The sequence below is a fragment of the Mesoplodon bidens genome (assembly GCF_964165515.1).
Source record: "Mesoplodon bidens genome assembly, chromosome: 4".
Taxonomy (NCBI): domain Eukaryota; kingdom Metazoa; phylum Chordata; class Mammalia; order Artiodactyla; family Ziphiidae; genus Mesoplodon; species Mesoplodon bidens.
In genome coordinates, this window is record NC_138160.1 from 34958003 (window position 1) to 35102181 (window position 144179).

Consider the following 144179-nt stretch of genomic DNA (forward strand, 5'->3'; position numbering starts at 1 on the left):
GGAGGAAGTGGTAGGTAAGGTAGAAGGAAGGATTTCTTGTGTCTTTTGGTGGGTCCCAAATTGAAAAAGAAACTATGAGTCACATATATTTAGAAAATCGTGCTCTCCAAATTTATCTTGCTTTCAGGATAACCACATAATTCAATAAATAAAATCCAGGACAGTGTGTCCAGAAGGAATACAAATAAGTAAGATTGTTTTTTTTTGGATAAATAAAGTTTGACAAAGTAGAGGTAAGAAGTAAACGCCATTTCTCAGGTCATGACTTGGTGATTTTTATATGTACACAAACACACGTACATTTTTGTAATGAACCCCACTGTCTTTCCCTCATGTTGTTCCTGACTCTACCCATGTTTTCTACTCTCCCAGTCTTAGGGATACCTGCAGTAAATTAGAAAGAAAGAGAAATTCCAAGAAATGATAATTCCCAGACTGCAGCTATAGAAGATTGCTTATCAGAGAGTTGCTTTCTGTCAGGGGTGTAGATCAAAGCTCCTGATTAGCTCACAGGATGCTACCATGTGTGACTGACATGCATTCTCTAGTTTTATACTTAGGTAATCTGAAGGAGAGTGGCAGGGTTGGGGACTAAATCAAGTGATAATAAAACACTTTTAGAAAATACTTTGCTGCAATCTTGGAGTCTCTTGAGGTCTCCAGAAGAAGTGCCTGGTCTTGATTTTAACTTTTAAAACTATGGCGGTAAGGGGACAATTCCAATGAAGCAATCCCCCTGGCTTCTTTCTTTGGAAGCCTATTTCTTTCTTCCCATCTGTGATTTTTTATTTTCCTCTTTTCTGGTAAAACTGCCTTCTTAGCAAGGTCAGCCAAGCTAAACGTCCCTGATTTACCAGCAGAACACTGGCTCTTATTGTTGGGTTAAAGGGCAGAGCGCTGAATTGCAAAATAATGTGATTCAGAGCGCTTCAAAGTAGCGCTGGCCCATTAAGCAGTCTGTGAACATCGTTCTCTATCCTAAAGTAAACACAAGTTGAAAAACAATTACATGTGCAAATAATAGTGAGGCAAGCAGCAGGAGTAACAATGAAAAACAAATCTGTAATTTCTTCATGAGTTCTTGAACATAATTTTTCTCTAGAACTCTCTTTCCCTAAGACCCTCAGTAAGTCTCTCCGCCCCAAGTAACATGGCTGTGTTTGAACCATAGAGACGAAGCATGGAGGCCAGTGGAGGACTGACAGAAAGAGAGGCATCAAGTGGGGGGGCAACTCTTTGAGAGCGGAAGGTAGTGGTTGGGAGGGATTACAAGAGATAATTGCTGGGGAGAGCAAATAGGTCTAAATTTCCCCTGCGACACAGCCTGACTGTGGCTTATTCTGTATAAGACAGCAAGTAAGAAGGCTGCAATGCGGAATTGCAGTCAGAAAGAGGCCGCCAGAGCAGCTGAGCTGGGATCCTCTGACTAGAGGGGCCGCCTTGTCTGCATGCTCTCAAGAAGGGAAGCAACGTTTGCCGAGCCAGGAACGTGGCCACGTGGGGTAAGATAATCAGCTGGCTTTATATGCCAGTTGCTGAGTTTATGTTAAAATTTGTGATTCTAATAATAAATGTGTTACTATATTAATATTTACATTGTGTAGTTAACATTTGCTTAAAAGTGATTCTGTGCAGGGTTTCTAAGTGCTTTACATGTACATTAATACATTTAATCTTCCCAATAGCACCCTGAGGTAGATAATTATGATCTCAATTTACAGATGTGGAAATTGAAGTACAGAGAGTTAAAATGATTTTCCCAAGTCACACAGCTAGTAAGGGGTGAATCTGGAATATGATAAAAAGAGACACGGAAATTCTTGTCAGGGTGAATCCTTCTAAGATTAGGGTTTAGACAAAGATTTAGCTGTGATGCGTGTTTCGTGGGGCCATTGTACCTAATTTCCACCAATCAATGATAAGGAAGGCTCTGCTGGTTGCTAGGATGGATGGAGAGTAATAGTGGGGGTGGATATATAAAGAAGTATCAGACAAGGTCTTGTGTCAGTGAATTTATACTTTTTGAGAACGTCCTAAGTTTCTGGGTGGCTCAGCCCAAATTCTGTTATGACTCTTTGCCCCATGTTCTGATATCGTCTTGTGCAATACTGTAGCTACTAGCTACATATGGCTACTTAAATTTAAAATTAAAAGCTTAATTCCTCCGATGGACTAGCCACATTTCAAGTGTTCAGTTGCCACACGTGGCTAGTGGCCACCATATTGGCCAGTGCAGATATAGAACATTTCCGTCATTGCAGAAATTTCTATTGGAAATGTCATTTGACTTAACCCGCCAAGGAGGTCAACTAAACCCGCGTCTCTTGCCTTCTTTTTCTTGCTCTGTTTCATATATGTTATGCTTGGGAATAGCTTCTGACTCCATTAAGAATTTAATCAAAGCCATTACCCAGAAAATATACCTATGCAATTATGCACAGAAATTTGCATACGACTTTAAGTGGAATCACAGACTTTCTGTGTAATAGTTATCCACTGGTGCATAGCAAATTACCTTAAAGCTTCGTGCCTTAAGACAACATGGATTTATTATCTCATATAGTTTTGTGGTTCAGGAATTCAGGAGTGGTTTAGCTCAGTGATTCTGGCTCAGGACTCCCATTAGATTGCACTGGGGTTGCTTGATTTAGCAAATAAAAATATAAGATGCTCAGTTAAAATTGAATTTGAGAAAAATGATAAATAATTCTTTAGTAGAAGTGTGCCCCATGCAATAATCAGGACATACTTTTACTAAAAAAATTACTCATCATTAACCTGTAATTCAAATTTAATTGGGCAGTCTGTCTTTTATCCCATAGTCCAGTCAGTGTGTCAACTGAGGCTTCAGTGATCTGAAGCTTTACCCGGGGCTCATGGATCCATTTCCAAGATGGCTGATTAACGAGCCTAGTAAGTTAGCTCTGGTTGTTTGCAGGAGGTATCAATTCTTGGCCACATGGACCTTTTTGGGCCGCTTGAGTGTCCTTATGTTGGCAGCTGGCTTCCCCCAGAGTGAGTGATTCAAGAGAGTGCAATACGATTTATGACCTTGGCTTGGAAGTCACACTGTTATCTCTGAACTATTGTATTGATTGCACAGGGCATTTCTGTTCACTGTGGGAGGGGGGTACATAGACATCAGGAGGAAGGAATCATGGAACCATCTTGGAGGCTGGCTCCATCCTCTGGTATTTCTACACAGATGTCATAGAGTATAAGCTCCATGAGGGTAGAATTTTTCTACTTTTTTCCTCACGATTGTAACCCCAGTGGTTATAACAGTGCCTTTTAAATTATAGGCAGTCAACAAATATTTGTTAAGTGAATGAATAAATGGGACTCTGGCCTAAAATCTCTGACCTAAAAGATTCCTTTGGTCCTTAAAATGTTTTGTAGAAACAAAAGATGCTTTCCCAAAGAGCTTGGGGATGAAGAGGTTAGAATATAGGTAATAGGGGTTTATAAAGAGGAACATCAGTTTAATAAGTTGCTGCTGTTTGAGTAAAGCATCCTAGAACTTGTTTGGAAAACTGGGGATCTTTGAAGAATGCACTAACCATTCTGTCTCTAGACTGCTATTCTAATCTACAGATCCTGGACTTGAGCTGCAACATTTCCAGCCTCCAGACAACCCTGCTTTCTTCAGACTGGCCTCCACAATCCCCACTGGCCAGAGCCAATTCCTTAATATCCTGTTACTGTTTGTCCTGAATTCAGTGGTTTTTGTATGCTGACAGACTCCTGGTTTTTCTCAAGTCTGAAGTTAAGGGGAGATTCTCTCAGCAGCCAAGGACCTCTCTGTTCGGTCCTGAACAGGTGTTTTCCTCCAGTTGCATGGCTTGTCCCTCTACTTGTGCTACTAAATGTATAAAGGTATATAGTTATGCCACCCCTTAGATTTTCTCTAATTATTTAACGTGCAATGTTAAATACATTGCACCCTTAAAGCTGTCTGTTCATTTATCTTTATTTCAAAAATCTGAACAAAGGGCCAGCATATACTTGAGCTCAGTGTTTGAAATTTAAATGTCAATAAGATAAAAATAATAGCAAAAAAATAATGTTGCTCATGAATGATCCTGATAGCGGTGGTGTTAAATGAGTCCCAGGCTCTGTGTTAGAAACTTCTTTGTCTGTACATGATTTCCCGTATGTAACCTTTCAGGTGTGCATTGTGAAAAAAGAGTGAAGAGTTATTATTCAGATGCTACGAAGGTTAACACATGCGCACCCGCATACACACAGTTCAAAGGGATCCATGTTCTAGGATAAAAATGGAAAGGAAACTGAGATTTAATAGAATGTCAGAAGGGGCTTTTGTAGAAAAGTACCTGACACAGTCTCGACACATAAATTACAGCTTAAGAACAGGCAGGTTAAAGTTTGTCGTAAGACTGTTCTTTAGAGAGAAAAGAGTGTGAGTAATAAGCCAAAGCTGGCAAAGATGTGAGACAAAAGGGCTCCGTGTGGAAGATAGCAGTGGTTCTCTTCTTAATGGCGGCAGAATTGTTTCATGTTCTGTCATTTTTTGATACCTTCTGGGATGTAAGCTTCCCAAGATAGAGGGCTGTCCTATGCAAAGCCATGGGGCTGTCACCGCTCAAATCCTAAGTTATTCCTCAAGTGAATTGGTGGGTGTGCTTTTTGCTAACAGAAGGCACCAGGGAGAGCCTGGAGGGTAAGGAAGATACCACCAGTTCAACATCCCCACACTAGGTGCCATCTTTTTCCTCAAGATGTTGCAAGTCTGTGAGTTATGAGGATGAAGACAGGAGTCAGTTATAGAAAAGGCCTAGCGGTTTATTTCCTGATGGTTTACGGATGGATGCTCATCTCTTTGCACCTTCTCAGAAGGGTCTGCAAGGCAGCTTTGGCTGCTCTCTGGACACTCATGCAGGGGTTTTGTCTAAGTGCTTGGAGCCCTGAAATGGAGAGAATAGCAACGTCCAGTGAATGAAGAAAGCCAAGGCCCAAGCTGTGCAGCACAGGAAGGCTCCCACTGAGGGTCAGTGCTGGGTGGGGCTCAGGCCCCCATGCTCACGTTTTACCCTAAGAGGTAGGATTTGGATCCACAAATTGAGCATCTGTTTTAACACTGAAATAAGGGAAGAGAAGATCCTGACCTTGTGAGCAGTCAGTTTATAAGCAATTGGAAAATCGAAGTCTTTTGGGAATGATGCCTGCAGTGGGATGGAGCTGGGGGTCACCTTACACTCTGGAGAAATTCCAGTATCTAGGGAGCATCAGAGACGATTGATAATGGGGTGCACTACAATTTTACACTACGATTTTACAGCTGACATGGGACTTGGAGCAGCATTCGTTTCTCTTTCTCTAAGAATGTAACAGTGCTCTGGGCAGAAACTAGGGCTGGTACTCACATGTGGTCAGCTGTTCTCTGTCTATTAACTCCACATATTGGTAGGTCAAATTGAGAACAACGGTGTCTAAATCAACAGGAGAGAAAGTTACTGATTTCACTGTAGAGGAACAGGCCACGGAAAGCAGGTCGGGGCACACTCTGCACCTGTTAAGAAGTTAAGTGATCTAGCTAGTGAATGCACAAGCTATAGACTCCCTTTGCACCCCCAGGATGATGGAGGGTGATGTCTATGGGGTCTTGAGTGCCACGACTGGAAGTGGTCACTCACCCACCATGTATTTGGGAAAACTCACACCGTGTCCTCCAGGGGGCGCCAGTTGTCAGGGTTCCAAACGTGAGTAAGCTATGGTCCCTGTCTTCCAAAAAGTTACAATGTAGTTAGGGGGATTGTCTACATGAATCCAGTAAGGAATCCTTAGGTTTTAACTCAGTCTTCAATGTGGCCAACCAAGCGGGCCTATTTGCTGGGGGCTGGATTAGCTGGAACGCGTTTCATGATAAGACTTAGAATTTCCTAACAGAAGGATCCTCAGAGTTTCACTTACTTTCCTCTTTTATTTTATAGATCAGACAAAGAGGCAGCACAGAGAAATTAAGTGCCTTGTCCAGAATCACACAGCAGAGCCAAGGTCCGCTGGTCCCCACGCCCACACACTTTGCACTAGTATCACATCGCTGCTAAAGCTCTCAGCTCGAACTGAGCTTGGAAGGTTGACTATGGTTTATATCAAGGGATGATGCAAAGGAAAACACTTAGGCAGGGGCAGCAGGCTTGGATCAAAGACTTGGGGAAAAGAAGGAGCAATGACTTGGAACCAGAAGAAGCATGAAGGACCCAGTAGGGAGAATGGTCTGATGGAAGGAAAGTGAGTGTTGGCAATTCAGAAGCTGTTACTGTAAGTTTGCAAAGAGAACAGGTTCTTTTGTGGGAAGATGTTGTAAGACGTCAAATGGATTCTTTCTGGCTTTCCTGTTTTTCTTTTTTTTTTTTTTTTTTTGGTCTTCCCAGTCATATCGGCATTCATGCTGGGGTAGCTTCCAGGCAAAGCAAAAGTGGATGGCAAAGAGCAGACCTGTGAGTGGAGAGCGTGGACGTGCCCTCACCTGTGAGTCTGGTGGCCGCGCTTCTGATCAGCTCCCAGCTGCTGCTGAAGAAGGTGAATGAATGTGTGTGGAGGATCCACAGGATTTCTTGGGTTTTCTTTGCCTGGAAGAGATGTGTGTTACAAAGAGGGCAACTGAAAGGGGTAGGGGGTAGGGGAGGGAAGGACTGGAAGTTTGGGGTAGCTGATGCAAACTCTTATATATAGGATGGATAAACAACAAGGTCCTACTGTATAGCACAGGGAACTGTATTCCATATCCTGTGATAAACCATAATAGAAAAGAATATGAAGAGAATATATATATGTATAATTGAGTCACTTTGCTGTACAGCAGAAATTAACACAATATTGTAACGTATAGTTGTGTACTTCAATAAAATTAAGAAAAAAAAAGAGGACAACTGAGAAGCGACACTTTACGAAATTCAGCATCCTATAGGCCCTTAGAAGGGACATCTAAAGGAGTGAGCACGCATACAGCCATTAATTGTTCTGTTGGAAGGTGTGTTATAGCTAGTTCATTCTAAATTTAGTCAGGGTGGCACTGGGGCTTATAGGGCTAATCAACAGATGAGTTTCAGGAATCGAGAACAGATCCCAGTTGGGACTTGGGGACAGAGCAGAAGGTGATATGACAGGATACCCAGAATCACTGCTGTCCTTCCCAGATGGTTCCGGCTCTGGCTAGGATTCCTTGCTATGCTCTTTGCCTTCTGGGATTTGCCTGGACTCTTGGCCTGCATTTTTTTGGAAGCAGCACTTACTGCACACTCACCAGGTTCGCACAGAATTGCCTGTAGAAATCCCTGGCCCTTGGTAGATCCTGACCATTAGGGAGATGATCTAATACCCCATAGAGTTCCTGGAGGCCCAGAAAAGGAATGCAGATGATCAGGACATCACGGCAAGCCTGAAAAACAGAGTTTCTTGCATCACAGTCCATAATGTTGGCTCCCCTTCCAGATGGGAAGACACACTGACTGGTTGTGGGTTGGGAAAGGAGCAGTAAAAGTCAGTGATGTGAGGGCTTTACAGTCAGTGCTGCCACCTTCCCAGTTTCAAAGATGGAAGCGCAAACTCGGGAAGTGATGGCAGAAAAGCACCCAGGATGGGAAAATTGGTTTTCAGGTTCATTTGCGAGTGGTGCCTTCAGACCTGGCTTCCGGTCCAGCTAGACCAGGCTTCCCGGCACCCTCTCGGCCATGGGGAGAGGAGGAGGTGCAGGTGTCTGTGCAAGGGCCACTTACAGTTCTAATCTTGGGATTGGGATCCCAGAGGTGGAGAAGGAATGAAATCATGCTCTTTTTAATTTCTTCAGCAAAAAAAATCTTCCACCTTCTTCCTGTTAGGGATGCCAGATTCTCAAATAAGAGGACGGCAGTCAGCCTCACATCATCCTGCTCCTGTGGTGACAGATACGTGTTGTGGGTGAGTCCTCCACATAGGCCATTCCCAGCTGGTACCCCTACCCTGCCCGCCCTTTCCCACTTCCGTAAAGGCAGGTTGGAGCCCTGGCGCACCTTTGGCATAGCCCCTGGGTGTCCCAAGAATGCCTTTCGTTTCCCAGCAGCTCTCTACCCACACGACATGAATTTAGAGCTGGAGACTTCGTTTCTGACTCTGACGAGCTAGTGGGGAAATGTGACCACAGGAGTAATAAACAGGGAGAAACAGGGAGTACTGGCAGCACAAGGCCGGGGAGGGCGCTTGTTTGTCCTGTACTTTGTACAAATTAGCCTGATTGTGCCATTAGCCTGGAGTTATGGGGCCTCTGATCTAAATTGCCCAAGGCTGAAGACTCTTCTCCAAGATCCCAAATACTTTCCAAAGGGATTACAGGAAGCTCGGAAATTTGGGCCTTGTGTCTCAGAGAGAGAGAGCAGATAAACAAGTGCTTAGCCCTACTCTTGTATGTGAAGTTATGGAACTGCCTTGCTTTTTGTCCAAGAGGGTGGGCAGTGCTTTTTAGTAAAAGATGAAGGATGTATGCGATCTGAAGAGAAACCAGAGTATGGCAATGCTTTTTAGAGCCAAAGGGTAAGGTGGTGGAGAAAGATGGCCTTCTGTTATGTCAGACACTTTGTTGATATGATTCAGAGTTCTGGTGAATTTTCTGGAAGTATTCTTTTTTTTGGGGGGGTATCTAGAAAACTAGTTTAAAATACCCATAGAAAGGCAGAGGGATGAGAGGAAAAGCCATTTTGAGTATCAGAATATAATTTATTTATTTAAAAAATTAAAAAAAAATTTTGGCTGCGCCTCGCGGCATGCGGGATCTTAGTTCTCTGACCAGGGATCGAACCCATGCCCACTGCAGTGGAAGTGCAGAGCCCTAACCACTGGACCACCAGGGAATTCCCCAGGATATTATTTAGATTAGCAACAAACAAGGGCCAATAAAAAAGTACTCCTATGAATATGACGGGGAGAAGATAGAGGAGTTTATTTTGATGGCAAAATAAAATGTCTGAGAAGTGGGCACATACACAAAAATGCCATGAAAAAGGAAGTTAACAAAGATCTTCCATAAAAAAATAAAGATGGGTTGTTAGGAAAAGGCTAGAAAAGTTAATTGAATAACATGAGGTGTGACCTCATAGAAGGGAAATATAAGTAGAACCATTCTTTAAATGTACTAGGAGTAAGGTCAAGGTATATTTTTTAAGGATCCCTTTTTAGAAAAATAAAACAAACTAGTAACAAAGTATCTAAAAGGTAGAGAGGTATTTACTTAAGAGTCCTCTGAATTTTCTAAAATCAAAGACCTAATGATAGGTCAAGGGAGAATCAACCAATTGGGATGATGAAAAAACAGAAAAGAGAAGGGGTAAAGTGTTTTGGGTGCTGGGAGAGATATTAAAGTATTACTCAGGTGCCAGCATGGGAAATAGCAGTGAGCAGGTCCTGGAGCATGGGACAGCAGCCATATTTTTTGTTGTACCACTTTTTCAAAGTGTAGCCATATTTTTAGATTTTCAAGAAAGTACTTAAATATTGAAGAGAAGAAAGGGAAAACTTAGAGATTACAGAATTGTATGCTTAATCTACAGAAAAATATAGGGGCAAAGTATCATAGTTGAATATATTCGCAGAAAGTGCGTTATAGGACTGTAAATAGCATGTCATGACTAAGACTCAATTTTTGTCAAACTTTACGTTTATGCAAATGTGATGAAATTGATACCTATTAGGAATGTGAAAGGTCTAACCTAACAACCAGATAGACTTTAGTTATTTTTTTTTCTTATGCATTAAGACTGAGAAATATTCTCTTGACTGCAAAACTTGTAGATGGACTTGTGATTATTGGAGGCTCAGATCCAAGAGAGTTACTATCATTGGATCAACAATAGTCCAGGGAAACCTAACAGGTGGGGCTCTGTAGGGCTGACTTTAACCCTTTGTTGTTAAAGATTGTCATCAATTATTTGTTTCATGAAAAAAAGAACATCTTCATTATTTTACAGAAGATACTAAATTGAGTGAGAGCCCAGTAAGTAATTTTGGGGCAAGATGAGAATTAAAAGTAAATATTGGTACACTGGAGTAAATAGTTGGAAACCAGCAGAAAGCTGCTCTCAAAGGCCAGGTTTAGGCTACTACACAAACAAGAGAAACTGAAAAATACAACACTGGAGGACGATTGACTGAGGGCATGTGTTGCAGACTGCAGTCTGGAGGTTGGTGTAGTTAATAAATTGCTAAAGAGTCAGGAAGAAAGGGCAAGATTAAAAAAATTTGGAGTGAATAAATAGGAAAGGATTGGATTTGAGAGGCAACTTTTCTTTAGATTCTATTCAATACTTCTCAGGTCTCATTTAGGGATACAACACAGTCACTGGCTTGTAAAATATTTAAGGAGCTGAAAAATTAAGTTTATGGTAAATAATGAAGGAAATAAGGACTTTTCAGTCTGGAGACTATCAGGTGAATAGGTAATTTAATAAAGCCTTAATGTTTAAGAAGGATGCATTGGAGGAGGCAGCCAGAAATTTCCATCTCCTCTGACCACATAACAGGAGCAGGCAGGTTTAGATCACAAAAAATAGGCTTCAGTTAGATATGAAATAGATTTTTACATTGATGTCAGTGAATAAACCAAGATTTTTACATTGATGTCAGTGAATAAACCAAAACGAAATAATAAAATCTGGTTTCCCAGAAGGTATAAAGAAAAATGACCTTCCTTTGCCTAGGATTGTGTTGACTGACTTTTTTTTTTTTTTGCGGTACGCGGGCCTCTCACTGCTGTGGCCTCTCCCGTTGTGGAGCACAGGCCCCGGACGCGCAGGCTCAGCGGCCATGGCTCACGGGCCCAGTTGCTCCATGGCATGTGGGATCTTCCCGGACCGTGGCACGAACCTGTGTCCCCTGCATCGGCAGGTGGACTCTCAACCACTGCGCCACCAGGGAAGCCCAACTGATCTTTTTTGAAATGAGGGCTCTAAACCATGTCAGGGGTTGACAAAATTTTTCCGTAAAAGACCAAACAGTGAATAATTTAGACTTTGAGGGCCACACGGTTTCTGTAACAACTAATCAGCTCTGCGGGATGAAGTGTGAAAGCTGCCATAGATAATATGTAACCAATGAGCATGGCTGTGTTCCAATAACACTTCATTTACAAAAAGATGCTCTGGGTCGAATTTGACCGATGAGCCATGGGGCAGTTTACTGACTCCTGGATGAAATGAATCGCGCAAGCATTTTGAGTCTGTGAAATCTTGCACGTGGAAAAGGTAGTGTTGGAGGCAATAACATGTAGCCCTGTAGGGAGTACTCTCATAAGCTGTGTGCCCCCAACAGCAGACTTTCTTTTTCATTTTTTTGAATTTTTGAACTTTATTAATTTTTTATACAGCAGCTTATTAGTTCTCTATTTTATACATATTAGTGTATATATGTCCATCCCAATCTCCCAGTTCATCCCCCCCCCACCCCCTGTTTCCCCCCTTGGTGTCCATCATTTGTTCTCTACATCTGTGTCTCTATTTTTACCCTGCAAACCGGTTCATCCCAACAGCAGACTTTGAGATGGGGATTTAGGTGTAAGTCACTTATCTGGGAGGTGGGCCCAGGAAGCATGATAGGAAAGAGAGGAAAGTTACGAAAGGGAACATTAGTGAGTGTGGTACCCTTATGGGCAAGTGGAGCACCGTCCTTCTGAGGGGTGAGGAAGCCAGGGAGTTTATCTACAAACTCTCTTTTCTTGTTGTTTGAGGGTCCTTTCCCAACACATCCGGCCCACCTTGCTCAAACCGGTCATGATTCATGGGCCAGAGAATACCCTCAGGCAGACACACAGGAAGCCAACAGGCTGCACAGGAATTGAACAGGTGACTTCTGGGGCAGGTGATCTCCAGGGCAGGTGATCTCTAGGGCAGGTGACCTCTGGGGCAGGTGATCTCTGGGATAGGTGACCTCTGGGCAGGTGATCTCTAGGGCAGGCCAAGGCATGCAAATGAACACCAAACTGGTCTGCCACAAGCACTACCTGAACCTCTTTCTGCTACAAGCACTACCTGAACTCACTTCTGGGGAGGGAAGATTCCTAAACAGGCTCAATTACGTCTTCAAAGAAGGTTCTTGTTTGCAGCACTATTTCTTTGAAGTAGAAGCTTACATCTCGGTCTGTGAGCAGCTCCAGGATCTTTTTTAGAGCCTTCAAGCTTTCACAGACCACCTCGGTGCGGGCTAGGTGATAGAGGCCTCTGATGATAGATTCTAACATTATCTGCTTGTGCTTCTTTACCTATTTTGAAATAAGGTCTCTTAATCTTGAAAATTGTTCTATGTGTATCTGGAATAGGGTAGGAGACCCCAGACAAGGGGATTGACATTCTCTTAGGGTCACGTGTCCTTCAACCCAAGAGCCAGCACTTCAGCAACTTATTTGGATTTTCACTTAATTTCTGTGCAACCACAGGGTGTGGGTTAGTAAATAATTATTTTAAAACTCTACTTAGATGAACTATTTTGTGTCCCCCCCCAAACTCCTTTTACCTTGTGAGGGGCTCCAGAAGCGGTATTACCGAGCCCTCGGATGGCCATTTGCTTCAGAATGGTGTTGGAGTCCCAGGCACTCTGCTCCATCAAGATCAGCACATCCCGTAGATTCCCATGCTTCCAAAGGATTGGCTCCTTCATGAGCTGAAAGTGACACACTCCTCCCCTTTAGTTCAGGGAAGGGCCTCCCTTCAGGAGAGTTCCAAAGGCATTATAGCTATGATTAAAGAGTAGGGCCCCAGCTGCTTGTGGGGCAGAGGAGGGAGCCCTCGGGTGAATTCAAATGTCCGGCGGGGGGCTTCTCTGGTGGCGCAGTGGTTAAGAGTCCGCCTGCCAATGCAGGGGACACGGGTTCGTGCCCCGGTCCGCGAAGATCCCACATGCCGTGGAGCGGCTGGGCCCGTGAGCCATGGCCGTTGAGCCTGCACGTCCAGAGCCTGTGCTCCACAACAGGAGAGGCCACAACAGTGAGAGGCCTGCGCACCGCAAAAAAAAAAAAAAAAATGTCTGGCAGGAACTAGGCTCTAGAAGTGAGCACCCCACAGGTCAAGGTTATGTGGTGATGAAAAGCAAAATACCTAGTTAAGAAGGTATTTCTAATCTAAATGGAAACATGGAGCAGGGAAAACAGGAGTTACTGACAATTTCCTTCTTTGCGTTGGCTGGGTCAGCCTTTATCCCAGAGTTTGAAAGGACCATAATGTATTTGTTGGTTGCATTTTGTTTTGTCCCTTCCAGGTTGATTCTCTACCCTTCTCTGTCTTGGGAGTTAATGTCTGCAGACCAGAGGTCAGGGAAAGGATGAGGCTGCGTTCTTTTTCCTCTCTCTTTCTCCCTCTCTCTGCTCAGGTACTGTGTCTCTGGCAATAGCTGGCTCTCTCCATTGCCAAAGATCCCAGAGAGGGTCCCTCTTCCGTGGCTCAAATTCCCACTGAACTCCTGAGAGAAATACCCAACTGGGACCCAACAAGCCTACTGGGATGGCTGTGCTCCCTTGCCTCAGAGAAGAAAGCTGTGCCCGTTATCCGGTAGTTCCCGAGGAGGAGGTCAGGGATGGGAAGAGTTGTTCCGTGATGTCCGTAATGACTCTGTGCTGCCACGCTGCCACGCTCCTAGAAAACCAAGGCTCCCATTGCAGCAGAGACTTTTTTCTTTCTAAACAGTGGAAGACACTTTAGTCTATTTCTCTATCAGGAAATTAAATTATCCAAAAAGGAATGTTAAAAAGGAAAGAGCACCAAGGCTTAACTTTATAATAGCCTATCCAAGTGCCCGACTGAAGTGTAGTTTGCCTAAAAGTGTTCATTGTATCACTATTTTCTGCGGGGTTGGTGAGTTTGGGGCTGATCCTACTGTCTCTTCCCAACCCCTTTGCTCTTTCTTCCCTGTTTTTTTCTCCTGGACTCTAAGTCCTTACTGAATCAGTTGCTGTCAGTGAAGTTGCCTGCATTGCATTTTTACTTTGTCTTCAGTTTTTTCCTTCATATCCAGTTCTGGAATATCTGCACATTACCTGGCCAGTGCACAGACTCCTATGTGGTGCATACTGGGACTGCTGAGGAGGGTCCACATGTTGTCCCCCTCGTCAGATTCTTTGGCCAGCCCTTCTTTCCTGGCCTGGGCCTGTACACACTTCAGAGTTGTAGTCGAGAGCCTGAAGGAGACAATTGGCATCACAAAAGTAAGTCAGTACCATGCAAGGAACTGTGAATCCCCAAGTCCTTAATAAATATCATCAAGCTGTCTGTATTCTGTATTTTCACTTATTATATCTTGGGGCTCTATATCGATATGTGTGGATCTGGTTACTTGTAAACACTGTATTCTACAGAATAAATATAGCACATTATGTTTCTTTTTTAAAAAACTGTTCCCTACAGTGCTCCCTCACTCCTGGATGAATGGAGGTTGTTTCACTTGTTCTAAAACAAAACAGCACCTTGGAAATCAGGATGCATCTCGCAATGGATAGTGCGTTGCAATTGTTGGCCAGACAGTAGTTGTGATGCAGTTGCTATTGCCTGTGTATACAATGCGTGTACATGCATGGATTTAGGTATGGCTCTTTGAGCTGTGGGCATTTTAGTAAAGTTACATGTACTATTGGAACTACATGTGGTGAGCCTAACTGCTATTTAAAATGTCTTTAAAAAGGTTGATTTGACATCGGAACAAAAAGTTAATGCAAAAGAACAGGAAAGCAGAGCAGTGTGATAAAGGATAAAAATCTATACCTGATAATCCTCAAAGAGCTTTTTGGATTGATATAAAATGCAAATTTAACAGTATAAGAAAGCACTGGGGCTTCCCTGGTGGCGCAGTGGTTGAGAATCCGCCTGCCGATGCAGGGGAACGGGTTTGTGCCCCGGTCCACGAAGATCCCACATGCCACGGAGCAGCTGGGCCCATGAGCCATGGCCGCTGAGCCTGCGCGTCCGGAGCCTGTGCTCCGCAACGGGAGAGGCCACAACAGTGAGAGGCCCGCGTACCGCAAGAAAAAAACAAAACAAAACAAAACAAAACACTGATTCCTGACTTAATTGGGACTCTTTTTTTTTTTTTTTTCTTAATGTTACAGGAAATAATGCTGTTTCCTTCAACTGGAGAAGTCTTAGATTTGAGGAAATGTGGTATTTATTTTTATTTTATATTCTTTCCTTGGTGTCCTTGAAAATCACAGAATTCCAACTTTCCTTGAAAGGTCTCAATGAAAGCAAACAAAGGAAGTGGATTGGGCCCTCTAGGGAAGAGGACATAACTGCTTATTCGTTATATGACCGTTCTGGGCAACTATGCCGGGTACCCAGGGAAGAAGAGCTATGAGGCTCAAGGATGGAGGGGCCTCGTTTCTTCACGGGTAGTTGAGGCCATGCCAGCCCCGTCTGGAGTCTGGGGTCAGGACTGCTCTGGAAGTCCCTCTCCGCCTGGCTGTTTACCTGCAGGGGTCTGCGATCTGCTGCCACTCCCCATGCTGCATCACCCGCCGGCGGCGGTTTAGGGTCAACGTGGGCATCTTCTGGTCCAGTGTGCAGCTGACCAGCTTCAGGAAAAGGGTGAACATCATTGGGTACAGACCTGCGACAGGGGTGCCTGTCGACACCACTTCATAACTTGCACAGGCCACCTGAGGGGAGAAAGGACCCTGTGATCAGGCAGGGCTGATCTTCCAGTTTGTTTTCTCTACAAAGGATTGCTTTCCAGGTTGACCACACTTGTGGTAAAAGCACATAGAAAAGGGTGGGTTTATTTGTCCGGAAACTTCTTAACTCCTGCTGTGTTTCTCAGGGCTGCCATGTGGGGCGAATCCAAACTCCAGGGGGCACCGGTATTGGGGTCTTTCAATAACAAGTGGATATCTTGAAGACTAATTTGGAAATACAGAGACACATTTTCTTTGGGCTGATGAGAAATTTCCTTCTAAACATGATCAACTGCAGACAAAATCACTGCCATATTTGTCCAGCATAAACTGGAATTGATTTAAAACCGGGATATGAGAGGGGAAGAAGTGCGATTAATGCTACGTCACCCAGTGCCAGGTGGGATGGAGTGGGACAGCGTCCCGGGCGGGTGGGAGGTTGTCCAACTCACGGAGATCGCCTCTGTCCCCGCGAGGTCATCTTCTAACTCATTCTCCAATTTGTCTATTAAGGCTCGCAAGAGTTTGCCACTGGAGGCTGGGTTCTCAGCCAGAGCCTTCCACAGTGTCTTTGTGTCCCTAGGGAAGCACGGCAGGAAGCCGATAAGGCTCTGCTCCTTGGGATGTGAGCTTTTTCATCTGATCCACTCTAAAACCACATTATGACTAATCACAGTTGCAAGGATGGATGGACATGCCAACATGCCTGGGGATAATAAGAATGTTTTATTTAACAATCTAGCATTCTGGCCTTGGGTTGCTGAGGTTTGTTAATGTCCATCAAGACAGAAGCCTCTCATATAAATTCATTTTAGGCAACCAAAAAGGGGAGAAATATTCACTTTTTACTACTCATTCCTATTAAACACACACACACACACACACACACACACACACACACACACACACACACCTAAAACTCTCATCATCCAATGAGGACATATATTTGAAAAATACTTGGAAAACCATTACCTGTGATTCAAACACCATTTTTGTTTTGTTTTGTTTTTTTGCGGTACGCGGGCCTCTCACTGTTGTGGCCTCTCCCGTTGTGGAGCACAGGCTCCGGACGCGCAGGCTCAGCGGCCATGGCTCACGGGCCCAACTGCTCTGCGGCGTGTGGGATCCTCCCAGACTGGGGCACGAACCCGCGTCCCTTGCATCGGCACATGGACTCTCAACCACTGCGCCACCAGGGAAGCCCCAAACACCATTTTTGAAATTATTCAGGTGAGGTGTTTTCAACTTTTGTTTGCTATCTTTCTCTCAAACCACAGATTCTTCCCCAGTACCTTACAGAATGGCCTTCCCTAGGAAAAGGGACCAACTCAGTTAGAATCTACCTGTCAAAGGGCAGAGGTTTCTGTAAAAGGTTGGCAACAACTGCATCCATGTGAAAGCTGGCTATTTGGGAGATGGCTTCCAGCATAAACTGAAAACTTTCCCCCTTTTGTCTGAGGACCGGCATGTGATGGTAAATTATGCCCAAGATCTCCAACAGCTAAAAAGAAAAAGCCAAATCAAACACTGAGTTGCCATTTTTCCTCTACACGGATGGCTTAGGTCACGTACGGTCAGCATATTGTAGGTGGTGGTTGATGAATTAGAAATAATGTTAAAAAAGCAATTGATTCTACACAGGGCCTATCTCTTGCTCAGGATGATTATTGATAAATTGGGCATTTATTCTTAAATCAATTTAGCAAACATTTAGCGAAAGGCTGCATTAGGCCAGGTGCTGTGTTGGGCACTGTGGGGCATTTACCAGGGATGAATAAGATGCAGCCCTTTCTCAAAAGGAATGGGTGGTCTCATAAAGGACATCAGCCATATACCCAAGGGCTGTGCACAAGGCTCTGTATGGCAAATGGTGTACAAGAGGTACAGGACTGATAGGGGAATCCAGAAGTAACTGAGGTCACTGTGGAGGGACATCTGGTCTGGGTCTCAAAGGATTAGCAATTCCAAAAGGCAAGGTGGAGATGATGGCGAAGGTCATCCTCATCAGAAGGAAGAGCACAGGTAAAGGTGTAAAATCAGACACCATGAGAATAGAGCACAGAGGGTTTAGAGAGCAGTGAAACTCATCTGTATGATACTCCAGTGGTGAACACGTGTCATTATACATTTGTCAACACCAAGAGTAAACCCTAACGTAAACTAAGGCTTTTGGGTGATTCTATGATGTGTCAATGTGCATTCATCGATTGTAGCACATGTACCACTATGATGTGGGATGTGGGTAGTGTGGAGACAGGAGGTATACGGGAACTCTGTGCCTTCAGCTCCATTTTGCTACGAACATAATGGCTGTAAAACCATAAAATCTATGTAGAAAAATGGCATGAGAGCATGGTAGAGGCAAATGTGGAAAAGGCTTATGGAATAGGAGAATGGTCCAGTTTGGAGCAAAGAAAGAACGAAGGTGATAAAAGGAAGATAACTTGATAGGAAAGATGAAGCCAGATGCTAAAGGGCATTGAGGGCCACCTTTCTGAGTTTGGGTGTTAATCTGTGTGCAGGAGGGAATATTACACATCTGGCTTTTGACATGGATAAGGGCATGTCTCCATGCTAAAGAACCTTTGCTTCTAGTGGAAATTTTCCCCGCTTACTTTGGATAGACACTTTTAGGTAAATATAATATTTTCTCAGAATTATAATTCCTTAATCATAAATATCCTGCAAACATGAATACCACACAGTCCCATTTCAACGATTCTTGGAGAGGATTTAGGTCCCTATTGTAAGCCTTTACTTAGTGTGTGAACAACTTCCCCTTTTATGCTAAACACACAAATACATGGACATTCCAAATTTATTAACCTTTGATTCTCTCATGACTGGCCCAGGGCCTGCCACATAGTATGTACTCAATGAATGATTTTGAAAAAAGCTGATTGGACAGTAATTAGCACAGAGGTCATTTCTAAAAGTCATGCTTTGGAAAAATTTTAAATTTAGGGTGGTTGATTCTGGGCTATGGGGACCATAACTTCCTCCTCCTGTTCCCCTTGGAAAGCCTTTATTGAGTTAAAGATTCTTTTCCTCCTCAATCTCTGAATTGCTGGTGTTCTGTTTCTGACTTTAAGAGAGAGAATAGAGTATCTCCATTTGGAGCTCTTAACCAGGCTTCCTGAATCTAAATCCTGTTCTCTCTGCTTAACTTTCCAGTTGGGAGGAGGGACTGAGACTTTTCTTTCAGTCAATTCCCCAATGACAGCCTTCTTTACCAGAAAATACCTAAGGGGTGTTCAAGAGCAGCTCGCAGAGTGGCAGTGGGATTAGAAAATTCTCTTGGCCCTCAGTGGCCATCTTAAAGGCATTCGTTCACAAGGTCACGCTCATCCTTGCAGACCTCACAACCCAGTTTTCCATGATCCACATGCTTCTGACTAGAGAGTGGCAGTCTGTAAAGTTCTTATCATCACAGACTAGAGAAGCAATTGAGTCAGGCTAGTCAGGCACTCAGCATGAGCCTGGCTGTTCACACGCAACTTGGGTCTCTGTTGAGGCCTCCTGAGGCTGTGCGCACTCCCGCCTGTGGCCCATCAGAGGACCAGCTGAGAAGTGGCGACCTACTTCTGGTATTGGCATTTCAGAAGTGTTAGAATTCTGCTCAGTTGTCAGTTGACTCTTGGTTCACCTGATCTTCTAAAGCAGCTCCCTGCTCTTTCAGTGCAGCGACCATCCAGATGCCACATGCCTTTGTACACGTGGGGTTGAGGCTCTCCAGACCATCCAGCGTTTCCCTCAGGAACATGAGCATTTCTTTACTTGGGATGAGTCTACTGACGATCTGAGAATGAACCAGAAAGACTCATGTCATCAGCCACCTCACTGCATATCTGGACACCTATGCTTGGTTTTAGGATATTAGAAACCACTGGGCTTTCCACAAAGTTAGCATGTGACTGGGGCCATAGAAACCGGAGAGAATACTAAAATAGGACATAGACATGACCTTTCAACTTTAAGTAAACTTTTCTTGAAGTTGTCTCTTGATCATCTCATTATTTATTAAATTTCAGGCCTACCAAGGCAATTTCCTCTCCAAATCTGAAGTTACATCATACCCCATAAAGGAAAAATAATGCATAATGTTTATATGCCATTTTATATGTTGTAAAGTACTTTCGCATACATTTCATGTATCATAGAAATAAGGCTTGTGTCTGCCAAAGAATAGCTAGGCTTGAAAATTCAGGAAATCTATCACCGTGTACTAAGTGCTGTGCTAAATACCCAGTGCCTCACAGTATCCATACAGAGGGTGAATTATTATTATTATTTTAACATCTTTATTGGAGTATAATTGCTTTACAATGCTTTGTTTCTGCTGTATAACAAAGTGAATCAGCTATACATACATATATCCCCATGTCTCCTCCCTCTCGTGTCTTCCTCCCACCCTCCCTATCCCACCCCTCTAGGTGGTCACAAGGTACCAAGCTGATCTCCCTGTGCTATGTGGCTGCTTCCCACTAGCTATCTGTTTTACATTTGGTAGTGCATATATGTCCATGCCACTCTCTTACTTCATCCCAGCTTACCCTTACCCCTCCCTGTGTCCTCAAGTCCATTCTCTACGTCTGTGTCTTTATTCCTGTCCTGCTCCTAGGTTCTTCAGAACCATTTTTTTTTTTAGATTCCATATATATGTGTTAGCATATGGTATTTGTTTTTCTCTTTCTGACTTACTTCACACAGAGGGTGAATTATTATGAACACTGTCTTTTGCTTTTGCATGTTTCAAGATCAAGAGTAGTCAATGAAAAGTGAAGAAAATAAAAACTTTGCAATTTTGGTCTCTAAACAAGAACTATACACAATGCTTGGTTGTATATGTCTCTCCGTGTGTATGAATGAAAAGGCAGGCAGGGGAGGTGAAAAGTTAGAAGTTTGAATAAAGTCCAGGAGCATTATCTGGGGCTTTAGCCAAGCAAGATGGTCATGATTATGAGTTTGTGGGTATGAAAACATTCCTATTCACAACCGACTTCCTCCAGTATTAAATGGCCCGATGATGTTTGGTAGAACGATCTTTGAGAGGAAATGAGTTCTTTTCACGAGTAGTTGCATATCCCAGCCGGTTTCTGAGTTACCATGGCTCCAAGATCAAGGCCTAGACTCGTGCCTCTGTTCTGTATAACACGAAATGCCTGCCTGGGTCCAAGCTCAACAGTTATTTTATTTTATTATTATTATTTTTTCATATTGGGATGGATATTGGTTTAGGAAGAAAGGAAGAAAGGGAATTCATGTTTTCGAGCACCTCTCATGCATCAGACACTTTCTTAGGCATCTGACATGTTCCCTCCCTGTCCCCCATGGGCTTGTCTCCTATGTCCTCATCACCTTCTCATCCCCGCTGCTGCCTCCTTAGTCCAGGCCACCTAATCTCATACGTAGATTCTTACAGTTTCCTTCAAACTAACCTCACTAGTTTCACTCTTGCCGGCCTATAGTCTAGTCTCAACATGGCAGCCCGATGACCCTTCAGATAATATAAGTCCAATCACGTTCCTCCTCTCAGAACCACCACTAGCCCATAAGGAGCTTTTGCAAATTAGGAAAAGTGCCCTGTTCTCAAGAGAGCTCTCTGTTACTGTCACAGTGACTGAGTTTGTTGGACCCTTTACTGCCCTCTGTAGATAACTGCCATAATACACACATAAACCTATAATGTCCACGTTAGGAATGATGCTGCCTTACACAAGGGTGCCCTTGTACATTTCACAATTGCCACAGTGTACCTAGTGGTCTTGACTCTTCTCTTCAAAACCCTCTGCTGGCTTTTGATTCCACTTGGAATAAAAGCCAAGATCCTTAACGAGTCCTGGAAGGCACTTCAATCAGCTCTGGGCTGTCTCTTGGATCTCATGACCCACTTCTTTCTCCACCTCAGGGCCTTTGCACATGCTGTTTCCACTCTGCCTAGAATGTTCTTTTCTAGATGTCTTCATGGTTCTCCCTTTCAGCGAGGTCTTCCTAGGGAATCACCCCTCCCGTACTCTTTATTCCCTTCCTTGATTTTATTTTTCTCAATTGTCACTACCTGACATCATATTTATCTGGCTGCTCCATCTACTAGGATGCGAGCTCAATGAGGGCAGGCGTTTCTATCCTTAGAGCCTAGAAAAAAGTGTGGAATGTGGTAGGTGCACAGCGCATATTAGGCGAATGAATAAATGAATGACTTGATTGACCAGTCCTCACAACAGCTCTGAGACGGAGGTTATGCATTTTTTTTTTTTAAGATGAGGAGACTGATCACCCAGTGCACACACTTCAAGCAGTGCACACAGAGTGCGTCTGACCGACCCCAAAGTCCTATTCCTTCCATTTCACCCCCCTGCCTCCCTCACCCTGGAGAGGGCCACTTGGTTCCCCAGGTTTCCCAGAGTATGAAATGGTCAGTAGCAGGTGTTGCCTGTGCACATGGACCCAGAGTTAATAAATGAGTGGACAAAGGTCTTTCATTCAGCTAGAATGGCTAGGCTGTTGCCCTCCTGGGTGGCGGGGTGTACACAGCTGACTCATTTGGAAATCAACCCGGAATCATTCTTACATCCCTTGGCCAGTCCTCCATATCTATTACCTTTGCTATTTTGGAGGAAATCTTGATTTGGACCTGCACATCATCACATTGCAGCCCTTCCTGCAAGTCCTGTAATCTTTCCACTTCCAGGCGAATGCCTACAATCAACAAAGGGTGACATAAGAGTTCAAAGAGCTGATAGGGGTTGAAGAAGCTGTCTGTATTTTGATGTGACACTAATTCAGCTGCTGGATGCCTTTAACAAACCCACTAAAGCCTGCCGGATTAGATGGTGGGCATAAGATCAAACACTGATTGAGTAGTTTCTGCATGCCAGCAGCATGCTGAATACTCTGCACGTAATGATCTCATTGCTCCTGAAAATGATGTGAGGTTATTTGCAGTTGAGAAAGCTGAGGCAGAGAGGTGTAAAGCCATTTGGCCGGATCACGCAGTTAGTAAAGATAGGAGAGCTGGAACCTGAACCCTGGTCTGACACCAATGCCCAGGCTCTTACTCCTCTGCTATACTGCTGTCTCTGTTGGAGCTCCATTCTGCACTGAGCCACTTTGGAGGAAATGGTAAGGAAACCATTGTAAGAGGAACATCAGCAACTGTGTAAGTGACTGTTGATATCAGTTTGTAAATGCAGACCTAAACGGTAATAATATTCTGTTTGTTGTTTGAATGGAGTATAGTAATTGGGGAAACTCACACCTGAACCACTCTGGAAGGCAGCCTAGCCAATGGGCAGACGACCTGGGCTCAAAGTCCAGCTCCACTGCTTTCAATTGTCCAAGCAACTGGTAAATTTCTTAACCTCAGATCCCTCATCTGCTTTAACAACTGACTGAACAACACCCATGAGTATTAAATGGGTATTTAATTTACTATCACACTAGTTACTTGTATCTAGTAAAAAAAATAATCATCGTTTTTCTCTCTACCATATTTATTTGGTCAACCAAGAAAAAGAGTTAATGTGAATAATAAAGTATGGGATTTCTTGTTAACAAAGAATATTTAAGGACCTGAACTTTGTATGTTTCAGGAAAATAAAGGACACTGAAGGGAGAATAGGTAGAACAATAATAGAATTCTAATTCCTTTCTTCCTATGAGGTCCCTCTCTGGCACACTTCTTCTCTTATTAAAATGGTCCTTTAGGGCTTCCCTGGTGGCGCAGTGGTTGAGAGTCTGCCTGCCAATGCAGGGGACACGGGTTCGTGCCCCGTTCCGAGCGGCTGGCCACTGAGCCTGAGCATCCGGAGCCTGTGCTCCGCAGCGGGAGAGGCCACAACAGTGAGAGGCCCGCGTACCGCAAAAAAAAAAAAAAAAAAAAAAAAAAAAGGTCCTTTAGTTCTCACTTCCTTAATTCATTTTTCCCCCCTGGCTTTGGTAAAAGCATATACCCTTCATGAATTATCTTCCCATATCCCAAGGGACTGTCCCTTGACTGTCCCATATCCCAAGAGACCTATTCGGGCTCTGTTGAATAGTTTGTCCTTTTTGACTGACTCTACCCTCTGCCCCCAACCAAATCCCACCTTTTGGCTCAAAAGTTTTTGCACAAAATATCTAACATACTTTTCTTATGCGAATCTTAGAATTTTAACATCTCTGTGCTTCCAGCATCAGAACAGTGCCTGACACATGAAAAGTCACTCAAGAAATGTTTACTGAGTACCTAAGAGTATGAAGAGCCGAGGGTGGGCATGAGCTGCAGTCAACCTGGCTGAGTGTTCCTGGCTGCACCTGGTCTGCAGAGAACTGTGCATACGATGCAGGGACCACCTCGGTGAAACACCTGCTTATTTAACCTGGATTTAATCAGGAAGCCCTGAGTGTTGGTTTCAGCCTGAGACTGATGTTTTAAAATTCCTTGTATTTCCTGACATTGACAGTTATTCACGTGTCCTGGCAGAGAGGTCCTGCTATGCAAGCTGGAAAAACCTCCAGAAAGTTATCTCTCTTAGGAAACTCTGAAAGGCACTTTAGCACCATAATAATAGTGCAATTTCCTCTGGAAGAAAGCCATGTGATAGAGAAAGCTTTGCTAATATGCCCAATTGCTGTGTGATTTAAATCGGACTCTCTCGAAACATTTTACCTGCTTTAATGACTCCTTATCATGCTCTGGTGTTATTAGCTTTATTTTTAAAAAGCAGAAAGCAGAGCCACTGAGGAAAAAGGATCTAAAAGAGAGACAAATTGTGTGACATAATTAAGGTATCAGAGCTCAGAAATGGCTGAACTGGGGGAGGAGAAAGAGAAAGAGAGAAAGAGAGAGAGGAGGAAGGAGAGAGATACAGATGGACGAGGAGAAAAGCTGAGAACAAAAGAAAACAGGTATCTTCTCTGCATCTGTGGGTTTCACATCCTTCCCTCACCTTTTATGCAGAACAGACCAATAGCCGAGCTAGCAGCCGCCTGGCGGATGGAGGGCAGTGTGTCACAGGAGTCAGGAACAAGGAGGCCAAGGAGTGAGCCGATTTTAAAGTTCTCCGGTGCCTGCAGGACAAAGGGGGACCCCAAGGTGATGGGGTGGCTTGACGATGTCTCAGGCTAGTCCCAACACTGGATATTAAGTCCCTTGTTCCTTCCGTGCAGGCCCTTAGAATAAAATGGAATCTCGGGCTTTAAGGGCGGTGGTCAAGTAAGCGAGCAAGCGAGCAAAGATGCTCTGGGTTAGGACAGACGTCGCTGGTGGTTCTCCGGAAAGACTCCACCTGGGACTGGAGATCCGTCACGCACGAGTTTTTGGATTCCAGCGCCTCAGAGGTTGCTGCTGTTAGCAAGCAATGCCATCCATCCATTTTAGGGGCTTCCTTACCTCAATATCATTTGTCAACACTTTCGCGGTGATCTGGAAGGCTCTTTCCCTTTCCCACTCTTTTTGTGAAACAAGCCACATTCGGAGAAGCTGTTGGTCAAAAAGTAGAAGTCTTTCCTTAGTATCCTCGTATTCATTCGCTCTCGTTCTCTCGCTCTCACTCTGCCTCCTCTGGAACAGGGTGCTGACCTCCCCACAAACCCTTTTTAAGTGAGCTGGCCCTCGTGGTGGGCCATGTGGGTCGAGCTGGACAAGTCCCTGTGACGAGGATGAGGCAGAGTTTGGAGGGTGCCTTGGAGCACCGATTAGGGACTATGGGAGTCCGTTTGAGCAGCGGCCCTACTCACATTGAACATTTCTTGACAGTCCTCTGCTTTCACGTTATCCCACATCATGGTCCTCAGCAGCTTCCCCAGAGCATCCATGGATCGTTCGTAGAGAAACTGAAATCAAAGTGAGTGCGAGGGTCAGGCCGAGGGGAGCAAGTTCATTCATTCTACTCCACTCTGCGCTCCCCTCGGGCCTCGCCCCCTCATACATGAATGTGCTCCTTGTCCTTGTCTGTCTTGCCCTCATTTTTGAGTTTTTCCAGCGGTGGAAGGGGCAGCAGCTTCCGAATGTTCTCCTCAAGAATATGAAGATGGTCATTCAGTGAGAGCTGAGGTGTCAGTTGACTGAAACGAGAACCACGTTGAGGAGTGGATAGTATGTTGACAAACAAAACATAACCCAGTAGAATTCCCAAACTGCCAGTCTGAAGGGGCTGAAGGGGTCAGGTACGTTTCTGATGGGTTGGGATGTTGAAGGAGGTGGTGATGGAAGCAGAGAGAGATTGGGGACATAGAACCAGACGGTAGCGGTGGGCGTAGTCCACACGCTTCGGGTCTAATTTATTAAAGTGATAAACCATCACTTGGCTTTGCATTACTTTACCCTTTATTATTATATGATCTAACATTCATCTACTTGTTTTCTTCAGCACTTGATTGTGTGTGCGTGGGTGTGTGTCTGTGATAGAGAGAGAGATTCTAAGTTTGGAGCAGTGAGTTTTATAAATTCTATATGTCCTCTCATGTTATATGGAATGTCACACATACTGTAGGTTCTTATAAATGCACAAGTGAATAGATGATAATGGAATCTTCCTTCTTTTGTTCCTTTCTTTCCTTCCCCTCTCTCTTTCTTTCTTTCTGACATATACTATAAACATTACGAGGATATAAACAAACCTGGACATAACTTGGAAAAATGTAAATGTTCAATAAACATGAAAAACTCCATTTGTTATTAAATAAGTGTAAATTAAGACAATACAATACCACTTGTCAGCAACCAAATTAACAAAGAAGTTAAAAAAGATGACACTGTCAGAGAAAGGTGAAATTGGTCTCTCACTGGAGAGTACAAGTCAGTAACAGCTGGGACAGTGCTATTGAAAGTGTTAAATGTGTTGATAGATGCTGAACAATCTTCTCATCCTTACTGTCTGGCTGGCTGTTTAAAAAACTCAACTTATTGAGCTATAATTTACGCACAACCAGCTGCATCCATTAAAGTGTGCAATCAAATGAGTTTCATACTCATGGAACCACCACTATAATCAATATAGAACATTGCTATCATACCCCAATTTTTCCTTACGCTTCTTTGCAGCTCGTCTCTTCCTGTACCCTGGCCCAAGGCATTTGCTTTCTGCCATTAGCGATTAGTTTGCAAGTTCTACAGGTGTCCTGTCCATGTGAGGATAGCCATTAGCAACATGTGGCTATTGAAAGCTTGAGTTGTGGCTGGTTTGATTTAAAATATGCTGTAATTGTAAAACACACTGGATTTTGAAGATTTAGTATGAAAATCATGTAAATTATCTTATTACTTCTTTATTTTAAATACTTGAAATAATATACTGAATATATTAGATTAAAATTAATTATTAAAATTAACTTGTTTCTTTTTACACGTTTAAAAGTGGTTACTAGAAAATTTTAAATGACATATGTAACTTGTATTATACTTTATTTCTACTTGACAATACTGTTCTGGAGCCTGGTTAATTCTTAATTTATCTTTAAGATTTATTTGCACTTTCTTTAAACCTCCCTCATTTGTAAACATGGCAACTTGTGCCTTCCCTTATTTTGCTTCTTATCGAGTTTTAGAGAAATTATGTGAATGTGTTTTGCATTTATTTCCCCTAGTTGACTAAAACTCCTTCAGAGCAAGGCTGTATTTTGTTCAACATTGTCCTTTTAGAACCTAGCTCAGTGTCTGATACATGGATGCAACTCAATAATATTTATTGAAACAAATTGTCAACTTTTATAATTAGAAGTTCAGAGAACACTTTTTGCACAAGGATGTTCACCAAAGTATTACTTATAGTTTTTAAAAACAAGAAATAATTAAATGTAGCAATAGGAGGTTGATTAATAATTAAATGTAACAATATGAGGCATATCTATGCACCAAGATATTAGGCAGCCATTAAAAATGATGTTTGTTACCTCAACATAATAAATGCCACATATGAAAAGCCTACAGCTAACATCATGCACAATGGTGAAAGACTGAAAACTTTCCCTCTAAGATCAGGAACAAGACAAAGATGCCACTTCTATTTAACATAATACTGGAAGTTCCAGCCAGAGCAATTAGATAAGAAAAATAAATAAAAGGCATCCAGATTGGAAAGGTGAAGTAAATTATCTCTGTTTGCAGATGACATGATCTTATACATAGACAATCCTAAAGAATCTACAAAAAATATTAAAACTAATAAGCAAATTCATCAAAGTTGCAGAATACAGGGACTTCCCTGGTGGCTCAGTGGTTAAGAATCCTCCTGCCAATGCAGGGGACACAGGTTCAAGCCCTGGTCCGGGAAGATCCCACATGCCGTGGAGCAACTAAGCCTGTATGCCACAACTACTGAGCCTGTGCTTTAGGGCCTGAGCGCCACAACTACTGAGCCCACGTGCTGCAACTACTGAAGCCTACATGCCTAGAGCCTGTTGTCCACAACAAGAGAAGCCACCGCAGTGAGAAACCCATACACTGCAGTGAAGAATAGCCGCCGCTTGCCGCAACTAGAGAAAGCCCATGCACAGCAACAAAGACCCAACTCAGCCACACACACACACAAAAAGTTGCAGAATACAAAATCAACACACAAAAATCAGTTGCATTTTTATACACTTAAACAATGAACCATCAAAAAAAGAAATGAACAATTCCATTTACAATAGCATCAGAAAGAATAAAATACTTAGAAATAACCAAGAAGGTGAAAGACTTGTACACTGAAAACCACAAAATGTTGCTGAAGGAAATTAAAGAAGACACAAATAAAGAGAAAGACATTCCATGTCCTTGGATTTGAATATTTATTATTGTTAAGATGTCCATACAAAGCAGTCTACAGATTTAATGGAATTCCTATCAGAATCCCAATGACACTTTTTGAAGAAATAGAAAAATCCATCCTAAAACTCACATGGAATCTAAAGTGACCCCAAGTAGCCAAAACAATCTTGAAAAAGAACAAAGTTGGAGATCTCACACTTCCTGGTTTCAAAACTTATTACACAACTTCAACAATCAAACCAGTATAGTACTGGCATAAATAAACAGACATACAGACCAATGGAATACAATAGAGAGCCCAGAAATAAACTCTAGTATATATGGTCAGATGATTTCCAACAAGGGTTCCAAGACCATTCAGAGGGGAATGATATTGGATTTGGCAATGATTTCTTGGATATGACACTAAAAGCACAGATGATGAATGTGCAAATAGACAAATGGGCCTACATCAAAATTAAAAACTTCTGTGTATCAAGAACACAATTTAGAGTAAAAGACAACCTATGGAATGAGAGAAAATATTTGCAAATCATATATCTAATAAGGGGTTAATAACCTTATAGAGAATAGAAAGAATATAAAATATATAAAGAACTCCTACAACTCAACAACAACAAAAAGACCCCCCCCCCCAAAAAAGGGACAAAGGATTGAACAGACATTTTTCCAAAGAAGATATACAAATAGGCAATAAGACTATGAAAAGAGGCTCAAAGTCATTAATCATTAGGGAACGGCAACTCAAAGCCACAATGAGATACCATCTCACACCCATTAGGATGGCTACTGTAAAAACAAACAGAAAATGACAAAGTGATGGCAAGGATACAGAAAAATTAGAACCCTTGTGCACTGCTGGTGGGAATGTAAAATAGTGTCACTACCAGAGAAAACAGTATGGTGGTTCCTCTAAAGATAAAAATAGGCTTGACATATGATCCAACAGGCCTACTTATGGGTATATATCCAAAATAATTAAAAGCAGGGTCTGGAAGAAATATCTGTGCACCCATGTTCATAGCAGCATTATTTACAATAGCCAAAATGTGAAAAGCACCCATCAGATGAACGTCCAACAGATGAATGGATTAACAAAATATGGTATACACAGAGAATGGAATATTGTTCAGCCTTAAAAAAGGAATGAAATTCTGATTCATGCTACAACATGGATGGACCCTGAAGACATTGTTCTAAGGGAAATAAGCCAGGTGTCAAAATATAAATACTGTATGATGACACTTACATGAGTTACCTAAAGTATAAAATTCACAGAGACAGAAAGTAGAATGGTAGCTGCCAGGGCTGGTGGAAGGAGGGAATGAAGAGTTGTTTAACGGGTACAGAGCTTCAGTTTTGCAAGATGAAAAGAGTTCTGGAGATTTCTTTGCACAACAATGTAAAAGTACTTAACACACTGAACTGTACACTTAAAAATGGCTCAGATGATAAACATGTATATTTTACCACAATCAAAAATAAAAAAATTAATAAAAAATGACTGATGTCTGTGAAGAGTTGGTAATAACATGGGAATATGTAAGATGAGGTGAGAAAAAAACCAGGATAAAAAATCATATGCAGAGTAGAATCTTAACTCTGTAACCAACATGGAAGACTAGAAATAAAGACCTGGAAATATACCAAAATGCTGACAATAAAGCGGGGGGGAGGATTGGGTTGATTTTTATTATTTTTAAAAACTTTCTATAGTTTCCAGGTTTTAACAGTGAACTTCTATTTCTTTTACTGCAGGGGAAAAATATTATTTTAAAAATGTGCTTAAAATTATTATTGTTTTCAGGCTTATTGCTGCTAACCAAACTAGGGTGTGATTAAGGGTTTCATATATGTCTAATGGGAAGATTAAAATTTGCCTACAGGCCAAGATAAATTATTTTTGCACAGAAATTTCAGTCCTCATATGTCAATAAGTCTGACTCTTGTAAGCAGCTCCGCTAGTCCCTGTGAGTCAACAAATGATCAAGCTCTCAGTCAATTCTGTCACCCTGGAAAGAGAAAAAGCCCCCATTTGAAATAACCTATTGATGAACTGTGTTCATGTTTGGTTGGTGCACTAGAGTCTGCACCGATCGATAAGTCAGTTGTTCAGAATGAGGATATGGGGGAGGAAATATTTTTTCAATGAGAACAAACAAAAAATTCTCTACCTGAGGTATCTGATGGTGATTAAGGCTTTCCACCGAACAGGGCTAGCCAAGGAACCCAGGGGCTCATCCCTGATGAAGTCCGGCAACACAGACAAGGAGGTGAACTGTCTCAGGAAGGACCAGGAGAGTTTCTAGACGCAAAGAGGTGGAAACCTCATTGGACCGTTGGGCACCCTCAGGCAGAAATACACCCAAGGTCTGCTCTTCGGGACTGGCGAGTTTTACCCATTACCTGCACTCTTGGTAATGAACTTCTCAGGGTCTTGCCCATGTCCTCCCTGCACACCCACCAGCATGTAACCCAGCAGCACCTCCTTGTAGGAAAACTTGAACTTCTCATCCTCAGCACCTTGGACAGCAATGCCAATTTCCGTGATACTTCTTATAAAACTCATCTGCAGATCCATGTCCTAAAGCAAAATGACTCACAGTGCAAGCCAGGGTCTTAGGTACCACACCAGTTCTACAAATAGGGTTGAAATATGTGCCCAGACAGGAGTGACACTCTGCTCCTTTTGCCATCTCCACCTTAGTCTCGGATCCAAGTTGCAGGGAAGTTGAGAAACTAAGGTCAATCTCCAGCCCCTCCAGCTCCCACCATAAATTGAGGTTTCTCTAGAGCAGTGGCTTTCAAACATTTTTGATCAGAAATCAAAATAGGAAACAGTTTACAATTCTACCCAGTACTTATATGCACAATATAGTGAATATATATATATATAAAATACATAACTGAAATAAAAGTTTTATGATATTTATTATTCTATATGCAATGTGCTCTTCTATTTCTCTTTTATTTCATTACAAACATTTTGCTGGTTTTGATCTATTAGATATATTAAATTGATTTCATGATCTACCAGTGGTTTACAACCCACAGTTCTAAGAACACTGTTCTAGTTTACAGTCTAACTTCCAGACCACCTAGAACCAAATACATCTCCTTGTTCTGTCTTAAATTAGGCTCAGGGTTCCTGGCTTCAGAACTGGATTAATTAGTTATATTTTGGGATCCTTTCCTGTGGAATCAAATCAAGAGAACATTTATGCTTACTGTACTTCCAGGGAGCATAATTTGTATTCAAATATATTTATACTCAAACACAGGTATTCAAATATATCACATATGCTGCATACCTTGTTCATCACAGCCATGCCCAGAACCTGAAAAAAAATCAAAGGCAGAAGCAGACACTAGAGCAGCAGTTAGAGTTCCCTCATCCCAACGGAAAGACCCACCCATCAACCTGAAGGACAACAGTGAAGCAGGATGCTGAGTCCTTCCAACTGGTGGGAGCTGTTGCCTCCCTCCCCCAGTTTCAAAGGGAGACCCTGTACACTGGTAGATTCTTTGCCCTGGGTGAATCATGACTAAACTACAGAAAACAGCATAAAGATGTCAAGCCTTTGGGCTTCAGCCTTCTCATTTTAAAGAGGCTCTATCAGGCTTTGGTAAGAAAAAGGGTATTAAGGCTCTTGGCAGAAAGAGCAGTGAAAAGTTATAAAATGAAAGTTAATAGGGCAGCTGACTTTGGAATTGAGATATAGTTAGTTCTGCGACAACGCCTGTGTTGAAAATGCAAATTTGTTCCAACGAAATTGATACACGAGGGAGTACTTTTATCATATTCTGAATTTTATGTTTGCTTATGCACAGTTTTGTCCGTGAGAGCAAAAAGGTGCAACAGTTGAACTGAGCCGCATAGGAAGATTTGTGCACATACCTCGAATATCCATCAGCTGCCTTCGTTTACTGTGTGTGATGAGCTGCTCTCATTCAAATCTGGCATTACAGCTGTTTGTCAGATTTAAGATAACCCTCTTTCCCACCACCATTTCATAGTAGCTCATAAATTGCACAGCTGACTTCAGGTGTTTTTCAAGGAAACGTGCCATCATTTCTTGGTAGTATTTATATATTTCCTAAATGTTTTAAAATTACTTTTGAACATTTAATTCAGTTTTTTTTAATGTGTCATTGATGGTTTTTTTTTTAATGTTGTTCCCCTCACCCCATTTCCCCCATAATCCCTGTGGTTTTTCTGGTACTATCTTGTGCAAATGTTGCCTTATAGCAGAACTGACCTCAAAGTGTCCAGTGATCTTTATCTGAAACACCTTTGTCTCTTTCCTTTTTTATTTTTATAATAACTTTCCTCAATGATGGACTAAATATTAATGTAACATAAAACGTCTTTGAAAATTTTGTTTTCAGTTTTCATCATTGCTTATCAAATTTTGGGTATGTCAGAATCCCTTTTTGAGGAAGATGTTAAAATTACAGATTCAGTGATCCATCCCTGAAGACTGATTCTTTAGGGATCTCCATTTTTAACAGGCTTTCCAGGTAATTCTCATGCAGCTGAGGTGTGAGGATCACTGCCTTACATCCTTCCACTAGCGCGTACCTATATCTACAATACCGTGAGCTCCCTATGAGTCCATTCTTCTCACATACACACATGAACAAAGGTCAAGGGCACAGATTTATCAAATAGATGGTTTGTGGAGGACACAGAAGAGGAGATAAAGGAACATAAAGTACAATCCCTAACATCAAGGTGCTGCCAATCTAATGGGAGAAGCAGATGTGCAGGTAATCAATGAAAACCCCTAAACCTGGCTGTGAATAAGAATCATTCATAAACCTTTAAAAAATACAAATGGCAGACCCCACCCCAGACTTACTGAGGCAACCTCCCTGGATAATGACTCTGGGAAGCCATATTTTAAACTTGATTGATAGGTGGGTCTTAGGTGGCTAACTTGGTACTAATCAGAAAAATGGCTGAACTGACCACATGTAGAAAGCATTTTATTAAAGATACAAAAAGTGCTATGGGGGACAGAAATGATTCGATGAATTCCAACTTGGTTTTGTGGTTCCAAGGCAGAAACATCCTTGGCATGTTTGAGGAGTGTCAAGGATGGTCAGCATGGCTGGGATGAAGGTGGAGGGGGAAATTAGTGCAACTTGAGGTGGATTGAGTAGATTGACAAGTGATGCATTTTATTCACTTAAAAATACATAAATGGCTCTTACTATTCGTGAGGCATTCTTATAGATGGCTTATAAGTATTACCCTATAAAAGGTTAAAAAGCTACCATTAGCAACACATCAGAGACTATTACAGGGAAGTAATAAGCCAGCTGCCCTAAAGTAGTACAGGAGTCATTGCTTTAAGCTTAAATGAGGGTGAGATCATGGTGGGTACAAGTGGTCTAGGAAGGCAACACAGGGGTGGTGGGATGTGAACTGCCCAAGGTCTTAAGAAAGAAACAAATCACTCAACTCTGTTTCATAATAAAATGTTCTCTTTCCATAAGTTCTCATCCTCCAAACATACTATACCATACCCTATCTTTCCTTTGGTCTGTATCCTTTGAGCATGAAGATTTCCAAGAGCTGAGTCCCTCCAAGTTTTGGGAACTCCAGCCTTGGAAATCGAGGTGTCCCTGTGTTGGTCGTTACCTGAGAGCACTGGCCATAAAGAAACAGGACTTGGGATACAATGTCTTGATAAAGCCTGGTGAGGAGCTGCCTCTTGGGAGCATGAAGGGCCATGGCTCCATAGATTACCATGACGTCAGTCTTGGTCAGCCTCTTTTTCCCAGAGAAAATACCCCGAAGAGGAGGAAAGAGAGACAGAAAAAATATGACTGAAGGAGTTTCTTTTTCTCTCATATTTTTTCCTAATTCTATGGGCCACTAGGGGATTAAGAAATGGGACTGAGATTATTACAATTAGTCTGAAGCTGACACTCTTGCTTATATAAATTTAAACACACAGGACGGTGTTGTGGATCTATCAGGCGTTAAGAGAGGTACCTGTGAGAAGGCTTGCATTAATTTTTACTCATTAAATTCTTCTCCTTTAGGGGAAGCAGAGAGTACACAATGGAAACTCTCCATGAGGCCTGAGCAGCTGGGACAAACCTAGGCACACACGGAGCTCCTTAGGGCCTCCCAGGTCAGCATTAGCGACAGAAAGTGGAGGAGACTTGTTACCTAGCTGGTCATTCTTCAGGGCCTGGGTTCGGACAGTTCTGACCTGGAATAAAGACCTGGGGACGGGAGCAAGTATAATATGGAGAAAGGATATTCACTGAAGGAGTCAGTGTCATTTGCCTTTGCAATGACCAAGGGCTTTGGAGGAGAAAATTCTTCTTTATACCTTGCATCAATTCATGAAAAACGTTTCCCGATCTTGGAATATTTTAAGAACTTTTAAAACAATTTCAAAGTGGTTCTCAGCACAGTATCCTAAGATAGATGTTATTCCCTAAAATCAGAAAAGATAGGACATTTTGAGTTTATTCATCTATTCAACAAATACATATTGAGCACCCATTATGTGTCAGGAACTCTTCTAGGTTCAGGGGATACAGGACTGAACAAAACACATCAAACTCCCCATCCTTTTGAGTGTGCAACCAGGGGAAGTGATGGAGAAGTGACATAAAGTGAACACAAATTTGGTAAGCATGTAAATGTAAATGTATAGTGTGTCAGAAGGTGATAAGTGCTATGGAGATAAGAAAAGCAAAAAAAAAAAAAAAGTAGAAGCTGCACACTGGGGGGAGTTGGCAATATAAATAGGGTGCCCAGAGAAGGCCTCAATACAAGGGTGACATGGAGAAAAGTCCTGAAATAAGCAAGAGACTGAGCCATTGGACTACCTGGGAAGCAGAATTCTAAACAGATGGAGTAAGTGCAAAGGCCCTGAGGTCCATTGAGGAGGGCAGAAGGAACAATCAACGGGAAGGGCAGGATGAGGTGAGAGAGGAAGTGGGGGTTGGTCTGAGTAGAGCCTTTCAGGCCACAGCCAGTAATTTAGATTTCTAATCTTAGACTAGTGGGAAGCCAGTGGAGCTTTTTTTGAGCTAGAGCTGACTGTCATTTCTATAGGATCCCTCTCCTGCTGAACGCTCACTATATCTCAAGTGGCTAAAATGTTGAAAGATGGTAGCTCCTGTTTCATGCTCTGTGGTCCTATTCCCCCCTTGCCCACATTCTTCCCACCTCTCTTGCTCGAGGCTCACTTCACCACTGTACCTTCCTGGCAGTTTGTTTACGAGTCCTGTTATATTTCATCCGATTGCATAACCCGGCTAGAACCACCATGACCACTGTCACCAAGGTCTCAACCAGCACTGTCCTTAGTCCTCAGATACCAGGCCACATACTCTCCATTATCAGAAGATGCTTGGAAGAGATCTTTAAAGGCTGTGGCCTGATGTCTCTGTGTTCCTTGGTCATGGCCTAACATATAAACCTCTCTGTCTTTCAGCTTCTGGGTCCTGTCACCCCACAGTGCTCTGTGTTTCTCCTCTCACAACCCATCTTCCTAACGTCTTAACTCCTTCCCCTACTTTTCCACCTATGTCCCACTGTCTTTCTATCATGTAAGTCTGGCAAAACCCAAGCCCTGGATAAATCTGACTCCACATCTTGCCGATCACCTATCCCTACACCACATCTGCAGGAGGCTACTGGAAAAAAAAGTGACCCCATTGAGAAAATAGGTGCCAGTAGAAGATGATTTCAACCCCCAATGGGGCCCTCAAATCTGCACAGATGTCCTACATCTTCCCCTGAGCCCATTTTCTCTCTCCAGTTCCTCACAGTTGCAACCTCAGCTCTTTTCTCCTGAAACTGTTCACTAAGCACTCTCCATGAATAAAAACTTTGAGAAGGGTTCTATTTTCCCTTATTTTACTTGGAAGAACCTGAGGGATGTAGGTAGCATGTTGTAGAGGCAAGATTTGAATCCAGCTAGTCTGACATCAGAATCAGAGCTCAGGTGTCACCTGAGGGAGAGAGTCATGCTCAAGAGATGGAAGGCCAGCAGGCTCAGTGAGACTAAGAAAGTTACGCGTTAACACCTTACCCATCCAGAGGTCATTCACTAAGTGACTTGAGTGTGTGGGACACACTCAAGAACTTGAAGTAAAGTTAAGTAAAAGAGGAATTTGAGAAGCTCAAATGGATGTCACAAAGTTCATCTTTTAAAGTTTGTGAACCCCTCAGACGTTGAATGACGGCCATATTGTATGCTTATATCTGAAATAAACTGACATTGTTTCCTAGCCCAGAGCAGAACTAAAAGGGTAATTAGGATGGGAAAAAATGGTGCTAGGAATAATGCCAATGAGAAATGTGATGACTGAATATCTGAGAAGGAACAGTTTCAAAAGTTCAGTAAGTCTAGTGGTTTCTAGCCATTTACGATGGGGAAAGGACCCTAAACATCTGAGAATTTCTTTGAAGAGTATATAACAAGACAGACTATGAAAATTTATTTTTTACTAGCTGGTCTTTATTAGCCTTGCAGAGTTGTTTTTTTTTTTTTTTTTTTTTTTTAAACAGACATCCTCCTTTTTCTTCCACATTCACATATGCTCTCCAACTTAGGCTAGGGTAGGGAAGAGGCAAAAACACTTTGCAAAAGCTCTCCAGGTTATACTTATATTTTCTCTAGGTGGAAAACCAATGGTATATAAGCTTACTTTCAGCTTACAAGTTTAATGATTTTGATACTTACAATCATACTCTTAAGTTATAAAGCCAAGGTCAAAATATATTTAAAATACTCTTGTTAAGTAAGAGTGATTAAAATTAATTTTTCAATATTTTCACAAACCTGGTTAGATAATGAAGCACTGATGTTTAAATAAGGAAGTTTCATTTTTCTGAAAAATTCTGTTGGACTCTCTTGAATGCATGGATAATTCTGAATGAGTAAGACATTAATATAATAACTGTCAGAGGTTTTCCAGAGGGAATTCATTGTCGTTGTCATGAGAGGAAATTGAAAGAAAGGGGTACCACCTGGCGTTGATACCCCAGGTGGTTGGGAGCAGCCAGAGATTCCTTAATCTGTGAGCTTACAAAGCCTGTGTCTTGGCAGGATGCTAAGGTGGTTCCCAAGGCTTTCCAAAGAAATTTCTGGAAAACAAAGGACAAGCAACATAGTTAAAGGTTGGAAAGCAAGACTGATGAAAAATGGAAAGAGTTAAAACAGTCATTTAAAGAAAAGACATTGAGGTAACTTATGACTGCTTACTAACCATGTACTTTCCTATACTATCTCTTCAAAGCATTCCCCGCCCCCCCGTCAAGGCTCTGTCCTCTACCTGTGTTCTGCTCTGTCCTCTACCTTTCACTCTCTACTGTAATTTTTAATTTTCTTATTTGTCTCTATGCTCAGAATTTCAATTCTTGGTTGCAGAGGGTCTTATTGATTATTTCCAGTGGACAGTCACTGGTAGCTAATAAGTGCTCATTGCATTAACATGCTCAATAAAATTGGGTAATTTTGAAGATAGTGTCATCAGATATTCTCAGACTCCACAGTATATTGACTTAGTTTATCGTTTAGGAGATTTAGAGTATAGTAATTTTGAAAATAATACTTTGTATGCTCTACTATTATCTCTCTCCCAGGAGTAGAGTGAGTTGTCCAGAAGTGCTGCCAGAATGGTATTAGGAGTGAAGAAGAAAATTCACATAGGAACTTTTACAAACGCATTGTGTCTTTAGTAAGGAACTCCTCTAAACTGGGAAAGGAAAGCACCTCATGGAGGAAAACTGGAGGCGGAGCATGTGGGGGATCATTCTGTGGCTTCCACCTCCCTTACAGGTGGTGAGAATGTTGGATTCATTATGCCAGCCCTACCCTGGTTACTTCTGCAGTGTCGGGATGGAGAAAAGGCAAGTAGGAAAGTCGTGTCTTCCTGTCATCTTTCGTTAGAGGCCATGTATGATGTAGAGCTATGCCTGGAGGTGTGGGGCAGCCCCTCAGTGGCTTGTGTTTGAACAGTATAGCACACTCCTGGATGTAAATAGGTATATGAACATGTGTGTATATATAGCTATATAATACCAGATTGGCATCTCTTTATTTAGACTGTCCATCTTGTTACACACAGGAGAGTAAAGTGGCCAGTTGGAAGTCCACTCTAAGGACCCTGCAGAGCTCCAAGGATTGTAGCTATGGAGTGGTTATTATTGATCAGAAAGGATGTATGGCACAGGAGGAAAGGAAAATCTAGTAGTAACAAATGAAATTAAATTAGTACATTCAGGAGAAATTGTACACATTAGTCTGACTTGGGATGAGAGGGGGACCTAAGGTGATAAAACAGGTGGAAGAGCTACCAGAGTAAGAGTAAAATCAGAGTAAGAATCTGACAAGGTAGCAGCCACTTCACTCTCGGTTGTCAAGGCAAAAGACCCCCATGATCATGGAATCATAATGAGGAAAACTGTTTACAGCACTGGAGTAAATACTAATTAGGGTCAAAGCTGCTAGAGTCTATTTAACTCCATCTTGGGAGAAGGACAGGAAAGAGTCTGGAAAAGTCTTGTGCTGAGAAAAAATTGATTTGATCAGGGGGAAATATGACTTACATGTGAAGGGCTAGCTAGCCTCAGTGGCCCCCAGTACTGCTGATCTGTTGCTTCTCTGCTGAATTTGGTCAGATTCAATGTACAGTGCATTCTTAGTTGGGGACTTGGCTAGGAATCCCAGAAATCAGAAACCCTGAATTGGAGAAAAAAATGTCATTGACTGCAAAAATAGCCATAACCTTTCTATCCCATCTCTATCCACACCTCCCTGCTATGGGAGTTTGCAGCTCTTATCAAGACAAGTCTGTTTCTCCATTCCTTGCATCTGGGCTGGTCTTGTGACTTGCTTTTGTCAATGGAATTGGTAGAAGCAATAGTATGCCCCTTCTGAGCTTAGACCTCAGGAGACATTGCATACTTCATCGCCCCCACCATGAGAGCAAGCCTGGGCTAGCCTGCTGGAGGATGAGGGACTGCAAGTAGCAGAAAAAAGCTGTCCTAGTTAAGATCATCCCAGACCAACCAATCCCCAGTGCACTGCAGTGAGGCTAGTTGAGATCAGAAGACTGCCCAGTTGAGCCCAACTCAAACTGTCAACTTGCAAAATTATAAGCTAACTAGGTGCCTGTTACTTTAAGCCACCAGGGGTAGTTTGTTATGCTTCTAAAGCTAGTTGGTACACTCACTTCTCTGGTGTTAAGTGTAAAGGTTTAGAGCCATCTAAGCAGCTCATTGCTTAATTGCTCTGTCTACTCATACAACCGTTATCTTGGACTAATCTTGTGGGTTTGGAAGCTTTTGGATGAATGAACTACATGAGATGTACAAGGCTAGTTCGTGTATAAGAAGATGAGTCATTGCTCACCAAATTTTCCTGATGGGTGTGTCTGCAGGCTGGATAGACCAATTTGGAGAATCAGTACTCTGTACCAAATTAGAGAGTCAATCAGTGAGGGGAATTTTGAAAATTACATAGAAGAGTTGGAGGTTGCTAATAAAGAATTTGTGGGAAGAGACACAGTACTGGGAACAGTTAATGACTTAGGAAATGTTTTTTCAGGAAAAAAAAATTAGGAATAATATAACCACAATGATAACCACCATCTACTTTTTATTGAACCCATGCCATGTGCCAGGCACTTCACTTGGGACTTTATCTTATTGAACCCTCATAACACTACAATCTTCAGAGGTAGATAAAATTTCCATTTTGTTGGTGAGTATACTGAGGCTCCAGAGAGATTAAAAAATTTACCTAAACCTACATAAGCAGTAAGTAGCAGAAGCTGGATTCAAACCCCATTTGGAATGGATGGTTACAATGTGGAGGGTTTGGTAGAGGTCATGTGGAGAGAGAGGAATGAAAGAAGTGGCCTTTGAGCATTCTTTTTTTTCAAGTTTTTAAAAAATTGTAGTAGATTATTTCTCGTAGCCAGCCTCACAAGACTGGCCCAGTGTAAACCAAGGCATAAGCTGCATTAAACTAGTGCTATGGTAGGGGCTGCTATTTGCCTTCCAGTATCCATTTTTCTTCCTTCTCTAGAACAGAACCCCCAAATTTTAGTTAGGCATGTATTTGTCTTGAAGGCACTATACTCGGCAGTTTTCCTTGCAGATAGGTGTGGCGCTGTAACTTTTGGTCAAATGTAAAGTGAAGAGAAGGGAGCATTTTTCTAACCATTTCTCCCTCCTTTTGGTCATAAAGTAGAAGCTAAGGTCTCTGAGCTGAAAAACCAACCTTCTCAACACACGTGATAACTGTCCATTTGCTGGTTGAAATCCTGACTCAGTTGAATGGTCCAGGCTATGTCATTGATCTTCCATAACAACTCTTTGAGCAACCGTTGTAGGAGGTGAAAGTCAGATACTAATGTGATGGTTTAATGTGCTTTCTTGGTGCTTTTTTGTTACAATGTATTCTAAAAGTATAAAGTATATATTACATGGGATTATTCCTTTTCTGATAACAACCTGTTCTGAATTCCCATTAAGAATTAGATGCGCAGGAAGGGCAAGTAACTCCGTGTAAGTGCCTTCCTTTTTCCTTTTAAATAAAAATTGCCGAAAAACTTAAAATAGAAACTCATCCAATCTGAAACTTAAAATTGAAGTTAACATCTTTCAAGGTTTGGGTAGATTTGGAAGAAAACTCCATTTGTCAAAGTTAGTTTGCTTTACACCATACTAAGAAAAAGGGACATTTTTGGAATAGTGAATTAAATGCCTTGAAGAACGAATTAGATATACAAGCACAAGTTGCCAACTTCAACTCGAGTAGTGAAATATTCCTCATTTCATCAATTATTTTGAGCCAGGGCCACAATCAGTTTTCTGAACCCATGTCCCTCTTCATTGAACAATACATAAAAAGGTGTTTTTGTCTTTTTGGAGGACAAAATCCATTTGCAATTTCTAAAATCTACAATTTCTCCTGTGTTTTCTCTACCTTAAGCTTAGAAAGAACACAATGTCAAAACCAGTGAAAAGATTTGTATTCATTTTCTTAATAGGAACTCATTCAGTGGATCCTTTGAAGAGAAAAAAATTGTACAACCTTGGCAGTATAAGGGAAGAAAGCAACTGCAGACAGTTTGGAAAAAGAAGCCAAGAAGTATACTCAAGATTGGAGGAAGGAAAAGAACTGTTCTCAAGGATTCTCAAGAAAGAACCTTCCTTCCTAGTAGGAACAGTTATTTTAAAATGGTAGCAGGGGGGCTTCCCTGGTGGCTCAGTGGTTAAGAATCTGCCTGCCAATGCAGGGGACATGGGTTCAAGCCCTGGTCAGGGAAGATCCCACATGCCACGGAGCAACTAAGCCCATACACCACAACTACTGAGCCTGTGCTCTAGAGTCTGTGGGCCATAACTACTGAGGCCACATGCCACAATTACTGAAACCCGTGTGCCTAGAGCCAGTGCTCCCCAACAAGAGAAGCCACTGCAATGAGAAGCCCACGCACCACAACAAAGAGTAGCCCCTGCTCGCTGCAACTAGAGAAAGCCCACGCCCAACAACAAAGACCCAATGCAGCTAAAAATAGAAAAAATTAAAAAAGAAAAGAAAAGAAAAAAAATAGTAGCAGGGGAAAATAAGATAAAAATTTCGAGAGAGTGAGGGGAAGATAAAAGAAGCCTGAATATAGGAGGAGAGGTGGATCCCAGAGTTAAGGACCAATAAGCATAGAGCCATTGCTTTCAAACCTCATATGAGATAAGATTCACTGTGGGTATCATTAAGACCTGTGAGCTCGCAGGTACCCCACCTACAGATTCTGATTCTGGAAGGGGGGTGTTGGGGGTGGGGTGCTGTGGAGAGGTCACTGAAATCTGACATTTTAAAGAAGCCATAGTTCACATGAAAAGAAGTTCAACACTGCTAATTATTAGAGAAATACAAATCAACCCTAAATGTCCATCAACAGAGAAATGGATAAAGAAGATGTGGTACATATATACAATGGAATATTACTCAGCCATACAAAAAAATGAAATAATGCCATTGGCAGCAACATGGATGGACCTAGAGATGATCAAACTAAGTGAAGTAAGTCAGACAGAGAAAGACAAATCTCATACAATATCACTCATATGTGGAATCTAATTTTAAAAAAAGGTACAAATGAACTTATTTACAAAACAGAAGCAGACTTATAGATATCAAAAACAAACTTATGGTTACCAAAGGATTTGGGGGGGAGGGATAAATCAGGAGCTTGGGATGAACACACGCACACTACTATATTTAAGATAGATGACGAACATGGACCTACTGTATAGCACAGGGAACTCTTCCCAAAATTCTGTGATAACCTATATGAGAAAAGAATCTAAAAAAAGAATGAATATATGTATACATATGATTGAATTACTTTGCTGTACATCTGAAACTAACACAACATTGTAAATCAGCTATAATCCAATAAAGTTAAAATATTTAAAAAATCTAGCCAATTTTATAATCAAATTCTTCAAAAATATTTGACAGGTATTTTTAAAAATATAAATTTAAAAACCATTAAAATTACCCTGAGCTTTCTCTAAAAAAAAAGAGTTACCTATTCTATAATAAATAGTAATAAATACAGAAAAACCCCACAAAAAAACAAAAACAAACTACAATGAGGTACCACCTCACACTGGTCAGAATGGCCATCATTCAAAAGTCTACAAATAACAAATGCCAGAGAGTGTGTGGAGAAAAGGGACCCTCCCTACACTGTTGGTGGGAATGTAAGTTGGTGCAGCCCCTATGGAAAACAGTATGGAGGTTCCTCAGAAAAAAAAAATAGAGTTACCGTATGATCCAGCAATCTAGGCATATATCCAGAAAAAACTATAATTCAAAAAGATACATGCACCCCTATGTTCATAGCAGCACTATTTACAATAGGGAGGTCATGGAAGTGACCTAAATGTCCATCGACAGAGGAATGGATAAAGAAGGTATTGTACATATATGCAATGGAATATTACTCAGCGATAAAAAGGAACAAAATGATGCCATTTGCAGCAACATGGATGCAACTAGAGATGACCATACTAAGTGAAGTAAGTCAGAAAGAGAAAGACAAATATCATATGATATCACTTATGTATGGAATCTAAAATAGGACACAAGTGAACCTATCTATGAAACAGAAACAGAATCACAGACATAGAGGACAGACTGGCTGTTGCCAAGCAGGTGGGCTTGGGGGAGGGATGGAGTGGGAGGTCGGGGTGAGCAGATAGAAGCTTTTATATACAGAATGGATAAACAACAAGACCCTACTATACAGCACAGGGAACTATATTCAATATCCTATGATAAACCGTAACAGAAAAGAACATTAAAAAAAAGAAAGTATATATATGTATAACTGAATCACTTTGCTGTGTAGCAGTAATTAACATAACATTGTAAATCAACTATACTTCAATAAAAAAAATAAATAAGCCATAGTTAATTCTTGTACAGGTGGCTTATGAACCAAAACTCTGCTGGATTAAAAGCGCCCTGCCCATGGGTTCCTTGATCTCCCGTAGGCTCCTGAAATCAAAATGCTCTCTGTAAAGCCAATGTCCAACTCCTATCTGCAATTTACTCTTTTGGGGATTTGACATTGTCTGTGGCACTGTTTGGTTGTCAAGGTCCAAAAAGTTATGGATGAGAGAAAGATTCTTTTCTGGAGAAGGGATACAACATGGCCTTTTTGTGTTTAGACATCAGGAAAAAGATAGTGAGAAGCAGATAGAGGAGGAAATGGAGTTGTATTTAGGAGCAAAGAAGTGGAAATTATGTTAATCTGTTTCTTTTTATGAATGGTGAAAGAATGCAATTGCAAGGAGAGGAAAAATACTGAAAATTAGAGAAGATTTAAGAAAGACAGGGAAAAAATATTAGTAAGAAAAATATTAGTAAGTGATATCTTCAAAACTGTCTTAAATTCTGAATCAAATTGAAGACTAACGATTATTGTTCAAATTGTGGTGATTTAAAGAGGATAAAATTCTTATGTGATCATGTCTAACAGTCTAGTGATTTTCTCAAGAAAAGGAAATGTTGTTTCCTGTCCTTTGGAATCTAATTCTTTTTTGTAAAGATGGGTAACTTTAGGTGAATTCATCACCCCATCATCAACAATTAGTCTAGGAGCCATCTTTACCTGAAGCAGCATGGTCTCCCACAGCACGATACTAGTGTTCTTTCCTAGAAATAGAAATTGATGCAATAAGTGCCAAAAAAACCCCCCAAAAAAACCACCCAGTATCCAGGTCAGCACTGGCTGCGACTGTTCCGTTTCAAGCTTTCTCCCTATGCAGGATGGTTATTTCAGATTAAATTTACTATGTTGGCAATTCTGAATTGCTAGTCAGCTGGACAGAGGGTCTTCAATCCATGATAAAAATCCAGGCTTTTTGCCAATTTCAACAGTAACTACTGAATTACCATATCTTAATATTCTAGCATGGATGAATAATAACTTTTTAGAACAATACCAAAAGAGAGCTTCTCTAAATACAAAAAAAAGACCAGAGCAAAATTTCCTGCTAAATATGTAACACACCTGGTCCTCTTATAATATCAATATAAGTATTTGGTAGAGAAATAGAACATAAGGAGTCCAGGACAAAATAGAGCTGTCTACCTTGCATGTCAAGTTCATTGTCTTTATTGCCTAATATGAACATTAATGGCTTAAGACATAGAAGTGGTGCCTCATTTCCTTGTGTTCTTGCCTCCTTGGATAAAGACCTGATCCCACTCCCTTGTACCTTCCAGAGGCTGCAGGAGCTCAGGTATGCGTGTTTTCCATAGCTCTACCAAATTTGGGTGAATTATCTCAGGCAATATCTTCAAAAGTCCTATTGAACTGACCCCACGTAATTTCCCTAAACTGGCAAGCATAGATATTACCTGGAGGAAGGAAGAAAAGTTGTTAATCAACTCAGGGATATTTAGAAGGCTCACCTACCTTTTCCTTTTTATCACTGTTCTGTATTCTCTTGAATCCTTCATTAGATAGTCTTTTAACAAACCATCACAGTCTATTCTTACTTATTCTAGATCAAAGCTAATACTTAGACAATCCATCTTCCCAATTTCCTTCTGAGGATAAAGGTGTAAAAACATATGGAAACCATCAACCAAAAATAAATGAAACATACCAACACTTAGATATATCTATTAATTAAATAAGGGCATGTGGAAATAGTGCTCAAGCACATATGTGGCCAAAAAGAGAGAGAGAAATCTAAACAACAGATGTGGAATTTGTTTGAATGGTTCTTATGGATCAGATTCAGTCTATGTTTATTTAAAAAATCATAAATGAAGTTAAACAAACATTTCAGAGTGAGAAGATAACCTTGCGAATAATAAATCTTCATCAGTGTCATTAGTATAGCAGAACATTTATTATGCCATTTTAGTGTTTCTTTTGTTTTGGAATATCTATGTAATTTTTATTATCATTTATTTGGAGCTGAATTGTCTATATTAGTTTAAATTCATACCACATTGGTTTTTCATAACTCACTCACCAGAAGTCTGGCCAGTAGCTGTTGTGGTGAAGGAAGTTTCACTAGAAAGAGAAAGCAATTTTCATGACTGCTATGGGGTCTAGAAAAAATCAGATGGGGCTTGGGTTTACAAGCAACGCCCTGTAGCCTTTCTGGAAACTAGTCTCTCATAAGAGAAATGTTTTGCTTTGTTTTTGAATGTACAAACCAGCTCCTGTAGAGATGACAAGTGCTGTTGACTCCTTGGCATTATTCTTCTTCCTCTCCTCTGCCATAAACAGAATTCTGATGATATTAAACAGGTATTTCAGCGTTCCCATATATTCTGCAGGTACCACAAAAGTCAGGATTCTTGGCCATAGCACCTGTGGAAAACATAAGGCAAGATGCAAGGATTGCTTATTCTTTTTCATTATTCCTCTTTGGTCCTCTCTGTGTGTTTCCCTCTAATTTAGAAAACTTTCTCTCACGTGTTATTATTTTGCTCTTCAGGCCAAATCAAAATGAAATCATGAAGCACAGTCTATGCACAGCACATCACTTTCAGGTGCTACTTGCAGTGAGTGTTGGTCAGTGTTTCTCCGTGAGGTTGCTGCTGGAATTTGGGACAGGACAAGTCGTCATTGTGGGTCCCTGCAGCAAGGGCTGGGCTCCACTCACCAAGTGCCGTTAAACCCCTTGTCAATATGACAACCAAAAATGCCCCAAATATTTCTCCAAACTCCAAGACTGGAGTGGAACTGTCCAAAGTGAGAAAGATGGGGAATGGATGGCGATTGGTCTGCTGTTGCTGTCTGTGCTCCAGGTGCTGATCTTCTTTTTCTTCTTTTTAAATTAATTAATTTATTTTTGGCCATACCACGTGGCTTGCGGGATCTTAGTTCCTTGACCAGGGATTGAACACATGGCCCCTGCAGTGAAAGCGCCAAGTCTTAACCACTGGATCACTAGGGAATTCCCCAGGTGCTGATCTTCTTGCTCTGGAAATCTGCAACACCTGATTTCTGTAGTCTGTATGTTTCACGTCCCCTGAAAAACTCCATTATTGTTCACATCCTAATGGAAACAGGTGTCAACTTGGACTCCTCCCTTTGTCTTGGCATCTGTATTTAATCACCAAGCCTAAGCCTAATCCTTTCCTTTTTAAAAAAAAAAACAATTTAATTTTTTTTTTTGCGGTATACGGGCCTCTCACTGGCGCGGCCTCTCCCGTTGCGGAGCACAGGCTCCAGACGCGCAGGCTCAGCGGCCATGGCCCACGGGCCCAGCTGCTCCACGGCATGTGGGATCCTCCCAGACTGGGGCACGAACCCGCGTCCCCTGCATCGGCAGGCGGACTCCCAACCACTGCGCCACCAGGGAAGCCCCAAAACAATTTAATTTTTTTACTTATTTATTTTTTGTCTGTGTTAGGTCTTCGTTGCGGTGCGTGGGCTTCTCATTGCAATGGCTTCTCTTGCTGCGGAACATGGGCTCTAGAGCGCAGGCTCAGTAGTTGTGACACATGGGCTTAGTTGCTCTGAGGCATGTGGGATCTCCCCAGACCAGGGCTTGAACCTATGTCCCCTACACTGGCAGGCAGATTCTCAACCACTGTGCCACCAGGTAAGTCCCAAGCCTAGTCTTTCTTAAACTGTAAGATTTCTCATGCCCTTCCATATTGCCCTTTCTACTATTATGACACAGTTCCAGCCCCTATGAATCTCATCTCATCTCATATATAGACTCTTTGTGCTTAGTCTACTCTTAAATCAGTGTCTACTCTAAAATCAGTGTCAACACACTGATTTCCCACAGTTATCATTTAAAATGTTTAGCCTTTGCTTAAAATTTTCATTGGCTCATCAAGGACAAGGAAGGAATTTGGCATTTCAGACCCTTTGGAGTCTGGCCTTAGACTACTCTTTCATCATTTACTACTAGATCAGAATTTCCTAAACTTTAATATGCATCAGAAATGTTGGAATTTATTTGCATGCAGATTTATGGGCCCCATGTCCAGACATGCTGATTCATTTAGGTCTGGCATGTGGCCTGAAAATCTGCATTTTAAATAAATAGCCCTGGTAATGCAAAACCCACACCTTAAAAAACCATCCTAGATAAAGCCTGTGACCCCCTTAAACTGGCCTTCTGATTGTCTCCTTGCTGTGCCATGTATTTCTGGCCATTAAATCCTTTTCCAGGTTGTTTTGCTTAAGCAAAATGCAGATTCTAAGGCTTCTCCCCTTGAGGTTCGGGTTATATTAGGCCTCAAGTGAGGTCTGAGAATGTGTGCTTTTAACACCTTCCCAGATAAATGGGGAAAGTTTAGCATTCACTGCGTTAGAATCACCACTTACAATATGTGTCTAAGTATGTCAGGGGAAGAAGAAAAATAATATATTAAGATGGTTATAAACTGCCATTTGCCATCCAGATATAAAAGATTATTTAGCTAATTTTACACCTGTTTTTGAGGAACTATTATGTGCTGGCACTGAGCATCCCAACATACTTCCTCTAGTCAGAGCATCAAAAAGCTGATGACACATGGAGTACCGACTCGTATCTTTACTCCTAAACGGACAGAGCTTTAGAAAGATGATCAAATTAACTATGAGTGGTGACAAAAGACCCCTTACCTGAGGCATTCCAATGATCAGTGGATCCAGGGTTTTTAAGACCTCCAGGCTTTTTTCTTGGATACATTTCTCTCCCTTTTTGGTCTCCTGGGAGTTAGGCTTTATTGGATTCTCCTTTAAGAAAGATGAAATAGGTGACTTGCTCATAATCCCTGCTGTCGGTCGCCTCTGACCTTACTTGGACGTGTTCTTAGCCTCTGGGGTGGAGGATGCAATCACTCAACTTAAAGGGCTTGTAGAATCCAGCAATCTTGGTCTCCAGTATCTAATCCTGTTTTAAAGTGCACTTTGGAGGAATGGATTAGAAAAATACATCCCTGGCTGAAGCAGAAAAGCAAACATTGTGAGGATCCTTGGACTGCAATTACTCCTTTTCTACCTCAGGCCTTTCCCCTTTTTCTCTGGGGCAAAAATTTCCAATGACACTGCTTCCTAGTGGAGTGGACTATAATTTTAGTTGCAGTGAATTTGCTAAGATTACTCAGATCTTAAGCACGTGTTTTTCAGGCTCTTCATCCAAAGGAACTAGTGTAACAAGTATGGATGTTTCTTGTTTTCTAGAAACAATTCACTTTCTCTGCCTTTCTCCAAACCACCCCCAAGCTTTTGAGGCCAGGTTGCCTCCTTTTTGGGAAAAACTGATTTAACCTACCTTGGGTTTATTTTATGTTAAAAAGGATATCACTGAAAGAAAACCGAGAACACTAGAAGCTGAAAAATTTATTAGTGAAAGTGATAAGGCTGAAATATAACCTCTAAGTCAGTTTCTATCTTGGACCACAGATACTTTTTTAAAATCCAGTTGAGTCAACTGAACTTGCTACAGGGCAGCACTCAAAATGGCGCCCTCTTCGTACCAGATTCTTGTTGGACATTGTAAACTGGGAGAAGATGTAGTCAATCAGTGGCCCGCCTTCCTGGGCTTCAATATAGCATTTTTCACACATGGTTTGGATGAGGAGGAGGGTGGAATTCCTCACCTAGAGTAAGGAAAATGCATTCACAACATTTTACTCTGAATAGAAATTTAGATTCTCCTATTCTGTAACCTTCATGGATCATTCAGTGGAATCTTTCCAAAAAAGAGTATAAATTGAATGATCTTACTGTAATATATAGAGCAGGAAGTTATCTACAGGCTATGATTTAAGTGTCACTGGCAAAGCTCTCTTTAACCAAAATCTTTCTTGCTAGTTCCCAAGACATATTCTCTATTACTATATATTATGAAACATTAGTAACTTTGGGCTAAAGCATGGCCTCGCTTCAAAAATCCTCAGTGAAAGATACCACACTGAAACAAAGTTCCACAATTCCTTATCCACAAATTCAAACTCTAAATGACTCTGAAAACTGGGATTTTGTTTCTTAAATTTGGTGCCAACTAATTGGTAGCAAAACCCAAACTGAACTGTTTTAAAGCTATTTGTAGTCTTTACCTCTTTTATATAGTGTGATATGCATACATTTTCTTGAAAAAATATTAATAGGTTTGATTGTGGGCTACTGTCACAGTAATGTTTTTCTGAAATCTGGAAAGTTGTGAATTCTGAAATAAGTCTGGCTCTACAGATTCAAATAAAGAATTATGAACGTGTGTCACAGGTTTTTTATAATTTGGCTTCAATTAATTTATTGGATTGCTTCCCTGGAGGATAGAAATCTCAGATCTAATTCCTTAGTGAACGGGTCTTTTAATGGAGGGTGGGAAGAAAATAATTTTGTGCAGGGAGGAAGGGCCACAAGGTGGCAATTAACAATTAGCATATCGGGGCTCAGTAATCTCCCTAATTAAGGAGAAAGAGGTATATTTTCTCTTTATTTTTGCCCGATTAACTGGCCTTCCTTAAAGTTTCTAGCTCTTTTATTCTACCCTAAATCCTAGCAATTCTTTGATTGGCTTGGTCAGTTACTGGGTCAGGTTTTTATATATAATCACTCCATTGTTGTTTTTGTTTGTTTGTTTTGTTTTTTGTGGTACGCGGGCCTCTAACTGTTGTGGCCTCTCCCGTTGCGGAGCACAGGCTCCAGACGTGCAGGCTCAGCGGCCATGGCTCACGGGCCCAGCTGCTCCGCGGCATGTGGGATCTTCCCGGACCAGGGCACGAACCCGTGTCCCCTGCATCGGCAGGCGGACTCTCAACCACTGAGCCACCAGGGAAGCCCTCCATTGTTATTTATTGCATAGCTTTGGTTATTTTAAACATAGTTATTGGTGACCAAAACCTCTTAGGGGAATTTTTTTCCTCTTCATTGGCTTCTGTGTAGGGCTTTGATCCAAACAAAATATGGTTTTCATACAAATAATACTACAATTGCTAATTTTAAAAATTGTTCCCATTTAAGTTCTATGTCTTTTCCAAAGTGGAATACTTTAATCAAATAATCAGGAAATAATGACAAATCTATTGTGTGTGCAAGACTTGCTCCAGGTGCTTCTTGATTGGAAAATAGGATGTCTCTGCTCAGAACAGGGTTCAGGGGTTATTATTTTTTGGAGGAAGAAGTATTATCTTTATAATTAACAATTAATTTTTCAACTAATTAAATTTAAAACTTTTTGAAGAGCATGGCAGAGTGATGCTCTGGGCAAAAATCTTTTTTTTTTTTTTTTTTTCTACTGAGAAGCCCTTGAACTGAATGTGCTTTAGAGCTTTACTTCGATAGAGTTTATCTTTTGGGGAAAGATGGAGTTCTTTTAAAAGTAGAATTGATCACTGAATTCTTTATAAAGCAATCTCATAAGCAGATTCTCAAAACCATTTCATTTACTCCTAAAACTATCATTATCCAAATAAAAGTCCCCATTAATTCTCTTACTTTAATACTAAGGTCGCCCATGATGACTTTGGCTGTTTTTTCAATTGAAGTGATGTGATCCCCCAACTGGGGCTCTGAAAGATAGAGGGAGAAATTGAGAGACCCACTTCAGAAGGACTACAGTATGTTCTAGAATTGATGAAAACCCATTAGAGTTATGGTACATAGTTGCAAAGTCTCTGGTCCTTAACATTTTTTGTTATTCAGTTCCCTCCTACCTTCTCCTTTTCCAACTCTTTACACATGTTGATTGCTTTTTTGTTCTCTATTACATTTTGTTTACCTTGTTTAAAATGTTAGATTCTTAAGTGCATTCAATACATCATGCCTAATGGATCGGCTTTAAATTTCGTAGACGACTTCATGTTTCTTCTGCCAAGTCTTCAGTAAATCCCAGGGTAAACTGAATTTTAAAAAACTATGATAATGATTCACTTTGTTATAAAGCAGAAACTAACACACCATTGTAAAGCAATTATACTCTAATGAAGGTGTTAAAAAAACTATTACAATGCTGTGCAAAAATGAATTGTCATATTTTATTGAATCCAAGATATAATTTTATGAGGCATCATTATCTCATATTGTGCCGAGTGAAAAACTCTAGTGGGTGATGATAATTAAAGATGCTATCAATTATAAGATGCATTCTGATACAGTGAAAATATGTGCTTTTTGGAATTAATGAAATATGAAAATTTATTAAATTCTCCTCTTTTCTAAATGTACTAATTTATATAATATTGTACATTCTTCCCACCCACTCCCTGTTTATCAGGCTATCTAACCAGTTTACTAGCTCTTTTAAATTCTAGATTCAATTCTCAGATATTCTACTCATTTAGTGGGTGCACCCATAAATATCATGAAAGAAGAGAGGTAACTAGAAATGCCTGTTTAGAAGTAGTAGCTTGTAGACACCTAAGAAAACCAAGCTTCACCTGAATATGATGCTCTATGAATTTCCCAAAGACATGGGATAGAATTAGAGACAATGCACAAGTTTCAGTTTGCTTTTTGGTACAAAATAAACCACTCTGCTGTCATCTTTACTGCTTACCTTCAGCACTGATAGCAGATCTTAACAAAGTCAAGATTCCCATTCGAGTGGCTTTATTATTACTTCTCATTTGTTCATCAAAAAATTCTATCAGTACCAAACGTAAGGTAGATAGCTAGTGGGAAGCAGCCGCATAGCACAGGGAGATCAGCTCGGTGCTTTATGACCGCCTGGAGGGGTGGGATAGGGAGGGTGGGAGGGAGACGCAAAAGGGAGGGGATATGGGAACATATGTATATGTGTAACTGATTAAATTTGTAAAAAAAAAATTCTATCAGGTCTGCAGGGCTGGAATGGGCTGTGGGTTTAAGAAATACTGGAGTCATAAGAACTCATTTTCACCTTAGGTCAAATACTTGTGAATGGGAAGAGGATCATTCCATGAGGATTGTAAAAGTCACTCTCTGGTTGGTAACCAGATTTTATTATGTCCATACTTCTTTAGTATCACAGAATTAATTAAACAGTTTGGTCACTAAGAGAGCTAGACCCACTTCTGTTCATACCTGTGAATGTAACCTTATTTGGAAATTAGGTTCTTTGTAGATGAAATCAAGTTAACATGAGGTTGTCTTAAATCAATATGACTGGTGTCTTTATAATAAATGGATAGAAGATACAGACAGAGACATAGAGGGAAGCCTTGTGAACATGGAGGCAGAGATCAAAGTGATGCTTCACCAGCTGTGCAGCTGGAGACTTGCAAGGAAGCAGGGAAGAGTGAAGAAAGACCTGGATGGAGTAGAGAGGTTTGGGTTGGAAATGTTAGAGATAAAGTGAAGAACTTAATTAGGCTGGGGCATAGAGAAGTGGAAACTATAGAAACAGAGGTGGTCAGTTAGGAGAGAACTAGACCATACTAGAAAGGTATGCAATGAAGTAGAGGAAATGACATATTTTGGGAGGGTGCAGGTGTTGGAGGTCTAGGATTGCTCTTGTCTCTTGCCCTGAGGGACTATATTATAGTTTTGTATCCTGACCCTGGGAACTTGGTGCTTCCTCGACAACCTGTATCTGGTATTCTAAGCAGGTGATGGGCGGGATTGTGACATGAAAGCAAGAACAAAAGGGGGAGAGTGAAGGAGGGAGAGAGAGACAAGGGATAGATACAAAGAAATGACAAGGAGGAAAAAAGATGACTCGGGTTTGATAGAGTTTCAAATAATCTCAAATGCCAAGAGAAAAGCATTTCCTAGACTTAGGGTTGCCAACTCTTACAGGTTTGCCTGGAAATAAACCCATGCATATATAGTCAATTAATTTTCAACAAAGCAGCCAAGAGTAAACAATGGGGAAAGAATAGTCTCTTCAATAAATTGTGCTGGGAAAACTGGACAGCCACATGCCAAAGAATGAAATCGAATTCCTACCTTACATCAAACATGCAAATTAAATCAATATGAATTTAAGACTTGAACATAAGTTCTGAAACTGTAAAACTCCTAGAACAAAACATAGGAAGAAGCTCTTTGACATTGGTCTTGGCAATGAATTTTTTTGAATTTGATACCCAAAGCAGAGGCAACAAAAGCAAAAATAAACAAGTGGGACTACATCAAACCAAAAGGCTTCTTCTCAGACAAGGAAACCACCAACAAAATGAAAAGACAACATATGGAATGGGGAAAAATATTTGCCAACCTTATATCCAGTAAGGAGTTAATATCCAAAAATATGTCTGAGACTTTTCTGGTTTTAGAACTGAAAGTTCTATTTTCCTGGAAGTCCTTTAGTCCTGGGCAGATCAGTAGGATTGGTCACCCTACCAGCTGCACTTTTCTTGGGAGCAGAGAGGATAGGGAAAGGCACAGAATACTTTGAGTTGAAGAAACATTTTGTGTGTATGTGTGAAAGTAACAAATGTGACAGTTTGCACGCACTTCATCCTTGTCATCATCATCACTTGGAGACATTTTAATTAAAAACCCTCTGGATGCTGGGTCCTACCTAGAATGAGGAAACAGTCTGAAGCTTCGATTTCATTTTCCTTTACTGGAGGATCTAGAACTCTGCACACCTGAATGAGAAGAAAAAAATCAGGTGGTAGATGTTAAAAAGAGAAAGCTGTTGAAAATGAAACAATCAGATCTGACAACATGGTCTTACCTGGTGGAGTAAATTGATAAAGATGGTCTTCCTCAAGGCCTTTGGAAGGCTAACGTCATAAAGGACTGCCGCGGTCAATATCTGTCTTAGACTCTGGAATAAAAGCTCTTGAAGGTTAGCTGGAGGCTGCCTACGGAGCAGCAGCACAGGATGTGGAAAGCAAATCATTACTCATTACGTTTTGTGAGGAGAACAAACCCATAACCTTTCTGTCGTTACCAGTTGTCTTTAGTGATTCTGCTCCTCTACCTTGTTTAGTTCCCCAGCAGCTTGAACAGAAATTCCTTTCTGGAGTTTCCACCATCCGGCTATGCCACCGATCGTTTCTCTACCTCATATTTCCCAAAAGGTATTTAAGTTCGGCTGCCCAAACACGTGTTCCTGAGTTGAATTGAGTTCCTTGACCCCTCTTGAAAATTAACATCCTCCAGGATGATTGCTGGTCAACTATCAGAATCGGTTTCTTTAGGGGGTGGCTCTCACCTGAGTGACTGGAAATCAATCTCTTTGTATTTATACTGCTTCAGGAGCCAAGAGACCTGGCCCAGGGCGAATTAACAGAGGTCTTCCCGATGGAGCAGCAGGCTCACCGTGGGGCTGTGAGCCTTAATGATGGCCAAAATCTGCAGAGGCAGCAAACAAATACTGTTTCTCACACTTCATTATGCTTTTTGTACACTTCTCAGTATACCAGAAGCTTTAGATAACCACCAAAAAACTTTCCTCACTGCTTTCAACCGAGCAAGGTTTCTTAAAAAAATGTTTAGGTTAAGATCATTGTATGAAGGAGAGTTATATTTGTATCTACATCTATATCTATATTGATGCTCATTTCAATATTTTCCCCACTCTTCCATTTCTTTAACCTCTCTCTAATGGTCACTTTCTTTTACTATATTAACAAATTTAAAATTTCCCTTATATTAAAAAAATTCTTTGATTCCATATCATTTTAGCCCCACTGTTATCCTCATCCAATTCTGTTTCTCTTTCCTTTCTTGCATAGCAAAGCTTTTTGAAGGAGTGGTCTACCATTTTTACCTCCACTCCCTAACTCCTCTTTATTTCTCAATCCACTGTCATCTGGCTTCCACATGACATGAAAAATGAACCAGTACAAAATAAAAATGCAATATATTGATGATAAAAATGTAGAAATCATGGGCTTCCCTGGTAGTAAAGTGGTTAAGAATCTGCCTGCCAGTGCAGGGGACACGGGTTCGATCCCTGGACCGGGAAGATCCCACATGCTGCACAGCAACTAAGCCTGTGCACCACAACTACTGAGCCTGCGCTCTAGAGCCCGCGAGCCACAACTACTGAAGCCCGCGTGCCTAGAGCCCGTGCTCCACAACAAGAGAAGCCACCACAATAAGCCCACGCACCACAACAAGAGAAGCCCCCACTCGTCGCAACTAGAGAAAGCCCGTGCGCGGCAGTGAAGACCCAATGCAGCCGAAAATAAATAAATAAAATAAGTAAATAAATTTATTTTAAAAAATGTAGAAATTACAAAAATTAGGAGGAAGCAGAAAACACGGTACCCACAGTACTCATAGATAAGCACTGTCTGGTGTGTTTTTAATAAGTTATTTCTTTATTTGACATTCTTTCCTATCTTTTTCTTATGTATTTTAATTTCTTAAAAATTGACACCATTCTTTAATCTATAGTTCTATATTCTGCTTTTTCTACCTAATAAATGCTTTTTTTTCTATTAGCTAAATTTTGCTATACAGCAAACCACGTCAAAACTTAGTGGCTAATAACAATAACCATTTATTTCACTCAACACTGTGTGTCAGCTGGAAGGTTCTTCTACCACATTTCCATGCAGTAGACACGTTTCAAGATTTTTCTTTCTTGAGCACCATAACAATGTCCTCTGTAGATCTGTCTCTGCTTCTTGAAAATCACTCCTTTCTTAGTTTCTAAGATCTCATTCTTCTTGCTTAAGCCCTTCCGAGGTTTCTTTTCTTTTGGTTTTTTAAAGATTGTTTTGATGTGGACCATTTTTAAAGTCTTTATGGAATTTGTTACAATATTACTTCTGTTTTATGTTTTGGTTTTTTGGCCGTGAGGCATGTGGGATCTTAGCTCCCCGACCACGGATCGAACTCGCACCCCCTACATTGGAAAGTGAAATCTTAATCACTGGACCACCAGGGAAGTTCCCCAAGGTTTCTTATTTCTTTAAAAAAAAGTGCTGTGTAGCATTCTTTATTATGTGGGCAAGACCACTTTCTGGGTTTCTTTTATTTCTGCCTCTTTATATCCCCTTTCCTCTCCCCACTTCCCCTTTTCCCACTGGACTCACTCAAGTATCACGTTATCCCATCCCTAACCTATGCTTCAGTGGGTTTTATCCCCTCTTTAGGGACTGCACGTCTCCTGTAGTGATGACTTCATGGGTTGCAAGCTCAGTTCCAATGTCATGGCCTTTCCAGTGCTCACCAGGGGTTAAGTGCTTCTCTCCCTGTGCTCCCTTATTACTTTGTGCACCTTCTTGTTACTTGCCTAACTTCCTGTGGGAGGCTAGGAAAGTAGTCAGCAAATTTGCATTGAATTTTGTTTTTCAAGTGGCTTGAAGAAAAGACATCCTCAGAGTATTTTAAAAATTTCATGTTTGCTAATGATTTAACTATCCCAGCATGTTAAAAAATGATTGCTTTAAAAGCTCAAAATATAGAAAGGAAACTGCACTAGAGAAGGTAGCTAAGTGTTAAATCTTTTATAATTTAGCAATAGAGATTGAAAAAGAATATAATTTAGCCTACTTTAAAAAATCATAGCAATTAAGCAAGATAAGGATGGGATTATATATGTGAATGCACTTTGTAATCTATTCTTTATAAGTCATTACAGTATTTTGAAGCAGACACCCTCCTTCTTTAGATATCATTTTAATTCATTGTGATATTCACAGACACAGGAAATTTCTCTGGACTGGTGTTTTTCCTAATCAGTGACAGCCCAAATATGGGTTATGATATAGCTAAAATTCCATATATTTTGCTCATTTTAATTATTTATTGTTCTCTGCACACTTTGGCATGTCTGTTCCATGAGAGTGGGGATTTCGGTCTGTTTAACCTCTGCTGTATCCCCAGTATGGGAATGATGTCTGGTATGTCATGGGGACTCAATAAATATTAGTTGAAATAATGAGTAAATAATGATTTGAAACAAGAAAAACAAAAGATTTTATAAACCTGATAAGATACAACCCACAGCTTTCCAAGAGAACTAAGATGAATTATCATGTCAAAAAGAGAAGAGGAAGTTCAACCAGCATGCCAGGAGAGCTAGCTGGAGGCATGCTGAACCCCTCTCACTTGTGTGGGCGAGGTCGTGGCTGCCCACTTGTCCATGATATACCGGAACAGCATGAAGATTTTGTCAGAGAGGCGATTGGCATTCAATCTGGGGTAGGGGAAGTCTCTCCAGTGGTTGACATACTTGTAAATGGCTCTGCTGAACTTCTCAAGGGCTGCATTTTAAAAACAACCACAGACTGAGGAAAATATCAAGGTAGGTAGGACAAATAAAATAATTTGAGAAGAGTGTACTGATGATTAGCAAATGTGTAATAGTTTCCATAAAATCTTTTGTCTGCATGAAGTAAATATATAAAAAGTGTTCAAGCCACTTTAGTGAACTGTAAATTAAAACCATAATGAAATATTACAACATACCATCTGGAATTGCTAAAATTTCAGATAGTCAATGTCAAGTGTTGACAGGACTAAGGGGCAGCTGATATTTTTATATTCTGCTGGTGAGAGTGTGAATTGATTACAAACACTTTAGAAAACTGTTTGGCATTATCAACCAAAGTTGAATATGCTTTGTCTATGACCCAGAAATTCCACTCCAAGGTATATATATGGGCACTAGATATGCATACATATGGGCACTAAAAATCTTGTACAAGAATGTTCCTGTTCAATTATTTTTGTAATAGCCTCAAACAAACAAACAAAAATGATCCAAATGTTTGCCAACAGGTAGAATGGAAAAATTGTAGTATAGACATGTAATAGTATACAGAAATGAAAATGGACTACAGGTACACAAAACATGTATGAATCTCACAAATAGACAAAGCTAATCTATGGTGTTAGAATTCAGGATTGTGGTTACCCTTGGAAAGGATGGAGAGGTGATGACCAGGAGAAAAGATGGGGGCTTCTAGGGAGTTATTAATGTCCAAATTTTTTTCTTGAGTTGTGGTCAAATGGATGAGCTACTTTGTGACAATTCATCAACCTGTATATTTCTGATTTTTATGTTTTTCTCCATGTATGTTTTACTTTAATAAAATTAAAAAATCTTGGGCCTGCAAAAATATCATATATATCACATATATATTTGCATCAAGTACATTAAATAATAATTTTTCCTTCAGCCCCTCATGCTATCCCTCTCATTAGATAGTAAAAAAACTGTAGTTTACTCTCTCAAGGATACCTCATCTACAAATAACTCTATGGAAAAGATCCCAAGTATCTTAGCTTTAGAGCTGGTCAGTTTTGGTTTATTCCTATCCCCTCCAAACTCTCTCTGATAATCTCATGTTACATTTTGTCAAATCCATTTTGTGTGTGTGTGTGTATGTGTGTGTGTATGTGTGTGTGTCTTGCACTGCCCTATAATGAGAAGGGATGGTGCCTGGTTTGTTGATGGTATCTGAAACAACAAGCAATGTCTGTTTATTTGCTGTTTGATTGAACACATAGCTAGATGGATGGCTATTAAATTTTATACCTTTTCTTTACTGGCAGTCAGGCAAAGTTGCTTAAAGACTAAAGCGCACTTAGATAAATTTATAACACACAGATGAGAATTCCCTTATTCATTGCCACGATGATTTCTGATTTTATTTTCTTTTACCTTCTTGGTTATTAATATTGGAGGTAGAAATGCACTTAGTGGCACCAACATTTTTTTGCTGGGACACAATGTTAGCTGTGATAGTAAGTAGGGAAAGTAAAAAATATTGAAGAGTGGGCTAATCTAGTATAGTAGTTTGAGTCCTTGAGTCCGATTGTACGTGTCTCTGCCACGTGCCAGCTGTGTGATTACAGGCAAGCTATTTAACCTTTCTAAGCCTCAATTTCTCATGTGTAAAATGAACAGAAAATGTTAGCCACCTAATGGGGTCACTATGAGGGTTAAATGAAATAATAATCTTAAAATACCCAAGGCAGTGCCTAAGCACATGGTAAATTCTCAATATTTGTCAGATACAAATATTACCTTTATTGAGGACAGACAAGAGGAAATGGGTAAAATAGAATAGAAAAGACTTGGTTGATAGGTAAAGAAGATATTCCTAACAGTATAGGCTTTAAAACATTATAAAATAGTAGTGCTGGGGATGTCAGAGGTGGAAGGGGTCTTAGCAATCACTTCATTTGTTGTTTTTAGAGGTGAAATTGAGGTTGAGAGAAGGGCAGAATCACCAGATGGCTCAGTGACTGATCAGAGAAAAGAATCCTGGTTTTCAGACTCATCCAAGAAGTCTCTCACTGTGCTGAAAATGCGTTTTCCAGGAACTCAAGGGCATGTTTTTCTCTGTAGATTGTTGATTACTGTAGTTGTATTTCAGTTTTGGGGTAGACGGATTTGTGACCATAGCTTGTTTACCCATTTTCCTTGATTGTATAATTGCTTGTATTTTGATTAGATTGTTCACTTATCACTTTCACAATATTGCATTACAAAGAGATGCCAAAATTTAGCTTATGGCTAAGAGCTCATAAGCTCTCATAATCACTGTTGAAAAGTATGATCCAATTGATGAAGGAGGCTAGTATAAATGGACCTGGTGTAAGACAGTGGGAAGAATATGGACTGGGTGATCATGTAGACCTGGATGCCACCTCTCCATCTCACTGACTGTCACCACCCTGAGAAAATCGCTTAGCCTCCATGACCCTCAGTTTCTCATCTGTAAAATGGGCTAATAGTACTTTGCAGAACTGCTGTGAAGATTGACAGAGATAACTCCTGAAGTAGGCCTTCCATGTGGTAGGCACTCAGTAAATGGTAGCTACTATTACTAGAAAGGACAAGACTGGAGTAAAGGGAAAAATAAGACATTTGCTCCATTCATAGTCTGGTCTTAACAAAGAGAAAAACACAGGGATACCCACTGATACAGAAAGCTCCCTTCATCCTTTCCTCCTCGGCCAGCCTGAGCATGGTTTGCATGGTAAGCAGGATCATCATCATGAAGGGAATGCTCTGGGACACTGCAGTGAGGAATCAATAAGCATGTCAAGGCTTCATAGGGGAAGCAGATGAGGTACAGTGGGAAGTTGTTCTCTATCCCTCCACCACTGTAATGCCAGGCTGTAGTTAGAGAATCAATTTGTAGTTAGAGTACCTTAAAATAAGGTACCGGCTATACGGCCATCTGTACCTGTTGCTTAGTAGCAATTACTTACTTGAATAATTATTTATGTTTGTCCCTCCCACCAGAACTTGCCTGTATCCCCAGGGCCTAGCACAGGTGATAGGTGCTCAATAAATATCTGTTCAATAAAGTGGTTTAGATAAAAACATCCTAGGAAACACTTACTTCATGTAAGAGTTGAGCGGCTTGCAGAATATGGCTTGTGGAAAATGTGCTTCTGCAAACACAAAGCCAGACGAAAAGGAAAATGAGGGTGGGAGAGAGTCCAGACAAATTCAGAGCAGTGTGGACCCGTGACTGGCCAGCAGGCTCATCTATGCTCATAAACAACAGCCCAAATGCCGCTATCAATATTCTTTAGTATAAAAGAAGGGAGAGATCCTCTTCCTTCTGCTGTTTGCTCCCATTTGTGTTTACACAATTAGAATGATTATTTCCCAGGGAAAATGTGGACACTATTCCCTCCGTACTGTAGCTCATTTCCAGTTCAGCCAGGGCAAAAGCACAACGAATTCATTTGGTAGCTCCAGGATCCTGAAGTTACTTTGTACTTCATACATCACAGAGTTGAAATCATGTTCAGCGATAGACACCAACACCTCCCCAGCTAGCATTCTGATTTCTCTGAGGATCTGAGGAAGAAAAGGAAAATAACAATAACAGCTAGGAAGAGCAGAACGAGTCAGCAGAGGGGAAATATTGATAGTTTACATAATATTTATAAGTTCCTTACCTTTTCAATAGAGGGAGAACAGGCTGTTACAAACCCAGGTGTAAGACTCTAGGGTAGGTGTCAGTAGCTGGGAAAGCAGAGGTAATTCAAAAGCACCTCAAAGGCAGATTTTAATAGGATTCTTGTAAACTTGGGGCAATACATGTTTTCTTGTTAATTAATCAGGTACCATGAATGTAAGATTTATGTTTTATGTTGAAGTGATATGAATTACTGAAGGGAACAGAGAGCGAAAAATGGGCTAGGATTTGGGCTAGAAAAACCCAAAGCTAGCTAGAGATTTGGGTTTTAGTATTGTCCTGATCTAATTATCTTTGATGTTGGAGATATTTGGAGGTACTTCTGCTTTTGGTAATAGTGAACGAGGTCAATTTGATCAACTTTCCTGCTCAGGAAAATAAAAAGTGCTGGGCAAGATATTAAAAAATATACTCATAGAAACATCAAAGAGATCACAATATAAGGTGGAATGAATTACTCAGTTGAGATCTGGACAAGACTGGAAATCCAGAGAGATAAGCCCTGCTTTTGAGGATGCTTTGTAGCAGTTTGGGACAATAGTCAGAATTCAGGGCCAACCAATGGTGAGATCCTGGTCATCTCACCTCTTATCTTTTAGGCTAAGACCTCAACGGGCTGCATTGATATGAAAGGTTAAATAGGCTCTCCACAGACTGTAGTACAACATTGAGTCACAGAAGTTGCCCAGAAAAATCTTAAGCCCTGAAATTAATCATAGATTGTTTGTGCCCTTGGCAGGTAAACAAGTAAAAATTCTTTCTGGAAGGAAATAACTTTATTTTAAGACTCAAATTATTTCTACAAATAATTTTTCAGATACAATGTCTAGTAGATATAGACAAGTAGGCACGAGAAGAGATAAGAATTCATATGGGAACCAAGAAACTTCAGTTCTAGTTATTTGTTCTGTCAATAGATAGCTGTATTACTTTGCAAACAATCTCTCTAAGCACCAACTTCCTCATCTACAAGTGGATGGGATATTACTCCTAAAGACATTCTTAGCTCTACCTTGGTTTGCTCATCTGTGTTGGGGTAAATAATATGCGCTGTAACTGTATCCAGGTTACCATGAAGAACTAATAAAAGGGACCTGTGGTCCTGACAGTGATGTAGAAAATTTTATGGATGTCTGCATGGGTGCAGTTGGGTTAGGTAAAGACCTGTTGCTGGTCCTGACACTGACTCATCATCAAAGATCAAACATACATTGTCATCTCTTATGTCCTTAGAAGTGTAATAAATCAACCTTTGGACAATTGCATCATCCAAGATGTCAGTATTCTGAAGAAGGGAAGTGAGATGACCATAAATGTCTTCCTGTGAACATACAAGGTTACACACAGAAATTTATCTTTAGGAATCAAAGGCTTATAGGTAAAGCAAAGTTCATTCTAAAACCTATTTTAATTTGACTATATTTCTATGGAAAAATCTAACTGAAGGTAGGGGTGGGCTACCCAACATACCCAACATACTAAAGTCTCTTGAATTTCACTGTTGTAGGGCACTCAGGGCAATGGAAATGTCTATCAACCTAATTGTTGCTCTTACTACCAGAGACTGACTATGGCATTAAGGAATGCAATGCGATTCCCAAAGAGGCTGCTAAGCTATGAAACTTGTTCCTAAAGGGGATTTATAGGCCCTTACTTCATTCATGCCTTTGTGGAGAAGTTGTAAATCCTTTTCCACAGAGCTGCAGCCTCTGGCAATTATATGGCTTGGCAGATGCTGGTGTGTGAGGGCTCTTCTCAATCTCTTAGGTGGCCACATGGCCTTTGGAAGATGAGAGACTGGTGTTCTGAAATCTCCAAGAGCCTCAGGCATGCTACCTTGAGGTACTATGTCTATGTTTAACGTGTGAAATAGCTCACTTTGCATAAGGGATTCTAATATGGAGTCAGGGTTGAGAACCAGTGGATTAAGGGATAAAGGTGTAGGCACTGCCCTTCTCAGGGAGGCTACGTTGAATAATGACTAGGAGCATTATTTTGGAGTCAGACAGGCTTGTGTTTGGATTTAATCCTGCTGTTCTTAGGCATGTAACTTCTTTGGGCCTCACTTTTCTTAGTTGTCAAATGGAAGTAACAATACCTACATCATAATGTTGTGAGGAGTGAACATAATACAATGCACTATTGTTTAGAAAGCATCTAGCTCTCTCCAGCCTTAGGTAAGTGTTCAATGAACAGTAACTGTTGTTATTTTACAAAAGGTTGTTAAAGCCAGAAAAGCCTTGAAATCTCAGAGAAATAAATCTCTAATTGTGAAACAGCATTACAGATGAGTAGGGGGGTATCTTTGGGGATTTCCATAGGAGCCCTCAAATTCCTTACAGGACATTTGGTCCTGTCCAAAACGTTCATAAGACATTTGGTCCACACCAAAAAGTCCTTGACATGTTTTGGACAGGACCAAATGTCTGCTAACCCTCAAGTTCCACAGAAGGAGGCTCTAATCCACATGGTTGTAAGTCTGACATCTCCCTTTTCCCGCATCTATCTGTGTGAGGTTACGTAAGGGGCATTCTTTTGCGAGCTTCTACAGTTGGATACTCTGAATCCTCAAATGCCAAATATCATTGTTTAAACATTACAATGACTTCCATTATCACTGCATTTTCTGAAAAACTGAATGCCACTTAAGAATCGGGAGAGAAAAGGGGAAGTTGAAGCAAAGAATGATGTAGATGAAATGTTGCATTAACTGGATTAGAAAAAGTGAATGGGAAAGAGACTTTTCTCTATTTTCCTTACCTTGCTAATATTACCTTCCTTGTTCAGCATGTTGAGAGTGAGGTTAATCTCTCCAAAAATCTCTAAAATGGGCAAGAAAAGAAGAATTAAGAACATGCTGAAATGCCCTCCTGTGAATTACTATGCTATGGTTACCTCTCTCTTCTTATTATTCTCTCCTTCTCCCTTTCTCCTTCTCTCTCTCTCCTCTCTACTTTCCTTCTCTCTCCTTCTTTCCTCTCTCCCCTTCTCCCTTTCTCCTACTCTTCTCTTCCTCTTGGCTGCCACCTCTTTGATGGCAGGAACTGTGTCTTGTTCATATGTCTTATAATTGACATACTTGAAAATAGAAGATGCTTAGTATTTTTCAAAACCTGAATTAAACGTGGAGGGGAAGATAAAAGATGCTAGATCCCTGTTTATCTCTCCAGTCATGTAGGCATCACCATATTTCCTCTTGAGCAAGGCTCAGCTCTCAGATTCCATGAACTGAATCCCTTACACCTGACTTGAGTAGGGGAGGGCAACAGTGTAATAGAGCTTGTTATTTTCCACCTCCTTCCTCATTGCCCCCACCCTCCCAACTTATTTATTCACATCCTCTCTCTCTCTGACTTCCCTTCTGGCCCTCTCAGGTCCCTCTTCTGGTATCATGCTTATGCAACCTTGTTTTTTTCTGATAATGATCTAAATATTTTTGACTTTTACCTTCCAGGAATTATTTGAATAAAGCTTGTTGGAAAACTGAAAACACATATTTGAGTCCAGGAAATTGAGCAATTTCACACCACATGGCAAGTTGGTAGAAGGGATATTTCTTGATGTAGTGATTTTCCACAAGCCTCCAAATCAAACAACATAACCCTTTAGAACAGTCTTTTTTGGCAAAGCAGAATATTTCCAAAGGACTCTGCCAGTACTGAAGATTAAATATGAAACTGCCTTTCTTTGTGTTGTAGCCCCACTTTCTCCCAAGTAGACTATACATTTTTAAAGAAGGTAGGACACAATCATCATTGGTCCTTTACAATCCATGTGATTTTATTATTTTGGAATAAAGGGAGAGTAGAGAGAAACAATCTTACTTTAGCATAGCTTTTCATAAAACCTTTTAAGGTGTACAGATCTCCCTCAATGATGTACACCATTCCTCACCTCACATATGCATATCGTCACACAGATACAAAACACCTAATTCCTCAGGATCCGATGATGCTCACCTGCAGATTCCTCTGTGTCCTTGGCCATATCTTGGCTGTTTCAGGCTCTCTAAGAGACAGCACCTAAGTATCAGAAATAATAAGGCTAACAAATCGAAGAAGCAAGTTGGCAAGTTTCTCACATGAGGTTCACATAAGGATCTCTAAATGAAAGTCCCTCCACCACTTGATTGGCACAATGATCTGGAAGCTTCCAGTGATGGGCTGCTGCTGAGAAAGATGTTGCTGTATTCTACCACTAGGACATTTTCTTGCTTCTGAGCTCCTACTGACCAACAAAATGGCTTCATCTCACTGAATAGTGTCCCTTTGGTGGAGACCAGAGTATCTGAGAAGGAAGAAATTAGAGACTGAAACTCAAAACAATTTTGGTAGACCAAAGGAGTTCTTCTCCCTAAACCTGGGTCCATTGATCACAGATTTGGGAATGGCTTTCAGTGGTCACTTTACTGGGCTTGTGTTGGTCAAGCCTTTATGGTGATCTTGTTGATTGTTCTACTTGGTGAAAGTCAGTCCACAAACTGGGCATGCTCAGTGGACCGAAATGCCTGTCAGGGGCAATTGATTGGAACCTCCAACTGACAGCAGCCTCCCTCGCCTTCTCAGCCTCCCTCACTTTCTCAGCCTCCCTTGCTATGTCCCCTATCACTGACTTGATCTGGATGCTGCCCTCACTCCAGGCTTAGGCTTTTTTCTCTGACTCCATTCTCTCTTCTTGTTTTCAAATCATTCTTTATCTAGACCTCTTGGCTATAATGCTTTCAACTTTACTAGTACTTCAATCTGTTCTCAACTCCCCCCCACCCCAATCCTAAATCTATATACCATTTCCAATGTATGTCCAGATTGTATGTTAAGGTGGCAGATGTCAGAGAAAGTAGGAACTGGGTACCAGCAATCTATAGATCTGGGTATGAAAGGTGCCAAGGAGAGGGGCTCATGACTGTTCTCAGCTGCTGCTTCTTCTCCAGCTATCATCTTCCTTTCATTAAGGATATTTCCGATTCAAAGGTTAACTGCTTCCAACTAAACCTTTGGACTCATCTTCCTTTTCATAGATACTTTGCTCTGGATCTATTACAGAGGTCTTCAGTAGGCTGGTGGTTAAAAACATTTTCAGCTTCCCAAGTCAGCATCACTGTTTCTCAGAGTGTGGTCCACAAGTGTCTTGTAACAGTTGTCTTTATTTAATATGGTGTCCTTATTTAAAATATCCATTCCCAGGGATACCTCACACCTGGTAAATTACAGCAGGCTTTGGAATTTGTATTTTTAATGAGTACCCCTCATGATCCTTAGCTTCACTAAAGTCTGAGAGGCACTGGCCAAGATCCTTGTGCAATCACCCATTAGTGGATAATTGAAAATTTAGCACTTACTTGAAAGGTGTTCATTGTGTTTGGGCAAGAACAGCAGCTGCTCATCTCCAGAACCATGACTCACTCACCCACTGGAGAATAGACCACGAATTAGTGGGTCAGAGAGGTAACGAGGTGATGAGAGGTAACCCGAATCTCTTAATGTCTTATAGGGAAATAAAAATGTTGGAAATGATGTACCCTTAGAATCTTAAAGAACAATGTACAGTAGAATCAATACTAAGAGAGCCAGCCATTTAGGTGATTGTTATAATCAATTTCTTACTCTTTTTGTGAATTGTGACAAATGATTTTTTTGAGTGTACATAAAGATTTTCTTGATTTCATAGAGATTTGGGAAGCTAGGAGATGATTGATTTATACTGACTTTGTAATTTATTCATCAGGGCAATCAAAACATCTTTTTTGCTAAATATTCTTTCAGATAAAGCAATTTACCCATCAACCTCTCTTTTCATAAGGTAATATTGCAGATAGATTTTTAAAAAGTCATGTTCCCATTATTTCCTACTCTTTATGCTAAGCTAGCACAATATGGGTTTGATTTCTCTGAAGCCCTAGAAGCGTGCTAAACCCTAATTCTCAAAGCTAATAGGATGGTAGGTGCTAACTAATGAAGTATTGTTTCTAGATATATGATTGCAGGGGAGTTGATATGCAACTTGCTAAAGAACTGAGGTGTCTCCCTGGGTATAGTGTAACCACTTCCTTTCAGTGTGACTTGTCAAATGATACTACCCAACCCTAGGAGTACTATGTTCCCAAATGCAGTGTTATCGGACAAGAGTATTAATAAGGCAGTAAAGGAAAAATATAAAGCTATGGAAGAATAGATATATGAAAATAATATCAAAATATTATAGAAATTTAAATTTTGTGAAGATAAAATTTTAAATTTTTGCGGTTTTAATGGTTTCATCATAGAGTTCAATTCATTTAAACCTTAACATGAATCTTTTTATTCTTTAAAAGAAGTGTTGGATTTTATAAAAGATATTAAAAATGAAATTAGGCTCTGATTTCTTTGGGTTTGTTTCATGATATAAGCCTAATTCCTTGTACTCTAGTACATAAACAGGCAATAAATATGAGATGGCAGTTTCATACAGAAGTAGATTAAATATGTCTCTGTTGTAAGTGGGCTCCCATTTTCCTCTTTTTATTTTCCCTTCCTCTTTCTTTCCTCCCTCCTCCCTCTCCTCTCTCTCCTGTCTTCTCTTTGCTTCTCTCCTCCTCTCTGGCCTCTCTTCCTCTCTTCCGGTTTCTCTTGCTCTTTCTTTGCTTTTTCTTCTTGTAGTAAACAATAACACCAAAAGAATGATGTCCAGTATAGTTAAGTGTGGTTCAATACAACACACATTTACTGACTATTTTTTGGGCAAGAAGCCCCGTGATGGAGGTGCATGGATGTACCATCATGATAGGTCACGTCCTAACCTCAAGGAATTTGCAATCTATGGGGAGAAGGCAGTCCAATGATACAACTAACTGAGAAATGATCCAGAGTAGTGATAATTACGCTAAGGCATAAACAAATAGCATAACGAATTGTGAATTCTGTTCACAGAGCACAAGGGTAGTGCTTGAGATGGTTTTTGAAAGTAGAGATGAGCCCTCTGGACAATATACAGAGAAACTCATCTTCTTTCTCTAAGTAGAAGATAGCAGACCCTCTAATTAACCTATTTCTTCATCAATATGAATAGTGAACATAAATAATAACATTTTCTTGATTTTTTTCTATTTATTTACCAAAATTTAGACTGCTATTCAAAGCAAATGTACAGCGTTCAGCCATGATACTATGATAAAATATATATTCATGGGCTTCCCTGGTGGTGCAGTGGTTGAGAGTCGCCTGCCGATGCAGGGGACACGGGTTGTGCCCCGGTCCAGGAGGATCCCACATGCTGCGGAGCGGTTGGGCCCGTGAGACATCGCCGCTGAGCCTGCGTGTCTGGGGCCTGTGCTCCGCGACGGGAGAGGCCACAACAGTGAGAGGCCCGCGTACCGGAAAAAAAAAAAAAAATATATATATATATATATATATTCAAAATACTTTTTTTCTTCAGAGCAGAATTCACGTAGGAAACAATAAAATGAAGAAACAGTATGAGATTTGGAGTTCAGAAACTTGGATTCTGCTACAAACTAGTTGTATTACTCTGGGAAAAATCAATCTCTCTGGACGGAGTTTGAGTTTTCAGTTGCAAAGATGAAACGATCAGGTTAGTTAACATAAAAATCATTCCCTGCATGAAGCAACTTAGTTTTCACTTTCTCAGTGATTCCAAAACCAGGTATACTGTTGTTTTTAATCCCTAAACAACAAACTTATAAATGAATTGTTTGGACTGTGCCCTTTTGTCGATAGGGAATTTCGGATACTCTTCCCCACATTAACCCAGCACAGAGACTTCCTTCTTCCTTGCACTGATAGCAGCAGCCAGTGATGTAGGGAGAGGAAGTTGGAGGAGCATCTAGGGATTGAATACAAGGCAACCATCACTGTGGACAGCAAAGGAAGACACATGAATGTACTTTCACAAAACCTCATAAAATGACTTGAGCCTCAGTTAATGATTCTTGATGAATAATCCTCAAGAGACATGAGCTATGAATTGCTAATCTGAAACATGTATAAACAGCAGTTACTCTCCTGTATATTATTAAGCATGCTGCATTTTAAAATTGAGGCTATGGTTTTAAAGTCATCCCTCGGGAATTCAGAAGAAGCTTAAGAATTTAGTCTTGACAAGGGAAATTGCTGATGGATTTATAAAGTGGTTTCACTCTCAAGTGATAAATAATTCAAGCCTCTGTAGATGAGTAGGTAATTTTCTAGCAAATTGTTTCCCCAAAGCCTCTCATATTAGGCATTTCTAGCTTCATTACTAACAGGTGTCAGGAGAAGAACACAGCCTGACTTTGTAATTTGGAGTAGTGAGAGAAGCGACAGGAGACCTTTGTACCTCTGAACACCATGCCTGTTGGCCTGGCATCATGAGAGTTGGTTTTCTGCTTTCTGAAGCTTATTCAACCCTAGTCAGAGATTTTAGAAGGACTAGGTCTTAACTGTCTCAGTGACCTCTTGGACCCTCAGGTTGCATTAGTGAGAAATGAAACATCATCTTTTTGGCTGAGGAGTTCACCTTTAATGGTTTCTAGATAATTCAAAGTAAGATTCTTTCATTACCACAGCGTTTCAGAATGAATTACTTGGGTCCTGTAACTGCATAAGTATACAAATCTTAGAAGAAACAATCATCAGTATATTTTCAAGGAATAGAAAAATAGTTCTAGAAATACAATATTCTTTTCAGCTGTTTCATTCATTGTGCTCTTTTTTTTTTTTTTTTTTTTTGCGTTATGCGGGCCTCTCACTGTTGTGGCCTCTCCCGTTGCGGAGCACAGGCTCTGGACGCGCAGGCTCAGCGGCCATGGCTCACGGGCCCAGCCGCTCCGCGGCATGTGGGATCTTCCCAGACCGGGGCACGAACCCGTATCCCCTGCACTGGCAGGCGGACTCTCAACCACTGCGCCACCAGGGAAGCCCCATTGTGCTCTTATATCTCCAACAAATATTTCCAAGTTTTGCTGTATTAATTTTTGTAATGATTATTTTTTACTTCAGAGAAAATAAATTAAAAATACTATAAAAAAGAGGCAATTCCATTGCCTATGGGTGATTTTCTTATATTTAGAAAGAAAAATCTTTTACTTTTGTTTTTGAAGAAACATCACGTTTCTGTTGTTTTTTGTAATAAGTAATCTTATTATTTTTATAAGATTAAAAACACATTTCTAATTCATGATTTTGATGGTTTCAGTGGCTTCTAGCTATGCTGTAAAACTGTGGGTATCTTTTTTTAATATCTTTATTGGAGTATAATTGCTTTACAATGTTGTATTAGCTTCTGCTGTACAGCAAAGTGAATCAGCTATATGTATACATATATCCCCATATCCCCTCCCTCTTGAGTCTCCCTCCCACCCTCCCTATCCCACCCCTCTAGGTCGTCACAAAGCACTGAGCTGATCTCCCTGTGCTATGCAGCAGCTTCCCACTAGCCATCCATTTTACATTTGGTAGTGTATATATGTCAATGCTACTCTCTCAAAAATGTGGATATCTTCACACTAGACTAAGAAACTTTAAAAATTCTACAGTTGTTCAATTAATTTTGTAAAAACAACTTATTAAATAAAACTGTTCAAAACATTTTAATCAAGTGATAGTAAACTGTTAGGTAAAATTTCAAATAATAAAATTTCTGGTTACAAGTCACACTCAAATATGAGTAGGAATTTTTGCTGGAAAGAAGGCAAATCACAAGACCATACTATGCATCCAGGGTTGAGAAATAAATGTAACTTTCATGGCTGGTCCTTGTGTTGATGTATGTAATTCTTCCTCTGCTTCTGTAGTGCACAGAGATGAACACACAAGTTCAAGTAGAGGAAACTGGAGCCCATGACAGCATTTTGTGCTGACTAAAATAGAAAAGTAGATATGTTCATTAATAAATATTGGAGATGTTTAGCAATAAAGTTACTTGATCTACCCAAGGTTCACTTTTATCTTCTATAAAATGGTTAGGTGAGAAGATTAAATGGGTAATGCAAGGGAAAGACATAGCACCAAGTTTTCATTAAGTTATTGTTATTTGTTATTTTGTTTGTGGTGTTCTTGTTCTTGTTGAATTTATAACATAAACAGAAAACAGACTAATCAGGCCACATTATTCCAGCAGCATTATGCTTATTGAAGTTTTAAGAGTATGGTTTCTGATTTTAAGAAAATGTGTTTTTCCAGGACTTTTTATGAAATAATCATACTCATGATATAATCAATCTAATTGTTACTCAATAGTAGTTACTTCTTAAGCATTTCTCATTTCTATTATATTTTTTCAAATAATATTCCTTAAATCCTCACTGCTTCCTGATAGTATATTAATTCAACAAAAGCAAATATACAGATCATTTTACAACCTAAACTATGTGATTTCTAAGTCTGTTTCTCTTTACTGATTATTTTTATTTCTCTTATTGGTCATATTTTCCTGCTTCTTTGAATGTCTTTTTTTTCCCATTAGATGATGGGCATTATTACTTTTTTTCTGTCAAGTGTTGAATATTTTTGAACTTTGTTCTGTGACACAGCTAAGTTACTTGGAAACAATTTGATCCTTTCTGAGCTTGCTTTTAAGTTTTATAAGGTGTGGGGACCAGGCAACCTTAATATAGGTCTAATTTGGCCCCACTACTGAGGTGATGCCTTTCTGAGTACTGAGTCCCATGAATTATGAAGTTTTCCACTTTGGCTGAATTCTCTGTTCAAGAGTCCAATCCACCTCTAACAATACCTACCCAAAGATAGCATCAGATGCCACAGGTAAAGGGTTCAGTCCCAAAAGACTGCCCCACACCCCACTCCCCACTTTACATTCCAGTCACAAGCCCAGGTTATCACCTGTGCTTCTGACCTACCAGCTATAGATTGGAGGTTCCCATGAACCCCTCCTCAGGTTCCACTAATTTACTAGAGCAGCTCCTGGAAACTTAGTGAGACATTTTATTACTGGATCACCAGTTTCTTACAAAAAGCTATAACTCAGGAACAGCCATATGAAAGAAATGCATAGGGCAAGGTATGGGGAAAGGGCACGGAACTTCCATGCCCTCCCCAAGTGCATCATTCTGCCCACATCTCCAAGTGTTCACCAACCCGGAAACTTACTGAACCCTGTCCTTTTGGGTTTTTATGGAGGCTTTACTGCTTGTGCTTCATTGATTAAATTGTTGACCAATGGTAATTGAGTTCAATCTCCAACCCCTCTCCCATCTGCAGAGGTCACGGACTGAAAGTTCCAGTCGTCTTAAGCTGGCTCCATTGGCAACTAGTCCCATCCAAAAGTCACCTCATTAACATAACAAAAACTTCTTTATCTCTCTTAATACTTAGGAAATTCCAAGCGTTTTAGAAGCCCTGAGCCAGGAACCTGGGAGGAAAACAGATATATATGACAAATATGTTTTGGTCATCTGAATTTTATATATATATTTATTTATTTAATTATATATATATATTTTGTGGTATGCGGCCCTCTCACTGTTGTGGCCTTTCCCGATGCGGAGCACAGGCTCCTGAAGCGCAGGCTCAGTGGCCATGGCTCACAGGCCTAGCCGCTCCACAGCATGTGGGATCTTCCCAGACCTGGGCACGAACCCGTGTCCCCTGCCTCGGCAGGCAGACTCTCAACCACTGCGCCACCAGGGAAGCCCCAATATATATTTTTATATATAACAATATTGTATATGATTTTAAGGCCAACATGAATCAAAATCTGCTACAGCTTACTGTAACTTAACAACATATGGGCTATATCAGGATAATTGTTTTTCCCAATTTACAAAACATTAGTGCAGTAGAAAAGATAATACTAAGGAAAAGAAGAGAAAATAAGCTTAAAAACAGCAACACTGTACAATTTAAACTATAAATATTTGCTTTATAAAGATAAACTATACAACATAAGAAGGCATACTTTTAAAAGCATGTGTGTGTGTCTACATGTTGTGTCTGTGTCTGTGTGTGTATGTATATACCTTATTTGCATTAAAAATTGGCAAAGTATCTCATTCACAAGTTATAGTATTTAGAGAGATTTGTAGCTCTGAAGTTGGAACTTAAATATTTCACTTGCTTGTCAAGAAATGTCACTTATAAGATTTATTAAATGAGTACCATATGCACATCTAAATTTAGACAGTTTTATTTAAGCGACTGAACTAGAAAGCGACTGAACTAGAAATGGAAAAAAGACAGCCTCTTCAATAAGTGGTGCTGGGAAAACTGGACAGCTACATATAAAACAATGAAGTTAGAACACTCCCTCACACCATACACAAAAATAAACTCAAAATGGATTAAAGAGCTAAATGTAAGACCAGACACTATAATACTCTTAGAGGAAAACATTGGCAGAACACTCCATGACATAAATCACAGCAAAATCCTTTTCGACTCACCTCCTAGGGAAATGGAAGTAAAAACAAAAATAAACAAATGGCACCTAATGAAACTTCTGAGCTTTTGCACAGGAAAGGAAACCATAAACAAGACAAAAAGACAACGCTCAGAATGGGAGAAAATTTTTGCAAATGAAGCAACTGACAAAGGATTAATCTCCAAAATATACAAGCAGCTCATGCAGCTCAATATCAAAAAAACAAAAAAACTAATTAAAAAAAATGGGCAGAAGACCTAAATAGATATGTCTCCAAAGAAGATATACAGATGGCCAACAAACACATGAAAGACTGCTCAACATCACTAATCATTAGAGAAATGCAAATCAAAACTACCATGAGGTTTCACTTCACTCCAGTCAGAGTGGCCATCGTCAAAAAAATCTACAAACAGTAAATGCTGGAGAGGGTGTGGAGAAAAGGGAACCCTCTTGCACTGTTGGTGGGAGTGTAAATTGATACAGCCACTATGGAGAACAGTGTGGAGGTCCCTTAAAAAACTAAAAGTAGAACTACCATATGACCCAGCAATCCCAGTACTGGGCATATACCCTGAGAAAACCATAATTCAAAGAGTCATGTACCACAATATTCGTTGCAACTCTATTTACAATAGCCAGGACACGGAAGCAACCTAATTGTCCATCAACAGATGAATGGATAAAGAAGATGTGGCCCATATATACAATGGAAGAAACGAAATTGAGTTATTTGTAGTGAGGTGGATGGACCTAGAGACTGTCATACAGAGTGAAGTAAGTCAGAAAGAGAAAAACAAATACCGTATGCTAACGCATATATATGGAATCTAAAAAAAAAGGTTCTGAAGAACCTAGGGACAGGACAGGAGTAAGGACGCAAACATAGAGAAAGGACTTGAGGACACGGGGATGGGGAAGGGTAAGCTGGGACAAAGTGAGAGAGTGGCATGGACATATATACACTACCAAATGTAAAATAGATAGCTAGTGGGAAGCAGCCACATAGCACAGGGAGATCAGCTCCGTGCTTTGTGAACACCTAGAGGGGTGGGATAGGGAGGGTGCGAGGGAGACTCAAGAGGGAGGGGACATGGGGATATATATATATATATATATATATATATATATATATATATATATATATATATATGATTCACCTTGTTATACAGCAGAAACTAACACACTTTGTAAAGCAATTATACTCCAATAAAGATGTTAAAAAATGTAAAAATAAAAATTTTGTTATTTTGCTGAACACTGAGGTGTAGAACAGGATGAGGGCACTTCAAGAGGCTTAAAGGTCGAGCTGAGAGTTAAGTTAATGTCATCTTGGTGTCATGGAGGAGGCAGCAGTGTAGAAAGGGAGCAACTAGCCCAGGAGGCAAGAGACTGAGTGAGGTTTTGTGAGAGCAATAGCCATAAGATATTAATAATAAAATAAGAAAAAACTTAGTGTTCAGAATAGAAACCCTAAAAATAGAAACCATTGTTCACTAAAATATCCTGGATCATGTATAATCCAGAAGTGCTACTTTATTTTGGACCTTACTCTCCTTCAGGAAAAACCTGCTCCTTTTAATTTACACCCAGCATCTTGGCACAGCAGTGGTAATTTCCCAGCATCCTCCTGTTCAATTTCTGCTGAGCACTGACTGTTGGGATGCTGTTAGTGAGGTCTATTATCATTTTGGCAGCTCAACAAGACTTCCATGAAAGAAGCAGAGAGTATGGCTTGGGACAAACACATCCCTGAGCTATTTTCTATTCATATGGACTACACAGCTTTTTTGGTAGAGAGCTAGACTTGTGTAAAGATTAATTGGTATATTAATAGAACATGCCTAAAAGTCATAACTGTGGTGCCAGGAAGCTAATAAGCTACATTTCTGAGTGGCATATTCTTTGGAAATCCCTTAGTTTTTCCCTCAAAACAAAAGATACACAAAGATGGGCTTCCCTGGTGGCGCAGTGGTTCAGAGTCCGCCTGCCGTTGCAGGGGACACTGGTTCGTGCCCCAGTCCGGGAAGATCCCACATGCCGTGGAGAGGCTGGGCCCGTGAGCCATGGCCTCTGAGCCTGCGTGTCCGGAGCCTGTGCTCCACAACAGGAGAGGCCACAACAGTGAGCGGCCCGCGTACCGCAAAAAAAAAAAAAAAAAAAAAAAAAAAAAAAAAAAAAAAAAAAAAGATACACAAAGAGAGCTAGGGTTGGTGCTTGAGTATTAAAGAAGAAGCTTTTTGTGTTCTTTAATTTTATGGCCAAATGTTTTAGTGATATTTCAGGTACAATAATGTTGGGTAGAATACAACCTGGAAATCTCATGGACATGCAACCACAAACATCTATGTTTCCTGCTCCTGAGTCTGCAGGTCAGCTGGGGTGGTTCTGCTTTAGGTTGCAGGTCAGGGGTTTCTTCCATGTGTCTTTCATTTTAAGATCAGGGGCCACAGTGGCATGTTTACAGCTCTGGTTAGACATGGAATACAATGATCACTAATTGGAGCAAGCCACATAGCCAAGCCCTTCCTCAGTGGGGATAGGAATTACAGTACACCACAAGGCAGTGGGTGTGTAATTCAGAACAATAATGAAATCTCTACCACAACATTTAAAGTTGGTGATTTTCACATAAAAGTGGACAAATTTATAGAAAAATCTGTATTCTCAAATCTTAAATTTGATAGATTTTTCTTCTGAGCCTATATTTCCCTATTGGCAAAAATTAAGTGGACCCAAGTATAGCTTCCACCCTTCAGAAGAGATGTACTCTTTCAGATAGCCAGGAACTCCACCACCCAGAATTGCCATTTGTCAACTCTCTTTACTCATCATTACCCTTCTGGTCTTTGGAGGTAATTCAATTTATGACCTGTTGTATTGCAGATGGGTCAAAATGCACAAAAATACCTCAAAATCCAACTGGAAAGTATCAAAAAACTACTAAAAAAAGTGCAAATAAATTTCCAGGGGAGAACTCTGGGACAGAGATTATCTTTGGCTAGTTGGCAAGTCATTAGGCTAGAAAGAGAGAACAATCTATGGAACTCTTTATTAAAGAGTAAAAATTGGAGTTGAGTCTCAAGTCATGGGTAAAAAGTCTTATCCTAATAAGTGGCCTTCAGACACTAAAGAATATGCAAAATAAAAGCATGCCCTGGGTGTTAGTATAAGGGGCAATAATAAGCAAAAAGAGAAAATATAACTAATCTGTTTATCTTCACATAGTCATTTTTCTCTTACATAAAGGAGAATTAAGTAAGTTCTTTGGAGGAAGAGAGACTCTATGAAACTGTAGGAATAAAAGATAAAAACTAGTTAAACTTTCCCTACAGTTATTGTATTTAAAGTGTGATTTTCATAGGTGGAAGTTTTTACATACCCCCTGCTTTCAGAGTCATAGCTGGCCAGCGTCTCTTAGAAACACATCACCCTTATCCCTGGAATGTTGATTACATTCTGTGAAGTCAAACGACTGCTTATCTTGATACTTATTATTTCATAGTTGCTTAACTGTGTAGTGTGGCTAGCATTTTTTATATTTTAAGAACTCTTAGGGAATATTTCTAGGAATAATTGTTTGACTGAAGGATTTTCCTTCATTGCGCATAGAAGCAATATTCACTCTTATGTAGATTTTGCAACCTGAAGGATTAAAAAGAAAAATACAATCCAATTCCTGTGCTATGTTGGGACAGGTTTGGGGAGTAGATTAGTCAGCTATTGCCACAAAACTGTGTAACAAATCACCCCAAAGCTCAGTGGTTTAAAACAATGGGATTTATTTTCACAGGTCTATAGGTTGGCTGAGTGTGGCTGAGTTAGGCAGAGTATGACTGGATGGTTCTGCTTGTCTTGGTTACATTTACTCATGTGTCTGCAGTTTGCTGGGTTCAGCTGATCCAGGCTGGTGGACTTGTGTCATGTTTTTCTCATCCTCCCTCTGGACCAGTGAGTCTTTCTCATGGTTCTAGCAGAGGTACAAGAAGGCAAACCCAATCTTGCAAATGCTTTAAAGCGCCTGCTTTCATTATGTCTAGTAATATCCCATCTCAGTCACATGGCTGAGACCAGACGAGATGTAGAGTTTACTCTCCATCTATAGTGAGAGGGCCCTATAAAGTTACCTGGCAGAGGGTGTATATGCAGGAAGTAGTTAAAAAAAACCTGGGAGCTACATGGCAAAGGGTGGTTGTACAGGAAGCGGTGAAAATTTGGGAGCATTAAGGCAATCTGTCACTAAGAGATAGATCACACTCTCATTCAACAGGAGCACTACAGTACTCAAGGCTGAAAAAATAAATGGTTTTGGAATTTAAACAGACTTGGATTCACACCTTGGCTCTGCTCTTTATTTGCTCAGTTTTGTTAACTTTAAAATGGGGTTGGTAACAATATCTACTTATGCTGCAGAAAGTGCTTGGAACCTGGTAGGCACTTAATAAGTGCTAGTTCCTCCCTCTTCTAACATGCTTTCTTTCAAATATCTCTTCATCTTGCTTTATGGAGCTGTGGTTTATTTATCAGATTGATTTTATAATCTCTATCTTTAATGAAACCCTCACCTGATATTGTTTGGGGGCATGAATTAACTACCTAGAAGGACTCTTTTAATCTTACAAGAGGGATGCAGATGAACGTATTCTACCATCATCATATCTCCCCAGGAATAATTCCTTCAATTATTTTTCAAAGCCTGCTCACTGAAAACTCTCCTGACAAAGAACATTTTTTTTATCAGAACACAAGTCTAAACTGGGTTAAGATAGATTTGTGATTTCTAATGAAAGCCACATAACTCTAAAAATAAACATGAATTACAGACACACCACAGTGTTCTCTGATCCTGCAGCAGACTGAAATACCAGAGAGATGCTGCATGCTGGGAGTGCATGAGGTGGTATGCTTGCAACCAAACTGACATTACAGAACTGGATGGAATCAAATTTGTTGTCATGGCAGAATTGTCATGGGCCATATCAAATTCCCGTCAAAGAAACAAACGAAAAAAATATTAGTTTCTAGAAGGAATACTTTCAGTGCTAGGAAAATGGGCTTTGGCTATGAAAGGATGCCAGTTTGTACAGTTGAGGTAGGATGGAAGGATGAGCCCAAATGAAAGTTCTGCTCAAAGTGAAAAAATAACTCTGGGGACAAACATCATCTCTACTAGAATCATTAGATCTGTTATCATATTTTCCTTTCTTGGAGCACTGCAATTTTTATTCCAGTGCTGAGCAGGAGTAATACAATCACTTTTATTATATTAGAGGTGAAAATTATCCATGACATTTTGTCTAAACTCATCAGCACTTGGAAATTATTTATGTGTATGGAAGAAAAGTCATCTGACTTTAAGGATGGTAAGGCCATTATCTGGTTAAAGTCAGAACTTGTTCTTAGTGGCTTTTTTGGGATAATATCAAACTTAAGCACAAGTATGAGAGTAAAACTTCAGCAACATTCATTTAAAAAGGGTTAGTATTGATCCACATATATATACAATATTATATCAAATTGAAAGCTGTGGAATAAGGAGAGTGCACATGCATTCACAAGGCCTGTTTTAATCTCAGCTTTATAGATTATTAACTGATAGGTTTGGAACACATTACCAATGGTAATATCTTCTACAGAATTGTTTTGAGTATGAAATGAAACAATATATAATGAGAAAGTTCTTTTTAAAAGTTAAAATGCTGTATCTCTGTCAGGAAAACCCTCATTCGGGATTCTCACGTTTTCAGGATCTTTTAGCCTTTGAGGTTCCTTTGTTACATAGGTTTCTTTTCAAGTCAACCCAGTCCCGTATTTAAATAACATCACCAAGGTTAGAAAGCATACACCAAGGGCTTCAGCATTGTTCATCCTTGTGTGACCTAGTCACAATCTCCCAAAGAAACAATGAAACAAAGATGCTTATCACGGTAATATTTACAAAATAAAAATATTAAAAAATTGTTAAAAAATAAGGGAAAAATTGAATAAATTATGGCATGACCACAGCATGGACATTATAAGCATTTTTTAAATTTAAAAACTAATATGCATAGTAGAAGTATAGTATGGCACAAATGCTACTGGTATGGCACAAGTACTAATGTATTTGTGCTGCAGTAGAGTTCTGGAACCCTCTGGCAGTGTCAGACACATTCCTCTAGTTTCTGAAATGTGAGGGAGTCTGAGTAGGTTCTCGGGTGGAGCCACACCTAATTCAAGATGGGCATATGGAAGCCTCGAGGTAGCAACTATTTCCAACCACTATGGAAATATTTCAATATTTTAGTGACTGAAATGGTTGTACTGTGTGTTCCAGCTTAATATCAACTCATATGTGAACTCAAAAGGACAGGACGTAAAACTATTTGTGGTATTATCCCATTAAATTGTATTTATACATAGGAAAAATACTGAAGACAATGTAATTATGTTTTTTCTTAATTTTTGACCATATTTTCTAAATTTTTTACAATGAGCTTTTTTTTTTTTTTTTAGCACTCTGGCTATTTCCAGTTTTTTTTTTTTTTAATTACAACCTAGAAATGATATGAACTTTTTTCATGTCTTTAGGTAAATTGTGCAGGAATTTCTCCTGGTTACAGCCCTAGGAGTGGAATTGCTAGATAGTAAGGTGTATGGCTGCTCAGCTATCCAATATAATACCAATGTATTTTCCCAAGTGTCACAATTATACCCCATCAGCAGTAGATAAACAATCCCATTGATATAGCTATTCTCTCACATTCAGTATTGTCAGATTAATTTTTCCTAACAATATGAGGTGCATTTGTTTTTCATTGTGCTCTTGATTTGCATTTTCTCATACATGATTTTTTTAAAATTTTATTTATTTTTGGCTGTGTTGGGTCTTCGTTGCTGCGTGCAGGCTTTCTCTAGTTGCTGCGAGCAGGGGCTACTCTTCGTTGTGGTGCACTGGCTTCTCATTATGGTGGCTCTCTTGTTGCGGAGCATGGTCTCTAGGTGCGCAGGCTTCAGTAGTTGTGGCATGCGGGCTCAGTACTTTTGGCTCGCGGGTTCTAGAGCACAGGCTCAGTAGTTGTGGTGCACGGGCTTCGTTGCCCCAAGGCATGTGGGATCTTCCTGGACTAGGGCTTGAACCCGTGTCCCCTGCATTGCAGGCAGATTCTTAACCACTGCACCACCAGGGAAATCCCTTTCATACGTTTTTGAAATGCCCCTTTCTGTAAGCTTATATAGGCATGTGTGGAAAGAGGAGGATGTCAGACTTAGAACCATGGGGATTAACGCTGCCTCCTGTGTAATTTGAGGGTTCCTATGAAAACCCCCCAAAGGACTTCCCTGCTGGTGCAGTGGTTAAGAATCCGCCTGTCAATGCAGGGGACATGGAATCGAGCCCTGGTCTGGGGAGATCCCAGATGCCGCAGAGCAACTAAGCCGGTGCGCCACAACTACTGAGGCTGTGCTCTAGAGCCTGTGAGCCACAAATACTGAAGCCCATGCACCTAGAGCTCATGGTCCACAACAAGAGAAGCCACCGCAATGAGAAGCCCTTGCACAGCATCGAGGAGTAGCCCCCGCTCGCCACAACTAGAGAAAACCTGCGTGCAGCAATGAAGACCCAACTCAGCCAAAAATAAATAAATAGATTTATTTAAAAAAAAACAAAAACCAAAATCTCCCCTACTCATCTGTAATGCTATTTCATAATTAGAGACTTTTTCCTCTGGAAATTTGAAGGCTTTTCTGGCTTCACGAACCTTTTGTAAAGTAACAATGCTACCCTTCATTGAACACTTATCTAGGAAGTAGAGTTAGATGTTTTTCAAACAATAGCACGTCATATTATATTCACTGCTCACAGCGTTATGAAGTAGGTATCTCTATTTATACCTGACAACCAAAAAAAGTGAGGCACAGAGAAGTTACATGACTTGCTAAGAATAGCAGGATTATATCCAAACACAAGCCTGTCTGACTCCAAAATAATGCTCCTAATCATTATTCAACGTAGCCTCCCTGTGAAAGACAGTGCCTATACCTTTATCCCTTAATCCAGTGGTTCTCAACCCTGACTCCATATTAGAATCCCTTATGCAAAGAGAGTTATTTCACACGTTAAACATAGACATAGTACCTCAAGGTAGCATACCTGAGGCTCTTGGAGATTTCAGAACACCAGTCTCCCATCTTCCAAAGGCCATGCTGTCACCTACAAGACTAAGAGCCCTTACACACAGCATCTTCTCAAGACATATAATTCCCAGAGACTGCAGCTCTGTGAAAAAGGAATGTCCAATGGGCAGTGTTTAAGTTACATTTAAGTTTTGGATCTCCATCCCCTATTATATGTCAGATTTCCCTTCCTCCCTCTCTCCTCCCTCTCTGTCTCTTCCTTCTCTTCTCTTCCTTGGCTTTCTCCTTCTCTCTCATGTTGCCCACTTCCATTATATTTAAAGCTTCCTTCCTGCCTTGTATAAAAAAATCCAAAAATGTTTTCACCTTGAAACTCCATAAGAAAATAAAAAATCTGAAGCTCTCAAATTCCTTTTTGTTGTTTATCTTTTTATTATGGAAAATTTCAAACATACTCACAAAAGAAGAAAACATGTAATAAGGACCACACATAGGCCTTCATAAGTCTATCAACCAGCTTCAGTACTTATCAACATTTTGGTATTCTAATTTCATCTATCACTTTCCACATGAGCATTTTATTTCCTTTACTTTTCTATTGAGTGTTTTTAAAAAGTTCACAGGTGTCAAACCATTTCAGTTGTAAGTACTTTATTTTGTATCTGATATCTTTTTAAAGGTTTTAAAGTGTTATCCCTTAGGGTTTTTGATCTAGTTGTTGGAATGTAAGACAACATAAGCAAGAATTCAGTGTTTTAGGAGCACTTTCTCAAACATGGGATTTAACACCCTGCTAAGGACCCCAGAAAATGGGGCAAGTTAACTGCTGGATTGGTTATTAGAAGTCTGGAGAAAGTAGTAGCTCACGCTGAGTGAAACTGAAATGCTTGAGTTGCTGAGGCAGATTGTAGAGGAAGCAAAAAGGCTGAGGGAGTTATGCATGCTGGAGGAGATGTATTATGTGAGGTCAGGAGATCCACCAGAAGATTACATTGCATATGTGGACCCAGAGGACACTCCACTCATTAAGACCATCTGCCCAAGAGGGGCAGCCAGTGAGGGTGCTGCTTCATTCTACTATCAGAAGAAGGCAAGGGCTTCCCTGGTGGCGCAGTGGTTGAGAGTCCACCTGCCGATGCAGGGGACACGGGTGTGTGCCCCTGTCCGGGAAGATCCCACATGCAGCGGAGTGGCTGGGCCCATGAGCCATGGCCACTGAGAGCCTGCGCATCCGGAGCCCATGCTCTGCAACGGGAGAGGCCGTGGCAGTGAGAGGCCTGCGTACTGCAAAAAAAAAATAAATAAAAAAAAATAATAAAGCTGAATAATATTCCATTGTATGTAGTATATACTACAGTTTGTTCATCCACTCATCTGCTGATGGACAATTGTAGAACCCATATCTTAATGGAAGAGTGTCAAAGATTTGCAGCAATCTCTATAACCACTACAATAACCACAGTATAATTATAAAATCAATACATTTAGCACTGATACAGTACCATTGGCCTCTGAGTTCTTGAGTTAGACTGGCCAAGTTTGGAGTCTGTTTCTGCTTTTTATTAGGTATAGACTTTTGGCAAGTAGCTCTGGCCTCTGATCTTTAGTCTCCTCATCTCTAAATGAGGCCAATAATACCTATGTCTTAGGGTGGCTGTGAGGGCTAATAAAATACTTATGTGATGATTCTGGCACCCAGTAGTGGCTTAGTAAGCTTTAGGTCTCCCTTTCACCTCAGAGAATTAAACATGTCACTGAGTGCTCAATAGGCCTACAATTAAATACTGGTTGGTTGGGAAGATATAGAGGTGACTTTGGTTTTCTAAGAAATAATGAAGAAATTTATTATACACTTAAATTGTTGCCTTATGAGTTCCCATTTCTGAAGGTTCATCTTCTTTTTGTTAGATGTAGGTTAAGTATCATCAACCAAGAGAGAGAATTCTCCATTTTTTAAGAACAAGTTATAGTCATTCAAAAGAAAAATGTATTATCAATCTACTAGCATCATGAAGGTACAACAAACCTAATTTCTGAATCAGGATAATTTTGGCTACAAGTAGCAGAACACCCAACTCAAAAATAGCTTAAGCTATAGAGAAATTGTATTATTTTATAACAGGAAGACCAGAAACATGGATGCTCCAGAGTTGGGTAATTCAGTGGCTCAGTGATCTCACAAGGGTCCACAAAGGTTTTGGTCTAAGAGACCACAAAGGTCTCTATTGGAGCCTCTTCCATAGGTTGGCCTAGACCACAAATGGAAAACTTCTCATGGTGGCAAGATGGCTGCAGTAGTTTCAAGCATCACATTCAAACATGGCAACATTCAGAAGAGACCATCTCTTCCTATGAAGTCTTGGAGCGTGAGAAACTCCTTCTAAGAAGCCCTCCAGAAGATGCTCCTTACCGCTCATTCATCAGATTTGCATCACTTGCCCATGTCCAAACCACCCGTGGATGGGAAATGGAACCCCATTAACTGACTTAACCCAATTGTGGTTAACTTCTTGGGTCTGGTGTTGGGACTGGCACCAGCCTCTCCTGAAATACTGGCCATTGGCTGGGAGCTGAAAAAATGTGGGAGGAAGGACAATAAATTCTACCTGCTACAGCAGCGGTCCCCAACCTTTTTGACACCAGGGACTGGCTTCATGGAAGACAATTTTTCCATGGGGTTGGCGGGCGGGGAAAGGTTCAGGTGGTAATGCGAGCAATGGGGAGCCATGGGGAGCGGCAGATGAAGCTTCGCTCCCTTGACCGCCACTCACCTCCTGCTGTGCGGCCCGGTTCCTAACAGGCTGCGGACCGGTTGGGGACCCCTGTGCTACAGTATACTAGTTAGATTTTGTTATATCCAAGCATTAGAAATTAGAATGAAAAATCCATTTTTGTATATCTGCATCATTAGCAAATGCCTGAAGTTCTTTAGAATGTAATTTTGATAAGCAAATGGCATGAAACATAATAGTTATGATTTGGTAATCAAGAAATATGAAGTAGATTTAATTAACTTTGAAATGCTTTTTAAAATAATGCGTTTCTAAGAGTCTAAAAAACTTCCCAAGTATACTAAGGAGTTTGTTAAAAGTGTGTTCACCATTTTTGTATTTATGTTTCTTTATAGTCCTAGCAGGTAAACTCTCTATGTAAGAATTTATTTTCTTTTAATTTTAATTTTCCACTAAGCAATTTCTCTATAAAATGATGGATGCAATTAAGAATGTATTTAAGGGGCTTCCCTGGTGGCGCAGTGGTTGAGAGTCCGCCTGCCGATGCAGGGGACACGGGTTCGTGCTCCGGTCCAGGAGGATCTCACATGCCGCGGAGTGGCTGGGCCCGTGAGCCATGGCTGCTAAGCTTGCGCGTCCGGAGCCTGTGCTCCACAATGGGAGAGGCCACAGCAGTGAGAGGCCCACATACCGCAAAAAAAAAAAAAAAAAAAAAAAAAAAAAGAATATATTTAAGAACTAAGTATAATCTCTCCCTTTTCCTAATTTTAATTTGTTCTGTATTTTTGTCCCAAGCATACTAGTGGTTATAGGCCATGTTCACAGCAGTACAATTCCTATTTACTCAGTAATGCCCATAGGAAAACCGAGAGTCCTGGGATGCAAGTTGCACAAGTGAAAGAGCTCAGCTTCCCAGGTCATCATGTCATCTGTTACAGTTAACACCAGACAAGTACGCTAGGTAACAATGTAACAAATATACCCCCCCACCCCAATCTCAGAAACATTTATATTTTGTTCATGCCATAGAAGTTCCATAGAAGTTCAATGGAGAATAGAGGACTCTGCTCATGTTACTGACTCAGGGACTCAGGTTGATGGGGGAGCCAGCATTTCAAATGTGCCACAGGGAAAAGGGGGCTTGGGGGAACCTTCACGCCAGCAATTACATGTTTTGTCCAGAAGCTACACATGTACTTCTAGTCATTTTATTGGTCAGAACCAATTACATGACACCCTAACCCATGGGGACCAAGAAGTACGTTCCTGCCAAGTCCCTGGGAGATGGAGAGCCAGCAACACTGGTGAGCAGTATTTTTGACAACTGCAACAATGTCCCAGTGTGTATCACTGTCTTTCAATGGAAGGGGAGACATGCCCTAAGGAACAATTAGTCCTCAGTTGTTATAACCAAAATGTAAATGCTTCAGTTAGGATGGTTCTCTATACCCTGGTATGACTACAAATACAGCTTCAGCAAGGACAAAAAATCTCATCTCATGACTTGAACTGCGGTATGGCTTTTCCGTCATGTTAAGGGTCATGTTTTAGGTAAAAATGTAGCTTTTTTCAAATCTATTGTGTCACTGCATACTGGCGGGGTGTTATCAAGCAAGTAATCCTTGGAGTGTATTTCCAGCTGCCCAGTCTAATTTCCTCTTCACTTTCTAATCATGGGTCTTCTGTCCACATTACTTGATATCATAGATTGTTAGGTTTTTGATTGTAAATGTTGGGCCATCTCCATTTATTTGGTATAAAGGGTGATTCATTCTAAATAGAACTTAAAACCTTTATTACTGATTTTGATCATTGTGGTCATGCCTGTGCAAGCACAGTGAACAAGTACATTTAATCAACTTAGTCTGAAAACTTTGTCTGAATATTTAGTCTGAATACTCCAGCCATTTCTCGCCCCTGAACAATCTAAGTCAGTCCATGGACTCTTTAATAAATCATGCTTCAATGGCAAGAATGGCAATACAGGAAGAGTCTCATGTGACAGGAAATAAAGGGAGAAGTCCAGCCACTCTTCTCCATTGGTGTTAAATAATAATAGTATTTGAATAGTTGAATGCACATTTCGTTCTAGGCTCTTTAGTAGTTGCTGTGTGTATGTATATGTGTGTGTGTGTATGTATATATATATATATATATATGTATATATATATACAAATATATAGTACACTCTAGCCAATCCTCAGCACAAATAGAGTGAGTTGGCTGGTATCATCCGGTTTTCATATGAGGAAACAGTCTCAGATGTTTGTCCAAGTTCAAACAGCTACTCAGTGTCTCCAACTGTAATAAAACTTTGAGAATTTAGGCTTGATTTTATTTTATTAACTGTCCAGTTTTCTTTTAATTCCCTAAAGATGTTATTTGTACCTGTAATTTTTAAATAGCTTTCTATTTTGTATAATACTGATTTAATTATATCTTGAAAATCTTCCCAGTGTACTGTAAGTACGTCCAAAATCTTTGCACAATTATAGGTCTAACCCTGTGACTTAGCAGGTATTCAGACAATGCTTTAAATGAATGTATGCATCCGTGTGAGGTTCACATGTCTGGCTGAGAGTTACTACCTGCTTTACGCACGCAAATCCAGACTAGTTGAGCTGGCTTGAACTCCAAGGCCTATTTGCTATCAGTTTTCTAAACAAGCAGAATTAGCTATGTGTTTTTTCTACCTAAGTAGAAGAGAAGATTTAAGAATGATTTTCTTGACTGATTATATTAAAAAATGCATGCTGAATAATATATTTAACAACAAACAACAACAAATAATAACAACTGTGTGAGCGTGAGAACAAATCAAAATGAAAATAACTTATTAAACTATAAATTTTGTACTGTATTTTCTAAAGTTTTTGCAACAAGCTTGTGTTACCTTCATGACTGGAATAAAAACAAAAAAGATTTTTTTAAAAATGCATGCTGATTGTAGAAAATCTAGCAAATGCAGAAAAACTTAAATAAGAAAATAAAAATAACTCCAAATTCCAGAGGTTTGTTCTCCCAATCATTGTTTTTAAAGGCATGTGTATACACACAATTTACACAACTCTCAGTATATATAGTATTGCAGCTTGGTTTTTCACTTTATCATGTCCTTTAAAATCTTTTTTAAAAGATGCTTGTCAGTGGTCTCATACTGTTTCATCATATAAAGGGGACATAATTTATTATTGGATGTTTAGGCTGTGTCATTTTTTGCTATTATAAATAATGTTGTGATGAACATCTTTCTATATAAATCTTTGTGAGCATGATTTTCAATGTACCGTCCGTCCTTTGGAGTCCCTTGATTGGTGACACGTACCTCTGTTAACTGATATTTGACACATGGGACTGAAGCTGTGTAGCTAGAACTTGTTAAGAAGACAAGTAGTGTAGCAGTGGCCTGTCTCATGCTCATAAAATAAAATGGATACAACTATAATTTTGCAGGCCATTTATTTGGTTGAAAACTGGATGCCTCATTGATTCCATGCACAATATATCCCAAAAGAATAAAGGTGACCTTGGAGACAGCCAGCCATTCAGGATCCAATTAATCAAGCCTCAGGATATTTGGTTCCCAACACCAACCAGAGCCATCATGATCTGTCAGATTCTTGTTACTCAGATTTTAGGAAGGGATGTGGGTTCTGTTTAGCTTGTGGGTGCTCTTCTGGAAACAACAGAAGATCTCAGTCTTTAACTCTAAGGAATGTTGGTTGTGGGAGTTGCAGGCTTTTGTAGAAAGAGTAACAATTTAGTCTAAAATTTAGTGAGCTTTACTGAAGACCACCAAAAAGAAGAAATCATCATTTAAACTTGAATATCCCCCCACCAGAGGACTGGAAAAAAGCACAGTCTTAGAACTCTGTGTTTCTAGGACATCTGAGATATATATATCATCTATTTATAAAGTTCTTTAAACTGGGGTCTCATTTATTTTGTCAATATCTTGCAGAATCAACAAAAATTAAAATCCATATTAAAAAAAAGGACCTGAGTTGGTTTCCAGTTATTTAAGCTACAGGCACCAAAGCTTAGCAATCATCTCTAATAGCCTAAGAGGATGAAGGTTTTACCTTTGATCTAGAATTTGTTTAATCTTCTAGGACAGTGCAGGAGATTCTAGGTCCAAATTCCAGGTATTTAATATGTTTCAGTTTTGCTCTCTGCTTCATGATGACAATTTTATCACTAGCTCTTAACACTTATTGTACTAAATTGCTATGTTAATATTAATGTCATATAGCTGATTCACTTTGTTATACAGCAAAAACTAACACAAGGTTGTAAAGCAATTATACTCCAATAAAGATGTTAAAAAAATATTAATGTCAAAGTGTGAAAAATTCAACTGGTAAATGGTATGTAAATTAGCCTAATGCAAACTTTAATGGATTCCTGCACTCAAAAAATCCTTTGAAACAAAGGTAACTAAAGTGGTAAAAAAGACTAACCAATGACCATTAAAAGGGAAGATTGCTACAAGTTAAAGAATAAAATACTTTAAAGCAAACAAGCAAGCTTGACTGATTTTATTTTATTTTATTTTATTATTTTTTAATACACTTTTTATTTTAGAATAAGTTTGATTTACAGAAAACTTGCCGAGATAATATCCCATATATCCCTCATGTAGTTTCAGTTTCCTCTAATATGATCATCACATATTAACATGGTACATTTGACAAAAGAAAGAAGCCAACATTGGCCCATTACTATAAACTAAACTCCAGATTTCCAGTCTTTCCATCCATGTTTTATCTGTTTCAGGATATAATCTAGCATACCACATTGCATTTTGTTATCATGTCTCCTTAGTCTTCCTTGGTCTGTAACAAGTTCTGGGTTTTTTCTTGTTTTTTGTAACCTGAAGAGTATTGAGAAGTACTGATCAGTTATTTCATATAGAAGTTCTCTAAATGCCTCAATGTTTTATCTGATGGTTTTCTCATAATTAGTCTGGAGTTATGGGTTTGGGGGAAGAAAACCACAGAGGTGAAATACACTTCTCATCACATCTTATCAGAGGGCTCGTGATGTCATCATGGCATTACTGGTGACTTTACCTGTGATCATTTTGTTAAGATAGCATTTGCCAGGTTTCTCCATTGTAAAGCTACTATTTCCCCTTCCATACTCTAAATGATTCACTGAGTTCTGTCTCCCTTCGAGGAGAAAGATTACACTGTACCTCCCAGAAAGAGAGTATCTACATGGATTATTTGAAATTGTTCTGTAAGTAGGAGTCTATCCTCTCCATTTATTTATTTCTTTATTCAATTATTTATTTCTTTATTCAATTATTTATTTATATTACTGTGGACTCATATATATTTTATACTTTGGATGATAATCCAAACTATGCTATTTTGTTACCCAATTTGTTCCAGCTCTGGCCATTGGCCCCTGTATGTTTGACATGCCTTCATCTTTTTGTTTTTTGAGCACCTCCTTACTTTCTGGCCTACAAAGTGCTCTAGGCCATCTTATATTTTCCCTTACACAGCCTGAGAATTAGCCATTTCTCCAAGGAGCTCTGATTCCTTTTATTGGAGAATGGCATTTAGAAATCAAGATCTGGGCTCTGGGCATGTTTGCTGTTACTGGGTTGTCAGTGCTTCTGGGCCCTCTCAGCAGACAAAACTAGATAATATATGTATGTATACTAACCCAAGAATTCATACAAATCTATAATCATCTTTGTGTCTATCTGTATACGCTAAACATTAGTACATACTGATGTCTCTGACTCCAATCCAGTACCACAGAGTTTATTCTAGCCTTCCCTTATTTATTTGAAACTTCCCTCCTGACAGTGAGAAACCTTGCTCCCACTATCCATCAGACATTTACTTATTTTTTCAACCCCAAAGTACATTTTTTTTTTAAATTTTTTGCTTTATAACAAATTTAATCAGTTATACATATACATATGTTTCCATATCCCCTCCCTTTTGCGTCTCCCTCCCACCCTCCCTATCCCACCCCTCCAGGCGGTCACAAAGCACCGAGCTGATCTCCCTGTGCTATGTGGCTGCTTCCCACTAGCTATCTACCTTACGTTTGGTAGTGTATATATGTCCATGCCGCTCTTTCACTTTGTCACAGCTTACCCTTCCCCCTCCCCATATCCTCAAGTCCATTCTCTAGTAGGTCTGTGTCTTTATTCCTGTCTTACCCCTATGTTCTTCATGACATTTTTTTTTCTTAAATTCCATATATATGTGTTAGCATACAGTATGTGTCTTTCTCTTTCTGACTTACTTCACTCTGTATGAGACTCTAGGTCTATCAACCTCATTACAAATAGCTCAATTTCATTTCTTTTTATGGCTGAGTAATATTCCATTGTATATATGTGTCACATCTTCTTTACCCATTCATCCGATGATGAACAGTTAGGTTGCTTCCATCTCTGGGCTATTGTAAATAGGGCTGCTATGAACATTTTGGTACATGTCTCTTTTCAAATTATGGTTTTCTCAGGGTATATGCCCAGTAGTGGGATTGCTGGGTCATATGGTAGTTCTATTTGTAGTTTTTTAAGGAACCTCCATACCGTTCTCCATAGCGGCTGTACCAATTCACATTCCCACCAGCAGTGCAAGAGTGTTCCCTTTTTTCCACACCCTCTCCAGCATTTATTGTTTCTAGAATTTTTGATGATGGCCATTCTGACTGGTGTGAGATGATATCTCATTGTAGTTTTGATTTGCATTTCTCTAATGAGTAAAGATGTTGAGCATCCTTTCACGTGTTTGTTGGCAGTCTGTATATCTTCTGTGGAGAAATGTCTATTTAGGTCTTCTGCCCATTTTTGGATTGGGTTGTTTGTTTTTTTGCTATTGAGCTGCATGAGCTGCTTATAAATTTTGGAGATTAATCCTTTGTCAGTTGCTTCATTTGCAAATATTTTCTCCCATTCTGAGGGTTGTCTTTTGGTCTTGTTTATGGTTTCCTTGGCTGTGCAAAAGCTTTGAAGTTTCATTAGGTCCCATGTGTTTATTTCCGTCTTTATTTCCATTTCTCTAGGAGGTGGGTCAAAAAGGATCTTGCTGTGATTTATGTCATAGAGTGTTCTGCCTATGTTTTCCTCTAAGAGTTTGATAGTGTCTGTCCTTACATTTAGGTCTTTAATCCATTTTGAGCTTATTTTTGTGTATGGTGTTAGGGAGTGATCTAATCTCATACTTTTACATGTCCCTATCCAGTTTTCCCAGCACCACTTATTGAAGAGACAGTCCTTTCTCCACTGTACATTCCTGCCTCCTTTATCAAAGATAAGGTGACCATATGCCCGTGGGTTTAACTCTGGGCTTTCTATCCTGTTCCATTGATCTATCTTTCTGTTTCTGTGCCAGTACCATACTGTCTTGATTACTGTAGCTTTGTGGTATAGTCTGAAGTCAGGGAGCCTGATTCCTCCAGCTCCGTTTTTCGTTCTCAAGATTGCTTTGGCTATTCGGGGTCTTTTGTGTTTCCATACAAATTGTGAAATTTTTTGTTCTAGTTCTGTGAAAAATGCCAGTGGTAGTTTGATAGGGATTGCATTGAATCTGTAGATTGCTTTGGGTAGTAGAGTCATTTTCACAATGTTGATTCTTCCAATCCAAGAACATGGTACATCTCTCCATCTATTTGTATCATCTTTAATTTCTTTCATCAGTGTCTTATAATTTTCTGCATACAGGTCTTTTGTCTCCTTAGGCAGGTTTATTCCTAGATACTTTATTCTTCTAGTTGCAATGGTAAATGGGAGTGTTTCCTTGATTTCACTTTCAGATTTTTCATCATTAGTATATAGGAATGCCAGAGATTTCTGTGCATTAATTTTGTATCCTGCAACTTTACCAAATTCATTAACTCTAGTAGTTTTCTGGTAGCACTTTTAGGATTCTCTATGTATAGTATCATGTCATCTGCAAACAGTGACAGCTTTACTTCTTCTTTTCCAATTTGGATTCCTTTTATTTCCTTTTCTTCTCTGATTGCTGTGGCTAAAACTTCCAAAACTAGGTTGAATAAGAGTGGTGAGAGTGGGCAACCTTGTCTTGTTCCTGATCTTAGTGGAAATGGTTTCAGTTTTTCACCATTGAGGACAATGCTGGCTGTGGGTTTGTCATATATGGCCTTTATTATGTTGAGGAAAGTTCCCTCTAGGCCTACTTTCTGCAGGGTTTTTATCATAAATGGGTGTTGAATTTTGTCGAAAGCTTTCTCTGCATCTATTGAGATGATCATATGGTTTTTCTCCTTCAACTTGTTAATATGGTGTATCACATTGATTGATTTGCATATATTGAAGAATCCTTGCATTCCTGGAATAAACCCCACTTGATCATGGTGTATGATCCTTTTAATGTGCTGTTGGATTCTGTTTGCTAGTATTTTGTTGAGGATTTTTGCATCTATGTTCATCAGTGATATTGGCCTGTAGTTTTCTTTCTTTGTGACATCCTTGTCTGGTTTTGGTATCAAGGTGATGGTGGCCTCGTAGAATGAGTTTGGGAGTGTTCCTCCCTCTGCTATATTTTGGAAGAGTTTCAGAAGGATAGGTGTTAGCTCTTCTCTAAATGCTTGATAGAATTCGCCTGTGAAGCCATCTGGTCCTGGGCTTTTGTTTGTTGGAAGATTTTTTTATCACAGTTTCAATTTCAGTGCTTGTGATTGGTCTGTTCACATTTTCTATTTCTTCCTGATTCAGTCTTGGCAGGTTGTGCATTTCTAAGAATTTGTCCATCTCTTCCAGGTTGTCCATTTTATTGGCATAGAGTTGCTTATAGTAATCTCTCATGATCTTTTGTATTTCTGCAGTGTCAGTTGTTACTTCTCCTTTTTCATTTCTAATTCTATTGAGTCTTCTCCCTTTTTTTCTTGATGAGTCTGGCTAATGGTTTATCAATTTTGTTTATCTTCTCAAAGAACCAGCTTTTAGTTTTATTGATCTTTGTTATTGTTTCCTTCATTTCTTTTTCATTTATTTCTGATCTGATTTTTATGATTTCTTTCCTTCTGCTAACTTTGGGATGTTTTTGTTCTTCTTTCTCTAATTGCTTTAGGTGCAAGGTTAGGTTGTTTATTCGAGATGTTTCCTGTTTCTTAAGGTGGGATTGTATTGCTATAAACTTCCCTCTTAGAACTGCTTTTGCTGCATCCCATAGGTTTTGGGTCGTCGTGTCTCCATTGTCATTTGTTTCTAGGTATTTTTTAATTTCCCCTTTGATTTCTTCAGTGATCACTTCGTTATTAAGTAGTGTATTGTTTAGCCTCCATGTGTTTGTATTTTTTACAGATCTTTTCCTGTAATTGATGTCTAGTCTCATAGCATTGTGGTCGGAAAAGATACTTGATACAATTTCAATTTTCTTAAATTTATCAAGGCTTGATTTGTTCCCCAAGATATGATCTATCCTGGAGAATGTTCCATGAGCACTTGAGAAAAATGTGTATTCTGTTGTCTTTGGATGGAATGTCCTGTAAATATCAATTAAGTCCATCTTGTTTAATGTATTATTTAAAGCTTGTGTTTCCTTATTTATTTTCATTTTGGATGATCTTTCCATTGGTGAAAGTGGGGTGTTAAAGTCCCCTACTATGAGTGTGTTACTGTCGATTTCTCATTTTATGGCTGTTAGTATTTGCCTTATGTATTGAGGTGCTCCTATGTTTGGTGCATAAATATTTACAATTGTTATATCTTCTTCTTGGATCGATCCCTTGATCATTAGGTAGTGTCCTTCTTTGTCTCTTCTAGAAGTCTTTATTTTAAAGTCTATTTTGTCTGATATGAGAATTGCTACTCCAGCTTTCTTTTGGTTTCCATTTGCATGGAATATCTTTTTCCATCCCCTCACTTTCAGTCTGTATGTGTCTCTAGGTCTGAAGTGGGTCTCTTGTAGACAGCATATATATGGGTCTTGTTTTTGTATCCATTCAGCCAATCTGTGTCTTTTGGTGGGAGCATTTAGTCCATTTACATTTAAGGTAATTATTGATATGTATGTTCCTGTTCCCATTTTCTTAATTGTTTTGGGTTCGTTATTGTAGGTCTTTTCCTTCTGTTGTGTTTCTTGCCTAGAGAAGTTCCTTTAGCATTTGTTGTAAAGCTGGTTTGGTGGTGCTGAACTCTCTCAGCTTTTGCTTGTCTGTAAACGTTTTAATTTCTCCATCAAATCTGAATGAGATCCTTGCTGGGTAGAGTAATCTTGGTTGCAGGTTTTTCTCCTTCATCACTTTAATTATGTCCTGCCACTCCCTTCTGGCTTGTAGAGTTTCTGCTGAGAGATCAGCTGTTATCCTGATGGGGATTCCCTTGTGTGTTATTTGTTGTTTTTGCCTTGCTGCTTTTAATAGGATTTCTTTGTGTTTAATTTTTGACAGTTTGATTAATATGTGTCTTGGCGTATTTCTCCTTGGATTTATTCTGTATGGGACTCTCTGTGCCTCCTGGACTTGATTAACTATTTCCTTTCCCATATTAGGGAAGTTTTCAACTATAATCTCTTCAAATATTTTCTCAGTCCCTTTCTTTTTCTCTTCTTCTTCTGGAACCCCTATAATTCGAATGTTGGTGCGTTTAATGTTGTCCCAGAGGTCTCTGAGACTGTCCTCTGTTCTTTTCATTCTTTTTTCTTTATTTTGCTCTGCAGCAGTTATTTCCACTATTTTATCTTCCACCTCACTTATCCGTTCTTCTGCCTCAGTTATTCTGCTATTGATCCCATCTAGAGTATTTTTTATTTCATTTATTGTGTTTTTAATCGATGCTTGATTCATCTTTAGTTCTTCTAGGTCCTTGTTAACTGTTTCTTGCATTTTGTCTATTCTATTTCCAAGATTTTGGATCTGGGAAATAGAAGCTTGGATCATCTTTACCATCATTATTCTGAATTCTTTTTCAGGTAGACTGCCTATTACCTCTTCATTTGTTAGGTCTGGTGGGTTTTTATCTTGCTCCTTCTCCTGCTGTGTGTTTTTCTGTCTTCTCATTTTGCTTATGTTACTGTGTTTGGGGTCTCCTTTTTGCAGGCTGCAGGTTCGTAGTTCCCGTTGTTTTTGGTGTCTGTCCGCAGTGGCTAAGGTTGGTTTAGTGGGTTGTGTAGGCTTCCTGGTGGAGGGTACTAGTGCCTGTGTTCTGGTGGATGAGGCTGGATCTTGTCTTTCTAGTGGGCAGGTCCACGTCTGGTGGTGTGTTTTGGGGTGTCTGCGGACTTTTTATGATTTTAGGCCACCTCTCTGCTAATGGGTGGCGTTGTGTTCCTGTCTTGCTAGTTGTTTGGCATAGGGTGTCCAGCACTGCAGCTTGCTGGTCGTTGAGTGAAGCTGGGTGCTGGTGTTGAGATGGAGATCTCTGGAAGATTTTCGCCGTTTGATATTATGTGGAGCTGGGAGGTCTCTTGTGGACCAGTGTCCTGAAGTTGGCTCTCCCACCTCAGAGGCACAGCACTGACTCCTGGCTCCTCAATTTGGGATGATGTGTTGTCTATTCATGTATTCCACAGATGCAGGGTACATCAAGTTGATTGTGGAGCTTTAATCCGCTGCTTCTGAGGCTGCTGGGAGAGGTTTCCCTTTCTCTTCTTTGTTCTCACAGCTCCTGGGTCTCAGCTTTGGATTTGGCCCCGCCTCTGCGTGTAGGTCGCCGGAGGGCGTCTGTTCTTTGCTCAGACAGGACAGGGTTAAAGGAGCAGCCTCTTCGGGGACTCTGGCTCACTCAGGCTGGGCGGGAGGGAGGGGCACGGAGTGCGGGGCGAGCCTGCAGTGGCAGAGGTCGGCGTGACGTTGCACCAGCTCGAGGCGCGCCGTGCGTTCTCCCAGGGAAGCCGCCCCTGGATCCCGGGACCCCGGCAGTGGCGGGCTGCACAGGATCCCGGAAGGGCGGTGTGGGCAGTGACCTGCGCTCGCACACAGGCTTCTTGGCGGCGGCAGCAGCAGCCCCAGCGTCCCACGCCCGTCACTGGGCTCCGCGCTTTCAGTCGCGACTCGCGCCCGTTTGTGGAGCCCCTTTAAGCAGCGCTCTTAATCCCCTCTCCTCGCGCACCAGGAAACCAAGAGGGAAGAAAAAGTCTCTTGCCTCTTCGGCAGCTCCAGAGTTTTCCCGGACTCCCTCCCGGCTAGCTGTGGCACATTAGCCCTCTTCAGGCTGAGTTCTCGCCGCCAGCCCCAGTCCTCTCCCTGCGCTCTGACCGAAGCCCGAGCCTCAGCTTCCAGCGCTGCGCGCCCCGGCGAGCGAGCAGACAAGCCTCTCGGGTTGGTGAGTGCCGCTCGGCACCGATCCTCTGTGTGGGGATCTCTCCGCTTTGCCCTACCCAGGTATGTGGGGTGTTTCTTGCCTTTTGGGAGGTCTGGGGTCTTCTGCCAGCGTTCAGTAGGTGTTCTGTAGGAGTTGTTCCACGTGTAGCTGTATTTCTGGTGTATCCGTGGGGAGGAAGGTGATCTCCGCGTCTTACTCTTCCGCCATCTTACCCGGAAGTCTTGACTGATTTTAATCAAACAATATGAATGCAATAGCTGGTATAAACCTTTGATTATATTATGGGGTATAAACAGGAAACATTTTTTTCCCAATCACAGTGCTGTGAGTTGAATTGTGTCTGCAGTAAAAGATAAATTGAAGTCCAACCCCTGGTACCTGCGAATGTAAACCTATTTAGAAATAGGGTCTTTGCAGATGTAATCTAATTACAATGAGGTCATTAGAGTGGACCCTAATCCAACAAGGCTGCTCTCCTCATAAGATAATGCACATTTGGGCAGACAGACATACACAGAAGGAAGGCAATGAAGGTGACCATGAGGTGATGGAGGCAAAGACTGGAGTGATGCATCTACAAACCAAGGAATGGCAAGGATTTCTGGCAAACACCAAAAGCCAGAAGAGGCAGGGAAGAATTCTTTCCTAGAGTCTTCAGAAGGAACGTGGCCTGGTGGACAGTTTGATTTCAGATTTCTGGCCTCCAGAACTGTGAGACAATATGTTTCTGTTATTTTAAGCCATGCAGGTTGTGGTACTTTGTTATGGTAGCCCCAGCAAGCTAATAATAGTCATGGTTTTCTCTAGGTTCTGCCAAATCCCTGTCTTCTCTTGCCTCAATTAAGGCTGAGACAGATCACATGGATTGCTGGTCAGTCACTATTTTAAAAAGTCAGTCCAGTTTAAGTCTCTAATCTTATATTCAATTTACATCTCATCTCTTTCCCCACCTCCGGTGTCAGCCAGGCTTCTGGGTCAGAGGACTTGGGGTAGGGAAGGGACGAGGATTGTTCCTGCAAATTTCCTACCCCTCATAGAAGTGATGGAGAGGCATGTCTCATTCTAGGACACCTTGTCCCCTGCATCTGCTGGGTCTGGTGTTGGAAGGAAGTGGACTCAGAGAGATGGCAGGAGTCAGTGATGGGGTGTCCCTTTTGGTCTTGTTCTCAATGAATCTGGTTCTATGTTATTGGTGGCCCCTGTGTTTCCATGGGGTGGTGTTTGCTTTTCTCCTACCAACACTGTCCCCCAGAACTTCCTGTGAGAGAGGCAGCTGAGTCTCCATTTGGTGCTTTCCATAGGTTCATGTCCAAGATGCAGGGTGGCCTCAGAGCGCCTGCTTTTCCTCTTCTCTCTGCTCCTTCCTAGGGAGCCATGGGAACCACCAAAGTTCTTCAGTCTTTCCGTACACCCTGGGACTGAGATGGAGAAAGGGCTGCACCCATCTTTTCCCCAGTCATGCCACAGCACTCCCTTGTCACCTTGGAAACGTTGCAGACCACTCTGTCAGCATCCTGCCTTCAGCATGCCCTAGGCAGGAAGTGGTCTTGTGCTCCTGTAAGAGAGAACTCTCCCAGTGAGAATCCATGCCTCCCAGAAACTCCTCCAGCAACCTGCTCACCAGTGGCAGCTCTAAGATTCCACAGCCTCCAGCCACCGAGGGCAGCACTGTATATCCTGGATGTAGGTGCCCTAACAAATGATTCTTTCAAGGCTTTGGTTGCCTAGCTTCAGTGGATACTTACAGCATCCTCCTCCTCCTCACCAAGGAGAAGAAAAGGACTTGAGGGAGATAACAGGACTCTTACTATGAGCACTGCCTTCCTGCGCCTGCAGATCCCTATGGCTTCCCTCCCACCCCTAGTCCTGCTGTATAGCCCGGAAACATGTGGAGCTAGTGTGAGAATCGTCAGTCCTGAGCAAAGTGTCTTGACTCAGTTGGTGGTGGTTCTCCTTTGAATGTGGGAATATTTCATGCCTAAACTTTGCCCTCACTTTGGCGTCTTGGGAGTGCTGAGGGCGCGAAGCTTACAAGAGTGGCCTGCATCATTTTTGTAGTGAGAAGGGTATAGGGTGGCATGACTGGGGAACAGATGCATCACTGACTCCTGGGCAAAGATTGATTCCCACTCAATTGCCGTTACACCAGGAAAATGTGTTTTCTCTTTCTTGGTTTTTCCCTTCCTCATACTTAGCCTTTGATATTCCAAAATGTTTTATATTTTTGCTAAGATCTTATGATTAATGAGATGGAAGAGTGAGATTTAATGTATAAGGTCTAAAGAGGGTGCAGCCAGATGGCTGTGACTCATAGACCCCTTCCATTAACTAGGCATCCCAGTGAGTTTTAGAGGAAGGGAATCTGCTTCCACTTACCTGCTTGGAGATTGGCTGGCTAAAGTTTTGAGATCATTATTTTAGTAGTTGTATTAGCTGTTTGATGACTCCATTTCTAGGCTAAGTGTTCTCACAGCGAGACACCCCTGATCATCATGAGCAGTCCCATGTGGAAAGTTGCTAGAAATACAGATTTTGAGGCCCCACCCCAGAACTATTGAACCAGAAACTGGGGCTAAGTCTCAGGCATCTATATTAACAAGTGCTCCAAGCGATTCCAATGCACACGTATGTTTGAGAACTGCTGTTCCAAAGATGTTTCTCTTCCCCAATTCAAAATTATACTCTAAGAAGTGGGTGTCTACTTGGTATGGCCTAATACGAAAGATATGCCTTACCTTAAAAATTATTCCTTTGAAATTCTCTTATGATTTTCCATCCATCACATACTTTAACTTAAAAGCTTTCTGATGTGCTTTAGCTGAGGCAAAGAGAGTTTCCTAAGGAGAAAACTCCAGAAGTTTATTAACTACTTTAAGCAAGGCAACTTCCACTTGAGTCCAATCATCTTTTCTGTGATACTTATTAACTATAGAATATTTCCTCGTGTAAGACGAGGATTAAGGATGGGACTTACCTTTCCCTGCATTATCTTCTCCATAACAATTGTCACCATCAAACATACTATATATTTTATTTGCTTATTTTATGTTCTGTATGTCTTCCTCCACATGAATATGAGCTTTATGAAGGCAAGCGCTTTTGTATGTTTTAGTCACTGCTGATTCCCCAGCACCTTAAACAGTACTGGGAACATTGTAGACATTCACAATTATTTGTTGAGTGAATGCATGAAGGTTGGGTTTCAAGAATGTGTTCTACAAGTTGTTGTAGATTTCTATGCTTATTGATTCATTGAAGAAAATTACAGTTTTTGTTCTGATTTCTACTTGTCAGGATGCTTAATACCACAGGCTTCATAAGGTCCTCAGAAGTCCCATCATTTTAGTGCAACATGAACATAAGAATTTATTAGATTGATGTGGAAGTTATTACCTAGGGGTGTGCTACAGAGCATCATGGATGGGAACTGGACAGGGGAGAAGACACGGGAGGCAGGGAGAACAATAATGTGAAACAAACACAAAAGGATTTATGTTGGTAACTCCTGGATATGACAGTCTGCTGTTGGTTCAAGAGTGTCCTTTTGTAGGGATTATTTTGGGGCAGTAAATCTGTTTATCAGTAACTGTGTTAGGTCTAACACCTCCCAGGATGCAGTATTTCCACTTTCCTGTTGGCACACCTGACAGCTCCTACTTCACAGATGTTCACTGTTCTCCCGCTCATTGATGATCCCATTTTGACGCAGAAGAGCTTGTTTCCACTCTTGAAGCACTGGGAGGGCAATAGGCAGACACACTTGGAGGTGGCAGCTGCAATGAGAGAGACAGTGTGACTCACCACAGTGCTTTAGGGCTTGATTTTACCTAACTTGTCCCCAGAGCAGTGAGCACTTTGGTGGCAATGAGTGAGAATGCTAGAACAAAGGCAATGACCCAACTGTGGCTGAATGGAGTGATCTGGGTATAAGAGAGGAGAGGGCACTGGTAAGTCAGTAAGATGCAAAAGCTGGGCTACCTCTGACACCTCCCTCTCACTCACTGCCCACATCCAATCAATCCATTTCCACAATGTCTTCAGTCTGTCCTTCATGTTCTTTTCTCATTGGCACCACCTGGGAACACTTATATAGGGTATCATTTATTGAGCCTGCACCATGAAACCACACACTATGCCAAGTGCTTTGTGTGCTTTATTTTATTTAATTCTCACAATAAACATATGAACTATATGGCATTATACTAATTCTACAGATGAAGAAACTCAGCTCAGAGAGGTTAAGTGATACGCCTATGGTCCCACAATTAGTAAGTGATAGAGGCATATTTTAAATCATGAATGACTCACAAGCCTGAACTCTTTTAACATAACTCTGTGTCATATTTTAAATTTCTTTCTAGAATATTCCTGGGTTATGACTAGAGATCTGGATTTTTAATAAGCAGTTAAATTAGATGATACTTTTATAAGGCCTGGTTTTAAAACCACCCCAACACTTCATAATTCATATAAATCTTGTGTTCATGAAAGAGTTTTAAAATGATCATTTAGGGGTAAAGTTACCAAAGCCAAGCATATTATACCAGTTTTAAGTAAATGGATATAGGCTTATTTATACACACGTATGTTTTAGTCAAAGTTCAAGGTCCTCCACAGATGGTCTCAACATCCCTTCGCAACATTATCTTTTCTGCTTTCTCCATCCCAGGTAGAGTGACTTCCTCTCTCTTTCCCAAGCAAGACCCCGAAGGTGTTCCAGGTTGTGTGCTTTGCCCACACTAGCCCCTTCCTTTGCCGGACTGATGTGCTGTATCCAGTTCCCCACATGTCCGCTGTGTACAAGCCTCTCCTCCTTCATGAAGCATTTTATAGCCACGTACCCCCACTGATGTTTCCTTTAAATAAACTTTAATGGTGTAAATTTGTCAGCACTACCTCTGATTTTTTTATACTTTTTTGTTAGTTAGCTTTTCATATGTCTTTCTCCCAAGACAGTTATAAGTGCTTTGTTAGAGAGCAGTAACTATGGTTCCTCCATCTGTTTATCCTATTCAGTTGTTAACAAGGTGCTCAATTAATTCTGCTTCATCAATTGATTTCAATTCTGAATTTGAGGGTGCAGGTATAAGTATTCAAAAAGAAATGTATTTGGTGGATCTGTGATAATATATGTTGCCAAAATATCTGAGTCAGCCTGAGAATCAGGCTGTAGCCTCTTTGGGGCAGGTATCAGTTCTTTCCCATGTGTCTCAACTGATGGGAGAAAATAGGGAAAGGGAATGGGGAGATGATCATTAAATGTATAAGCTTCCTGGCCTCAGTAGGAAATAGTTCATGAAAAGGCGTGAATTTCCCTTTTACACATTTGCCAATCAGCTAGAGAAATTCTAGTTGGGGAGAGTCTGGTTTATTGTTGGAAACTATAGTGTTTGGTGAAGGACGGGAGACTGTTCTACCTCTAGAGAGGATGTCAGTTCCCCAGGCTTCCGGAAAGGCCACGGTCACCACTCTTGTAGTATGGTTATAGCTTAAATACTCTTAGCAAGATGATTTTCAGATTATTAGCATGAAAAGGCCCTTCCTGCCACCTCCATTAATTCATGTTTCCATCCTTATGAAACCCTTCCTGGCCAGAAGGTATTTATCTCTCTTACTGCTCTTGTCACATACTGTCTTGTATTAAAGTTATTCATGTAATCATTTGAAAAACTGTGAAAATTAACTCCCCAAACTGAACAATTTGAGGGTACAAAGCTCCTTTTTCATCACAGCTCTCACCTTATTATGTACAGTGACTTTGGCATATTGGATACTAAATGGATGTTTATTGAATACATTTTCCCCTCCTGTTGGTTGATGCTGGATATTTTTGAAATTTAGATAAAACATTTCATAGCTATAAAAGTAGGCTCCTTAGGAAGACTTCTGTATTCTAAGTTTTGCAAAGTGAACTTCATGTTACTTTAGAGTCCCATTTTAAACATTTTCTCATTTCTTTCTTTATAGAGAAGGAAAAGAGTAACAAAGTAGTACACAATGTAATCAAGAACACAACTTAATCAAGGTGACATTCAATTCAACTCAAAATTAGTAATATCCCAATTTGCCATGAGTGGTTTGGGTATAAAATACATCTTTAGTTTCCTCTCTTTATAAATGCTGTGGTTTGTACATTGACTCTGTTCTGTAGTGCTACAGGAACAGAAATTCTGTGACACTGACTTTTGCAAACCAACTAAGAAGGCTGGCAGAGGCAGACCATATCTTTAGGGGGAAAAAGGCTTTCAGTTTTCTAACTGTGTGTAGGATCAAAGGATATTTTATTGATTGATTGATTGATTGATTGATTGCGGAACGTGGGCCTCTCACTGTTGTGGCCTCTCCCGTTGTGGAGCACCGACTCCGGACATGCAGGCTCAGCGGCCATAGCTCACGGGCCTAGCCGCTCCACGGCACGTGGTATCTTCCTGGACTGGGGCACGAACCCGTGTCTCCTGCATCGGCAGGTGGACTGTCAACCACTGTGCCACCAGGAAAGCCCCAAAGGATATTTTAAATGACTTAAATCTCTTATTAAGAAATGTTCATGTTTTAGTATGACTACCCCAAGACATTCTGCTAACTTGACCAGTACTGGTAAGGATTCAAACTTCTTATGTTGTTTTTTTTTTCTCAAGGTAACAGTAGTTTTTTTTTTTTTTTTAAATTGCACACATGTCTATAAACCTAATAAATAGGTTTTCTCTATTTTTTTATATAGTAGGTGCTTATAAGTCATCAATTTTATACACATCAGTGTATACATGTCAATCCCAATCACCCAGTTCATCACACCACCCCCCCACCCCCCCGTGGCTTTCTGCCCTTCGTGTCCATATGTTTGTTCTCTACATCTGTATCTCTATTTCTGCCTTGCAACTCGGTTCATCTGTACCATTTTTCTAGGTTCCACATATATGCATTAATATACAATATTTGATTTTTGCTTTCTGACTTACTTCACTCTATATGACAGTCTCTAGATCCATCCACGTATCAAAAAATGACCCAATTTTGTTCCTTTTTATGGCTGAGTAATATTCCATTGTATATATGTACCACATCTTCTTTATCCATTCATCTGTCGATGGGCATTTAGGTTGTTTCCATGACTGGGTTACTGTAAATAGTGCTTCAATGACCATTGGTGTGCATGTGTCTTTTTGAGTTGTGGTTTTCTCTGGTTATATGCCCAGTAGTGGGATTGCTGGATCATATGGTAATTCTATTTTTAGTTTTTTAAGGAACCTCCATACTGTTCTCCATAGTGGCTGTATCAATTTACATTCCCATCAACAGTGCAAAAGGGTTCCCTTTTCTCCACACTCTCTCCAGCATTTGTTGTTTGTAGATTTTCTGATGAAGCCCATTCTAACTGGTGTGAGGTGATACCTCACTGTAATTTTGATTTGCATTTCTCTAATAAATAGTGATGATAAGCAGCTTTTCATGTGCTTCTTGGCCATCTGTATGTCTTCTTTGGAGAAATGTCTATTTAGGTCTTTTGCCTATTTTTGGATTGGGTTGTTTGTTTTTTTAATATTGAGCTGCATGAGCTGTTTATGTATTTTGGAGATTAATCCTTTGTCCATTGATTCGTTTGCAAATATTTTCTCCCATTCTGAGGCTTGTCCCTTTGTCTTGTTTATGGTTTCCTTTGCTGTGCAAAAGCCTTTAAGTTTCATTAGGGCCCATTTGTTTATTTTTGTTTCTATTTCCATCACTCTAGGAGGTGGATTAAAAAAGATCTTGCTATGATTTATGTCAAAGAGTGTTCTTCCTATGTTTTCCTCTAAGAGTTTTATAGTGTTCGGTCTTACATTTAGGTCTCTAATCCACTGTGACTGTATTTTTGTGTATGGTGTTAGGGAATGTTCTAATTTCATTCTTTTGTATGTAGCCATCCAGTTTCCCCAGCACCACTTATTGAAGAGACTGTCTTTTCTCCATTGTATATCCTTGCGTCCATTGTCATAGATTAGTTGACCATAGGTGCATGGGTTTACCTCTGGGCTTTCTATCTTTTTCCATTGATCTATGTTTCTGTTTTTGTGCCAGTACCATATTGTCTTGATTACTGTAGCTTTGTAGTATACTCTGAAGTCAGGGAGCGTAATTCCTCCAGCTGTTTTTTCCCCTCAAGACTGCTTTGGCTATTTGGGGTCTTTTGTGTGTCCATACAAATTTTAAGATTTTTTGTTCTAGTTCTGTAAAAAATGCCATTGGTAATTTGATAGGGATTGAACTGAATGTGTAGATTGCTATGGGTAGTAGAGTTATTTTCACAATGTTTATTCTTCCAATCCAAGAACATGGTATACCTCTCCATCTGTTGGTATCATTATTAATTTCTTTCATCAGTGTCTTATAGTTTTCTGCATACAGGTCTTTTGTCTCCTTAGCTAGGTTTATTCCTAGGTATTCTATTCTTTTTGTTGCAATGATAAATGGGAGTGTTTCCTTAATTTCTCTCTAAGATTTTTCATCATTAGTGTATAGGGATGCAAGAGATTTCTGTGCATTAATTTTGTATCCTGCAACTTTACCAAATTCATTGATTAGCTCTAGTAGTTTTCCGGTGGCATCTTTAGCATTCTCTATGTATCATGTCACCTGCAAACAGTGACAGTTTTACTTCTTTTCCAATTTGTATTCCTTTTATTTCTTTTTCTTCTCTGATTGACGAGGCTAGGACTTCCAAACTTATGTTGAATAATAGTGGTGAGAGTGGACATCCTTGTCTTGTTCCTGATCTTGGAGGAAATGCTTTCAGTTTTTTACCATTGAGAATGACGGCTGCTATGGGTTTGTCATATATGGCCTTTATTACATTGAGGTAGATTCCCTCTATGCCCACTTTCTGGAGCGTTTTTGTCATAAATGGGTGTTGAATTTTGTCAAAAGCTTTTTCTGCATCTATTGAGATGATCATATGGTTTTTATTCTTCAGTTTGTTAATATGGTGTGTCACATTGATTGATTTGCATATATTGAAGAATCCTTGCATCCCTGTGATAAATCCCACTTGATCATGGTGTATGATCCTTTTAATGTGTTGTTGGATTCTGTTTGCTAGTGTTTTGTTGAGGATTTTTACATCTATATTCATCAGTGACATTGGTCTGTAATTTTCTTTTTTTGTAGTATCTTTGTCTGGTTTTGGTATCAGGGTGATTGTCACCTCATAGAATGAGTTTGGGAGTGTTCTTTCCTCTACAATTTATTGGAAGAGTTTGAGAAGGATGGGTGTTAGCACTTCTCTAAATGTTTGATAGAATTCACCTCTAAAGCAGTCTGGTACTGGACTTTTGTTTATTGCAAGATTTTTAATCACAGTTTCAATTTCATTACTTGTGATTAGTCTGCTCATATTTTCCATTTCTTCCTGGTTAAGTCTTCAAAGGTTATTGCTTTCTAAGAATTTGTCCATTTCTTCCAGGTTGTCCATTTTATTGTCATAGAGTTGCTTGTAGTAGTCTCTTAGGATGCTTTTTATTTATGTGGTGTCTATTGTAACTATCCTTTGTCATTTCTAATTTTATTGATTTGAGTCCTCTCTCTCTTTATCTAGATGAGTCTGGCTAATGGTCTATCTATTTTGTTTATCTTCTCAAAGACACAGCTTTTAGTTTTATTGATCTTTGCTATTGTTTTCTTTGTTTCTATTTCATTTATTTCTGCTCTGATCTTTATGCTTTCTTTCCTTCTGCTAACTTTGGGTTTTGTTTGTTCTTCTTTCTCTGGTTCCTTTAGGTGTAAGGTTAGATTGTTTATTTGAGATTTTTCTTGTTTCTTGAGGTAGGCTTGTAGAGTTATAAACTTCCCTCTTAGAACTGCTTTTGCTTCATCCCATAGGTTTTGGATCATCGTGTTTTCATTGTCATTTGTCTCTAGGTATTTTTTTATTTCTTCTTTGATTTCTTCGGTGATCTCTTGGTTATTTAGTAACTTAGTGTTTAGCCTCCATGTGTTTGTGTTTTTTACGTTTTTTCCCCTGTAATTCATTTCTAATCTCATAGCATTGTGGTCAGAAAAGATGCCTGATATGGTTTCATTTTTCTTAAATTTACTGAGGCTTGATTTGTGACCCAACATGTGATCTATCCTGGAGAACGTTCTGTGCGCACTTGAAAAGAAAGTGTAATCTGCTGTTTTTGGATGGAATGTCCTATAAATATCAATTAAATCTATCTGGTCTATTGTGTCATTTAAAGCTTCTGTTTCCTTTTTTATTTTCATTTAGGATGATCTGTCCATTGGTGCATATGAGGTGTTAAAGTCCCTAACTATTATTGTGTTACTGTTGATTTCCTCTTTTACAGCTGTTAGCAGTTGCCTTATGTATTGAGATGCTCCTGTGTTGGGTGCATATATAGCTGTTATATCTTCTTCTTGAATTGATCCCTTGATCATTATGTAGTGTCCTTCCTTGTCTCTTGTAACATTCTTTATTTTAAAGTCTATTTCATCTGATAGGAGTAGCACTACTCCAGCTTTCTTTACATATAAAAGAATGAAATTAGCACTCCCTAACACCATAAACAAAAATAAACACTAAATAGATAAGAGACCTATATGTAGGACCAGACAGTATAAAACTCTTAGAAGAATACATAGGCAGAACACTCTTTGACATAAGTCACAGCAAGATATTTTTTGATCCACCTCGTAGAGTAATGGAAATAAAAACAAAAATAAGCAAATGGGACCTAATGAAACTTAAAAGCTTTTGCAAAGCAAAGTACAAACAAGATGAAAAGACTACCCTCAGAATGAGAGAAAATATTTGCCAGTGAATCAATGGACAAAGGATTAATCTCTAAAATATATAAACAGCTCATGCAGCTCAATATTAAAAAAAACAAATAACACAATCCAAAAATGAGCAGAAGACCTAAATAGACATTTCTCCAAAGAAGACATACAGATGGCCAATAAGCACATGAAAAGCTGCTCAGCATCACTAATTAGTAGAGAATTTCAAATCAAAACTACAATGAGGTGTCACCTCACACCAGTTAGAATGTGCATCATCAGAAAATCTACAAACAACAAATGCTGGAGATGGTTTGGAGAAAAGGGAACCCTCTTTCACTGTTGGTGGGAATGTAAATTGATACAGCCACTATGGAGAACAGTATGGAGGTTCCTTAAAAAACTAAAAACAGAATTACCATATGACCCAGCAATCCCACTACTGGGCATATACGCAGAGAAAACCATAATTCAAAAAGACACATGCACACCAATGTTCATTGCAGCACTATTTACAATAGCCAGGTCATGGAAGCAACCTAAATGCCCATCAACAGATGAATTGATAAAGACAAGTGGTACATATATACAATGGAATATTACTCAGCCATAAAAAGGAACGAAACTGGGTCATTTGTAGAGATGTGGATGAATCTAGAGACTGTCATACAGAGTGAAGTAAGTCAGAAAGAGAAAAACAAAATCATATATTAACGCATATATGTGGAACCTAGAAAAATGGTACAGATGAACCAGTTTGCAGGGCAGAAATTGAGACACAGAAGTAGAGAGCAAACATATGGACACCAAGGGGGGAAAGCAGTGGGGGGTGGTGGTGGTGGTGTGATGAATTTGGAGATTGGGATTGACTTATATACACTAATATGTATGAAATGGATAACTAATAAGAACCTGCTGTATAAAAAAATAATTAAAATTAATTAAATAAAAGAAAATTTTGTGGCAGAATAACATTATGACATGGGAATAGTTTCATGATATATTTAGTGAAAAATAGCAATATATAAAATAAGATGTAGTAGATGATCCTATTTTTTAAAAAACTTGTAATATAATCAATGCCACCCTTGAGGTGTGTGAGGCCTCAGGGACATTTTTTTAATGGGGTGCCTCTTTATATAAATGATTAAAGTCACTTCAAATTAGTGTCACACCATCTTAGCTGTCTGATCTCAAGCAATTTGGAGAAAGACTACCTTGCTGGCCAGTGGCTCACCAGACTTCTCTCTGGGAACAAGGTCTAGCTGTGAGTGAGGGATGACTCTACAGGTGGAGTCCCAGAGCTCCTTGGAACATCTGGTTGACCCCATGCCTTGTGGGGGAGAGAAGCAGGAGAGAGTAGGAGAATGTCCCACAAGGAAGAAACAGGGCCTGGGCCCATGAGGGACTGTGTGTGGGCTCAAGACATCCTGCCTATATAACCCTGTCAGCCTGAAGTGATTCCAGGCACTGCAAGAGGACTTCAAAAAATTTGAGACAGATGCTTCTGGTAATTGGTATCCATGTCCAGTCTCAGGGCACTGTACCTACGCTGGCCCCAGCTGGTTCCAACTGCCAGAGGAAACTTAGACAATTTTGATAAAGGCCCTCCAAAACTGGGGATGGGGAAGAAGTGTACCTAAAGCATAGATCAGGATGGGTGTTCTTCTTACTGGGGTCTAAGGGTGGGACTGATTATGTATGTGCAGAAAAAGATAGGAGAGATTTACACCAAACTTGTGGGTGGGCTGGGTTCTACTTTTCCCTTCTATTTCAATCAATTCATAAATTTTTTTTACAATGAAAAGAATTATTTTTGATTAAGGAAAGGTTATTTTAAAGAAAGAATGTATAAATGCAAGTAAGATATACTAGCTGAGATGAAGGTTAAGTGAGAGCTTTTCCAGTATGGGTCACTGCTGGAGCTTACCTGAACATTTTTCCCAGTCGTAGCAGGTGTCATAGCCACAGGATTCTTTCTTTGTGCTACTGGATGAAAGTTTTGTCCTTTCAAGGCCCCATTCTAGCTGTGGACCATCTTGGCATGAACCAATATGTAGAAAATGGAGTTGCTGATTGTTTAAACATTTCTCGGCCAAAAACTTACAAGTGGTTGAAGTAAAGTGATGACTGGAGCGTGTATCAAGCACACAGATATCTTCTGAATAAAAGCTGTCCAAGAGAGGAAAGCAAGCATTTATATATGAAGACTAGAAAAGAAGAAATGGCATGTAGCCAACACATATGTTAACTTACCACCTAGCTATTCTTTCCCCCAATTTCTCTCCTTTCAGGCTCTCATTTTATCTGGCATGCACTGGGATTCCTCTTTCTAAAATTTCATTTTAAGCATGGTACTACTCCCAATTGCCTTCAAATTAAAGTCTGAATTATTAAATTCTGATGATCAAATTCTTCCATATTTTGATCCAATCAACTTTTCTTTCTAGAATCATTTTCCCATCCTCCTTAATCCCTCTTTATCATCTGAAAAATTGACAATTTTCTAAACTAATAAGATTATTGTTCCTTTGCTACCATGCCAAGCCCTACTCAATCAATGTCATATTGTCTCTCCTCTCTGCCTATTGGCATCCAGATCATTTCCTGGCTACATTTTGAAGCTAATCCTGATCGACCTAGCCGATGGTAGACTGTACCTCCTCTGAACACTTTTTAACACTTATTAATTGTAATACAAGAGTCTTATATATAATTATACATATAATTATATATATTATATATAATTATATATATATTATATGTATAATTATATAGCTTTGTAAGTGTATTTGTATTATGGTTAAGAGCATGAGCTTTTAAGTCAATTAATCCCTGGGTAACTTGCTAAATCTGAGTAAATGGATGGGTCCTGCTAACAAAAGTTTAGCCATAGTCCTTCTCTTACTGAGAGGACAAGAACGCCTTGATTACTCCAAATATGAGTTTCTTCTCTAATGTCAACTTTAGAGTTAACAATCAGTGCACCAGTATGTAAAATTGTTTCCAGGAACTGAAGCCCATAGCTGAGAACAAAAGGCCACTTTCTGAGAACTTAAGCTGTGGGGTCAGCCACTCTCACAAACATCCTCAATGCCATATAAAAGAGGACTGAGGAGTATAGAAAGGGGCTAAAGAGGTAGGACTGAACTGAAATTCAGACAGTTCCAGAGGACAGTCTGTATTCTCATGGTTGGGTATTGCAAAGATAAAGATAGAAGTTTCCTCTGGGTTAAATGGACAATGGGAACATTTTAAGTACTCCTTAGAAGGCCATTTGCTGGGTGAGGGGACCCCAGCTGCAAGAAGCTCATACAAAGTGGACCACTTGTGGTTAATACTGAGGAGGGTAGATAGAGCCATCTTTGGGTTGAATTCTACCAGTGGAATGTTACAGAAAAAGACCCTGTAGTGTTCTCATAAATAAATAAACAAACAAATTAATGTGTCCCTACAAGTGTTTGTTCACTTGTAGCTCAGAGGAATGTGGGAGCGAATCAGTGTTAAAAGTGAAAAAAAAAAGTTGGTGCAAAGAAATAGAAGAAAAATTTAAAAGTAACAATTATGGACACACAGTTTTAAAGATGAAAATTGCCTTAGAACAGTCTGCGTTGTTTAAAATATATATTTCAAAGCAAAAAAACGTGAAATATCACAGCTGGGCACAGTCTGTTGGCTTCCTACTCCATCATTCATTCTCTCCCTCAGTCATGTAACTCTAATTTTATTCAAAAAAGCTTTTGCTTCCAGCCAAAAAACTGCATTTCATAGCCTCCCTTGCAGGTCCACCGGGCCATGTGAATAAGAGAAGGGTAATGAGATGGACACCATGATAATTTTCCCAGGAACTCTCCTTAAAAAGAGAGACTGTGTCCATTTCTGGTCTTCCTTCCTTTGTACTCCAGCAGGGAAGTGTTGGATCATGAAATAAATTTAAGAATTTCAAAAGAGAAAATTTACTTTGATAAAAAGAAATAAATAAGTAAAGTATCAGTTATACTTCAAGGAAAAATAAATTATGAATATTAGATTTAAAAAAAATGAATGGCAGAACAGAAAGCAGGAAGGAGCAGCAGTCCTATCTGAAATGAGAGAATCACCAGACCATCCCTAGACTGCCTTCCCCTGCATTTATTTTGTGAGATAGAGAAACAAAACTTTACCTTAAGCTAATGTTATTTCAGATTAAATTCCCCTGAAAGTAGCCCTTAAATTAATAAGCACCCTCGACATGCCAGGGTTAGTTCATGTAAAAAAAGGCAGTTATAACATCAGGGAGTCGTGGCAGCCATATAAGGATATATCATTTTTCATCAAGCTCTCTGCCACCACATGAAAGACTAATCTCACAAAGGGATGTGTGTGCGCATGTGTGTGTGTGTGTGAAGTCCATGCTCACACCTCTTTCTCTACTCCAAGCTTTTGGAGGCACAAACTTGCCCTATATTTAGGGGGAAAAGAAAGGCTTTGATATACATGAGTTTGATTTTAAACTGGACAGGAATGAGTTTTTATCATCAGAATGAGACTATTTTTTTTAAAAACATCTTTATTGGAATATAATAGCATTACAATGTTGTGTTAGTTTCTGCCATATAACAAAGTGAATCAGCTATACGTATACATATACCCCTGTACCCCCTCTCTCTTGCCTCTCCCTCCCACCCTCCCTATCCCATCCTTCTAGATGGTCACAAAGCACAGAGCTGATCTCCCTGGGCTATGCAGCTGCTTCCCACTAGCTATCTATTTTACATTTGGTAGTGTATCTATGTCCATGCCACTCTCTCACTTCGTCCCAGCTTAACCTTCCCCCTCCATGTGTCCTCAAGTACATTCTCTACGTCTGCATCTTTATTCCTGCTCTGTCCCTAGGTTCTTCAGAACCTTTTTAAAAAATTTTCTTTTAGATTCCATATATATGTGTCAGCATGTGGTATTTTTCTCTTTCTGACTTACTTCACTTTGTATGACAGACTCTAGGTCCATCCACCTCACTACAAAAAACTCAATTTCATTTCTTTTTATGGCTGAGTAATATTCCATTGTATATATGTGCCATATCTTCTTTATCCATTCATCTGTTGATGGACACTTAGGTTGCTTCCTTTTCCTGGCTATTGTAAATAGAGTTGCAATGAACATTGTGGTACATGACTCTTTTTGAATTATGGTTTTCTCAGGGTATATGCTCACTAGTGGGATTGCTGGGTCATATGGTAGTTCTATTTTAGTTTTTTAGGACCCTCTATACTGTTCTCCATAGTGGCTGTATCAATTTACATTCCCACCAACAGTGCAAGAGGGCTCCCTTTTCTCCAGACCCTCTCCAGGATTTGTTGTTTGTAAATTTCTTGATGATGACCATTCTGATCCATGTGAGGTAAGGCCTCATTATAGTTTTGATTTGCATTTCTCTGATGATCAGTGATGTTGAGCATCCTTTCATGTGCTTGTTGGCAATCTGTATATCTTCTTTGGAGAAATGTCTATTTAGGTCTTCTGCCCATTTTTGGATTGGTTTTTTTTTTTTATATATTGAGCTGCATGAGATGCTTGTAAATTTTGGAGATTAATCCTTTGTCAGTTGCTTCATTTGCAAATATTTTCTCCCATTCTGACGGTTGTCTTTTCATCTTGTTTATAGTTTCCTTTGCTGTGCAAAAGCTTTGAAGTTTCATTAGGACCGATTTGTTTACTTTTGTTTTTATTTCTATTTCTCTAGGAGGTGGGTCAAAAAGGATCTTGCTGCGATTTATGTCATAGAGTGTTCTGCCTATGTTTTCCTCCAAGAGTTTTACAGTGTCTGGCCTTACATTTAGGTCTTTAATCCTTTTTGAGTTTATTTTTGTGTATGGTGTTAGGGAGTGTTCTAATTTCATTCTTTTACATGTAGCTGTCCAATTTTCCCAGCACCAGTTATTGAAGAGGCTGTCTTTCTCCATTGTATATTCTTTCCTCCTTTACCAAATATAAGGTGACCATATGTGCATCAGTTTACCTCTGGGCTTTCTATCCTGTTCCATTGATCTATATTTCTGTTTTTGTGCCAGTACTATACTGTCTTGATTACTGTAGCTTTGTAGTATAATCTGAAGTCAGGGAGTCTGATTCCCCCAGCTCCATTTTTCTTTCTCAAGATTGCTTTGTCTATTCGAGGTCTTTTGTGTTTTCCTACAAATTGTGAAATTTTTTATTCTAGTTCTGTGAAAAATGCCATTGGTAGTTTGATAGGGATTGCATTGAACCTGTAGATTGCTTTGGGTAGTATAGTCATTTTTACAATATTGATTCTTCTAATCCAAGAACATAGTATATCTCTCCATATGTTTGTATCATCTTTAATTTCTTTCATCAGTGTCTTATAGTTTTCTGCATACAGGTGTTTTGTCTCCTTAGGTAGGATTATTCCTAGGTATTTTATTCTTTTTGTTGCAATGGTAAATGGGAGTGTTTCCTTAGTTTCTCTTTCAGATTTTTCATCATTAGTGTATAGGAATGCCGGAGATTTCTGTGCATTAATTTTGTATCCTGCTACTTTACCAAATTCATTGATTAGCTCTAGTAGGTTTCTGGTAGCATCTTTAGCATTCTCTAAGTATAGTATCATTTCATCTGCAAACAGTGACAATTTTGCTTCTTCTATTCCCATTTGGATTCCCTTTATTTCTTTTTCTTCTCTGATTACTCTGGCTAAAACTTCCAAAACTTTGTTGAATAATAGTGGTGAGACTGAGCAACCTCGACTTTTTCCTGATCTTAGAGGAAATGGTTTCAGTTTTTCATGATTGAGAATGATATTGGCTATGGATTTGTCATATATGACCTTTATTATGTTGAGGAAAGTTCCCTCTATGCCTACTTTCTGGAGGGTTTTCTTTTATCATAAATGGGTGTTGAATTTTATTAAAAGCTTTTTCTGCATCTATTGAGATTATCATGTGCTTTTTATCTTTCAATTTGTTAATATGGTATATCACATTGACTGATTTGCATTTATTGAAGAATCCTTGCATTCCTGGGATAAACCCAACTTGATCATGGGGTATGATCATTTTAATGTGCTGTTGGATTCTGTTTGCTAGTATTACATTGAGGATTTTTGCATCTATATTCATCAGTGTTATTGGCCTGTAGTTTTCTTATTTTGTGACATCTTTGTCTGGTTTTGGTATCAGGGTGATGGTGACCTCATAGAATGAATTTGGGAGTGTTCTTCCCTCTGCTATATTTTGGACAAGTTTGAGAAGGATAAGTGTTAGCTCTTCTGTAAATGTTTGATAGAATTTGCCTGTGAAGCCATCTGGTCCTGGACTTTTGTTTGTTGGAAGATTTTAAATCACAGTTTCAGTTTCAGTGCTTGTGATTGGTCTGTTTATTTTCTATTTCTTCCTTGTTCAGTTTCGGGATGTTGTACTTTCCTAAGAATTTGTCCATTTCTTCCAGGTTGTCCATTTTATTGGCATATAGCTGCTTGTCATAATCTCTCATGATCCTTTGTATTTCTGCAGTGTCAGTTGTTACCTCTCCTTTTTCATTTCTAAGTATTTTGACTTGAGTCTTCTCCCTTTTTTTCTTGATGAGTCTGGCTAATGGTTTATCACTTTTGTTTATCTTCTCAAATAACCAGCTTTTAGTTTTATTGATCTTTGCTATTGTTTCCTTCATGTCTATTTCATTTATTTCATCTTTATGACTTCTTTCCTTCTGTTTTTTTTGTTCTTTCTGTAATTGTTTTCAGTGTAAGGTTATGTTGTTTATTTGAGATGTTTCTTGTTTCTTGAGGTAGGCTTGTATTGCTATAAACTTCCCTCTTAGAACTGCTTTTGCTGCATCCCATAGGTTTTGGGTTGTCATGTTTTAAGTGTCATTTCTTTCTAGGTTTTTTAAAATTTCCTTTTTGATTTCTTCAGTGATCTCTTGGTTTTTTAGTAATGTATTGTCTAGGTTCCATGTGTTTGTATTTTTTACAGTTTTTTTCCTGTAATTGATATCTAGTCTCATAACACTGTGGTTGGAAAAGATACTTGATATGATTTCAGTTTTCTTAAATTTATCAAGGCTTGTTTTGTGACCCAAGGTATGGTCTATCTTGGAGAATGAGCACTTGAGAAGAAAGTGTATTCTGTTGTTATTGGAAAGAATATCCTATAAATATCAATTAAGTCCATTTTGTTTAATGTGTCATTTAAATCTTGTGTTTCCTTATTTATTTTCATTTTGGATCATCTGTCCATTGATGAAAGTGGGATGTTAAAGTCCCCTACCATGATTGTGTTACTGTCTATTTCCCCTTTTATGGCTGTTAGCATTTTCCTTATGTATTGAGGTGTTCCCCTGTTGAGTGCATAAATATTTACAATTGTTGGAGTGATCCCTTGATCATTATGTAGTGTCCTTCTTTGTCTCTTGTAATAGTCTTTATTTTAAAGTCTATTTTTTTCTGATATGAGAATTGGTACTCCAGCTTTCTCTTGATATCCATTTGTGTGTAATATCTTTTTCCATCCCCTCACTTTGTCTGTATGTGTCCTGAGGTGTGAAGTGGGTCTCTTGTAGACAGAATATATATGGGTCTTGTTTTTGTATCCATTCAGCCAGTCTATTTCTTTTGTTTGGAGCATTTAATCCATTTACATTTAAGGTAGTTATCGATATGTATGTTTCTATTATCATTTTCCTAACTGTTTGGAGTTTGTTATTGTAGATCTTTTCCTTCTTCTGTGTCTCCTGCCCAGAGAAGTTCCTTTAGCATTTGTTGTAAAGCTGGTTTGGTGGTGCTGAATTCTCTTAGCTTTTGCTTGTCTGTAAAGGTTTTAATTTCTCCATCGAATCTGAATGAGATCCTTGCTCAGTAGAGTAATCTTGGTTGTAGGTTTTTCCCTTTTATCACTTTAAATATGTCCTGCCACTTCTGGCTTGCAGAGTTTCTGCTGAAAATTTAGCTCTTAACCTTATGGGGATACTCTTGTATGTTATTTGTTGCTTTTCCCTTACTGCTTTTATTAGTTTTTCTTTGTATTTAATATTTGATAGTTTGTTAATATGTGTCTTGGCATGTTTCTCCTTGGATTTATCCTGTATGGGACTCTCTGTGCTTCCTGGACTTTATTTCTTTTGCCATGTTAGGGAAGTTTTCAACTATAATCTCTTCAAATGTTTTCTCAGACCCTTTCTTTTTCTCTTCTTCTGGGACACACATAATTCAAATGTTGGTGCATTTAATGTTGTCCCAGAGGTCTCTGAGACTGTCTTCAGTTCTTTTCATTCTTTTTTTCTTTATTCTGCTCTGTGGTAGTTATTTCCACTATTTTATCTTCCAGGTCACTAATCCGTTCTTCTATCTCAGTTATTCTGCTATTGATTCCTTCTATAGTATTTTAAATTTCATTTATTGTGTCGTTCATCATTGCTTGTTTGCTCTTTAATTTTCCTAGGGCCTTGTTAAATGTTTTGTATTTTCTCCATTGTATTTCCAAGATTTTGGATCATCTTTACTATTATTATTCTGAATTCTTTTTCAGGTATACTGTCTATGTCCTTTTCATTTGTTTGGTCTAGTGGGTTTTTACCTTGCTACTTCATCTGCTGCTTATTTCTCTGTCTTCTCATTTTGTTTAACTTACTGTGTTTGGGGTCTCCTTTTCCCAGGCTGCAGATTTGTAGTTCCCGTTCTTTTTGGTATCTGCCACCAGTGGGTGAGGTTGGTTCAGTGGCTTGTGTAGGCTTCCTGGTGTAGGGGAATGGTGCCTGTGTTCTGGTGGATGAGACTGGATCTTGTTTTTCTGGTGGGCAGGGCTGCCTCCAGCAGTGTGTTTTAGGGTGTCTGTGAACTTAGTATGATTTTAGGCAGCCTCTTTGCTAATGGGTGGGGTTGTGTTCCTGTCTTGCTAGTTGTTTGGCATGAGGTGTCCAGCACTGCATCTTGCTGGCCATTGGGTGGAGCTGGGTCTTAGGACTGAGGCGGAGATCTCTGGGAGAGCTCTTGCCTATTGATATTACATGGTGCTGGGAGGTGTCTGGTGGTCAAATGTCCTGAACTCAGCTCTCCCACCTCTGAGACTCAGGCCTGACCCCCGGCCTGAGCAGCAAGACCCTGTCAGCCACATGGCCCAGAAGAAAAGGGAGAAAAAAAGGAAACAAAGAAATAATAATATAAAATAAAAAAGTTTTTAAAATAAAAAATATTAATAAAATTTGGAAAGTAATAAATAAAAAAGAAGGGAGCAACCAAACTAATAAACAAATCCACCAATGATAACAAGTACTAAAAATTATACTAAGATAAACATAAAAATTAGAAACAAATTAGTCACATACAGCAATCCCCAAGTCTCCAGTTGGTCCCAAAGTCCACCTCCTCAATTTTGGGATGATTCCTTGTCTATTCAGGTATTCCACAGATGTGGGGTACATCAAGTTGATTGTGAAGATTTAATCTGCTGCTCCTTAGGCTTCTGGGAGAAATTTCCCTTTCTCTCATTTGTTTGCACAGCTTCTGGGGTTCAGCTTTGGATTTGGCCCTGCCTCTTCATATATGTTGCCTTCTGGCATCTATTCTTCACCCAGACAGAAAGGGGTTAAAGGAGTGGCTGATTATGGTGCTCTGGCTCACTCAGGCTGGGGTGACGGAGGGGTACAGAATAAGTGGTGATCCTGCGGTGGCAGAGGCTGGCATGATGTTGCACCAGCCTGAGGCACACCTTGTGTTCTCCCAGAGAAGTTGTCCCTCGATCATGGGACCCTGGCAGTGGCGAGCTGCACAGGATCCCAGGACGGGAGGTGTGGATAGTGACCTGTGCTTGCACATAGGGTTCTTGGTGGCTGCAGCAGCAGGCTTAGCGCTTCATGCCCATCTCTGGTGTCTGCACTGATAGTTGCAGCTCGTGCCCACAGAATGAGACTGTTTTAGTAACAAAAGCCATGCAAACTTAGTGGACAAGGGTGAGAGGCAATTAAGAAAGCTTGCTACCAAGTGAGGAAGGAGGAATTCAACAGAGCACAGTGGGTATCAGTTATGTGAAGAATTAATATGCTTTGTGTTCATGGTTCAAGAAACCCAGCTCCTCCATTAAGTTGGTTACACTAGACTGGTTTTCTATTTCTAAACAGAGTCCATAGAGTATCTCTTACCCACAGTCTTCTTCTGGAGACATGCAAACGCATTCAGATCCCAACTGTTTTTGCCCTGGTTGACAGTGGCCTTTTAAGCGTGCCAAGGTATCTGAAACAAAGAAAATGTAGATAAGAACAATGCACAGCATGGATTTCAAGTGATAAGTTTGAATTTAGGAGAAAAGGCAGTGGTGAAATGTTCTTATTTATTTTTTAGAGTTAGAGCGTTCATTTTGGCTTTTCCAAATATGTTGTCATAAAATAGTCCATCTGAAAGGTCCTTTCTAGCTCTAGGAGCTATCGTTTTCCAACCTAGAGCTGCTACTAAGTTCAAAGAACTAAAGAAAATAGAATTGGTGAAATTTTTGCTCATTTGTTATTCAAACATTTATTGAGCGACTATGATTTCCCAGCACCACCATAGGTTCTGGGGATAGTGGGTTAAGAAAAATTTGACCCAGGGACTTCCCTGGTGGCACAGTGGTTAAGAATCCGCCTGCCAATGCAGGGGACACGAGTTCGAGCCCTGGGCAGGGAAGATCCCACATACCGCGGAGCAACTAACCCATGTGCCATACTACTGAGAGCCACAACTACTGAAGCCCACGCGCCTAGAGCCCGTGCACTGCAACAAAGAGTAGCCCCTGCTTGCCGCAACTAGAGAAAGCCCGCGTGCAGCAATGAAGACCCAACACAGCCCAAAATAAAAAATAAATAAATAAATAAATAAAATAAAATAATAAATTTATAAAAAAAAGAAAAAGAAAAATTTGACCCAGATCCCATGCTCTCAAAGCTTCTAGTCTTGTGGAGCAGACAGAAATTAATCAAAAAAACACACTGTATACATAGAATTGTTGCTGTTATTAGTGTTATTAAAGAGAAAGCATATAATCAAGAAAATTGATGTAGCCAGGAAGGTTATGAACAGTAAAATGGGAAGAGAAAAGGGAGTGTGTTTGAAGCAAAGGCAATAGCAGGCATAAACATGGTCAAAAGAGAGGTAATGTGTGACTTTCTTGGAACTGTAAGAAAGCCAGGAAAACAAGGGCATGGAAAAGGTACAGCCAGAGAGATGGCTGTGTGGCAGACTGTGTAGGGTCATAAAGGGCTTTCAAAGTATTTTTGTCTTATTTTATAAGCAGTGGCAACTCTTTGATAGGTTTTAGCAGGCAGTGGTTTGACAAAATCAGGTCTGGATTTGGAAAAACAATTAATTTTGGTTTCTCTATGGAGAATGAATTTGGAGAGGCATGGTGGTCAAGAGAATAGACAATTTATGAGGTTATTATAGGAGTTTGGGTGAAAGAGAATGGTAATTTTGACCAAAGTGCTAGAAGTAGAAATGGAGAGAAGTGGATGAACTTGAGACATTTTAAGCACATAAAATGGATGATATTGCATATTGTGAGTAAGTTATGAGAACTGCCAAGTATAATTCTTAGGTTTATAGTTTGCATAAGAGAATAGATATTGGTGCCTTAAGTGAAATAGAAAATACTAGAAGATGTTAGTTGCAGGGAAGCTATGGTGATGACTCAAGAATTCCTCTCTGCATATGTTGAACTTATAGTCTTTTTAAGACATCCAAACAAAATAGACACATAGGAATTTGAATATTCAAGTCTAAAACTCAGTGGAGAAGTCTGTGATAAAGATTTAAATTTGTTATTAGCCTATAGGGGAATCATTGATGCTATGGGTATGGGTGAGATTCCCCAGCAGAAGAGTGTAGCATGAGGTGACGGGACAGATCTGAGCCTTGAGGAACTCCAACATTTAAAGTCCATGCAAAGGCAGGAGCCTGCCAAAAATAGAGGGCAGCAGCCAGAGAGGTAGAAGCTAAACCAGACAGCACTGTGTCTTGGAAGCCAGGGAAAGAACGAATGTGCAGAAGAAGGTCAACACTGTTGAATGCTGCTGAGAAGGCAAGGCAGATGAGGACCAAAATATTGTCTATTCTCTTTAGCAATATGGATGTCAGTGACGACAATCGTGTGAATGGATTTGGGGGGATAATGGCTTGAAAGTCAGATTTTTCTTATAAGAATCATCAATGAAGAAATGCGACTCCCAAATGTGACAATTTATCCCTATGATATTCTAGATATTAGGATGTTATGTGGAAAAAAATAGAATGAAAACAGCAGTAATCCCCTAATAGTGGGAAAACAGACATTAATCAAACAATCATAGTGATGGGTTTATAATTAAAGGCACAGATAGGTATTTTGAAAAAATACAGTTCCAGGAGATCATATCACCAAAAAAATACAACTGAGAAATGTAAGGAAGATCTATAAGGAAATGATGCTTGACCTAAGATGAGCAATTGAATAGTGTGTATGAGAGGAAAGGAGATTAAAGTAGAAGGAAGAACACTTGGATATATTATATGGAAGGGGAAATCTTGGTTATCTTTGCTTTTGTTCAGGCTCATCCAGAGAAGCTTTAGACTGGTTGAATTAAACCTGGAGCTGACATCCTGAGCCTCCTGGATGAAACACAGTCTAGACCTTGGACTGGATCTGACTAATCAGGCATCCACAGAACCACAGTGACCTCTGTAAGCAAGTAGTTGTCAAAGGAGGGCTGTAGGCAGGTATATCAGGCAGGAGGTTTGGTAGGGAAGGAGGTTTATGTAAGAGGCAAAAATAAAGATTTAGAAAATTGGTAGGTTTTCTTCTTTGCTGCTATGCATTTCCATTCCCCATTATTACTCTCTGTTAGGACCCTCATTCCATCTGGTGAAATTTGGCTCAGAACTTTCATGAACATGGAAACCTATAGCTGCTGGTAAGGTCTCAGATACTAAGATTTCCATTGACATGGGCTCGATTTTCTTTGGTTTCTGTGTGGCCTTTGGCTTTTGTAAATAAATCCACACTTAGGTCAAGGAGGGACTCTAAGCTATACATTGTTTCCAAAGAGCATCAACTTTCAAGCACACAGAGCATTGTTCCCTCCCTACCGATTTGACATTATCAATGACCACCTGCAAGGACTCTTTGCTCCCTCACTAAGCATCAGGTGGAAGCCCAAACTGGCCCTCAGCTGCCCATGCTGCCTGCCCTGCACAGTTTTTGAGTAACACGGAAATGAGAACATTGAAAATTTTAAGTGCTGAGGGCAAGGGGATATTCTGGAGGTGTTGATTTCTTAGAGGAAGGGAAAAAACTAACAGTGGAGGTGTGCAGTATCTCATTTCTTCAGGAAGCAAAATTCTTTTTCACATTGAAAGAATTAAAAGTCTTCCTGGCCAACAAATGACCTGAAGTCTCTTTATCACACAGCTCCTCCCACATTGACAGGAAAGAGTGCTCAGTTTTATTGATGATTTTCTTTCTTTTTCTGTGACTCCCTTCATTGATCTTCCTGCCAACGTTGTTGAGAGGAAGTATATGAGATAGGATATTTCTTTCCTTTATCTCGATGTAGAACATTTTGTTATCTCTCAGTTTGGATAATAATTTTAATTTCTTTTCCAAACACGGAGATGTGTGTGCATTTGTGTGTGTGTGTGTGTGTACATATGCTGTTATTTTTATAAAGAGGAGGATGCTACCTAAGATGCCCAGAGGATCTTAACTCTCTAAACCCTGTGGTCCCCAAATGCATTCATACCTCTGACATATATGATCAAGAGTCGTGTGAAACCAAGCCACAATACTAACCTGAAGTTCTCACAAATTTCCATGGGGTCTCTTTATCAATAGTTTTAAGGTTATATAATAGGTTAAGTTTCCCCTTTTCCTTCACACATGGTAAAAGCCCGGAAGAGGATAAAGAAGTCAAGATGGCAGAGAGCTTGAGGAATTATCAGAGCTGCTGCACAGTTCTTGTTTGACCCAAACTGTCTGACTTTGGGTCTAATTTAGCCTCTCTGTGCCTTTGGTTTTTCCTTGACAAAATAAGCTCAATCATATCTGAGCTCATCAAGGATTCTTTGATTAAAAATGAGACATTATTTGAAAAAGCATGTTGAGAAATTTGGAAGCTATGAATTAGTAGAAGCTCCCTTAACTGTCCTCTAAGTAACCAACAGGCCAGACTAACCAGGGTTTTCAGCTACTCCATGCCAGCTGCCTGTCCAACACTGAGCTGCAAGCTTTACAGGCTCCTCTCTTCCACAGCTTCACACTTCTGCCCCTACCAGTCCAACTATAGACTTACCAAGAGTCAATTTTGTTTGTTTCCAAGTCTATTTATGCCAGTTACTATTGTAATTGTGTAAGTTGATTAAACATATCAACTGATAAAGGAGGAAAAAACGTTATTTTTATAAAAACTAAGTTGAAAATGCTGAATAATTGAAAGTGGTTTGCAAAAATTTTGCTTTGAATTAATGTGGATGAGACTACTATAAAAGATTAAGGAAAAATAAAAGCATTTTGTAGTCAAATTTGCTGCAAAAGTTGCCTTTAAGCTTTCACCTCTCTTCAAAAGAGAGATAATTCTCAACTTTGTCTGTATCTGGATTAACTCGGAGAGATTTTATACAAACACAAAATATTGGGCCTTCCCAGCTCAATGGCATCAGAACCAGGGGATGGGACTTAAGCAGAGGTGTTTCTTAAAGAAGTGTCCCACTTGGAGTTAAAAAACCCATTGTTTTAGAGAAACTGATATGGGATAACATAGATGATGAATTATGCATTTGTTTTATTTGAGAAAAATCTTGAAACTCAAATCAGGAGACCGTTTAGGAACTAAGAGGTTGGTCCTATGTCAGAAAATTGGTGAATATTTGTGTATTTCTATGTTCTAAGTTAAAATAAAATGTTTAATTAAAAAGTAGTGTGGACTACTTTTCTATGGCTCGCCACTTGAACTAAATTTTCAGTTAACCATCAATTCTGATTTTTTCATATGAGAGCGCTTGCACTCCCTCAAAATCGTGAAGTATTAAATTGGAAAAGAAAACTGACCTCACAGTCTAATATTTGAAGATATTCACTTGACCAGTAGCTACTTATGTGCTGCCTGACCTCATCATCGACACGGGGTGAAATACAACCCAGCCCATCAGTGGAATCTTCTTAAGAAATAACTCCTCTGTAGATGCTACACGACCAACCACAAAGGACACCACCTTAGCAGACCCCAGTATACTGAGCAGCTACTCACCTTTTTCACAGGTGAGTGAGCTTGAAATGGGAGGTGTCCAGGAATCCCCACTGCATGTGTACCTTGATGGCCCAGCAACAACAAAGCCTCTGGGGCAGGTTAGCTCAATGGATTCACCAATTTTATATAATGTCTGAAATGGTGACAGTGTCAGTACTTCCTGCACCACTGGCTTGAGGCACTCTGTCCCTGCAGAGAGAGAAATATTTCAGATGTATTTGGTGGAGCAGAATACTCAATGAATACAGGCAGATTTTGTGCAATCCAAGAAGTGATTTTAATATGATTTACTGCATTGGTTCAGCTTTAATGCTGCTTTTTGATGAGAAAGACTGGGGGTTGAGGATCCCAGTTTAGAAACTGGGAAACTGTCTTTAGTTCCATTAACGGAAGAACTTGCTAAGGAACTGGCTTCAGATACTCCTTTAATTACATCATTGGGAGCTTTTCAATAAATAATCTTTTCCACTCTTCTCCCCAGTGAGTTTTCCCAAAAGCAAGTCACCACATTGTGGGTGACACAGAGACAGGATGTTCTAATTGACACTGGTCTCAACTTTGTGTCATGATATTCCAGAATAACTCTTTGGAGTCCCCATCTGAGCCTTGTTTGAATCGCATTTGACTTTCCTGAAACATGGGTATGTGGGGAGCCTGCAAACTCCTCCTCTCTCTTTGAGCAAAGGATGTGGATATGCTCCAAGGAGAAAATTGCATTTCACAAAAAATTCCATCTCTGATACACAAAGAGTGTAAGTATCAGCTTCCTGGAACTCATTATTTCACATTTCTTTGTACGTCGGGCAAGGCAGATGCCTGTGGTTAGATGCAGTTAGCAGACTTCCCAGATTTCTTCTTAAACACATGCCTCACAGTCCTGCTAATATGCAGGAGCAGGAAAACTAAAATATGAAGATAGTTTGAAATCTAATTTGAGCAGATGAATCCTACTTTCTGCCTTACTAAACATTTTCACCAGTTACTAAAAAATAGTAAAGTGTACTAATCTAAGGGTGTGACTCTTCTCTATCTATTTGGGGCACATCCATTCTCTAGCAGAGTCATGTGGAAGGCCTGCCCAGTTCTTACGTTGGCATTCCACATCTCCTCGCCTCCAGGTTCTGTCTGGTAAGCAGCTGAAGTACTGGTATCCAACAGGTTTGAAACCAGTAAGGCATACAATTTCAACTTCTTCCCCAACGGAGTACAGTTTCCTTTCATTCTAGAATTAAAACAGAAATCAGCACATTACTAATGTTATGAATAATACCTTCAAACACGTCGGGGTCCTCCTGGATTCTTTCTGTTCCTTCACTCTTGTATCTACTCAGAGTCTGCTCAATTTCTACTTCTAAATATCTCTCAAAATTCTCTCCTTTCTTTTGCCATCATCATTATCTTTGCTTACAGCATGTATTATCTCTCACCAGGACAACTATCTAATCGGTCCCTCTTCTAATCCAGCTTCCATATTGCTGCTTAAATTGATTAGAATATATATATTTATTTTAATTAATAACTTGCTCCCCTCTGTATATGAGATGGCTTACTATTGCAAGAAAAAGAAAACTATATACGTATCCTGTAGTGGCTATAAATGGAATAAATAATGTATCCTGCATACACAGCAAATATATGCAGAGGCTATGGTAACACACTGACTACAAATCATTTGAAAGTGTTCCTAATAACCTATTGGTCATCATATACTTTCCCAGTTAATGTGTAATTAAAGTACAACTCCTGGCATTTGGGGTTCACTAAAAGATTTTAAAGATAAGATGGGTTTTATATTCTTAGCTTGGAATATGAGATTTAACCCACTTCCCCATCCTCACGTCTTGTCATTTCCTCCCATACAACCTATGCTCTAGCAAAACAAAGCCATGTGATATTCTTTGCACATAATACTCTCATGCCTCCCTGTCTTTACCTGGCTGTTCCCTCTATCCTCAACATCTCTCTTCCATTCTCTCAAGACCCAACTCAAATAGAACTTCCTCTGTGGAGAATCTCTTTCATTTCCCCAGCTTCATCAGGTGTACCATCCTTTCAGTACTGGGGGGAAACTTGTACAAAGCTCTAATTTATGTTTATCACATTTATCATCCCTGCCCCTACACTTGAGTGTCATTTCTATTACCAGGTCTCCCCTCACAAACCTTTACACGGGGCTTAATAACTCTTTGCTGAAAAAAGGCAAAACATTCTGCTTCTTAGGAAGACAGTAATGTAACAGTAACGTAACTCTTTCCTTACCTAGTGGGAGACAAGTACAAAGAATTGACTAGGAAATTATTCTCTGAGAATCAAAGTTGGGAATTTTGAGGGAGGTGAAAGCTCGATCATCAACATTTGTTATTACTTGGCCACGTGATTCAACTTTTCTCCTAGAAGATGATTAATTTCCTGAATACAAAAAAGAGCATTCCATCTTTGGTTATTATGGGTATGGCTGTGTTTCCAAGGGAAATGGCATGATGAGTAGTATTAATGATCTAGATGTTTTATTCAAAGGCTGCACATTTTCCCTGCACATTCATCCTGAAATAAATTATTGTCATAAACTTCTGCTTCCATTTCTTTTATGAAGCTATAACGTATAAGTGTATGCTGCAACCATCAAGCTTTGTCCAACATATCTGCTAGACCGACTAAACAAGGACCCTTAGTCACTGTCACTTGCCAATGGGGGTAGGACTTGTGTCTTGGTCACTGAAAAGATATCTTCATGTGCAATGACATGATTGCTCTAGCCTGGAATGAGGCATACCTGCCTCTGTTTGACTCCATATAAGGGGCATTTTGCTACTAAGAATCTAGAAGGTACTCATTAGGAAAAGTTAAAATTGTATTACTTTTGAGCAAAAACTATTGTCAGGTAGGAATTAGGCCTTTAATAAAGAACAAATTAAAACAAGGAGTGAACTTATTCATGGAAATGGAAACATATAATCTAATTTTGTAAAGAGTCATTAGAAGAATGAATCACTGTTTAAACCCTTTGTGTGTTTTTAAAATTAGAATGTCAATCATTTTAATACTTTATTTAAGCAGCTGGCACAAATGGATTAAAAATTATTTAGGTATCTGGATCTGACAAAATGTAATTCTGAGGATACTGTTGTAGGGCAGGAACTGGAAAACTTTTTCTATAAAGGGCCTTGATCATCAATTGCAGGTCAGGCAGTGTCTGTCACCTTGTGTCATGGTTGCACAAAACAGCTATGGTCATTATGTAAACAAAGTAACGTGGTTGTGTTCCAACAAATTTCATTAAAAAAAGAAAAGAATACAGCGGGCAGGCCAGATTTGGTCTGTAGGCCATAATTTGCTAACTCCTATACTAAAGGATTCGTTTCCAAAGTGTGATTTCTGAACTAGCAGCATTGGTATTACCAGGGATCTTGTTAGCTATGGAAGTTTCTGGGCCCTGCTAAAGACTAGCCTCTAGTGCAACTGGAGTGTGAGAATACCTGGTTCTAGAGTAAAGACTAATTGACATTACTCCCCCTCCAAAATATTTCCTCCCCCTCACACCTTTAGGCCTGGTACCTTATACATGAACAGAAGATGAATGAACAGGGAAGATACATTAGCCCCAGACTATGCTCCATGGATATTTATTTGCTGGCCCTGGAGAATCGAGGGTATTGATTTTTGATCATAAATACGATACAGTTGGAAACATTAAAGACCTTACTGGGTTTAAGAAAGGTAAACTTTTTTAAAAAAGGTAAAATTGATTAGGTCACATGCCTCCTGTGATCAATTTTAAATATTATCTATCTCCTGAAAGTTTATATCTAAAGCCACAGAACTGTCTAACAAAAAGTATTTAGTTGTTTTTAATCATAGAAACATATAGTGGTTAATGAAAAAAGATAAAATTAAAAGGTATTAAAACTGTACTGACTGCTTAAGAGTTCTATAGGTTTTTAACCTAAGAAGCCATTACAGACTCAACACCTCCTATGTTACAGTCAAGACTAGTTTGTTTCTCTGATAAGCTCAGATTCGGAAATAAACAGTCAGATCTTAGTTGCAGATTCCTACAGAAGTCATCCAAACCATTCTCCACTCACATAAATGTACCACCACACGAGTTAGTAGTGCCAAGGCACACAAAAGTGTGTGTGTTAGTTTGGTCTAACAACCAGGTATGAGGACACCTCCAGGGAATTCACAGGGAAAAGTGATGGAGCCTTTCTAAATATTCCTTTTTTACTTTTTAAGTCAACAGGTATTAAACTAAGAAAAAAATAACTCTAAATAAAAGAAAGTGCATGTTTCCTAAGTTCTATTTTTTTTGGATTCCAAACCTAAAGTAAAGGTCAGGATGCTTACCCGGATAAATGCATTTTCTGGAGGGACTGGTTGAGGACACCCTGAATCTGATTCTAATTCAGGAAGGTCTATTTCTTTCACTTCCTCATCATCACTGATGCATGGTTGTCCACTAAAAGGGAAAAATAAATGTGTGTATAATACAATAAATATGTGTATATATATATATATATATATATATATATATATATATAACATTTACATGTTTGTGTATATACATATATGATTGTGTATATACACTTTATATATGTGTATGTATGTATATATATATAGGTATATAATACATTTAAAAAGGAGAAAACAGAGAGAAAAAGGGGTAGCAGCCGATCTAACACCTCACTGGTATGTTGTGTTGGAATAGGTAAAATTCTAATCATTTCTTTACTTAGCAGTAAGAAAATAAATATCTTAACTGTCTAGTTTAGTAGCAGTGTTTGGGGGAGATGCCCTGCTCTCTCCCCGTATCCATCCTTACTCGTTCTGCATTATGGAAAATGTGCAGTGCTCCACTTGCTGCCTCTCCCCCTCACAGCTTTTCCCTCCTTGCTGGGGGGCAGGGTTGTTGCATTCTCGGGTTCTCGATCTCTTGTAAGTAGCATCACACGTGCTCCAGGAAGACCAGCAGCCCCAGTTCCCGTCTACAGCATCTGGAACACAGGAAGACCCACCCACCGATCATGGTGCCTCTGGGAGGATTGAGGCTTTGAAGCCAGGTCAACTTGGCTTCCTCACAGTTTAGCTGTGGGAACCTTTGTGGAATATCATAGGGTTATTGTGAGGATTAAAAGAAATTATCTGCGCAAAGGGCCTGACATATCACCTGATTTCCCTTTCCTGTTCCCACAGCCTGAATAAAATGGCAACAACTATGAATCATTTTCAACTATCAGCAACATATCACACACATACATATATACATAAATATATGTATACATGTGAACTTCTTCCAAATAGAATATATATAAAATTACATTTTTAAAGGTAACAGACTATATTCTTACTCCTATGACCTATCTTCTTTCTAAGGAGGGTTAGAGGTAACCATAAACATTGCTTGGTCCTGTACCCTCATTCGACATTATAATGCACAAGAGGTTTATAACAAGAGCATCACATATTTTACTTTATAGTGTGTTTTATTATTTTATTTATTTTATGTTATAGGCATTGTGCTGTATATTTTTTATATATATACACATATATAATCTTTGGGTATATAGTGGCATTATCCCCATTTTATGGATGAACAGATTGAGGCATAGAGAGGTTAGGCGACTTTCCCAAGGTCACGTAGCTGGTAGGTTATAGCTGAGATTCATACCAGGACTGTTTGACCTTTGAGTCTAACTTTCTCCAGGCATATTTTCCTTGTGAGTTTGCATAAGGTGGAAATTGCTTATGCAGTTCTCTTATGCAGAGAAGTTTTGTTTTGTTTTGTTGTTTTCATTGACCAACCTACAATACCTTTGGGAGTGGAAAGCTTCCTACCTCATAGCAAGTTACTGACACTTACTAGATTTGTAATCCGGAGAGCGCCTCTCACAGTTCTCACCATAGGTGCCGCTCTGGCACACGCACAGACATTCGGTCCCTGAGAGCGTGGGGTGGCCATTATTAGGGCATCGAGCACATTGACAGGGGTCAAACTTGGCTGCATATTCTTGATAAGCTCTCCTGAGGTTGTTCCGTCTTGTCACCGCACAGGGGATATTTCTTACCAGGTCTGTAATGGGAGCAAGCTAAGAGCAGATGGGAGAGAGGAGGTCCAGTCAGAGTCACATCTCTTTGGCATATGTTGCCATCATCGTCCAATTCCCATGGAATGAGAAGCAAGGTCTGGAAAATCCCACACTTCAAAGGGATTGTTGTAGAATATGGTATATCTGTCGATTGGACTAGTGGAGAAAAGCCCTCCCCATGAGGGCGGGGGAGCTTCTTTCCCTTCTACAGTGGGTAGAGCAGCTATCTGCAAGGTTAGCTGGCTTCTGCTTTCCCTAAAGCATGGCAGGTGTAAAGTATTTGGAGCTTACTTTCCTCGGAATTCTACTATGGAGGAAGCCTCACATGAGGTGTCGCTTACTTGGATTTACATCGACTTGTTTATTAAGCATCAAATGCATGCATCAAAGTACTGAGAAAAGTGACCAAGAGTTAGGCAGCTCAGGAATGCTTTGCTGAATGCTCATCCAGTTTGACTCAAGGAGAAAAATCTGGAAAGGCTGAAGAGAGGCTTTCAGTGTTCTTTGTTTTTCCAGGGACACTACTACTGGCTTTTGATGGAACCAGATGAGAAAATGTGGAGAGATAAAATAGAGAAATGAACTTGCTGGCAGGATCAATAGAAGAATTACAGTAACAAATATGGAATTAACACAAAATCAGGGCTCATTTTTTTTTAAACATCTTTACTGGAGTATAATTGCTTTACAATGGTGTGTTAGTTTCTGCTTTATAACAAAGTGAATCAGCTATATGTATAGATATATCCCCATATCCCATATCCCACCCTTCTAGGTGGTCATAAAGCACTGAGCTGATCTCCCTGTGCTATGTGGCTGCTTCCCACTAGCTATCTATTTTACATTTGGTAGTGTATATATGTCCATGCCATTCTCTCACTTCGTCCCAGTTTACCCTTCCCCCTCCCCATGTCTTCAAGTCCATTCTCTTCGTCTGTGTCTTTATTCCTGTCCTGTCCCTATGTTCTTCAGAACCATTTAAAAAAAATTCCATATATATGTGTTAGCGTATGGTATTTGTTTTTCTCTTTCTGACTTACTTCACTCTGTACAACAGACTCTAGATCCATCCACCTCACTACAAACTCAATTTCATTTCTTTTTTATGGATGAGTAATAGTCCATTGTATATGTGTGTCACATCTTCTTAATCCATTCATCTGTCGATAGACACTTAGGTTGCTTCCACGTCCTGGCTATTGTAAATAGAGCTGCAATGAACATTTTGGTACATGACTCTTTTTGAATTATTGTTTTCGCAGGGTATATGCCCAGTAGTGGGATTGCTGGGTCGTGTGGTAGTTCTATTTTTAGTTTTATAAGGAACCTCTATAGTGGCTGTATCAATTTACATTCCCACCAGCAGTGCAAGAGGGTTCCCTTTTCTCCACACCCTCTCCAGCATTTATTGTTTGTAGATTTTTTGATGATGGCCATTCTGACCAGTGTGAGGTGATACCTCATTGTAGTTTTGATTTGCATTTCTCTGATGATTAGGGATGTTGAGCATCCTTTCATGTGTTTTTTTGGCAATCTGTGTATCTTCTTTGGAGAAATGTCTATTTAGGTCTTCCAGGGCTCATGTTAATTAACATTTTAAGACCTCAGATGAATGACTGTCTAGTGCAGTGTATGACTCACAAGTGCCCAGATGGACCTCATTTTCCTACCATAACATGTAGAGCTCCAAGTATCTTCACGCTACGTGTAAATCATTCTGCCTTCATGATGATTGAACTCCTTTATTTTCATTTAAATGAAATGAGCAGAATAGCTCCTTAAGGGGCTTTTAAAAATGTGCTTATGTTTTAGGCAAAACTGGCTCAAAGTGGCATATGACTGATTTGTGGACAAAGTATTTCATACCTAATAAAAATCACCCTTTAATGTAATTACAACAAATATAAAACTAGTAAATTTAATCAGTGGTGATAGAAACAGAAAATCAAATAAGTCTAGAATCCCATTTACCCCACAGAGCTATAAATGAAGATTTAAGAGAGCTCATCAAGTAAAGAATTGCAAGAAAAGTACAGAAATCCAATTTATTACATACATGGGGAGTAGAACACTACTCCAGGTAAGTTTAGGTAGTTTGGTGCACTAAACTCCCTCTTCTGGTATTTAATGTGTGCTGGGAATTCTAAATGCTGTACTACAAAATGCTTGTTTGAACAGCATAAACAAGAGATGTGTAATTTAATGGTTTTTAAAAAGGTATGTTGTGCATACACACTAAAGAAAGACATTTCTTTTATCATCTGAGAAGAAAATGGAAAAGGAATTGTGTGATGTACAGTTTGGGCTGCCAGAGAACTTCCTTAGCTCTTACCCATAAAGCTTTTCTATCTTACCTTAAAGTCAATCACAGTAGGATTTTCCTTCACTGATTCTAACCACTCAGAAAATGTCTTCTCTTCTGGACCAGAGCTCCCTTTCTCCCACGCCAAAGTTGCTGCATACTCACTCCTCCCGCCTTGAACCAGGGATATGGATTTCTCTGATCCCTGCATAAACGAACCTGCAAGGTAGTTCAAGAAAATTACGCGTTTAATTTTATTGCAAATTCAAACTTGAAAGTAAAGCCTATTTGCACAGGAGAAAGAAGCAGATGGTAGAGTCATGTAGCTCAATTAAGTAAACAAGTGAAAAGCAAGAGAACATGTCTCTTGTCCTTATAGGGAGTTTAATAATAGAAATGATAATAATAGTGCCAACAGCTACCACTTATTAAGCAACACATGTATGCCAGGCACTCTGCACTCATTATTTATGTAATTCCCTTAACAACCCGGAGCAGTAGGTGTTATAAATATGGACATTGAAGCCAGAAGTAATTTGTCCTGGAACACATGGATACTAAGGGGGCGGAGGGGGGCTGGGATGCAGATGTAGCCCAAGGCCTGAGGACTCCGTCTCCTGCTCCTTGATGCCAAGCCTCCCACTTTTGACTTATATGGGTATATGTCTTGGGCCCCCGGAATAACATAAACCACATGGTTTCTGGTACCCAATCAGTTGACTGCCATGCCATAACTGACTACAATTACAGAAAAATGTTGATAGAATACCTTTAAGCTTAAAGACAGGAGTAAACGTACAGCTAACCAAAAAAAAAAAAAAAATTAAACCTCAAGTTAAAAGTTGGCACAATGTTGCTTTAGAGGTACTGGCATTTACTCTATACAGCACAGATCTTTCATATAAAATTTCAAAACAATTCCTCTTAACTAATGGTGTCTTTAATATGGGTAGGAACTGAGTAATAAGAAATTATAGTGAGAAATAAAATCAAATGGAAAAAAGGCTAGTGATATGGGTAATAGTTAATGACATTAATCTGGTGTCTGTTCTGGAGTGTCAGTAAGGATCAGCCATGCCCCTAACTGTTTAGAAATTCTACAGTAAGAGAGTCTAGGATGATTAGAACAAGGGATGAAATATTCTCTCTATGAAAAAAGCATGGTCCTTTTCAAAGTGAGCTGCTTAAGAGGGGTATAAGAAGAAATTTTTAGAGTTTTTTGCATTTAATTTTCAAATAAAATAAGGGAGAAATTATTATTTGCCCATATATCATATACCTATTGACAGTGACTCTGACATGCAGATTGATATATGTCATAAATGGATTGACACTGGTAAGAGCTATATATGATAAGCATGGGACCCTGAAGAAAGAACTAGTTAAGTCTATTTACTATTCTATTAGCTACTTTGAACAGAATGCTTACAAATGAATAAATTGCTTAAAAGGATTCAAGAAAGAAAATGCAGACTGAAGATGATACCAACAGTGCAAACATAAGGAAAACAAATAATAGAAGGAAGAACAGACACTTGTATTTCTTCCACAAGCTTCTCATCAATCACAACATGAGTTTGACAGCAAGCCACTCTCAAAACATATCAAAAATTTTAAGGAATTTTATGAAGTATTATCATTATGATATGAGCAAGACAAGGAAAAAGTCTGTTTATTTCATATAGATTATCTTTTGATATTTTCTATTTTGCACACTTGTGTATATTTTTGTCCATAATGTATTTTTAGAATAATATATTTATAAACATTTGTTAGTAAGTGTACATATATTAGGGATATATCCTCAAAAAAATTTAATGGTACCATTACAGATTATAAAAGTTTGGAGTCAAATGATTTAATCAAAGTAGCTCAGAGTTAGAAATAGAAAAATCTAAGTTCTTTTTAAAATTTTTATTTCTTTTATACAGCAGGTTTTTATTAGTTACCTATTTTATACATATTAGTGTATATATGTCAATCCTAATCTCCCAATTCATCCCACCCCAGTGTTTTCTCACCTTGGTGTCCATACGTATGTTCTCTACATCTGTGTCTCTATTTCTGCCTTACAAACTGGTTCATCTGTACCATTTTTCTAGACTCCATGTACATGCATTAATATACAATATTTGTTTTTCTCTTTCTGACTTACTTCACTCTCTATGACAGTCTCCAAATCCATTCACATCTCTGCAAAAGCCCCAATTTCGTTCCTTTTTATAGCTGAGTAATATTCCATTGTATATATGTACCACTTCTTCTTTATCCAATCGCCTGTCGATGGGCATTTAGGTTGTTTCCATGACCTGGCTATTGTAAACAGTGCTGCAGTGAACACTGGGGTGCATGTGTGTTTTTGAATTATTGTTTTCTCTGGGTATATTCCCAGTAGTGGGATTGCTGGGTCATATGGTAATCTTATTTTCAGCTTTTTAAGGAACGTCCATACTGTTCTTCATAGTGGCTGTATCAATTTACATTCCCACCAACAGTGCAGAAGGGTTCCCTTTTCTCCACACCCTCTCCAGAATTTGTTTGTACATTTTCTGACGATGCCCATTCTAACCAGTGTGAGGTGATACCTCTTTGTAGTTTTGATTTGCATTTCTCTACTAATTTGTGATGTTGAGCATCTTTTCATGTGTCTCTTGGCCAGCTGTATGTCTTCTTTGGAGAAATGTCTATTTAGGTCTTCTGCCCATTTTTTAATTGAGTTTTATTTATTTATTTATTTATTTATTTTTTGCGGTACGCGGGCCTCTCACTGTTGTGGCCTCTCCCGTTGCGGAGCACAGGCTCCGGACGCGCAGGCTCAGCGGCCATGGCTCATGAGCCCAGCCGCTCCACGGCACGTAGGATCCTCCCAGACTGGGGCACGAACCCGCAGCAGGCGGACTCTCAACCACTGCGCCACCAGGGAAGCCCGAATTGAGTTTTATTTTTTAATATTGAACTGCACGAGCTGTTTATATATTTTGGAGATTAATCCTTTGTCCGCTGATTCATTTGCAAATATTTTCTCCTATTCTGGGGGTTGTCTTTTCATCTTGTTTGTAGTTTCCTTTGCTTTGCCAAAGCTTTTAAGTATCATTAGGGTCCATTTGTTTATTTTTGTTTTTATTTCCATTACTCTAGGAGGTGGGTCACAAAAGATCTTGCTGTGATTTATGTCAAAGAGTGTTCTTCCTATGTTTTCCTCTAAGAGTTTTATATTGTCCGGTCTTACATTTAGGTCTCTAATACATTTTGAGTTTATTTTTGTGTATGGTGTTAGGGAGTGTTCTAATTTCATTCTTTTACATGTAGCTGTCCAGTTTTCTCAGCACCACTTATTGAAGAGGCTGTCTTTTCTCCATTGTATATCCTTACCTCCTTTGTCATAGGTTAGTTGACCAAAGGTGCGGGGGTTTATCTCTGGGCTTTCTATCCTGTTCCATTGATTTATATATCTGTCTTTGTGCCAGTACCATACTGTCTTGATTACTGTAGCTTTGTAGTATAGTGTGAAGTCAAGGAGTCTGATTCCTCCAGCTCCATTTTTTTCCCTCAAGATTGCTTTGGCTATTTGGGGTCTTTTGTGTTTTCATACAAATTTTAAGATTTTTTTGTTCTAGTTCTGTAAAAAATACCATTGGTAGTTTGATAAGGATTGCATTGAATCAGTAGGTTGCTTTGGGTAGTATAGTCATTTTCACAATATTGATTCTTCCAATCAAAGGACACAGTATATCTCTCCATCTCTTTGTCTCATCTTTGATTTCTTTCATCAATGTCTCATAGTTGTCTGAGTACAGACCTTTTGTCTCCTTAAGTGGGTTTATTCTTAGGTTTTTTATTCTTTTTGTTGCAATGGTAAATGGGATTGTTTCTTTAATTTCTCTTTCTGATCTTTTGTTGTTAATGTATAGGAATCCAAGAGATTTCTGTGCATTAATTTTGTATCCTGAAACTTTACCAAATTCATTGATTAGCTCTAGTAGTTTTCTGATGGCATCTTTTGGATTATCTATGTATAGTATGATGTCATCTGCAAACAGTGACAGTTTTACTTCTTTTCCAATTTGTATTGCTTTTATTTCTTTTTTTTTCTCTGATTGCCATGGCTAGGACTTCCAAACCTATGTTGAATAATAGTGGCAAGAGTGGACATCCTTGTCTTGTGCCTGATCTTAGAGGAAATGCTTTCAGTTTTTCACCCTTGAGAATGATGTTTGCTGTGTTTTTGTCATATATGGCCTTTATTATGTTGAGATAGTTTCCCTCTATGCTCACCTTCTGGAGAGTTATTATCATAAATGGGTGTTGAATTTTGTCAAAAGTTTTTTTCTGCATCTGCTGAGATGATCATATGGTTTTTATTCTTCAAATTGTTAATATGGTATATCACATTGATTGATTTTCATATATTGAAGAATCCATGCATCTGTGGGATAAATCCCATTTGATCATGGTCTATTATCCTTTTAATGTATTGTTGGATTCTGTTTGCTAGTATTTTGCTGAGGATTTTTGCATCTATGTTCATCAGTGATATTGGTGTGTAATTTTCTTTTTTTGTAGTATCTTTGTCTGGTTTTGGTATCAGGGTGATGGTGGCCTTGTAGAGTGAGTTTGGGAGTGTTCCTTCTTCTGAAATTGTTTGGAAGAGTTTGAGAAGGATGGGTGTTAGCTCTTCTCTAAATGTTTGATAGAATTCACCTGTGAAGCCATCTGGTCCTGGACTTTTTTTGTTGGAAGGTTTTTAATCACAGTTTCAATTTCATTCTTTGTGATTAGTCTGTTAATATTTTCTATTTCTTCCTGGTTCAGTCTTGGAAAGTTATACCTTTCTAAAGAATTTGTCCATTTCTTCCAGGCTGTCCTTTTTATTGTCATAGAGTTGCTTGACTTGTGACCCAAGATGTGATCTTCCCTGGAGAATGTTCCATGCACACTTGAGAAGAAAATGTAATCTGCTGTTTTTGGGTGGAATGTCCTATAAATATCAATTAAACCTATTTGGTCTATTGTGTCATTTAAAGCTTGTGTTTCCTTATTAATTTTCTGTTTGGATGATCTGTCCATTGGTGAAAGTGAGGTGTTAAAGTCCTCGACTATTATTGTGTTACTGTCTATTTCCTCTTTTATAGCTGTTAGCAGTTACCTTGTGTATTGAGGTGCAGCTATGTTGGGTGCATATTTATTTATAATTGTTTTATCTTCTTCTTGAATTGATCCATTGATCATTATGTAGTGTCCTTCCTTGTCTCTTGTAACATTCTTTATTTTAAAGTCTATTTTATCTGATAGGAGTAGCACTTACTCCAGCTTTCTTTTGATATCCATTTGCATGGAATATCTTTTTCCATCCCCTCACTTTCAGTCTTTATGTGTCCCTAGGTCTGAAGTGGGTCTCTTGTAGACAGCATATATATGGGTCTTCTTTTTGTATCCATTCAGCAAGGCTGTGTCTTTTGTTTGGAGCATTTAATCCATTCACGTTTAAGATAATTATTGATATATATGTTCCTATTACCATTTTCTTAATTTTTTTGAGTTTGTTTTTGTAGGTCCTTTTCTTCTCTTGTGTTTCCCACTTAGAGAAATTCCTTTAGCATTTGTTGTAAAGCTGGTTTGGTGGTGCTGAATTCTCTTAGCTTTTGCTTGTCTGTAAAGCTTTTGATTTCTCCATCGAATCTGAATGAGATCCTTGCTGGGTAGAGTAACCTTGGTTGTCGGTTCTTTCCTTTCATCACTTTAAGTATGTCATGGCAGGTGGATTCTTAACCACTGTGCCACCAGGGAAACTCCTGCCTTTTCATTTTGTCTGTCTTTCTGTCCATAGGTTTTTTGTTCCACAGGCTGCAAGATTGTAGTTCTTTTTGCTTCTGCTGTCTGTCCTTGTTGAATGAGAGTATCTAAGAGGCTTGTGCAAGCTTCCTAATGGGAGGCACTGGTGGTGGGTAGAGCTGGGTGTTGCTTTGGTGGGCAAAGCTCAGTAAAACTTTAATCCACTTTTCTGCTGATGGGTGGGGCTGAGTTCCCTCCCTGTTGGTTTTTTGGCCTGTGGCAACCAAGCACTGGAGCCTAGAGGCTCTTTGGTGGGGCTAATTGTGGACTCTGGGAGGTCTCAAACCAAGGAGTACTTCCCAGAACTTCCACCGCCTGTGTCCTTGGCCCCATGGTGAGCCACAGCTGTCCCCCATCTCTGCAGGAGACCCTGCAAGACTAGCAAGTAGGTCTGGTTCAGTCTCCTATGGGATCACTCCTCCTTCCCCCTGGGTCCTCATGTGAGCACTACTTTGTGTGTGTCTTCCAAGAGTGAAGTCTTTGTTTCTCCCAGTCCTGTTGAAGTGCTGCAATCAAATTCCACTAGCCTTCAAAGTCTGATTCTCTGGAAATTCCTCCTCCTGTTGCCAGACCCCCTGGTTGGGAAGCCTGACATGGGGCTCTGAACCTTCACTCTAGTGGGTGGACTTCTGTGGTATAATTGTTCTCCAGTTTGTGAGTCACCCACCTAGTGGTTATGGGATTTGATTGTATTGTGATTGTGCGCCTCTTACTGTTTCATTGTGGCTTCTCCTTTGTGTTTGGATGTGGGGTATCTTTTTTGGTGAGTTCCAGTGTCTTCCTGTCAATGATTTTTCACAGTTAGTTTTGATTCCTGTGCTCTCGCAAGAGGGAGTGAGCACACGTCCTTCTACTCTGCCATCTTGAACCAGTCCATCCAAATTTATGTTCTTAAGTGTGCTTTGCTTTTAGAAAACAGCATAAATGCGTCTTTGTTTTTAGGCAAATTGTCATTGTGATTAATCAGCATTAGTTGAGAACCTGCTATAAGCCAGGCACTAAAAACTTGGGTTGGGGAGTTGACACATTCAGGAATATTAGAAATGTGTCAGCTGGGCAGGATTGGTAGTTGATTAACCAGTTTGGAGACTATTGCAATAGTCTCTGATTTTGCAGTGTCCCTACAAGCTGAAAACTAGAATTCATATTTGACATTTTCTCATCTCTATGTTGGATGGATTTTATAGTCGAGTAGTTTTTTTTCAGTAAGTATTCAAGAATGAATATTTCCAGAATTCTCTCATGTTTTGAGATGTCTTTCTGTTACCTCTACATATGAACATATTTTCTTTTCTCTTTTAGAAATTTGTGGACATTGCTCTATCATCTTGTAGCTTTGCATTTTGTCAAGAAGAAGTCTGACACCAGCCAGATTTTGTTGTTATTCTGTAGGGAAATTGTTCTTTCAGCTAGGATACTTGAATTCATTTTAAAAATCTTTGTATTTAGTTAATTAACTAGAATTTGTCTTGAAATTGTATATTTGAACAATATTTCTCATACAAATAATCAAGACAAATTTCTTCCTTTATTTCAGGGACTTTGTATATATATATATATGTATGTATATTTATATATATTTTAAAAAATAGTTTTTCTGTTTCATTTCTTAGGCTCTCTATTTCAGGAACACTAATTCCCATCTATTGAATTACATTTATCATTCCATTTCCATTAGATATTCTTTAATAATGGTTAATATCTGGATTTTTTCTCTGCATTCATTATGAATTACTTTAGATCTTTTCTTTAATAATTTTATCTTCAGACAATTATATTTTGAAGTTGCAGTGTCTATTTATAGCTATAATGGCAATACTTTTCAATATTTGTTGTCTTTATACCTTAGCTTTGAAATCTTCCTTTTCAATTAATTCTTATATTTAATGTTTTAATCTCTGAGCTTTTGATTTACTGAATTCACATTCTTATTAAATTATTCTATTGCAAAACAAACTGGTATAGAATCTGTACATTCTTTGGTTTGTATTACTAGGTTGATTGCTTTGCATACTGTTCTTTTTTTGGGGGAGAGTAATACAAATGTGTAGTTGTCATATCAGCTCTCATTTTGCTTATGCTCAACATGGGCATCCACATGTAGACCATTGATAGGCTCTGATATTTAAAACTACCTATTTATTATTATAGTAAATATGATATTATTATCTGTTCCTTGGCTGTCCTCCCATGACAATATAAACTTCATATTTTGGGAGTTTTTGTGGTTCTGATTTCCTTTGTTCTGAGCAGAAGTAGCAATCAGTCAGGAAGAGTAAGGGAATAAGAAAACTTTACACAGAGGAAGGAGTTATTTATAATGGTAAGGCACAGAAGAGAGCATGACTTATTTAGGAGACTACATAAAGTTTAGCTAGGCAGAGAGAGAGGCAGGAACCTATCTTCAAGGCTATTTGAAACCATGACAAGTTTAAGGCATGAGTGTTTCATGATAAGATTTGCCTTGGAGAATATTCCTTTAACAGAAAATGTGTAGAATAGATTGGAAGAAGGCAAGACCAGAGGCAAGGGAACCGAGTTGGGAGGCCTCTGTGGTAATCCAGGTTGGAAATGATGAATGGAAGGCATGTCTATGGAAATGAAGAGCTGGGGAGAACTGGGAGAAATATTAAGGAGGAGGAATGACTACTTATTGGATGTACAGGCTAGAAAGAGGGAGGGAGAAATCAAAGACAGCACTCAGGTTTCTGGCTTTGTTGCCTGAGCCTTTTTAATGTACTTCTCTTACAACTAATTTGTCTTTTTAAAAAAAATTTTATTGAAGTATAGTTGACTTACAATGTTCTATTAGTTTCTGGTGTACAGCAGAGTGATTCAGTTTTTCATATATATGGATATATACACACACACATATATAATTCTTTTTCATATTCTTTTCCTTTATGGTTTATTACAAGATACTAAGTATAGTTCCCTGTGCTATACAGTAAGACCTCGCTTATCTATTTTATATATAGTAGTTTGTATCTTCTAATCCAAAACTCCTAATTTATCTCTACCCACCTTCTCATTTAATAACCATAAGTTTGTTTTCTATAATATGTCTGAGTCTGTTTCTGTTTTGTAATAAGTTCACTTGTATCATATTTTAGATTCCACATAGAAGTGATATCATATGGTATTTGTCTTTGTCTGACTTACTTCACTTAGTATAATAATCTCTAGGTCCATCCACATTGATGTAAATGGCATTATTTCATTCTTTTTTATGGCTGAGTGGTATTCCATTGTATATATGTACTACATCTTCTGTATTTTTAGTGATTGTCTATATGTATCCTTACTTTGTAAGTTCCTTGACTGGAAGACCTAGTTCATGCCCATCTGTACTTTACAATGCTTAATACTGAGTTTGACCGATAGGAAGAATCAGTAAATGTGCATTCAGTTAAACAAACTAAATAGGAGATAAAGAAAATCTTAACCATGTCCCCTTTTAAGTAGTACTAATATTTGATTTGCTCCCTTCCCCCACCACACATAGGGCTCTGAGGTAAACAAATGAAACTAATGAAAAGTGAAAAATAGTGTAGTCACAGTCATGTGCAATATGGTAGTTAAATTACTGCCAGTCAGGACGCACTGGGTAAGCTGCTAAGAGAAAGCATTGTTACCTCCATGTTTCTCTGAGAGCTTGTTAGTGGTGCACCGGTATTCCACTGTTTTTTTCTTAAAAAAAAGGAAGCGTTTTGTTGTTTCAACCCGGATGCAGTTTTGGGCTTCTGCCTTCGTTAAACCTAGGAAAAGGAATACAAGCGAAAAACCCTGAGAATGTACCACGGACAATTCAGGGAAGAGGAGCATGAGGCTCTGGGCACTTGGGGAGCTACAGGTACTCCATATCAGCACACAACTCCTCCAGTTCCCGTGGGCTCAAATGATTAATGGCTTTTACTACAGAGGCAGTCCTTCACAGGCCCTGGGACATGCTGAAGAGAAGAGGTATATATGAGTCCCTGCCGTTTCCCCCATGGGGATCATGTTAGCATCTCCATGTTGCCTACACACAATAAATCTCTAAGCTTTCCTGTCCTGCTGGCCACTGCCCTTGTATAGCCCCACAAGTCAAGAGATGAACACATGCTCTGTTTGGTGCCCCTCTGACAGGTCTTCTTTTGGGGTCACAGCTGATTCTGTGAGAACTGAGTCCATTTCACTTCTTCGCCTGTTCACCACCTAAAATGTAGATCTCATTGGTCACCTCTCCTTCCTGGAACACTCGGCTATGCTTCCTTTCCCTGACTTAGCTGCTCACTCCACCTCTACCTCCAAAACCCTTTCATTTTACTATCAGAAATTCTGACTTCCTGACTCATGAACTCTGCTTTTATGTCCTCGATGACTGTTCGCTCTTTCTCCTCATCTTAATTCAAGCCTAGACTTGATATATTTCCACTGTTGTATCCAAGGGAGGTTGATGCTGCCTCATTCCCAGCCTCTTTAGGAGTTGGACCTGGGCTTGATATCTTCCTAGTTTCCCAGTGCTGCTTTCATAGGATGACACTCCACAGTTTTATAACTCTTGTAAAAGTCTTGATGCTCTGAAGCTCAGGACATCCAATTCTAATTCCTTTGGTCTTCATTGTTCTTATCTTTTAACAAACTTCGAAGCATCATTTGTTAAAGATTTTGGTATCTGAATCAGTCTTTTCCACCCCAATGTTAACCATTATTCTTAATGACTTCAAAACCGATGGGGATGTCAGGGATTGAGTGGGACAGAGCACAGAGAAACAGGTCTGGCTGTTTGGAGGCTAAGTTGGTACTGCTTATCTGGGGTAATGTGAGGAGAATAAGTGTTTCCTTTTTTTTTTTTTTTTTTTTAACAGCTTCCCAAGTCACCTGACCTGGTACCCAAAACACCTAAATTAGAATCCAGTTTTTTTGATGTTTAGTTAAAAATTGCCTTGAAAAATACAAGCTCATGAGAGATAGAGCTATTATGTGAGCTCTTAAGCACCTTAAAGCAAAGTAGTTTATCAGATACTGATTCTTAGGGTTGCAGGTTACAAGAGGCAGGGAAGAATATTTTCAGAGCTGGATGTGGCATGTGAGTATGATGCTGAAAGTTAAACCTGAGGGCTCAGATCACCGAGGAATGAGGCTGAGTAGATGGGGATGGGGCTTCCTACTTCACCGTTTTTTCAATAGTTTGACCCATTCAAAGAAATATATTACAGGTTGGAGTAAAGAATTCTTGGTTTGATGGCTGTTTTGGTCAGACTGAATAAACACAACTCATTTTTCTTTTGGTAGTATTGTTCTTTTAAGTGGGTCAGACAAATGTTTAGGCCACATGAGGAATTTAATACGTCTGCAGTGCACAACTCTTATCCTTTCATTAAGTTTCTATGATTTATAAGTGAAAATTAAATTATATGTGACTAATTCACTAATTATAACATAATTAATTAACTATTAAGTTAATTACATTTGCTGAGGGTCATAGGAGAACGCTTAAAGATTTGAATGATGAATCTCTCTTATGAGTCATGGTGTTGGTCATGCAGTGATCAAAATATCAAGGCTTTATCAGTGAATTTCTGTGCTGGCCTTTTCTTCTTCACAAGATGTCCTATAGCTTGTGCCTGACCCAATCCACACTGACACAGGAGTTTCTTGATGCTGAAGCACTTGCCCTCTCAAGCCTGAGTGTCCCTCTGATGTGACACAGGGATGAGTATTTCAGAAATGTCCTCAGCTACTCTGACTGGGCAAAGGTCAACAATGTCAATCAAAAATGTCATACTGATAGGGGCTTCCCTGGTGGCGCAGTGGTTGAGAGTCCACCTGCCAACGC

General features: G+C 39.7%; 2 protein-coding genes across 5 annotated transcripts in view; both read right to left on the bottom strand.

Moving 5' to 3' along the window:
* Positions 1-1528: 1528 nt before the first annotated feature.
* Positions 1529-61823, bottom strand: MROH2B (maestro heat like repeat family member 2B). Its single transcript, XM_081231810.1, is given in 44 exon segments — positions 1529-4925; positions 5385-5450; positions 6491-6593; positions 7268-7402; positions 7740-7895; positions 12062-12244; positions 12496-12642; positions 13497-13534; positions 13537-13610; positions 14012-14152; positions 15435-15622; positions 16090-16216; positions 16981-17138; positions 19284-19436; positions 22239-22336; positions 24568-24688; positions 25011-25100; positions 25358-25453; positions 25549-25684; positions 30545-30624; positions 30835-30954; positions 31682-31708; positions 34018-34170; positions 34721-34726; positions 34730-34828; positions 37378-37494; positions 40650-40739; positions 44544-44587; positions 45154-45295; positions 45922-45962; positions 46109-46265; positions 48525-48638; positions 49382-49504; positions 51345-51418; positions 52405-52491; positions 54331-54421; positions 54511-54603; positions 54994-55004; positions 55007-55064; positions 55068-55133; positions 57846-58000; positions 60669-60767; positions 61402-61429; positions 61432-61823. Coding segments are annotated over 44 exon segments (4506 nt in total). The 5' UTR covers positions 61546-61823; the 3' UTR covers positions 1529-4818.
* A 38558-nt stretch (positions 61824-100381) lies between these two features.
* C6 (complement C6) overlaps positions 100382-144179 on the bottom strand; it is a 111385-nt gene continuing 67587 nt past the window's right edge. For all 4 annotated transcript variants that reach the window (XM_081233892.1, XM_081233891.1, XM_081233890.1 and 1 more), the window contains 10 exons: positions 141994-142116; positions 132579-132745; positions 129999-130224; positions 128961-129132; positions 128486-128597; positions 125228-125360; positions 124139-124327; positions 119030-119120; positions 109827-110068; positions 100382-100914 (listed from right to left, as the gene is read on the bottom strand). In XM_081233892.1, coding sequence (XP_081090018.1) covers positions 100739-100914; positions 109827-110068; positions 119030-119120; positions 124139-124327; positions 125228-125360; positions 128486-128597; positions 128961-129132; positions 129999-130224; positions 132579-132745; positions 141994-142116 — 1631 coding nt within the window. In that variant the 3' untranslated portion in view covers positions 100382-100738. The remainder of the gene's footprint in view (positions 100915-109826; positions 110069-119029; positions 119121-124138; positions 124328-125227; positions 125361-128485; positions 128598-128960; positions 129133-129998; positions 130225-132578; positions 132746-141993; positions 142117-144179) is intronic.